Source organism: Clarias gariepinus, chromosome 21, assembly GCF_024256425.1.
Source record: "Clarias gariepinus isolate MV-2021 ecotype Netherlands chromosome 21, CGAR_prim_01v2, whole genome shotgun sequence".
NCBI lineage: Eukaryota > Metazoa > Chordata > Actinopteri > Siluriformes > Clariidae > Clarias > Clarias gariepinus.
The window spans coordinates 15,797,358-15,941,536 of record NC_071120.1 but is presented as its reverse complement, the minus strand read 5'-3'; the positions used below and the strand labels follow the sequence as shown (position 1 = coordinate 15,941,536).

Genomic DNA, 144,179 nt, shown 5'->3' with positions numbered 1-144,179 from the left:
GCACTGTCTCTTAGCTTAGAGTTACCTTAGTGCAAATAGTTTCTATTTACTGTGCAGTTTACATACGTAGACATCATAAGCATTTCTTATTTCTCTTTTAGATACCACTCTTCTTCACCTTCTCCTATATACTTTTGATATCAATTCTAAAAATCTGATTTGAGGTCGATTTAAGGTCAAATTACACACCCTACTGTACTGAGTTGGTTAATTACGCCTGAAATCTATATTATGAAATTTTGGTTTTCTAAAGGCGACATGGTGCCTTAGTGGTTGGCACTATTGCCTTGCACCTCCACGGTCTAGGTTCAATCCCCGCCTTGGGGTCTGTGTGCGTTGAGTTTGCATGTTTATCCTGTGCTCTGTGCTTGGTGGGATTCCTCCCACAGTCCAAAGCCGCTCATTTCTTCATATTTAATGTAAATAAACTACATTATAGGTAGCATGGTGGCCTGGTGGTTACCAGTAGTTGTGGCCTCGCACCTCCAGGGTCGAAGGTTTGATTCTCACCTCAGGTCTGTGTGCATGGAGTTTGCATGTTCTGCCCGTGCTTTGTTTCCTCCTGGTACTCCAGTTTTCTCCCACTGTCCAAAGACATCCAGGTTAGGTTAACTAGCGTTCCCAAATTGCCCATTGTGGGTGTGCTCTGTGATTCGATTGTCACCTGGTCCATGGTGTACACCACCTTTTCCCCCAAGTCTCCAGGGATAGCCTTCAGGCCCCCATGATACTTTACTCAAGATAAGCGGTATAGAAGAATAAATGAATGAATAAATAAATTACATTATGTAGATTAAATTAAAGAAATTGCAAGAACTATTTGACTAAGTAACTGAAGATAGAATTTTCAAATTGGTGGTTTATATAACAACCTCTTGTCTGTTCCAACTACTCAGCATTCAGCATCACCAGTATACTAATCACCAGTCATCATCTGCACCTGTTTCTCACTGGCTCATGCTTTAATTAGAATGTTTATTTTTTTATAATTCTTAAACGATTCATAGGCTTAACAAACAAACACATTCCACTGAAACTGGTCAGGTACAGGGACTGGGCTGAAAATGATAGCCGAAAAGTCCTTCAGGAAGCCTAGAGAACTATTTATCAATACTACATATAAAATACAAGACATTTAGCTGCTTGGAAGCAAAATAGGAAAAAATGAGGGGTGACTCAAGACTTTTGCACAGTACCATAGTACTCAGTATTAAGGTTCAAACTGTAATACACTACATGGCCAAAAGAATGTGGGTGACTTACCATCACACTCTAACTTGTCAAGCATCTCTTAGTATTAGTGTGAAGATTTCGAAGATTTCCCTTTAGTGGAATTAAGGCCCCAAACCTGTTTCAGTATGACAGTGTCCCTGTACACAGAGTGAGCCTTATGAAGTCATAGTATACCAAGAATTGAGTAGAAGAACTCAAGTCTATTGCACAGACCCTTGATCACAATCCCATTTTTAACCTTTGAGATGAACTGGAACATAGACTCTTCTCCAAAACTTCTTCCAAGATCAGTTCCTGACTTTACTGATTCTCTTCTGGAAGAATGGCCAAAATTTAATAAAAAGCCTTGACAGAAGGTAGATGCTTAGCTGCATAGGGGGAAACTCCAAACTAATGCACTAATGCTTTGGAATGGGGTGCTTAAATAACATAATAACCCATATGGTTGTGATGTTCAGATATCCAGAATTTATTATATATATATTTGATTTTAGCCAGATTTTATGTTTGGTGTTTGTGCAGGTATAAAGAAAGACTCCGGACAAAGTGCCTGAAGGACCCAGTTCAGAAGCTGCAGCTCTCTGGAGCCCTGAACGGACATAGATGGCGCTTTTTGACAGCAGGACTTGATGATTTTAGAGATGGCTATCCTGTACCCGAAGCGGGGACTTTTACACAGCCTCAGCGTAGAACTGAAGCTGTCATTTTTGGCCTGTCCCCTACATCACAAAAATCACCAAAAAGACGCTTTACCAAAGAACAGGCATGCTTCTCCAAACAAAATTGCCTTCAGAAGACACGGCGACAATTTGTGGATGCAGTGGAGCAAAGCTTGAGCGCACACCCGCTTGCTCTCTATCCACATTTAGGAAGTGGCATGGCACCTGAGGTAGACCATTAAACCAATAAAGATGCACATAATATTACATCATTAAAATTGCATCATTCTGGTCACAAAATAAAAAAAACAAAACACCTCTTTGAGACATTTGGTCAGAAGTCACATGGTCCTCAAAAAAAGTATATTTTACAATGGCTGTGTTATTTGTTTAAACTCTGAGACATACCAAAGCATGGCTCCCATCACTTTTGTGGCTGGCTGTGAAATCCCAAAAATGTCACAAATGAGCACACAACTTTTTCTTTTCTAGTCAATCCCTCTTTCTGCCTATAACAACAATGTGGTAAATACTGACATTGTAAGAGAGTTCATTGGGACCTCTGTCTTTTCTATATTTCTAAGTTAAAAAAAAAGGAGCAATTTTAAATTTGGGGGTTTGTTTTTTAATTTATGGCTTTTATATATATATATATATATATATATATATATATATATATATATATATATATATATATATATATATATATATAGGCCATAATACACAAGGATGTGCAATTACACTTTTATAAATAAATTTTTCCAATTTTTTAACTTTTATTATTTATTAATACTGAGGCGTGCTGCTGGTGTAGTGGTTAGCAATATGGCTTTGCACCTTCAGGGTTAGGGGTTCGAAACATGTAGATTATGCTAACTGGCGTTCCAAAATTGCTTGTAGTGTGTGTGTGAGTGTGTGTGAGTACCCTGCGATGGATTGGAACCCTGTCCAGTGTGTACCTTGCCTTGTGCCCAAAGTATCCTGGGATAGGCTCCAAGCCCCCCTGCATACATGATAAGCGGTATAGACGATGACGGCATACAGTAAATGAACGATTAATACTGGCTTTTCACATTAAATAAAAATTAAATGGTTATTCTCCTAATGCATTTACAACCTGTAAAATCAAATGTTCATTACTATATAAACAGAGCCATAAAGTCTTACAAAACACCTAGTTTGTCAAATGGGAAATACTAAATTAAACTATTAACCTTATTTTCTAGCTGTTTGAGGATGTCTTATCTGTCCTGGATCCAGCCATGCATGTCAGGACTGAGACACCTGTGGCCAAAGAAAATCTGAAGCCATGTGATGGTCTTAATCAAGATGCTTTAGAGCAGCCCACAAAACTACCTAACAGTCCAGTGTAAGTGTTCCATCTATTCAAAAACCTCTGTTTGGCTTAATAACATGCTCATCTGCTTTCGTGTAAGGTATATTGAGCTGATGGAATGTTTGTTTCATAACTCTGGGTATTCATCAAAGTAAGAATCGGACAGTGCTGAATGTGAAAATCCTGTATGTCGTAAATCAGGATTTTTACTTGTTGTTGTTCCACCAGTAATAAAATTTGTTTTTAATCTCCTATCACTTACACACATATCAAACTCTCATGATTTGGTTTGTGTTTCTCTTTGTTTCTGTGGGTGCATTCATGAGTATGAGATCTTGCTGATTTGTCTTAACTGTCTGCTGTATTTTTCTTACAGCTGTTTTTACTTCATAACCTTTGTTTTTTCTTCTATTTTACTTTGTCAAATAAAAAATATAATCCCTACTATGAACATACATCATGTCTACAGTTCCAGGCAGGATAAGGTACGAACCCCTATTTCTCGTAATCCCTATAAATTGAGGGAAGCTAAGGAGATTGAGGCCAAAAAAGACCGGACAATTAGCGACAAAAGCTTCCACTCAACTTCTCCTGGTGAAGAGGTCAATACAGTCACCAAGCTCTTCTGTGAATGGGTCGCCTCACTGGTCAGTTCACATTACAGCACTGCCATACACTTAAAACAGAATGGGCCCATTCTGGTATTATGATCGACACTTTTCTTCATGTGTTTTCCATTTGTTACCTTACATCAGTGACTATAAGGTCATTTATTTCAGGGTGAGGAGACCAATGACATCACAGAGTCCACTATTCTGAACATGTTTGCCAGTAGCTGTGAAAAAAAGCCTATAATAACATTCCAGGATGTTGGAACCAATGAAAAACCAGAGGAACTGTCTAAGGACTATTCACAGAACCTGCAACTGAAAGACAGAGAGCTGAACAAGGTAACTATTGAGCTTACAGTAACATGAGACACTGTATTATAAATCTTAAAGTGTATAAATTTTGTGCTTCTTTTGCCTGACGGACACTAATCTGTTAAGGTGAAGCAAAGAATTCCATCCAGTGCATATTTTCAACCCTTAAGCCAGCTCTTGAAGAATAGTGATAAATATTCCACTTTTTATTATTAAATGAACAGCTTATTTGATAGAATTATTTGTTTGCAGGGCCGATTGTGATCTCCTTGCCTCCCCAGGTATCTACGGCTATGGTTGCGTTTACGAAAGGGCAAATACTTGCCTCAGTTTGGAGGTCCAATTTATTTGGAGTCTTTATGATGTTAGAGATCAGTGATTGGATTTTGCACACGTTAATTTTATACTAATCTGTTCGTTCTGGTGAACTTTCACATTGGTTCATTTTCCCCAGTGTACAGTACATTATGTTTTGATCAGAAGAAATGGAATACATTACTAATATGGATCAGCATGTGCTTTTTAAAATAGCAAGAATAAAGGTTCTGAGTTCTTCAGAGGGAAGAATACAAAAACAGAAAGCTTGTACCTAAAATTTTTTTATATTTAGGTTCACAAATATGTTTATTTTCTAGGCTTTGTGTGGTAAAACAATTAGAAGCAGTGACAAAATTGTCTATATTTAATATTGATGGAAAATGAATGCAACATACACAAACCTTATTTTTACAATTAGCCAATTATTCTCTCAACACCAGGTGTGTACACCTAGTAAAAAAACTAGGTGTATGGTGTATGGTGCATGGTATTTAAACCCTAAAACATGGAAGAAGCGGCCTGCAAACGAGCCGCTAAGAGACCCTTCAGTGACTGAGGATTCTGAGCTTGAGCAGCAGTCCAATGAGAAGGTGAGTGTAATCAGCTGGAGCCAATGAAAGCAGACGGGTAGGTTAATCCATCCTACAGTCATGTGAGACCTGGATTTCTTTCTCCACTGAACAGGATGAAGAATTGAAACAGACTCATGGTGCTCAGGCCTTCAGGCAGTTCGTCATCACTAAAGGATTGAGAGTTCCCAGGGTAAGGACAAAGAATCCTGTACTGACTTTGTGAAAAACTAGACTGTTTGGCATGGCAGAGTTAAACACATCTGAGATTTACGTTTATTACTTGGCAGTTTCTCAGTGCGCTTTTTTCTGAGGAGGAGCAAGAGAACAGGACCAGAGGACTAAAGGGCAACAGCTTCAACAATGACACGCTCAGAAAATGCAGTGCTTTAAATACACCTCAACTATAATTCAAGTGGTGCAGCTGAGCAGTACTCTAACCAGGAATATTAATAAAGGATAACAGTAAAAAGATTGGACAACACTCATTTTTTAAGAAAAAAATTCTTAATGTCCTTTACTTAAATAATGAGTCCATTAAGTTATTAGATAATTCAAAGTAGTCATTTATACAGTTCATATTCTATTTTTCCATGCAAAAGAACAGTTATTCATTTTGTATACTTTCCCTTCTGTCTTCTGTCTGGTCTGAATGCTTATCTTTTATGATTTTTTTTTCTCTCTTTGATCCTCCTGTTTATCTTTTCCTGGCTTTTTATCATCGAGGACATTTCTGCAAAAGTGTTAGACAAAAACGTGGGAATATAAGGTTTCTATGGTACAAGAAAAAACATCATAAAAATATCAAAATTGTTTGCACTCCCAGCAAAACCCCTACCTTGATTCTTTTTTTGATCCCCTGCTTTGTTCTGGAAACTGTTTGACTTGCTCTGCTGTTTCTTGTATGTCTGCCCTGTTATTTCAGCTTGCTTTATGTCAGCTGTTCCAATAAATATATAAGCATATCCTTAATCCTTATACATTGTCCAGCCAAAAAAAAAAATCTCACACTCTGATTTCATTCAATCACATTTAGCTTTAATTACAGAACACAATTTGGTGTTCAGTTTACATGTGAAAATGATTGCTCATGCTCCCAGATCCGCTCTTTCACAATTTGTGGTTTGAAAAATGCCTTCGCCATCATCAAGGAAGAAAAACTCTATTGATGTGATACAATGGGCATTTAATACATTCAGGTCATCAGATGGCTTAATTTTATTGCCACACAAAGTTACTGAGCCATGACTGACCAACTGAAGCAGTGATCATAACACCATAACACTGCCTCCAAAGGTGGGAACTATGCATGATGGGTGCATCGCTTTATGCATTTCACTTTTTATCCTGACACACCTATCGCTGTGGTATAGGGTCAATCTGAACTCATTAGATCACATGACCAACAGTCATGATTTCTTTTCAACTATAATTCTTCCACAAAGTTGACAGTTTAGCAGTATGCTTCCAAGTTTTAATAATGTTTTGAAGTGTTCTTAACCCAGTTTCAATAACTTCAAGTGCTCTTAGTTGTTTTCTTTGCCTGTCGAATAATTTAACACTTTTGAAATGGTGACCTTTTTTTGGCCAGGTAGTGTATTAGGTCAACATATCATCAAGTGGTCAAATTATCATTCATATTAGTTTATATGAATAATAGCTTATGTTTATAAATACTTTCACACATTAAAGCATTTAAGCTTTAGCCACAATAAACTAGCAAAACCAATAAGTGCCAACTACTTCAAGTTTGTTTACTATTACGTAGTATAATTACAAAACTTAAAAATACTAAATATTAATAAAGTATACTATTTGTATACTAAACATATTTAGTATATTAAATTGACGTACTCTGACCAACATTGAGTTAGGAAGGAGCTTACAGTGTATGGCATAAAAGTTTGTGGACGCCTTTACACCCATATGTACTTTTTTAACATATTATCCCAGATTTGGCCTTCTTTGCTCTTACAGTATGCCCCATTCTTCTGAAAAGGCTAGTTCTTCGTCGGTGACGGTGTTCAGTCAGTGTTGCGGTTTAAAGTGTTCATTGTGATTGAGGTCAGTGAGCTCTGTACAGAATGCTCACATTTTTCTACTCTTGGAAAGCCACGTGTTTATGTACCCGCAGGTTTGGGCCTCTTGGTTTTAGTAAAGAAAAGTTATAATGCTACAGTGTACAAGGACATCTTACCCAAAAGTGTGGCAAATGTGTAAAGGAGGACCACATATTGTATGGACAGTTATCTGCAAACTTTTGGCCATGTAGTGTATGTAAGGCTAAATGTAGAACACTGCATATTACACATTCAATTACTGCTTTAATATATAAAAAAAAAAAAAAAAAAAAAAATTATTCAAACGAACAATACTGCAAACCATTTACATCCAGGCTTTTGTTAGATAATTCTACCTCCAAAACAGTCAGGTTATGGCCTGGTACAAAGTTAAGACTTACATATTTGCACAGTATGGGTAGGGCTTTGTGTCCTGAGACCACTGAGCATATCAGCAGGAACGTCAGAGGTCAGGAGGGAGTGTACCGGAGACCTCCGTCCAAGCGCTGCTACACAAAACGAAGAATAGCTTGGCTGGCCTGCTTTCAGCCCAGTGTCATCTTTGAAAACTGAAATAATCACCAAAAGAAGTACATTTAAAATTGAAATAATGGGAACCACTGCATTTTTAATATGCACAATTTTGTCTAAGATTAATGCTAGCAATACCTTAATGTGCTTGTTAGCTTTACAGTATGTGCACCAGTGTCATATGGGAGATAGCTGGGGCACTTGTTATTCTAAAGGGAGGTGTCTAAGAATTAATTAAATTCATCATTAAAGCAACACACTTACTGTTAGCTGAAAAAGCACTATTCATGTCCTGCTTATTGAAGTTAGAGACTCGGGCAGGACCTCGCTCACTGTGTTAGGGCAACACGTGCAGGGCAGGACAACCATGTGTTATTGGAAGTGTGCATTAATAGCACAACATAGAATAAAGAAAGAAGGATTTAAACCATAGTCAAATGTACAATCATGGGTTACAGAAGAGAGACTGATATAGGAGAGTCTCTAAACACAAGCAAGCTCTAAACCATGACTGAAAAAATAAGCAAAAAAGAAACTACAAAAAAAACAGCATATAGTATATAGAGTCACTCAACATTTTTCAACCTAAATCATTACAGTTAGTGATTACCACAGACTAACTTCCTGTTTCCAGCTGTTAAGGCAGCTCATTAGAGATCAACACCGTAACATTAACACCACCAGCAACTGAATTGAATAACATTGATTATAATCAATTATATATAATTATCATATTATATTAAAATATATAAATAAGCTCATCTATGCCTGTGGGGTGCAAAGGCTAGGCTGTTCCGTCCGATCCTACAGAAAAGAAAAGAAAATTGGCTATGATAGAAAGGTATCAGAAACCCCAGTGCATCACAGCCTGCAACAAGTCTGATCCATGGCTCTAGCTTGCAACTTAAAGGACTTAAAGGATCTGCTGCTCATGTCCTGATGCCAGACACCACATCACACCTTCAGAGGTTTTGTGGAGTCATGCCTTGAGGCTTCAGAGTTGTTTTGGTGGCACAGGGGGAACCTAAAACCTAAGTGTTAACCTATTAATGTTAATAGGTTCAATGTGATGGCTTGTCAGTGTTTATGTGCATTTTTGTAAAGCGGCTCATTAATAACGTCCACTGCTCGAGGACCTAGATAGACAGTAACACAAAGGCAGATTGTAGATGTAATTGGTGACTATATAACTACTGTACATTGCACTTAAATGAGTTTTTTTTTTTTTGTATAACTTCTTTTTTTTTCAGTTATGCTATAAATGAATACAAATTATGCTTTTACATATGGGGATGCTTTTTGTGTTTTTGAATTTGTGTTTACATTCAAATTCACTATAATAATCAGTCTTCAAAAAGATGAACAAAAAGTGTTCCCAGCGTATTCTTTCTATGTTTTGATGCACACATAATTTAGCTTTCCCACAAATTACTCCTCAGTATTTCTGTTTATTAGCACCTTATGACTATTGAACTTGATCAATGCCTTTAAACAGGAAGACATTTGGCAAAAGAGGAACACCCAGCAGTGCCCATATAAGGATGTTACAAGAATAACACAGTGTAATTGGGAGCAAATGTGATCTTGTCATATGAGGAAAGCGAGGTCTCATGCCGCTACTGAAACACATGCACTGTTATTTGCAGTAACAGATTTGTCTCCCTTGGCTTCTTTCATTATGAATGCTCAGTAGAAGTGTTCCCAAATGACTGAACCGAGACCAAACTCTTACTACTCTTACTTTCTGTTCCCGTGAGTCTCCTCAAGCCACTTGCAGCTGGTGTAGCCAGTGTCAGGGCTTTGTTCCACATCGATCACACTGCGTAGCTCTTTAACAAGGCTCCGCAGCTCCAGAACAGGACTACACTTCTGGCCACTTATGTTTAACTGGACATAAAGAAAGAAAAAGACCTAAAAACATATTCTATTCGTTGTTAAGTATAATATTTGCAGTTGTAAGTATTTATACCTCCACCTGGCTGGCAGAGTAAGCTTGAAAGGGGACTTGTACAGGAAGGGCAGGGCTGGTGATGGGTGATCTCTGGATGTTGTTCGTAGCTTGTAACTCTTGTTTCTGCTTACTACTTCTCACAATTAAGGATTGTAACTTCTGGCCCTCCTGGGCAAGATATAGAAAGCAGTATTGAACTGATAGCACTGAGAATAATCACGGTTAGCACAGCTGAATGAAATTCTCAGTACAAAGCATACCTTTAGCTCCAGAGTGTGCTGGAGTTTTAGCCTCATGATCTCTTGTTGCTGCTTCTGAATGTATTCTTGGCACTCTGCAAAACTGTCAGACATCTGGAAGAGATGAAGGATAAAAGTCATGGGATATGAACCCAATACTGCGCTTTTTAGTAAGGCTGTCAGAATAAATTTTCATATTACGTATTCAAAGTAAAATTTCCTATCCTTATTATGTGCACTAAAGGGGTGCGCCCTAAAACGTTTTTTGAGCAAAATCACCAGCTTGATATACAAAAATGGGTCTGAATAAATATGTAAAATTTTCTAGACGCCATTTAAATTTTTTTGCAGCCTTTTGCAATTAATTTTTAACCCCCCATAAATTTTTCACTCTTAGTTACTGTATATTGCAGCCATTTGCTAAAATCATTTAAGTTCATTTTCCCTGCATTAATGTACACACAGCACCCCATATTGACAGAAAAACACAGAATTGTTGACATTTTTGCAGATTTATAAAAAAGAAAAACTGAAATATCACTTGGGCCTACGTATTCAGACTCTTTGCTGTGACACTCGTATATTTAACTCAGGTGCTGTCCATTTCTTCTGATCATCCTTGAGATGGTTCTACACCTTTATTTGAGTCCAGTTGTGTTTGATTATACTGACGGGACTTGATTAGGAAAGCCACACACACACATAGGACCTCATAGCTCACAATGCATGTCAGAAAAACTGAGAATCATGAGGTCAAAGAAGATAGAACTTTTTGGCCCTTAATTCTAAGCGGTGTGTGTGGAGAAAACCAGGCACTGCTTATCACCTGTCCAATACAGTCCCAACAGTGAAGCATGGTGGTGGCAGCATCATGCTGTGGGGGTGCATGCAGGGACAGAACGACTGGTTGCAATTGAGGGAAAGATGAATGTACATGTACAGAGATATCCTAGATAAAGAGCTTCTCCAGAGTGCTCAGGACCTCAGACTGGGCCAAAGGTTTACCTTCCAACAAGACAATGACCCTAAGCACACAGCTAAAAATAACAAAAGAGACTAGGGATGCACCGAAATGAAAATTCTGGGCCGAAAACGAAACCGAAATTTTTGGATGCACTTGGCCGAAAACCGATACCGAAACCGAAAATGGCTTCATTAAAAAACATGTTTAAAATATTTTCTTTTTGTTTGTATTAAAAACCTACAAATTAATTAAAATGATTGCAACTTTGCTGTCCTCATCTGAAACTTTGAAGTGCTTCCAAACCGCCGACATACTCCGTGTTTGATGCGTAATGACAGCGCGAACGAGACGGGAGGATGGGAGAGGTGTGGCGACAATTTCGGCTTTTATTTTCGGCGCTTTCTTATGTTTCGGCCGAAACCGATAATGCTATTTCGGCCGAAAATTTTCGGCGGCCGAAATTTCGGTGCATCCCTAAAAGAGACCGTTCTGTCTGTGACTGTTCTTGAATGGCCCAGCCAGAGCCCTGACTTAAACCCAATTGAGCATCTCTGGAGAGACCTAAAAATGGCTGCCAACCAACATTTACTATCCAACCTGACAGAACTGGAGAGGATCTTATACGATACATTTACAGTACATTTATTTTTAATGCCCTATTGCACCAGCTTTTTGTCTTCTATGCTTTACATGTATTATTTATATATACATTTTACATGATTATGATTTTTAACTAAGAGCACCTTGTGCAGGGCTTTATCGAGCCGCTGGATTTCACTCTTCAGCAGATTCTCCTTAGTATGGTAAGCCTCCAACTCAGTTTCCAGCCTCTTCCTTTTCTTCCTCTCAAACAGCAGCTCTTGTGCTTGGCGCTTACTCTTCATCACCTGGTAGTTCTTTTCCTAAGAGGCCAAAACCCCACCCAAAGCATCTGGATTAATTTTAAAAAGCATTTTATTTAAAGAAGGTATCTATTAACACAAACATAGCAACAATACTGCAAAGATCTTTCTTTCCTACAAAAAAAAAATGTTTAGGAACTAAGTGTTTATTTTCCACTATGGAATAAAAGGAACAAAAAGACCACAAGGAATCAAAAACAGTGGAATAGACTGATACCTATGCCATTAACAGCAATATTGCACTGTTTATCCCTTTTACGATCAGCCCTTTTTGCTGGTAATTTTGTTGTAGATAATATAAGATACTTAACCTAAGGGCTGAGCAAAGAACGAGGCGATGTTAATTCAAACCTTTCTTTCATGTTGCACTATACAAATGCATTGTGCTGTTAGGATAATGGAGATGCTATTTCAGTTGTCGGTGTAATTATAGGCATCTCACACTATATGTTGGTGGAAAGTGATCTAGAAGTAATTCCCGATGTTATACTAGCCATAATGGCCAAGGTTTTCAAGGTCATCACTGGAACTGCTAGTGAAGAACTGTACCTGAGTGAGTTTTTCTGTGGTTTCCTCCATTATCTGTACACGGCTCTGGAGTAAGTCAACCTGTTCTCGCTTAGCAGTGATCTGCTTCTGTATGTCCAAGGCAACCTTCAGACCTGAAATGTTACGCACATAACACCAACCACGTATAGTCAAAAATATAAATATCTTATAGCAGCTCAGAAGCATTATCAGGAAGTTGATAATGAACATTCTTTTAGTTTTTTTTTGTGTGTATGGATTAAATACACCATGAAAACCTTTTTTAAACATTTAAACTGGACTCAACATTCAGAACAACTTTCGCATGACCTGAAAACAGTGATTTAGCACTAACACTGATACATTCCTTCCAGTTCAAAGGATGCTTTGTCTAGCTTCTCAAAAGACCGAGGCTTGCGTCATATGGGACCACATTGTTCCCGTTCTCCTCACAAGCGTCTATGTACCATGCAATAACACAAAAGCAATATAACAAAAAGTCTTATAGAAACTACTCTCAAGTGGCCAATACAAACACAATGCTTTCCAAAGCATTTAACACTACACTAAGTTCTTGCTGTAACAATCGTACCATGATGACGTAGAGCAAATGAACGAATGGCTGAACAGCAGAGTCGGATTACATAATCACATGATGGAAAACTAAATGGAAGAATAATAGGTGGAAGCTAGTGCACCAAGATGCTCCAAAACTAGCATCCCAGTATGTAGCCTTCCTGCTATTCTCCACAACTGATGGATAACGATGGGAAGCCTACACAAATGAACACGTTCCTTAAAGAAGCCAAATGAAAGGACAGGGTCAGAGTCTTCCACCTATTATTTTAACCTAACCCAGATCTCACCTCACTGAATGAACATTGTGAATTACCTTCTCACAAAAAAAGACAATCTGATTAGAAAAACATCCTCTCCCTTCAAGCATGGGCTACTCTCACTGGAGATGGAGATCTATATTTACACGTGTATAGATTAACACTTCCTATACATTCTTTTCCCAGGGCTTTGATAGAGCTACAATTAGAAAGTGATCCTATGGGGTCAGTGAGGGCTAACTTGGCCCTACTGTTTGCCTATTGTGTTATTGTGAAGACAAAAGTTGGCCTAATTGAAAATGGCTGTTTTTGCTTGTGTTTAAATCGGTAAATGGAAAGTTCAGAGCAGGTCTGCACAGCCCACTTTTCAGAATAGGAGTGCAGACAGTGGCTGCATTTACTTTTACTAAATTTTACAGTTGAGCCTCTTATATAGTATAAGCTCTGCAAAAGCATGCTGCGTATCAAGTTCTAAGATAAAATGAGTACCTTTATAGAATCAAACTAATTTTAATTGCAAACTATTTATACAGGATTAGACAACAGTTAATTCAGACAGAGTAATCTGAAGACGAGAGAGATTCCATGAGTGGTAAGAATAGACGGTGACAACATTGGGGTGTTTAATAATAAGTTTTAATTATCACTTCCTGTCCCTGGTGTTCTAACAGCCGCTAATTACCATAAGTCTTAGTCGCAGCATGAGTGAAAGTAGGTTGGTACAGTCGGCAGTACTGAGGAGAGAGCAGCTACCTCCCAAAACACACATTCGAAACTAGTCACGTGAGCACTATGATGACGTTATATTGTCCGAAGTAAATTAACTGGAATAAGTGATGATGCACCCTAGTGCAAAACCTGAAGGTTAACATAGCTGTTATTCTAAAGCAGAATAAGTGGAAATTTAGTTGCAAGCAAGGATGAGTCGGCCCAAGCACACTAACTGTCAGTCGCCAGCTCCACCAGTTGCGGTTTGTTACTGTAGTTCTGGCAGAAGCAATATAACTGGTTAAAATGACAAACAAATTATAATCTGTTGATAATGAATAGTGTTTGTAGAACTGTCGTTCTATCAGCATGGCTATGATGCCTTCGTCACACAGGCCTCACGCATTTTGCTGCATCACAGCCGTGCCGATATTCAGTACAACAGCACTCCCTCTCGTGTGATATTGCTAAAGTAATAAAAACATTTTTAAATAAATGTCAGATATTTCCATGATTTAAATAACATACCTTATGTATGGTGTACTTTGGATAAAGTCTTTGGTGTGTATGTACTGTACCATGTTCATCAGCACCATCCAGTGCTTTGAGGGTGCTCTTGGCCTGCTCCAAGTCATTCCGGATGTTATTACGCTGGGCTTTTAGCTTGCTGTTCTGCCATTGCAGCTCCTCAATTTTCCTGCTGTGTTCTTCTCTTAAAGCCTCTTGCTCTTCTAATCGAGAAAATAAACACAATGGCAGTCATTATTACACACAGTAGTGGCCTGGTGGATCAGGGCATAATGTCCCAGAGACTGTCATGATCAGCACATATAACAATATACTGACTTGGCACGGACAAAGCAGTGTGCTGCACAAAACCTGAGCTAGATCCGGGATCTGTGTACAGCTACACCACTCCGGAAATACAGTCCGGTCCATAAGTATTTGGACATGTGATTGAAGTGTAGACTTTGATGGATTTAACAAAAATATCGTATTAACAGTTTAGGAATTGCTTATTTCTTTTGCAAAGATCCTCTGTTTTCACATGCTCAAAAGTATTTGGGCGAACTACCATTATTATGATAAATACAACAGTTGCTTGAAGTTAGAGTATTTTATTAATCCCGAAAGGAAATTACTGCCTGCTTGCTCGATTGGGTTGATTTGGCCCTTAAAAAACATTGTACTGTTTTTTCCTTTTTTTGCCATGGCTACTTTTGCAATAAGTTTTAAATCATTATCTAACTATACTGTGAAGAAGTCTTGAGGTGTTTGATTACAGTAAATCAGAGTATAAATTATATTGTGTTGTGGTTTGCATTTTGAGTCCCTGTAATCATTTACTTTAGTGGTCTTTCATGTGTTTGCTGCACTAGGAAAGTTCCTAAAGTTATCTCTCTCTCCCTGGGTCTGTTATAGGTTTTTTTTTTTAGACTCTAATAATGGTCTCATCTCTTTGAAGTGCATATCAAGAGTCCAATTAAGAGCTACCAAAGGCAAACTAAACTATTTGAATTAATGCCAAACCTTTAATCTTCTTAATATGTTATGTAAAAACTGGAAAACAGACCACAACCGGCCATGAAACAGCTTATCCATCAACTGTATGATTACATTCGAGCCTGTGAAAACAGAGAGATGGTGTAAAAAAATGTCTGTAATTCCTAAACTGTTAATGCAATACATTTGTTAAACTCTTTCAATCATATCTTGTTTGCTTTAGTTCCAAATCCATTGTGGTGACTTACAGAGGCAAAAAAAAAAATTTGTGTCAACAATATCCAAATACTTATGGACCTGACGGTGTGCATCATCTCACTAATGCGCCTGTTATTTCATAATGAGTCCAGAATACTGTGGGTCCACTCGACAACACTGTGTGCTAGAAAAGAGCTGTTGTACCTCCCTCCATGAGGACTCATGCTCTCAGGAATGCCTTGCATCTAAACATGCTCCTCGTGTTTACTCGAGACAGTGACACATTTCTGTTAGAGCTGATTACTACTGCCATTAGTAGTCCTAGTATTCTGCACAGACACCAAAAAAAATCTGGGATGAAATCCCAGATCCAACCCCAGAGATACAAGTTAACAAATATCCAGCTAATTTAACAATCTTACCATTAAACAGTGTACGGTACGTTATGAGAAAAATCACTCAAAAACAACTAGATAGCCAATAGATCTAGTGGTTGTAGAATGTAGAATATTAATTGCTGAAACCAAAATAGCAGGGAGGAGATGTGAGAAAGCTATCCCCAGCTTTGGAGAAAAGGTCACATGTAGCTTTAACCATAGTTACCAGCTGATAATCAGTCCCTAAACTGTGCCAGTAATTAAATAAGCATGCAGGCACAAAGAAGAAACTAAAAAAAATCCCTGTGGGACAACTACTGAAAAAAGCTGTGCCATATGCCAGTATGTGACTCTTTTGCAAGGTCTCAGCATGCTTTCACATGTGAACAGGGTATCCAGATGTTTCAAACTGCCCCTGGTGCTGGAAAAGTATAATAGAAGTAGCATTTGCAATTGATAAATCAAGACAAACTTGGTTCATACACAATTAAGTTTTACAACATGTTTATATTTACAGTACGATCACATATGCACTTAACAGTTTGACTGACAAATTCAATTTAAATCTTTACACTTTATGTTTTCAAGCATGCTCAGATGAGCATTTCTCTTTACCTTTGAGCTGATCTAGCTTTTTGCGCTGGCTTTCCAGCTCAGCAGTCATCTGCTGTTTCTCCAGAGTTAGCTGGTGGAGGCTGCTCGTTCTCTCTGACAGGGCCGCCTGCTGCTGGGTCTTCTCCTGCTCCACAGCACTCAGCCTCAGTTCGGCCTCCTGCAGTGCAGACTGATCACACAGGCAAGCACAAGTTATCACATGGAATCAGAGGTTTAATATGCTACATCTCAGAAGAAATAGTTCTGGGTGTGTGATCAAAAGGTAAAATGTTAAGAGTTGAAATCCTAAAAATGACTGCCTTTTGAGACTTCTTTCCAAAACAGTTTACCTCTTTAGCCAACATAATGTACACAAGAACAGACAGCCAAACTCTACTACAAAAGATTGGCATACAAAACAACATTCCAAATTGTTTCAAGTGGTTTGTAAAGGTGCCGCTTGTAATATTTTAAAGCTTTCTGCCTGTGAGCTAATGTTACTGGAAAGCCTTATTATGAAACTCCATTACATGGCAAAATTGTAATCCTTTCATTTTTGAACTGACAATGTTGTTGAAATTCAAATTTTAATGCAAATGATACAGTAACTGCAAAAACCTAGATATTTCACCCACAGAAAATTTACTGCTTTTTTATGTAAAACAATCATTAGTTTTGAATCTTAGAACTTAATTAGCTCTAGGTTATATGACTAAATTATATGACTGTCATGGTTCATTACTTTATAATAAAGCTGACTGTTGCATAATAACAAACGGCAGATGTGTGCATTCCTGTACAAGTGCCTTAAAAGTGCATGAGTAGTTTTTCTGAAGTCTGAATAAAGATGTGTTCCATTACATGCTCACAACTTGACACTAAATATGGACCAGACACGGGCACAGCTATTATTGGAAGAAAAAAAAAAGGTGGGATTAGCTGAGGTTATAGGCCTTATATGATACAGCTTTAACATCTTCTGTCTGATCCTACGTTCTGGTTACTGTATTCTTTTCAATGCGATTTAAAAACGAAACTAGCAAAACAAACTAGATCTTCACTTGAATGATTTCTGTAGGTTTACCCTCAGCTGTTGGTTGTCCAGCTGGAGCTGCTTGAGCTGCTTGGTCAGGTTCTTCCTCTCCTGCTGCAGAGCCACCAAAGGCCTCATGAGCAACCCGTCATTCTTTTTTTCATTTTCCAGCTTGATCCTCAACAGTTCCACCTCGCTCTGTAGTGCCTGCACCTGTGTGTGTGCCTCCTCCAGCTGAGCCTGGCCCTGTTGCAGTTCTTGCTGCTTCACTAGCAGCGCTGTGTCCCGCTTGTCCAATGGAGACTGTAGCCTCCAGGCCTCACCACTGCTCTGCTCCTGCATCGCATATGTCATTCCACATGGCATTTCATACAAATCATTCAACACTGTGTGTGAAGCAGCATGCGGTTTGGCCACATGCCTTATTGTGCTGGTGTGATTTCTAATTCAGTTCTGGCTTAACTGCTTCCAGGTGGCAAGCTCTTAAGGTGATTATGTTAATTTTCACTTTGAAAGTTTTGGAACACCAACAAACAAGAATGCCAGAAACAACTGCTGAAATAAGATTTGGATCAAACTGATTAAATACGGCTATAACAAATGCAAGGAAAGCCGTTACCTGTTTTCTCACATGCAAATACAGTACATGGGTCTGTATCTCACTATAAAGCTGCTCTAGCTCTTCTTGTGCCTATTGCTGTACTGTATATGTTATGTAGTGTCTTCAGATGTTTAGACTGAGGTTGCGTTCATGCAATTTTTTTTTTCAACTGACCTGCATGTCCATATGTCTCTGGTACTGCTCTGTAAGAGCCTGCACAAGCTTCTCAAGCTGCTGAATTCCAAGACAGCGCTGCTCCAGCTCGAGTCTCTGCTGCCGCTCTAGGCTCAGCTCCTCTGCGGTTTGACGGAGCTCTGTCTGGAATACCATGGTATAATTGTTGGAATGAGATCGATTTTACGACGCCATATCAATTTCCATATTTACACTGAGCTCTTATAAAAGGATTAAGAAATAGATAAAGTCTATCAGTTGCTGTAAACAGATTAAGTGAAGAGCAGAGGCAATAATTTTTCAAACATACCGGGCCCACAAGAAAAAATGCGGTCAAGAAAGATCACCCATAGTTTATCTATGTTTATAATAATCTTTGTTTGGGAGATTTGTGGTTTGCCTACTAGATGGATAGTCATTATGTTTAATGTGATGAAATCTGTTTTTGAGAAAGCATGGGTGTTCATGACACTCTGTAAAAAGTACCATATGTCCTATTTTCTGCAGTGAAAAATGCACTAGGGTTAAACACGTATTTACTGTAAGTCGGCACAGCTGCGTATCCTGTTCCTCAGCCTGCTGGAGCAAGAGGTCTCTCTCTCTCTGGATCTGCTCAGTCTGGGAATTTGCTTGAGCCAGCGACTCTTCCAGAACACTGACCTAGTCAAGGAGTCACAGGTTCACTCCCTGTTCAGCATACCAGCACACTTTATATCTTTCATATGCTTGTTTGAAATAGCACAAGGAGGATGTTGAAAACAAAACAACATGTTTATCAGTTCGGTTTTAAGTCATTTTCTCATTACCTTAGTCATGTAGCTCTCTTGCTTCTCTAGCAAGTCTGAGCGCAGTATGGAGAGAGCAGACTCCATGTCACTCAACGCTGATTGGTGCAGTGAGGTTTGGCTTTGGAGCTGTTGTCTTGTTTAAACACAAAACAGAGATCAGAACTACAAACTAGCTATTTATTGTAAGAGTTTATTTCTGATTTCTCGGGAATACATAAGAGTCAATTCTGCTTTTTTCAGTTAATCATTTAGCATTTTATTTAATGCACTGACATTATATACTGTACATAACTAGTGTCATTAGGCACAGTACAGATCGAGACATAACTCTTACTGTAACAATTCCACCTGGTGTTGCAGGGCATCTGCATTAGTCTGAGAGCTATTCAGTTTCTCAGTCAACATCGCCACCTTCTGTTCATGATTGGAAATTAGTTGTTCCATGCTGTAAAAAAAAATAAATAATAAAAATCAGGTATAAAACTCATTATTTTAACATCAAATGAGCATACAGTACTTCATATAGGCAGCTAAGCTTTCACAAGATTATAGATACAATTTCATACTCTTAAAACATAATGTGTTGTATTTGTGGTTAAATAATTAAAAAAAATAAAAGTTTCATTTTAAAATTTTCCCTAGTCACATGGAGGAAAATAAGCATACCTTTCCCTATGTTCCTGTAAAAGAGACTGTGTTTTTCCTTGACATTGTTCTTTTAGGTCTCTCAGTTGTCTCTCAACCTGTGAAGAAAAAGAAGAAGCAGCACAAAACATAATCATGCATAGTTTTTAAAAAAGATTACTTGGCTAAACTTTGGTTAATCACCAATGTGGACCAATTACAATAAACCATTCAAGATTAAGAGACATGTCCACCTGCTTGTAAGCCATGTTGCTTGTCCCTCTTTTGCCCTTGCATTCATTCATACTAACCAAAGTGTTTTGGTGATCATCACTGAAAAGATTTCTTTTTTTCACATTTAAAAATTCTCTTTTCTCATTTTTACATTTAGCCCAGCTAGATTTAGATAACTTCATCAAGAAAATTACTGACTGTTCCTTTATCATTTATGTTGAGGAAGCACTTTATAAAGTTGATAAAGATAAAGCAAGCTTGAGAACCCAGATAAAGCCCAGTAAATGAAAAAGGTACCCACAACTAATTGACATACCATTTGCAGTTTTTCCTGGAGGCCACAGTTGTTGTACTCCAGCTCTTTTAGTGCTTTCTCTACTGCATCTCCTAGAGAAAGCTGGCTAGGGCTGGAGGGTCTGTCATAGCGAACACAGATGCTTTTCCCACTGCGCTTCTCATAATCTGAAAGCCTGGTAAAGATGTCCTGCAGCATTTCTGCCATCGTCTCTGCTCTCTTGCTTAAAGTCTTCACTCTGTCCTCAGTTTCTGTCAGTTTGTGGCCTTCGGTCTGCTTTAGCGAGTGCAGTTCCATCTCTGCTGCCTGTAACTGCTCCATTAGCTTGGCATGCTTTTGAGATTCCTTTAGTCTGTGAAAAGATATTATTACATACATTGTACAAAAGTGCTATGTTTTTTGGACTTACACAGTACACATTTTAGTCTCCTGTTGCTTACCTTAAGTTTGTCAAGGTGTCTTTCTCGGTTTCACTTTCTTGCAGTTTGTTCTTCAATTTGATGACGGACTGATGAAAAGTAAACTTCTGAAGTTCATGCAGCTCATATGCCTAAAAAGGCACCAAGGCAACAATGGCATAGATTTATGCATTTTTGCTTTAAGCATACACTACTTTTAAACTACGCAAGATTATAATAGCCTGTTTATGCTGCGATTTACACACACAAAAACAGGCCTGGAGAAGAATGGCTACACATTCTCACTGACCTCTCGCAGCTGCTTGAGGAGGTCTGAGACTTGCTGTGAATCCTCCTGTGCATGCTTGAGGACATCTTTCTCTTGGAAATCCGAACGACTTCCTTCGTTCACATCCACATCATAGTTAAGGGAATGGATGCAAGAATGTTGGCTGCAAACTTCAAATTCTGGAGATGTCCCTGCTTCATGATCTACAGTATAAGGAGTTCACATGCATTACTACAAACATACACTAATTAGCCATAATATTGTGACCACCCACCTAATATTGAGTAGGTCACCTGCCTTTGCCAACAAAACTGTAATGACCTATGTGTTCTGACACTTTCCTACTGAAACCAGCATTAATATTTTTCTTAATTAATCTATTCGATTGGACTACATAATGCCAACCTTCACTCCCCATGTACATCTCCTTGCCCATTCATGACCCTGTTTTTAGGCTTTCCTTCCTTAGATTACTTTCACACTGCAGACCATGAACATGAACATAAGAGCAGTTTTGGAGTTGCTCTGACCTAGTTGTCTAACCATTCCAGTCTGGCCCTTTTCACAGATGCTACATTTTCAATATTTTGTTACAGTGGTGGCTGGAAGTGGGTGGAATATATTAGGCAGCAAGTTTCCTGAAATTGATGTGTTGAGGAAAAAAATGGGCAAGCATAAGGATTTGAGTGACTTTGACAAGGGCAAAATTGCGATAGACCGATTCAGAGAAAGTCCAAAACTGTCGAAATTAGGCAGGTGGTCATAATGTTATGGCCGATCAGTGTAAGCCTAGGTAACAGAAATTTAAAGCACATGCCCTCGTCGTGTACAACTACACGTGCTAGTTGTGATCATATTCTCACCTGTAAAAATATGATTACCTGACATTTCCATGTTGCTAAATGCACGGCTCATTCTTTCCAAAGTGAGTCTTGTGGCCTGTTCGACTTCATCCTGAAGCTTCTGGGTTTCCTTGGTTCTTCTCTCCAGCTCTTCACTGTAATGTGAAAAATGTTCAGCATGCTGTTGTTGACTTTTGTTGTTTACATAGTATTAATAGTTAAGACAATATTCGTAGTATTAATAGTACCTTAGTTTTGCCAGATTGATGCTATGCTTCAACTGCATATGCAATTTCTCTTTAAAATAACATAAAATAAAGACTTGTGTTATTAAAGTTGAATTGAAACTAATTCTAGGTAAATTATCATTAATGATTATCCAAATATTGTTGCTGTCTTCATGACAAAGCTTCAAATAAACAAATTAATTTCACAAGCAAATTAGGCTTAGAGTGAAAAAGTTTCGCAAATACATTACAACTCAATTGAAGTTTATTCAAACCTCCTGACGCGCTGTGCGACACTTCCGGTGTGCAGCTTCCGCTCTCACACTCTGCACCTTCACTGCGCGTCTCAAATAACATGCTACACTTATCCTTAATTTAACTCTGATAAACCAAATGTATACTTTAAAAAGGTAAACGATATGTAAGGCATTAGTTAGGTCCTCGGCTTGTTCGATGCTACACAGCCTAGCCTCACACAGACTAACCCTAGCGCACACACTCCTCCAACCTGTGCGAAGAAGCCGTTGTCATCACCATGGCAACGGTGAACGGAATACGCTTAATAGAAACCGCATCCTAAAAGCGCAGTATCGGTAAAGCAGTGCACTATAGAGGGCGCCGAAACCGCTATGTCATACCTTAAGTAGTGCACATGTATAGGGACTAGTAGGCCATATGAAATACCGCGCAACTTGAATGAGGATAATATACAAGTTAGTGTCGATAGGGCAAAATCCAGTCATGCTGCGAAAAAGAAAAGAAAAAAGCAATAAAGGAATACAAAAATAGCTATAGATAAAATAAAAGTAAGTCCATTTCTTGCCTTTGTGGACAATCTCAAAGACAATACTGTTCGCATGTTGTACATTTATTTTATCCCTCTTAGAGCCCATTTATTTGTTTGTTTCTCTTTTTTTTCATTCTTTCTTAAGAGTATGTGTGCAATTGTGTATTAATGTTATTTTTGGTGTCTTTCCTTTAGGTACTGTGTAAAATTTGTAGTTGTAATGTTTCAACTCTGTTGGCTGTTATTAAAATGCAAAGTAATAAACATAATGTTTTTAAAAAGTATAGTTTAGTCATTATTATTCCTAATAAATAAATATAAACTATGTCAGTTTTTTGTGTTTTATGTCTCTTGCCAATTATGTGGATTTGAATAGATTTGTATTTCTTATTTGCATTCTCTGGGGGGAAAAAAACAAAAACTGTTCCCTGCTTTATTTAAAAGACTTTTTTTTTTTTTTTTTTTTTTTGCAGTATGCAAACACATCAAGGTTTTCCCTCTGGAGTTAATAAATCTTTCCAAAAACTGATCCAAAAAATCAATCACAAATAGAAAACATCTACAAAACATTTAACTAAAATCTTTTAAAGCCAAAAAAAAACAAAAAAAAAACAGACAACCCTTTACAACTCCCACTACCAATAAACAATATTAATAATGTTACAAATCAATCCAAAACCATTCTAATAACATTTAAAATAACAATAATTAGATCCATTCCTATTAAATAGCGAAAAACAGAACCTAACTTAAACACTAACAATGTTTTTTTAAACTCAGATATAAAAATCCACCTTTAAAATGAACAAATGATTAAGACACAAATGCACCCTTAACACAGCTATAACCATATGCATGCACTTCAGGAAAGAACACTAATTTTAAACACATTTACACATTTTATTTTCATTCCATTATACTCCTTAATATGCAATCTTAAAATAATTTAACAACTCCATAGTTAGGCGACATGATGGTTTAATAGTAAGCCATGTCGCCTTACACTTCCAGGGTTCGGGTTTGATTCCCGGCCAGGCTCGATTCCCATCTTGGTGTGCACGAAGTTGGAAGTTCTTTTCGTGCTTGATGGGTTTCCTCCGGGTACTCTGGTTTCCTTCCACAGTTCAAAGACGTGCAGATTAGGGTAGTTGGCATTTCCAAATTGCCCATAGTGTGTGAATGAGTGCGTGTGTGCCCTGCGATGGATTGGCACCCTGTCCAGGGTGTACCCTGCCTCGTGCTCTAAGTCTCTTGGGATAGGCTTCAGGCCCCCTGAGACCCTGAATACAGGATAAAGCGTATGGTCTATGAGTGAGAGAGTGAGTGAGTGAGTAAATTTAATTTTTTGTTCTATATATACTGTACAATCTAATAGATCTGCTGGAGCTGGAGAGCAGTAGGGAGCTATTGCACTGCAATTCTCACATGAATGCAACAGTTCAAAGATTACTATTCTCTCTGGGTTATGGGCCAGCATGACTGCTGGGGGAAACATCATAATCAGTGCTAAGCAGAAAAGCGTGAGCAAAAATGACAGGTATGTGATCTGTTCAGAGCCCCAGAGCCTGGCACTGCCACTGCCAACAGTGTAGTCCAGAGGCCAGTAGAGGATGTTACAGACCCTTCCGGGAATGTGGATGGCACTTCAACACTCTGATAGGATACAGATGTAGGGAGACCTTGGCCAAAACTTCCTTCCTGTCTGATCTTCTGAATTTGAACATTGGGATGTTGGTAAAGAAGAACTGAATGGAAAATCAGAAGAAAAACTTGAAAAAAGAGTAATACACACACACACACACACACACACACACACTAAAGAGGCCATTCTTAATTTTACCAAGGGGCAAAGCAAAGCAAAAATCATTAATGTCATATCTGTATCAATGACACAGAATAACAATAATAATTATGTGAAAAAAAGAAACAGGATAGACAATTTAAAAAACCACATATCAGTTTGTGCTCATCAAGTTGTTTGATCTCTCCACATTTTCTCAAACTGATAGATGAATTATTGTAGTGGAAAAGGAGATGAACAGACTTGTTGTAACATTTTGTAACCCTTTTTCTTCTTATTTTTTTTTTTTAGAAATGCCAAAAGTTTTTGGTTGCTGTACTTCTCCGGTTTAATGTAAGTTAACATTTCTTTGGTTTTCTGTATCTGCAGTTTGAATATTCAGAAAATTTGAAAGTCAAATGTGCATGTGTAAGGTGGAGGAAAGATGCATGACTAGTTCTTGACTTCTGAAGAACTAGAAAAGCAAAACTGAATTGTCTGTGCATCTGAACAATTTATTTAAGGCCATGAGGGTCAGACTTTGCTCACTATGGGAATTCATGGTCCAAACGCAAAAGTGTTTTTTTTTTTTTTGTGAAACCCACCGGTTTAGACAAAGTGAGCTCATCAATGGATCCAATTTGTTGTACTGGCCTTACTTCAGGTCTCAGTCAGCTGAACAAATGGTGTAGATTAAAAAAAATCTTTGAAAAAAAATCCAAAAAGTGCAATATTGAGCCCAATGCGGATCTTGATTTAGTTGATAATTTCAAAAAGAAACTTGTCATACCTTAAAGATGCCAAGTAAAAATCTGAAATACTACTAATAATATTATTATCATTATTATTATTTTTATTACACTGGACATCATGTGGCATTATACACAGTATGATAAACTAAAAACTTTATTAAAAACCATACATCATGTGGAGCACGATATTAAACCATAAATACTTTATTAAACACTGTACATCATATCACACTGTACACAATACGGAACCATAAATACTTTATTAAACACTGCACACCATGTGATACACGGCACACAATATGAAACCATAAATACATTATTAAACTCTGCACATTGTGAGACATTGTATGGACTGTTGGTGCACCTCAAATACTTTTAAACACTGTACTGTACATCATGTGTACACCCTATTAAACACATGTACTGTACATCCTGATAAACACTGTACATTATGTGAAACCTTGCAGACTCTGTTAAAATACCCTACTTTAAGTGAAATGCTTGTTGTTGTTCATCTTTCTGCTGCTCCCCATGCTTGACGGCCACAGCGGATTGCCTGTATATTTGATGTGGCACAGCTTTGATGCTAGACGCCCATCCTGACACAACCCTCCACATCAACCCTGTCCCAGCCTTGGGACTGGCACTGCTGGGTGCACTGGCTCGTACAACCCCAAGTGGGGCATCCTAGCCACTGGTCCAGCAGTTTAACACTGTAGCTGCATAATGTGGAACACTGTGCATCTTTTTAAAACACTGTTGAAGAAGCGAGTTCTTGAGTCCCCAGAAGAGACTGACTTACACACACACACACACACACACACACACACACACACGTTGTCGGTCAGAAAGGTCTCCGTTTATTGACAGCAAGAGATGGGGTTTTTATAGCCTATGTTTGACCAAACGCCTGTGCCGTCGACATATGTTACTCCAAAGAACATGAACCATTGTAAATGTCCTGGTGAGATCCTGAAGAATCAAAGGAGAGGAAGACAGGGAGGTGTCCGTCCAGAGACAGATCACAAGATGTTGGCTGGAGTTAGGGGGGAAAGGGGGAAGGAGACAGAGGCAGATAGAGAAAGAGAGAGACATATAGAGAGAATGAGAAGATGAGTGTGGCAGCGTTCTCACCTTTAAGAACAGATGCAAGAGGAGACAGGAAGATAACAGCAGGGAAGATTTAACACGTTTATATCAGATCTATGAGGAAGAGAGCAAGAGAGTAGAAATAACAGTTAACATTTAAATACTCTGCACGATATTAAGCACATGAAGGAGCGACATGAAGCAGGCCCACAGCTTATCCATTTACAGTGATGGAGTGCAGACTTGTGGGCCTTGTGCGCCCCCTCTCCTCTCTCTCCTCTCCTCTCTCTCTCTCTCCTCTTCACTCCTCCGCCTTTCTTGTCCCAGTGCCCAAAAATGTGAAACGCAATCCGAGCAGCAGGTCACAGCGAGTGGCTATTTTAAACTGTAAAAAACTCCGCTCAGTTCGGGAGGAATATGGCAGCGGGAGAGCGCGGACTTTCGGCCGGGATTCGAATAAAATGACGGAACCTCGCCCGTCGCTTTACTCCGCGTTCACGTTTCCTGCGGTTTCGTTGCTGGCGTGTTTCTCATGTCTCTCCCGGTAGTTCTGCCTGGATCGTGTTGTCGTTTAACCGGGGCTTCCCTCGCCCCTCAGTTTGCCGATCCTTCCCGGAGGAGCCGCTGTATGGCCACGGTTCCGTGGCGGATGCGGGGATCGGAGTCGCGGCTCGTGCCGCCGCTGCTGCCCGCGCGCCCGCTGCTCTCCCTCGGGCTGCTGCAGCTGATGCTCGGCTGCTCCATGGTGGCTCTCTCGTTCGGAGCTCTCTCCCTCAGCAACTCGCCTCCTGTCCGCAACTCCTGTCCGTTCTGGGCTGGATCATCAGTGAGTGCTCTCCAGGCCTGGTTCTTTCTTATTATTCAGGGATAAATTATATATATATATATATATATATATATATATATATATATACTGTGTGTGTGTGTGTGTGTGTGAAAATCTTGTGTTGTTTCATGTGGTGGTGATGATACTTCTGTTTTTTCCCTTCAGGTTTATACCTACATAAAATAAAAACTAACAAACTATTGTCTCCTCAGTACTTTTCAATCAGTTAGCCAAGATCAAGTTATTGCCTATAATCCTGACCATCCAGGAAAGTAGTTACAATGTTAACTTAATCAATTCAAATTCAAAAGTAATTTAATGATTCAAGTTTTTATGTTTGTTTTCTAGGAATAAGAAAAACAAGCAATATCGTTATTATATCCATTAAAATTATTTCTGCTTTACCGGATATAATAATAGTTAAAAACAAACAAACAAAAAAGCATTCTGGCAGATAGACACTTGAGTGCAATCTAGAACAGGAAGTGGTACTCAAAGCTCCAATTAAAAAAAATAAAAAATAAATGGGCCTTGAGCCTAGAGTGTACAAAGCCAGCAGAACGATTGTAAACATCAGCCCTCCCTAGCACTAGCCCACTGAAGCACAGATTTAACACAATCTAAATGAACAGAAGACATGGTCTAGTTAATTTGTCTGTGCACTGAATATAGCTGAATGAGCTGATTTTCTGCTCCACAGGTTATCCTGTCAGGGATTATCGGCCTCACCACATGGAAGAGGCCCATGCTCCTGCTGGTAGGTTGTTAGAAATCTTAATTCTTTATGTAGATGTCTAAAGGTGTAATCTTTATTTGCAAATTACACATTCACTGCTCTGTCAGATTCCAATCTAAAAACATGCAGATTATGGCACACTACTTGACATTTCCACATTGCACATGTGTGTTTGTGTGCCCTGTGATGTACTGGCACCCTGTCCAAGGTGTACCCACCTCGTGCCCCAAGTTTCCAGTGATAGGCCCGGGGGCCCATGACCCAGTAAGTGGGTGAGTGAGTAAGTGAATGGTGTGTCACATTTTGTGTGTCAAATAAAGTTTATGTTCTGCAGTAAATGTTGAGTAAAGAGCAGTTTGTGTTCTTGCAGGTTTACAGGAAAACAAATCAGCACAGTCAGCAGTGAACAGATAACAAATCTTTTCTTCAAAAACTGCTAATGAATGATAAAATCAGTTAAATCTGTTGATGGATGTTTCTTTAGTATCAAACTGGATACTTGTGTGATAACCTAGAAACATCTGAGCATATGTGCAGTAGCTACTTATGCTCAAACAGTGAACTATGAACAAAATCTAACACAAATACAAAAACAGATGAAATACTGTTTTTTAACAAATGATATATAGTTAAATAAACACTACAGTAATTTGTTTCATCATGCACAACAGGAACTGATAAAAGACAAAAACCCAATTTGCTGTTAAAGGTGTTGGATTTTGTTGCCTGTAAATGTAGCTGAATGGTATATATATATAAAAAAAATTACAGTGCTGGTTACATTAGCTACAGTTATGGTCAGAAGTACATATACTCATCATGAACATGAATTTCATGCAAACATTGGGCTTTAAATGGTTTCTTTAAATTGGTCTTTATTGAGCATAAGGTTTAATTTATTGTTCGTCTTCTGATATCAACACAGGGTCAAAATTATACAAGAAGGGCAAAATATTTTTCCACACGCTTATGTTATTACAGTCGTGCCTGTAATATCTTTTACGTACATCCTGAAATATCAGGATATTAATTAATTAATTTGCAAGCCCAATGCCTCTCAGCTTCCTGCTAAGGATGATGATGATGATGATGATGATAATTGTGCCAACATAAAAATTGTTCTTTTGACATCACTCATTGGATGGACCAACACACATGTAAAAGTCCAAGAAGCTCAGTGCCTAGCTGAGAAAGAGGAAATTGGAGAAATGAAGAAAATTGTTTTGGAAAGTTAAGAACAACACATGAATCACCAGGTACAAGCCTGCCATGAAGTTAAAGCTGCTGGAAAACCAGTGAAGTGAGTTTTACATTACCATTAACTGAAAGTGCAGGGGTAGGTTGGTGGTTAACATCAGAAGGTCTGGTTCAAACCCCAGCACCACCAAGCTCTTGTTCTTGAGCAACTTAACCATCAAATGTGTAATAAATAGGATATACAGTAAATAATGTGAGATAAATTTAAGTTTCATTGCATAAATGTAAATAAAAGGCTGCCACCCAAGAAAGAACATTTAGTCTTAAGTAAAGTTTGTAGTTGACCATGGACAAAAAAAAAAGCCTTCTGGAGGAAGGATATATCCAGATGTTTAAAGGCGTAAAGGTGAGTCATTCGACCCTAAATACACTCTACCAGCACTGTGGTGGTTAAACTGGTGTATTGCATAAAGTGGATGGAGTAATTCTTTAGATTAACCGCAAATCATCAGCTAGACAGTTTAAACTCGAAGAAATCTGAGTGTTCCATGAGAGTAGCGTGTTCCAACACCACAAACGTTGGTTGTGGAATAGATGATGCACGCTACCATTAAGCTTTTGGAGGCTGAAACCTACAGAAAATTTAGAATTTGCTTAAAAGCGCGGTCTATATCAGGAAACTAACTGGTTTAACTGAACACTGCTAATTCTGTCAATGAGAGTGGTCAAATGTCCAACCAGATTTCTGCCAGAAGTCAAAGGTGTCTGTTAAAGGTGAAACATCCGAATACGTTCAACCAAATATTAGGTGTGCTGTTTGTGTTTTGTCCCTGTATTAATCTTTTCAATTAGTAGCTTGAACTGTATTTCCCTATTGGGCCATAAACCCTAATTTAAGACACAGGGTGTGTACAGTATGTCATATATTAAGTTTAAGAATATCCTCATATCATTGCAGAAAATCCTCATTTAACCTGACTCACATGATTAATCCTATCGTAGAAAGTCTATAGTTCTGACATCAATCTGTCAACAAGCTCTCTAATTTGTCTCTTCATGTCTCTTCATGTAGAATTTGTGCCAGAGGGGAACTTTGTACGTAACCTGGGCATGTCTTAAAACAATGTTTTGTTGTTGTTCTTATTGTTGGCATTGTTGTCATGAATAACATACTTGTTGATAAAGTTGAGAAAACTGCCTTTTTTGCAGATTTTATTGTCTGTGCTTATTAATGTTTTTAGTGACAGGTCATTAGACATAATGTTTTGAATTAATCTGGTCCATGGAATAAAATGGATATAAATGTTATTTTTTTCAGTTCTTAGGCTTCTTTTCTTTGTTATATAGTCAACAGGAGCTATGTATTTATGCAACACCTTAATTTCTAAGATATGTGAGAATAGCCACAGAGCTTTTGCTCTCTTTTTTATTATAGCAGTGTAAAAGTCAGAAGAAAAATACCAACGTTTTTATTTTCCTACATAAGGAAGGAAAACCAGAGTCAGGTTAACCAGAAGTTACTAAATTGTAATTACTAAAATAGTGAAGTAAGATCTATAGTATACTATAGTGAGGAGCATACAGTTAAATTAGTTTTAATATTTAGTTTATTAAATTACTCAAAGGGCTTGTTGGATTGGTTCCTGTTTGTTTGACTGACAGAAACTGCAAAAACAATTGTTAAATATATTTTAAACTTTTAATTCGTAGCAGATCAACAGATCATATGATTTGTATGGACTGGTACCCCAAATCAGATCTTTATGTACTGTATACATAAGATATAAAGAATAAGAATTTTCATGAATGAAAAGATAAGAAAGTGGCACATAGGTTTCAAATCCGGTTTCTTGGGCTTTGTCATCATTAAGTGTGTGGCCTGTTTTGACCCCAGAACATGATCAAGGCACATCTGTATTGTTTGTCGTTATTGTTGCTATAACAACCCATGTGGATAAACAATATAGGAAAACAATATACATGTGCCTTCCTCATGTTGTTTGTCCTTATTGTTGCTATAACAACCAATGTGGGTAAACAAATGTAATTAAAGTCTGATCATATGAGTTAGATTTGGACATTTGTCATGTAGATTTGCCCTAATGTGTAAACAAGGCAAAGTATCAGTGCCAGTGATTATTCATATCTATCTCTTCCACACCCTGTCGTATTTTGTCTGTCTGTGTGTGTGTGTTAGGTGAATCTGTTCGTGCTGCTGTCCATGGTGTGTATCCTGCTGAATCTGGCGGGATTTATCCTCTGCTGTCAGGGAGCTCAGCTGGTGTCCAGTACCATCCACTGTCAGCGGGTGAGAGCTAAGACCTTTACTGATGCACTGATGCTCTAAAGCATAACAAATCTTAATCACAATCCCTAAGCTATGTAATTTTTCTTGACAAAAAGATAATTGAATATGAATGTGTGCATCAATATACAGTATTTATTTAAAGGGAAAAAACATACAGGTAAATATGTCAAAAGTTATAATATGTTTTTTGACCTTAGCCAGTGTTCAATATTTATCAATTAATATCAGGTAGAACTGTCAGCTAAAATCTAGCAAATGAAAATATTTTGGGTATGATATGTTCTCTATATTCATGTTATGAGATTAAAATGGGTCAAAGCAAGTGGAGGAGAATTGCTAAACCATGCCAAAGTCCAAGCCCCAAAATAGAGCATGAATTTCTATCCGCTTCTTCCTGAAACTGAGCTTGTAGAGCTTTGGGCTATAGCAACCATGAACGACCCCCCCCCCCACCACCACCACCCCCACCCCACTCTCTCTCTCTCTCTCTCTCTCTCTCGAGTAAAAGAAGACTCCTGGCCTTGCCATCTGCTTCTGAATCAGGTGCTCTGTGCACATGTGTTTGGTTTTTTGGACATTTTCACTGCCTGAGGTCTAAATCTTAACTGGGTTGCTGCGTCCTTTTCAATGACACTCTATTGTCCTGGTGCAGGAGCTCTGTTCCACTCTCTTCATTTATGCAACCTGCACTAGAGATAAAAAAAAAAGATCAGCTCCAGTAAAAGGTCTCTTCATTTAACTATGTATCTATTAACAATAAGTCTTCTATACTGTATAAAGAGGCACTTATAATGTCCATATCCATGGAGAATAGTGACAAAGTAAAGATAGTATGTTGCTATCAAAGTAAGAATAGCTTCATGTACTCAAGACATTAATATATTTTCTCCAAAAGATCCTTACTTAGCAGAATATTTTGATGCTGGTGGTGTAGATGGCTCATGTCAGTCATCCGTTGACTTGGTTTAAGATATGCTGACTGTGAAAGCCAAGGTGTATGAGTTACATAATTTTCCTACTTATTATATAATTTACTGTGGATCTTTGGCCCGCGGATGGAAATGTGTTCTTTTTGGATCAAGGTGATTATCGAGGATAACTTCCAGCTACCCCACAATATAAGAGTTATTTTGGTTTCCTTCCATTTTTCCACTGTATAGAACTGTAGTAAGACTGCAATGTGTGAATGTGTGTATACATGGTGCCCTGTGATGGACTTGCATCATATGCAGTGTAAAAACCTTCCACTCATCCAGTGTTTCAAGGATAAGCTCTGTCACAGTCGGCCAAAACCCAATATTGGTGCTCATTTCATTATTATTCTTTTTTTGTTTTTTTTTGTTTGTTATACATATATTAGAGAAAATGTTTGTACCAAATAAGCTACTTTTGAAGTTTATGCAACATAGCAGTGACCAATCTTGCTTTCCTATAAATTTCAAGTTGCTAACTTTAGCAATTTTGGAATGATGATTTCATACTGTATGCGCCCCAAAAATGGCTATTTTTCAGCGTTACAATGTTTCGCTTCTATCAATCATAATTAATAATGCTTTTTCAAATAAAAAAAAAAAACAAGTTTCAAGTAATTCATATTTCTTCATGAGTATTGATAATAAAATTGGTGTAGGAAGCATTATGAAGCATAAGAAATATATGACCTGTAAATATCCCTGCTTAAATTAAAGCACTGTGCAAAATTAGGATCCCCCCCCCCAAAAAAAAAAATTCCTTAGCATTATTAACCAGGTCAAATCCATGTCGCAATATTTTAACAATTTTGCATTTTAGAATAATACACTGTTTTAGATTAGTTTTTTTATGCGAAATAAAAGTTGGCCAAGTTTCATCTGAATGACAATTAAAATCATTAAAAGTTTTGAATTCAAAAAAGTTACGGACACTACATAAAAAGGCATGAAATTGTATTTAGCTAATGTGTTTCTTTTTTTCTGATAAAAATATAAATGTGTGCATATTTACAAAAAACAACGAAGCATGGATCAGGAGATGAGAAGCATTAAGCATTATGAAAAATGGTGTTACCTGATCTGAAAATAATTTTTTTCAACTAGGTGAGATGCATTGGCACCAATAACATGTTTTGGCTGAGTGCTGACTAAATATGTATGAATGAATATTTATTATAATTTGTATATATAACATGTGCATAGAGCATGATTGTAGATGCCGCCATAATTGTGTGTGTGATTGTTACATTTACATTTAGGCATTTGGCAGACGCTTTTATCCAGAGCGACTTACATTTTTATCTCATTACACATCTGAGCAGTTGAGGGTTAAGGGTCTTGCTCAAGAGCCCAACAGTGGCAACTTGGTGGTTGTGGGGTTTGAACCTGGGACCTTCCGAACCGTAGTCCATTGTCTTAACCACTGAGCTACCCCTGACACTGACTGTTACATGTTTTGCAGGATGGGACTAGTGATATCTGTAACTGCTGTGCAGAGAGCCCCAGCAAGTGCCAAGAAGAGGAGGTGATAAAGATCTACGCAGGTCACTCATGCGCATCGATGAGAGTGCTGCTCAAGGTTCGGGCTCTGTCATTAGTAATGCTACATTGCTGCACTTTATTTTTTTGGGACTGTAATTGGGATAAAGTTGAAATTTCCTGTGTGGATTTTCACTGCTGCATATGTCTTACTTCACTTAGAAAGTCCTGTTTGCACTGTGTGCACTGAATGCGCTGACCACAGTAGTGTGTCTGATTGCAGCCGCGCTCAGGTACCTGCAGATCTTCTCCACCAGACGGCCCTGCATGGTACGAGTCCATACACTCAACTCAAATTTATTTTCATTTCCTTCACATTGTATGCATGTGATTAATCCAGGAATATGATTCCTGTGCATGGAAAATGCTTCTGTCAGTGAAAATGTGTATGTCTGGCAGGAAGAGCCACGAACCATCGCAGAGGAAGAAGAGCAGCCACACATTCCTGATCCGGATGACTTTGTTCCACCCGCACCACCTCCTTCCTACTTTTCCACCTTTTACTCCTACACACCACGGCTGGCTCGCAGGTAACATACCAGCAGGATTTCACTCCTAAATAGACTTGACTGCTTTTAAGTGCAGTTGGTTTGGATGAAGCCCTGAGGTCATGTTAATGTTCATCTCCATATTTGGCATTCTGAAAAACAGTACACTTCTAGTTATGAGGTGGAGGAAAATGTATATTTATTGCATGTTAAACACACAACATGATGCATTTTACAGGATGTAAAAAATACAATATGATGGGTTTCCTCAAGGTCACTCCAGTTTCATCCACAATCCAAACATGTTGTAGACTGACTGGTATTTCCACGACCAGCTTTACAAATGCTGTAATAAAAACAGGCTGCCTAAAAACTGATCTAAATGCTTTCACAGGCCTCTACAAGTCAAGAACATAAAATGTTCATTCGTTTACATTCGTAAAATGTCCTCAGAGGATGTACAGAATAGAGGAATCTATATTAAATCATTAAATAATTCAATCCATACAGCTTTCAGGCAGAAGCACGGTGCTAAACAATGCAGGCGCAAAAATAACAGACGAGACCTATTGAGAAAGTGCGTGCTCATAATGCAAGAGATGCTGATATTGAGTAATGAAATGGGAATTAAATCTGAAAAAGTAATTTGTATGGTTATGTATATTCATGCGTTTATTCATCTTCTATACTGCTTATCCACATGAGCCTGGCTAGCACTGTGTCCTCGCACCTCCAGGGTCAGGGAAAAGTGGCACTGTGTGCAAGGTGTTTTTATGTTCTCCCTGTGCTTGGTGGGTTTCCTCCGGGTATTCCGGTTTCCTCCCACAGCTCAAAGACATTTAGAATAGGTTAGTTGGCGTTTCCAAATTGCCTGTAGTGTTTGTATGCCCAGAGATGGATTGGCACCCTGTCCAGGGTGTACCGTGCCTCGTGCCCCAAGTCTCCTAGGATAGGTATAGACGATGGATGAATGAATGAATAAATATAATGCAGTGAAGCTGTGAAAGGATCTTTGGAAGTTTACACAAGAAACCTGAATTTCCTCGTTATGAAATAATTTAACGTCTTTGTCCTGAGGGTGTGCAAACATTTGCACTTCGTACAACTATTAAATGTACTGATGCAAATCAGTGGAATAGACACTTGTCTTCCTCCACTCATACCTTATCCACACATACACACATACTATGTGGGAGGCTTCTCCAAAAATAACTAAGAACGACCTCCTAAAATGTTCCAAGCTGTGGAACAGATCAAGAATGCCTAGTAAACGCTGCAATGCGTGAGATGGACCAGTTTCACAAGGCAGATGGAAAACCTGGCGATGAACACCAGGAATTGCTTTCTGCGTCTGCTGCCAGAGGTTTTTTAAAAACCTTATTCTATCTGTCCCTGCAGGATGTTTGGTGACAGTGTGATCCCACTGCCTCACATATACGGGGCGAGGATAAAAGGCGTGGAGGTTTTCTGTCCCCTCGACCCTCCTCCCCCGTACGAAGCGGTAGCGGCAAGGCAGGCCGAGCCATCACAGGTAATTCACACACCATGTGATTAGTGGGCAGACTAATCACTGTGTAGTTTACTTTTATAATCAATAATTCAGGCTGAACGTTGATTGTTTTCATGAGATCCCAAGCATAAGGTGGTGCAGTTTATGTCGACAGGAAAGGACAAGCCCACTAACTGACCCTCTTTATATAATTAGGAACAGGACCCTGAGGTTCAAGTGACAGATCTGACCGAGAGGGTGTCACGCTGCTCTGAGACGGACACGGCCAGCAATGGTAAGCAACACCCATTACAACACCATATGCTGTTCTGTCATGAAAACATTCGCGTTGTTGTATAATTAAATGGCCAAGTAAAAACAGACCTAAGTCTAATCAGTTCAGTCTGCTAGCAGGGCTGTCAAGACCGTTTTCATTACAGATTATATTCCTTACAGAGTGAACATGGGTGAAAGGAGAATCTTTAAAATCTTTAGTGCACCTGAATTTTGGTACGTCCCGTTTTTGCTTAAATAAGTGTGGGCACTTGAGGTGGCATGGATTGTACGAATTTGTACCAAACCTCATGTTCCATTTTAGAGCAAATGCATTGGAGTGCCGTCTAAACATGTGCTTCAGTAGAAGAGATTACGCATGAGGAAAATCTGACCTTTTGTACAAAGCAGTTAATTCATTCCAGCATCACTAAATTTTATTAGAACAGCAAACCTCCCAGAATGAAATTAACCACCTTACAAAGACTGAAATATCATGGTGGCCTTGAGGGCCCGAACACTCCACGATATTACCCCATTAACTGACTCCAATGAAAAGCTAATGAAAAGCCCAGTTAGAAAAGTTAAAGATGTTTGACTTTAAGACTCTAAGCTAGTGCTATGCAAAGAAATCAAAGTGGTGCCTCAAGCGCCAACCCGTTTCCAATGCCCGACAAGAGCATCTTGGTGGAAACTATAAATTCACCATTCCAGCTAACAAATGTGCAAAAAAATTGCCATGTCAAGCCATGAAGCATAGACAAGCAAAAAAAAAATCTCTCTTAATTTTCTCCCTATTTAGGTCGTTTCCAATTCCTCCCCGTCACTAGGGGGCTCCCACATTAAGGCTACTACTACCACTCAGTCGGAAGGGCCGAAGACTATCACGTGTTTCCTCCAAACCACGTGACGCCAGCCGACTGCATCTTTTCAAACTGCTCGCCCACGCACTGTTTAGGCGTGATATACTCAGTGCTATCCGCTCCTTCCGCTTGCGTGAGCTCACAGACGCCCCTGATTGGCTGTAGAGCCGTGATTAATGTTGGAGCACTAAGTACCTCTCACCCCTCCCCTCTGAGAGAGCTCGGCCAATCAGCTCTCTCTAGACCTCCGGCTGCGAGAGGTTACAGCATCACCCGGGAACCGAACTCGCGATCTCCGGATGATATGATCACCCTAGACTCCTGTAGCACAAGTCCTATCAAAGAAGTACAGCATTGTATCCGGATTAAACCATGCGATTACTACAACATGTGATCGATTTTTGCTAACACAACCTCTTACAAAACATGCTGGATCAGGCTGAGCAAAGACATCTGCAGTACTCTGGTGTCATTCGCTCAATCCATGCCTGCTTGATTGCCTTTTGAAGATAATGTTTAGAAATCAATCGTTTTAGCCTTTTATATATCTGCATGAGTTTCTAGACCGTACTCGTGTCACATGATTAGCTAACTGGATAACTGCATAAAGAAGTAGATAAAGGTGTTCCTATTAAAGTAAATAATGTCATTGAATTATTTTGACTGATCCTGATGAATAAGATGATATTTGAGTACTCTCTTTGAGTAATTATCCTTTGTTCTACATAATTCCAGTCAAACAGGGACTTTGTGATGAACGTTCTAGTGAATGAAGACATAAAACTGATTGACATAAGATTTCAAGCACTGCCACATTGATGTACAGTCCTGACCTCACTCCAAGCCGTTTCCACATCTTTGGATCATAACAGGGGTTCCTACTCTACTGTATTCTGTTATTTTGTACAATCATAAGTCCCAGTTTGACTTGAACAATGTAATGCTTCTACCTGAATAAATGGTTTTTAAGTAAACCGCCTTAAAAGTATACTTTTGAGGATCAGGGTGTAACATTATCATCATGTACATCTGTTCATGTAATCCTGCTCTCAGGCAGAGATTGCTTATTATAACAGCGCGGCTCCTGTGCTCTCGAAATAAGCCGCTGCTATAAGCTCCAGTTCACGTCACAGGTTCTTTATGTAACCAGTATCAGCTTCCCATCTCTTCACGGCCTGGTTTTACATGTACAGTCGTACAGACCCATAAAAAACCCCAGACTTCCTTAATCTCACAGGAATTAACACGAAACATTTTAACATTTGTCTTTTTTTGAACACACTAAGCACATGCTCTGCTTCCAGTATAGCTCTCGGTGCTTCATTTTGACTAAGCAGCAGTGACTTATTTAGAATCAGCGACCACTCTAATAAAAAAAAAGATTGGATTCTGATGTATGAAAGTTCACTCTGTATACTTTAAACTTTCAGAATGCAACAACAGGCCCAGGCATACTGTACAGTTAAGCTTTCATTTTCATAGCTACTCCCCATTGCCTATTTTTTGCATTTAATAAATGATTCATATTAACTATTATTAATATTATAGTTATAACAATAATTAATAATTCAATATTATTCACTGCTAAATAATACAAAAGTATAATATCACTTTTTTGGACGGTGGCATACTTTTAAAAACAGACAATGTCACAAAGCAGCTTTATAGAAATCCAGATGTGGATTTACAGTAGATGATAAAATGAGGATGAGGATGAAACCTTGACAGGAACCAGACTTTAAAATTAAACGTCCTTTTCTAGGTGAAGCTGAACAGTTTGATTATAAATTATTACTGTTCTCCAGCTGTATGCTGTAAAGTTTAATAGTGCTAAGTATGTGGAAATGATTACAGCAATACACGTCTACTGTATGGATGGCCTCCAAACTCCCCAGATCTCAACCTGACTGTGTGTCCATGGAATGTTCAGGACAATATAGTCTGAAACACAGTCTAAACACCTACCCCCCCGCCTCCCCGCCGATCTAAGCCCACCGCTCCCTAAAGAGTCTGCCGCTAACTTTCCTCTAACCCCCAGACCCCCAGAGCTTGTGTTCTCCCCAAGGGGAACATACACCATATTAGGCTTGATGTTTTGCCTTTTAATGCTATGGATGTTCGGTGTATGTTGTAAATGTTGTTGATATAATATGGTACTCATCACGCAGACAGGTGTATGCAGACATCCGTACTGAGCTCGTCCCCGCCCTCGCAGTCCATCACTGCCTCGACGGGCAGCAGGAAGCCTCGTAGACAGCGGCACCGCAGGTCCAACAGTGACCCTGTTCTCCTGGACCTGACTGCTAAAGGTACCTGAAGAATAGGGTGTAATGTTTCGTTTGCACATTCCATCTGATGGAGGTCGAGACCTCAGCTGAGTCCTGAAAGCTTGGTAATGAATCACTTTTTGTGTACACACTACCTGAAGGTCAACAGGTTTGTTGGCAAAGCAGATTAGAGCCTATTTTACTCCGGTTTATCTTTAGTGTGTGTGTCAGACCCTGACCCCTGAGAGAGACACACACATACACACACACACACACACAGAGTATATCCTGCACCCCCTCCGTGTCTGTCAGCAACTTCATTAAAAGCATTTTAAATATAGAGCTGCCACTTTCAGGAAGTCTGTGCTGTTTGTGTATGCAAGCTTCTTTCAATTTGCAGGGGTTTTGACCCTCCTCACAGAGACGCCCTGTAAGTTACAAAAAAAATAAATAAATAAATAAATAAAAAAAGGACACAAACTACAGTACGTCATCACCATTGTTACTGTTCTTCGCTCCAGGATGTTTTTAACCTGATCTTTATCTATATTAGTAAATGTAAATGATGAGGTTAACATGATACGGAAATGAAGCGCATCACTGCATCACCGAGCACCAACTGACATATATACAGTAATTATGTCTATAATAAACATATAAAGATGCAGAATCCATCAGTATGTATGTAGAACATACAGTATGAATGCTAGCTGATCTAGCATCTACGCATAGCAAAGTGGTGTTGCTTAATCTTTTCCAGAGCAGTGGTTCATTCCAAGTTTTCTTCTATTTCACATTTCCCTCCTTCCCCCGAAGCAGTAATGAGCTGTGAAGCAGCCACACAGACAGAAGTAGGTCCTGGGACAGCTGCAGGGCCAGGGCCTGAGCCGGAGCATCCGGTTGTTACTCTGCGGCGGGGGAAGGGCCATCGCCGACCACGCCCCTCCTCCATGGTGGACTATCAGAGCTACAGAGACACCAAGCTGCTAGTGGCACGTTTCCTGCAGCAGCAGTCGCCGTGTAGCCTGACGCCTGAGGTAGAAGAGCTGATCAACAGCATTAAGAGTGTGCTGCGCTCTGATCAGGAACACATGGAAGAGGCCGTGCGCTGTGCCACCTTAATCCAGCAGGTCAAACCCACACAAATGCATCATATCACAACTTTTTATTCAATAATGCATTCATATCTCAAACCTCAAACTCGTGAAATGTTCCTGAATGAAGTACTATGGCTCAAATAAACAGCAAAAATATTAATGTTCTCATTTAAATAAGGATCTCACTCACTCAACTTATCCTCTATACCGCTTTATCCTGTACACAGGGTCCTGGGGGCCTGGATCCTATCCCAGGAGACTTAGGGCACAAAGCGGGGTGCACCATGGACAGGGTGCCAATCAATCGCAGGGCACGCATACACACACTCATTCACACACTCCAGGCAATTTGGGAACGCCAAACAGTCTAACCCACCAAGCAACATGCAAACTTCATGCACACAGAGCTGAGGCGGGAATCGAACCCAGAACCTGGAAGTGCAAGGCGACAGTACTAGTTACTATGCCACTGTGCTACCCCTAAAAATAATAATCTATTTGCTTATAATATTAATCCATATAGTGATATATACCTTAAAAATAGAAATGAAAAATACATGAAAAACAATAAACCACTTGTTTCTATTGAGCAGATCCTGAACTCAGTTGTGATTCCGCAGGTGATGAGTGTTTCAGAAAGTGGCCAGGCGAAGCTATCGTCTTCCAGACAGACGCAGCCAGCCTGCACATCTCACACGCTGCCTCTGCGCAAGCGCCCGGGTCTCCTCCACCTGCGCAGCTGTGGGGACCTCAGCACCTTCACCTGGGCAGAGCTGCAGACCAGTGGGCAGGGCAGGCCGAGCTCCCGGGTCAACTCCAGGACGGGTTTTCGGACCGGACCCCGGCGGCTGGCACAGGAGCGACCGCACAGCCTGATAGGTGTCTCTCGAGAGACCATGATCTAAAAGCTGAAAGCTTATGTTGTGTGTGTGCTGGAGTTGAGGAATGTCCCAAATGACACAAAGCTTCAAAATAGCAGATATAGAATTTGTGCTTGTTTTTCTTTTGCCTCTATTTTATTTTTTTTTTTACAAGACATTGTGTTTGTAGAGTTCTAATTCTGATAGAATTTATTTAAGTCTATGTTGTACATAAAGCTGTGGCACAGTTAAATTCTGCACTGCACTAAACCGCGCCAGAGGCACTACCACTGGGTAGTAACATTACCAATGATACACTGCTTCCCCTAAAACAATGTTAAACAGACACCTTTATGATGAGATGGAGATGGAAAATAAAACTTATATACTTGTTATGAAGATGTGTAATCCCTGATTATCAACTGATTTTATATACAGAGTCAGCCAAAAAAAAGTATGCACACTTTAAATTTTAATACAAAATGTATTGCTATATGTTATATATTGAAGTATATGATATTATTATGGTAATAATATGATATATTAATATCACATACATCATCATATTTTTCTTTTCCTGAAGTGTGTATATGCATGCTATATTACTCACGTCATTGAAGACATTCAAGTTATGGTAACTTATTAAGTTGTATAACCTCAGTTAAAAAATGATACAAGGCGTAAAACTGAAGATTCAAGCACAGTACGGTAATGAGACTCTTAGCAGCAGTAAAACATTTGAATGGTGCAAGTTTTAAAGAAGGCTGTACATCCATTAATGATGAGTGAGTTAAAAAATGTGAAAAAAAAAACAACCTGGTCTGTTTTTTTGCAGGACCTTATAGTGACCTCGCTCCAAGATATTTTCCACATGTTTGGGTGATTAATGGAGTTCCTTGGAGGCCAGGGTTTTTAGATGTGAAGCAGGCAGGCAGACAATCCATTCTGGCATACTGAGAAAACTTGGTATCCAAGTACTATGTTTGGGATGAATGCATTAGTGGTACAAGGGATTATATAGAGAAATAAGGGTAGTTTTTAAACTCTCATAACTGTGTTCTGTTATTCTGAATTCTGATTTGAATGCCCCTGTAAAACAAACCAGGCTTTCCCAAATTACACGTAGTGTGTGAATGAGTGTGTGTGCTTGTGATGGATTGGCCCCCTGTCTGGGGTGTACCCTGCCTCGTGCCCTAAGCCTCTTGGAATAGGCTCCAGGTCTCCGTGACCCTGAATACAGGATAAGCGGTGAGTGAGTGTAAAACAAACCTACCTTTTAAAACAAGATGATATTGAACTCCTGTAACGCCCCCTAGTGACTGAATGATTGTTTATCAGCACTTGTAGAACACTGGACAAATATAAGGTCTCGAAAATCAAAAAGTGCCCTGTATTTGATAATATAGTAATATAATGTAATAAAATATAATAGAATTACTGTATATTAGTAACTCAAGCACCTGCTTTTGTGCTGATTATTTAATCATCTGCCATGAATTTTAAGGGCATTTCAGTGTATTAAAACCACAATAGCCTAACTAGCAGACTTGTATCAGGACTATTAGAGTCTTTGATGCTAGACTCTGTCTGTCTTTCATCACTTCACATGTCAGAAACTACAAGGGCTACATCTTTAACATTTATAAACTTTGGTGTAAGTGTGTTTCTGCAGTGTCATAGTGAATATGGAAAGACGTACCTTCTGCACTTTAGTGTGGGAATAAGGTCAAAAAATAAAGTAATTAAAAAACAAGAGGCTTGTGTATATATTTTCTCATTAGGTCATTTATTGTCGTAAATACTGTTACAAACATTCCTGCTATGGCGTAGGAATGTGGCTCAATGATTCATCACAGAAAAAGCTCGCAAAATAAATAAACATTGCCAATGCTTTACAGGAAGTGTTAATTTTCCCCCCTATTTCTTTACCATATAGACAAACATAGATATAAGTTTAAATACATTCAGAGCGAGTGCATAAGAAACACTAGTCGAACCCGGCATGTAGTCTCGTTTTTTAATCTCCTAATTACAACCGCAACACAACGTCCTGTGTTTACTCTCACAGTACAGACATCAGTGTGTACTTCTTTACATCCATGTGTGTGTGTTTAGGGGAATCGTCAATGACCATAAAGCAGCACATACAGTGTTTTTTTTTTTTTCTCTCCATGTAAACCCATCCAAAGCCAACAACACCGTTAAAGCTTGCATATATGTGGCCTTGTTTGTATACGCAGAATCGCAGAACCCATCTCCATCTATTGCAGGACAATTCGGATTTGCCACGAACATCATCACTTTTCTGTTTGCTAGAGCCCGAACGAGTGCATCTCACACACACACACGCACTTCGGTGCAGTGTAATCAAAGGTTTGCCGTCAACACATCCCAGAAGCGGAAGCCGAGCACTTACACGCGTTTAACCATCTCTCCTTTGATCTCTTAAATGTACATACTGTATATACACGATCACGGGATGTATATACTGAAATGTATGAGCGTATATAAATATATATTTGTATGCTGTTATGGAGCTGGTTTTGTCGTACGGTGGAATGAATTGTCGTCACACATGACACCCATTACTAGCATGAATGCATACCAAAGTCATGATAGACCATGCTTAAGAAAAGCATGACGCCGTGACGCTTGTCCATGGAGATCAGAGCAGTCGTAAGGCAAAGATGTTCAGAGATGAGACACTCAGAACTGTGCTTACAGGAGCCAGGTGTTGGTATAGGACACTGCAGGTATAATGTGGCCTTGTGATTGGGAATGCGGACGTTAAGGATATGTGCACTGATATAGTGGTACCAATCATTTCATGATATCATTTATAGACATGGAAGAAAGGAAATTCTATTTCGTGTAGCGATTTATGTATCTGACTACAGAATTTATTTTTTTTACAATTTAATGTATATATGTTTGCATTTGACGGTAAAATGTACTTTATAATCCTATAGGTGGTGCTTAAAATACAGCATCCTCTGTGGTAGGAGGAAACTATTTGTTGACTCTGTTTAGAATTGTAATAAAAAAAAAAAAAAATGTATTATTGAATTGAGATATTTATAAAATCCTGATACGTACAGAATCGCGATACAAATCGAATCAGCACCTAGGTATCATAATAATATCGTATCAGGTGATCCCCGGTGACTCCCATTGCATCCCTAATTATTTATATCACAGTATCATTCATGTTGGTGTCGGTCTGGGGATCAGCCGGTGGGGATCAGCCAGGGCAGTGACGGATACTAAATGCGCACGGAAAGCAACCGAGGGTTCTACTGTATGTAACCCCCGATCCTGAGGAGAACTCTCACTCCATCACGGAACACCCGAGAGATTGTGACGGGATCAGTAATGCAGGACATGCTCGAATCATTTAAAGTGGTGAAAAATTACTAGAATTCTGCAACTGGTCTCAGAACAAACATTGTTTATAGTTTTACTTCAAACTAAATAAAATCATACTCTCTTATAGACAGGTTGGAATATGACTTATAACACATTACATTACAAACATATTTCTTCAAATAATTTTTTTTTCAAGTATCATTTTTTTTCTCAAACCAAAAATAAAATACTTATTACACATACAAACAGATTTTTTTTTTAACTTGAATATAAACAATCAAAGAAAAGGAGAAACGAAAAATATGTTCTGTACACTAGAAAATGGTGGAAGTGATTCGCACCACAAATAATGAGGTGAAGATAAATCCATCGATCAAACAATTAATCAAACATCCACTATTTACCATCATTCTAAAAAGTGACCAAATTTTAATTTGGACTAAATTTGGTCTTCAGTAACGAAGTATAGCTTGTGTTTCTTTGCGCTATATCTTGATTTGATCACCTTGGTGATGTTTTTGTATGACGTCACTATTGTAAGGCATTCACGATCCTCGTTGTGCGTGATACGATTAGATCCTGTTTGGTGGAATTATCAAGTTTAGGATGTCAACTGGAACCTAATAAAGATTATTTCAAAGACCTTACTCGTTCTCTATACCGTTCATCTCGTACAGGGTGGTGGGAGGCCTGGAGCCTATCCCATGTAGCGGGGTACACTTGATCCATCGCAGGGCGCACCAACGAGCGCATACACACATCGGGAACACCGATTAGCTCACTCTGCACGTCTTTGGATTGTGGGAGGAAAAATGCGAGGGAAACATGCAAACACACGCAGACCTGAAGGTGGGAATCGAACCCTCAACCCTGATGGTGTGGGGCCACAGTGCCAACCACTACTGAATAATTGGCACCCTGTTCAGGGTGTACCCCGCCTTGTGCCCTAAGCCTTCTGGGATAGGCTCCAGGTCGCTGTGACCCTGAATACAAGATAAAGCACTCATATAGAAGATGAGTGAGTGAGTGAGCGAGTGAGTAAAGGGGTCTAAAAATGTATTTATTTTTTCATTTTCTTATTTCCAACTCTAAGAAGTTTTCGAACCCCTTCTGTGTGTGACCGGAGCACATGGTTCTGTTTACTCTAATAAGCCTTACTTTAAGGGAAAGCACACTTAGAGCCTGCAGTTCTTCAGAAATGTTTAGCCAGCTCCTCCACAATTCTTCCTAACAGCTGCTCGTTTATAACTCGAGTGCAAGAGAATAAAGCTGGAATGTTTGATGGTTGCCAGGTTCAAATAAATTACATGTGCGGAACCAAAAAAAAAAAAAAAGAGAGAGAGAGAGAGTTTCCATAGCGAAGATCAAACACACTGCACGGCCAAACGGCGTGAAACGTTAACAAGGTGGAGTGCTATGAAATATGAATTTTAATCAAGGAAATTTCGAGAAGGGTGTCACGGTGCTCCTTTATGCCGTGTCTGACTGTCAGGTCCTTCCAGCTGGATGGGGAGACGTGTGCAGAACCAGAGAACCAGCCTTGTGCCGACAGAAAGTAAACAGGGAGGAAAGGAAACATCGTGGATAAATATTGGTCATGGATTCACTCACGCAATCATCAGTACACAGGATAAAGATCAGGGTGAGGTGAGGTGAGGTGAGGTGAGGCGAGGTCAGGAGGTTGAGGGTATCATTGTGGCTTTTAGATGTAAACTGGTTGCTCCTGGGCTGTCAACAGGCGGTACATGGCAGCAGGCATAGTCTTCATGTGAATCTGTTTGGAAATCAAAAAATAAATACTTGTGTCACACTGCTGAGAAACTGAACGTACACAAAAACCCCCTGTTCATACTGTACGTGACGCTTACCTCGCCAACTGCATTGGACAGAATGTGTACGATCTTCTCATGAGGGGTCGCAACCACGCTCTGGCTGTTGATCTCAATGATGCGGTGGCCAACACGAACACCACCTCGTTCAGCGATCCCCCCTCTCATAAGGCTGCAGATCTAATGGCCGGACAACAGGACAGAAAGCTTTAACATGCTGACTACAAGCACAAATGGGTGCTACAAAAGATTTGCGGTAATGTGGCATTAAGTCAATACGCCTCCATTTTACAACCTCCTCTCCAAAACTGTGTGCACATCTGTAGAGTCGTGCTGCCGCCAAGAACTGTCAGATACTGTGTTGTCCCACATTATCAGTAGCTACAGTATGTTGCAATTAGTGTAATCATTAGCTTTCCATTATTTGTTTATCTCCTGTTTGCTCTTTCTTGCCTCATTGTATTTTTGGTCTTTCCATTTGTACTTTTTTTTTTTTGACGTCTTCTACCCTTTTGGATATTTTTTATAGATTACTCCCTGGTCTAGGCAATTACACTTATTTACTTATAAATACTATTTAAATCTGGCAACACATTTAAACATGCAACTATAAATACCCTACTGAGGGGTGAACTGATTAACATTGCTTATGTCATGCCAGTGGAACCTGCCAAGAGGTGCGATATGATAGTCAACAGTAGGTTCTCGAATGTGTTGTAAAAAAAAAAGAAAAAAAAAAAAAGCAAGGATCTGAGGGACTCTGGCATGTGCCAAGCTTAGATGCTATAGATGACTGGGTCAGAGCAACTCCAAAAACAGCAGGTGATGTGGGGTGTTTCTGGTACTGCATGCAGTGGTTAGTACCTACCAAGGTAAGACAAACAGAGAACTAGTGACAGGGTCATAGGCAGCCAAGGCGCAATGATGCGTGTCGGGAATAAAGGCTAGAATGGCTTGTCCATTCCCACGGAAAAGCTACGGTAGCACATACTGCTGAAAAAATTAATGCTGTTTCTGACAGAAAGTTGTCAGGACACAGTGCATCGCAGCTTGTTGTGTATGGCCGCAGTAGCTGCAGACCAGTCAGGATGCCCGTGTTGCTCAGGGTCCACTGCTGAAAGTGTCTACCATAGGCATGTGAGCATCAGAATTGGATCATGGAGCAAACGGAAGGAGATGGCCTGGCCTGATGAATCACACTTACGGCCGGGTGTGTGCCTTGCTTACCTTAAAGGGCACCAAGATGCACTATGGGAACAAGGCAAGCTAGCAGGTTCAGTGTGATGCTTTGAGCAGTTATTTGCTGGGAATGTTATTTTTGACATGTATCTCCTACCTACTGTATACAATACTGATGATCGAGCACACCTTTTCACGGAAACAATATTCTCTGATTGAAGGGGCCCTGACACACTACAAAAGTTGTTCAGGAATGGTTTGAGGAGCATGCCAAAGTTCAAGACATTGCATTTTCCATATGGGAAGTCCTAGATAAACTTACAGGACAGGAGCTTATGAGACTTGCACACTTTGTGGAGCTCATGCCTTGAGTCAGAGCTGTTTTCATGACACAAGGGAGACATATATACTGTACTCTCAACTGTTTTTACTTTCAGTAAACTTAATGTGTAAATATTTGTATGAACACTAAAAGAGTCAACACCATAAGACATGAACTAAAAATGTTTCACAATGTGTCCCTGAATGAAGGGAGGCTCAAAATCAAAAGTACTAGTCAGAACTGGTGTGGCCACCAGCTGCTTGAAGTACTGCAGTGCATCTCCTCCTCATGGACTGCCTATTGCGGACAGTCTGAGCACTGATGGAGGGATTGTGTGTTCCGGGTGTGACTCGGGCAGTTGTTGTGGCCATCCTGTACCTGTCACGCAGGTGTGATATTCGGATGTACCGATCCTGTGCAGGTGTTGTTACACGTGGTCTTCCACTGCGAGGATGATCAGCTGTCCTTCCTGTCTCCCTGTCTCACAGGTGTCTCACAGTGCGGACATGGCTAGCCACATCAGCAGTCCTCATGCCTCCCTGCAGCATGCCTAATGCACGTTCACGCAGATGAGCAGGGACCCTGGGCATCTTTCTTTGGGTGTTTTTCACAGTCGGTAGACAAGTCTCTTTAGTGTCCTGCGTTTTTAGAACTGTGAACTTAAATGCCTACTTTCTGTGAGCTGTTAAGGTCTTAACGCCCATTCCACAGGTGCATGTTAATTAATTGATTATGGTTAATTGAACATGCATGGAAAACATTGTTTAAACCCTTTACAATGAAGATCTGTAAAGTTATTTGGATTTTTACAACATTATTGTTGAAATACACTGTCCTGAAAAAGGGACGTTTCTTTTTTTGCTGAGTATATTTTTTTTGCTGAGCCCCTTCCTGTTCCAACATGACTGCACACCAGTTCACAAAGCAGAGGCTGGGGCTGGGTATAATATTTGAGGAAGGAACTTGGCTGACAAAGAGTTGGAAATAAAAGAAATGCAATCAAGCAGTAGCGGATTCTGCAACTAAGACATACAATATGTGGCACGAACACAGACATGTAATCAAAAAGGAGATCACAAAGGAAAGCAGTTTTAAATATGATGAATTGGACAAATGAAACTTCAGGAATACTTCCTGTTTCATGCAATGCTTAAAAATTTTAGAGTAACAAAACATTCGATAATAAAATAAAAACATGTGATTAGGTTAAAGTTTAAATAAATTTATTCTATTATACAATTGCATTGAATTCTGTCAATAAACAATTAATCCCGGCTAATTCAAAACTACACTATGACATCTCAACTCAGGATGAGAGAAATGAGAGAAGCTTTTCTTATTAAGTTTTATCCAGGATTTGAGCACTAAAACAGAACAGTAACAGTACAGTAGAAAGCACTTTCAGTTACTTAATCTTTCCATGGGGTTTTGATCCTTTGGCAATCTGGCCAAAACTGGGGCATTTCTGTATTTATTCTGAACTTGGGTTGACTGAGGATATTTGAATACAGAATAAATTTACAAATCCTTTAAAAACAATAAAACAGAAAAATATCTGTAGTAATAAGATGTGTTACAGCTGTACTACATAGAGATATGGGCCTGGTTTCCCGATAACGCACACTCTTAGCGCGGTATGGAGACTCTTAAGATATATCTTATGCAAGTTGATTACTTTTTTAAGTGTGTTTCCCGAACTGTCCCTTAGGAGTCTTTTTAAGTCGCTGCCTCTTACGTCCGACGTTACAAGGCGCTGTCTACAGTGAAGGTGCTGAATCGATTTTTCACTCCTTTCGCATGACAGCGTTAAGAAAGACAGCACTTTCTATGCAAATTAAACATTGCATTAAATTCTTCCAATAACGTTTATTTCGACTTGGGTTAACTTATCAATAGCATGCCATAATAGACAAATATGTAAATTAAATCACTAAACTGTTTGTATTATTTTCATGTAACATGTAGTGGCGGTGAAACGAACCAGGTATACAATTATAGCTGATTGACAAACAGCTGACAACACTCTTCACCAGCTTCAGAAACAATGTAAAGCATGTCAGTGGTTGGGGTTGTATAGCGCACTATGGAATATATACGATGAGATGCCAGAGTAGAGGTTTTAAGCATTACAATCACTCAGAAAAATGAATGGATGAGGGGTTTGAAACTCCCAAGTTGACATTCTCATTTAACTAAATCAAATTTCATCATAAAATAAAACGTGTGAAAAGAAAAGTCCACCCAGTCATGGATGATGGCTAATTATCAATGAAACATATTTTAAACAAAAGGCGCAGAGAACACGCTGTATCGCTGCCATATCTGTTGCTTTCTGGACGCCACCATGATTTCCCATTCACGCACCATGATCTTAGCCACTTAGAGCCAAATAGTTTGCCACCTGTTCAATATTAAAAGTGATTGCCAATTTTAATGCATTAGTCACATTATGAAATAGGCTAATCAAAAGTCACTCTATTAGTTCTGATATCAAATAAAATTAAGTTCAAGCCTACAGTATATTCCATCATTAATACGACTTTGATGACGTGCCATAATGTGCTTCCATACACCACTGATTTATAAAGACGGCTGCTCAGTGGCGGCGACTAGCCTCTTGAGCTGAAACAACGCTAAGAGTGAGTTAAGGTTGGTCCAGACCAACCTTACGAACGCATAACTTACCTAAGATCTACTTAGAGTACGAACGTTTCGGGAATCGCGGCATAACGTTAAGAGAGAGGTTAAGGTACAACTTAAGAACTACTTAGCGATAAAAAGCTTTCTGGAAACTGGGTCCTGGTTGAAAGATACTTGAAGTATTCCTTTAAGCAAATACCCACAATGCCATTCTGTACGCTGAACCCCAACTGGTATCTCAGGTCTGGCCTTCTGATGAGTACGGTGGTGACTGGTGGGCATCTCACAATGTTCAGCTTGATCCTTGACTGGTTTTTCAGCCCCTGAGGAACAAGGCACGCCCCATAACCAGAAACAAGCCCATCATTTAACAACATGGCAAATAATTCTTATTATCTAGATTGTCATTATTTAAAAAAATTAAGAAAGTCATTAAAACATTGAATTTCACTTTTGCCACCACTGTATAAGAAAATATATACATTAATATCCATTCTAATTTTACATTTAAAAATTGCAAATCAGTGCACCTTGATGATGCTCTGGCAGGTGGAGAGAGGAAGTCCAACCAGACTGGTGCCATTAATAGACATGATCTGGTCCCCGATATTCAGCCTTCCGGATTTCTCTGCAGGCCCAGCATGCATCATGTTAGCAATGATGACTGTAGGAAGGATGGAGCCCCAGCCGGACTCTACAATCACCACTCCTAGGATCTCTCCTTTCTGCTTCTCTATGTAAACCTAAGCAACACATATACAGTACACATTCTCTTAACTTAAGTTGAATGTCTTTGTTTGTGATGTCTTTCCTGCATTCCGGCGCCGTTGTTCACTCACGTCTTTGCAGTTCTCTGACTTAGAGAAGTGTATGAGGTCATCGTTGTACATGTCCTGTGTGTTTAGGAGGTCACTGTACTCTTTCTGGCTCAGATCCTCAGGGTTGATGCCATTGGCGCGCAGGAATTCCTGATATGCTACACTGAAGGCCTGGCCAATGGACTGTGCGATGAGTTGGGCCTGTGCACAAAAAAGACAAGGGAAAATATATGAATAGAACTTAATGCACGTATTAAAAAAATACGCTTTTAAGGATGCATGAATCCAAGAAGTGAACTATATGAAGCGATAAAGCTTGTGGTAATGGTAACTGCAAGAATTTAAAACTACTTTCACCCCTGGGTGCTTCATACAATACAAACTGAATAGATAACCCACAACTTATAACCCTCAGACTGATAACCCTCAGACTGTATAGATAACCCACAACTTTTTAAACGTCCAAAGAGTTCCAGGTACACATTTTTTGCACAGTATAAAGAAATGTCAGCCTTGATGTACATTCGCCGGTCTTTTTTTCTTGGCAATTCCCATCCACCAGTCAGCTCTCACCTATCATACTACAGCTAACAGGGGCAGTGAAGGATGATGGGTGCTTCCCCCAAAGCACGCAAGAATCCAATCTGGATTCAAACCACACACTATGGGTAACATTAAACTCATAGTAAACTGATATACTGTAACAGTAAACTAACTAGCTTTTTCAGTAACAGGACACATCTAACTAACCAAACTCACCAAAGGGGAACCACCAAGACAAAGGTTATTGGAGGTCACTGTTATAACAATAATAATAATAATAATAATCTTGCACACATGACTACATAAAGAAATGTGAAGCCTTTGATGTACCAATTATATCAAGATGCTTGCAGTGTGTCACTTAATTCGTGATATTAAAATAATAATAATAATAATAATAATAATAATAATAAAACTTGTATCAAACATAAGCAGGTTTTGAAAAACAGCGCATTAACCCAAAATAACAAACTGGACTCACGTCTTCAGACTCAAACACGTGACAGATCATCTTGTACTGGCGCTTTTCGTCTTGGGCTGGGTCAGACGCCTCTACGTTCTCCTGAGAGTCAGAGCGAGGCATTCTCCTCCTGGCCATCAGAACCACAATGTTCCCAATGTCAGCAATGTAAGAAATGGTTCTTAATGGGTGGTCCATCATGGTCTCCTGTAGATTACAAAAAAAAAAGATCAGTACTGACAACTATCCAACATAAAGGACTCCAATGTCCTGCACATTTTAGTGTTTTTCCTGCACCATCACAGCCACTTCAATTCAGAAAAGGCTTTTAATGATCTGATTTGTTGAAATTAGATGTGCTTGGAGCAGAGAAAACTCATATATACACAAATGGTTGTTAAATGGTGAATAAAAATCAACCTTATTATTAGCAGATCGACTTCCAGAAGTGATGGGTATGAGAATCCTGTAATGCTGTAACTTTTGAGTATATACAGTAGCATCAAGCAGCACTATAGTGTCATTAAAATACAGGTTAAGTACAATTCTAGACTTGTATATTCCGTGTCGAAGTTCACTGAGGTCGTTCTGGTGGTGTATGGTGGACAAACAGCCTTAACATGTCAGAGCTCCTGGGATTTAAACAGACTAGATCCAGTAGGGAGCAAATCTGTTATAAACTATAAGCTATAAACAGACATTCCGTCACCAGCTTTTCGTTTTTCTCAAAAGGCTAATAAGCCAAATCCTTATTATATTACCAAGAAACCACGAGCAACAACTTGTGTGATCAACTCTTAATAATAAGTACACACACTTTTAATGTTTGTTCGGAGCATCTGCAATACAAAAACATAGAATCCATGTTCGACATACTGTAGTGCATTAATGTAAACCATGGAGCTGGAAATACAGCCAGACCTGCTGTTAAAAAGAGTATATAAGAATTCTAACCTCATGAGCGATCATAAGACTCGAGCATTTAACTGTGCTGTCGTATAATCCCTTCTTATAGTTCTTGGTATAATGAGAACGTGTTCTACTTATCCATAAGCATGGTAAAACATTCGACATCATGTGTGTGGTGAATACTGTATAAAAGGAATGTTTAAGGACACGGGGTTAGCATACCTGAGAGTCAGCATTCAGTACTTTGATTCTTTGAGTGGAAATGAAGAGATCCACCTCTGTCATGGGCTGCGTCTCGCCCTCGGGGGCCTGCTGACACAGAAGTCATTTCACTGACCATCAGTCTCTCGCTCTCAGACACGTAGGAACACGGACACACACACACACACACACACACACACACACACATATATATATATACACAAGCCATTAAAAGAAAGACAGAAACACTGGTCAGATAGAGAAAGTTAATCATGTAAAGGTTAATACAAGGCCCAGATGTGCAGTGAAGGAGAAATAATCCTTCTTTTTTTTTTAGTGACCTTGGCCAGCTTTGTAAAGAACATGGCTTCTTTCCCAGTAATATCTAATCAAGTGCAAAAAAAAATCTCTGCAGCTTCTTTACGGCCAGCAGGCTGGGGTTAGTGCGATGGTGGTTAGTGTCATCCCCCCATCTAAAAGGCTTGTTTAGTGTTTGTGTAGGCAGACAGAAGAAATGAAAGGAGTGACAGAGTCATCCAATACGGAACACATACATGAGTGGCATAGCAAAAGTCAGAACTGTCGGGGGCAGGTCTTAGGAAAAGAAAAACACCAACACAGCACATGACTTTAGGAAAAATTGAGCCCAAAAAGATAAGAACGTAGCAGAAGCCTATATTTTCTGTATCCAGCAAAAATAATTGAAAATGTGAAAAATAAAAATTAAATAAATTTAAAAAAATAAAATACGGGCTCTACCTTTTTTCCGATGTGTTTCAAGATTCATGTTGGATATGAGATGAAAACAATGGTACACATTTAACAGACAAATGTCTGACACGAAAGGACTGTGATACAGTATGTTGCTGGATTCAGAAATACAGTGCACAAGCCAAAAACAAAAAAAGAACAAGAAAAAGAAAAGGAAGAAGAAAGAGAGTGGGTGGGGGGAAAAGCAAAACACCAAACGGATGATGGTTTACTGCACCTTCTTCCTGTTTTTGGCTAATTTCTGGGCCGTCTGCTTGGCATGGAACAAACAGAGACAGGAACATGGTTAGAGCGGCAGAGAGCCCAGATGACCCAAGCTACACTGCTGGGTGTGTGTGTGTGTGTGTGTGTGTGGCCAACTGTCACCGACTATAATACACACAAACCGGAAAAAAAAAAGAGTTTTAATGAAGCAATAGGTGACATACCTTAGTAAGACAAGTCTGCAATTGAGATGGACATTAAAAAAATTGTAAAATAATGAAATCCAATGTAATTTCAAACATTTCAATGATGTGATTTATATTTAGCTGATGCTCTTTTTTAAAGTAATTCCCCTTTCACCACAAGATGGCCCACTTGCATTTTTTCAAATGTTGTTGCAATCGAAATACAGCACATTCTGTCAAAAGGTCGGAGCTGTACAAAGCAGATTGAAACCTACTGCGAAATTAAACTGAGAGTGAGAGACACTGTGTCATGGATCTTCTTTTGTTTTTCAGGATGATGTCACATGAGGCAATCAAGTTATGAAAGAATGTCTCGGAACATGAATAATTAATGGGATGTATGTGAGTGTTCTCATTCAACCGTATAAAAGAACAGGGCTGGGTTTTGATATGGCAGAAGACCGACGTGATCCGACAAACCAACGGAGGATTCACCGTGCCGTGATAAGAGGAAGAAAAAAGTATAGATCAAACGCTGACATTAGATTAAATCCCTAAATAGAATCTTTAATAGAAATGGGATATTGTGTCACTAGTCAAAGGTAATGCTTGAGGGAAGTGTCAGCTACATAAATAACAAGTGACTTGGCCCACTTAGAACTGGAACATCACACACACCACCTCGATGGAGAAATAATTCAACACCCTGCTCAGACAGATGGGCTTCTTCAGCTATGTGAGCGGTGACATTACCAGGGTGTGGTGCCATTTATTATTCATTAGCACTCACTAGGGCAGGTAAAATACCAGGAAGGATCACAACTCTGTTAGGAGGCTGCATTTTCAATGGGTCTCTTCAGTAGGTCTAAATTAAGCATTTGAATTTCTTACAAAGAGTAAAATAATGTAAATAGGACACTAATCAAATTTCATTATAGATTCAGATCATTTTGTCCTGAGAAAGGTTCAAGTAACATTGACATAATACATACTATAATACATAGAAGGCCCATATTGTATTAACAATACCCCTCAGATAACATAGGTTTTCATATCTGAATTATTCATTTCACTTCTCTTCCAAACGCACCGTTTCTGTGTCTGTCAATAAGCTGTTTCTGAGCCTACTTTGAATTTGATTTGGTAATTCTTTCTTTATTGACTTTAATTTTGACACTGCAATACTGATTATATGTATAGCTCTTAAGCATTTTAAGCAATTTTGTTTGCATTACCGTGTTTTAATAAGTGTAGATATATATATATATATATATATATATATATATATATATATATATATATATATATATATAGATTGTGCAGTATACAGTACAGTGACATCCTTTATCATCAACACCAGACAGGCTATATGATAATCTACTATACAAACGTGACTAAGCAAAAAAATTAAACGGAGCTTTTGTTACCGAAAATAATAAGAATACTGGCATTTTTGCTATTTCATATTCATATTCCGGTAGCAGTAAACTGTTCTGCAATTTAAGACTAATGATAACCTTGGTTCTACCCGACATATCTGAAAACCCAAATGTACTCGATGTTTGAAGCCCCCTCTGTTGACACACACAGTATAAGCATTTTTGTTTTTTTTATCGTTTATTATAACTAACGCCGTGTTGCTGGCACAGATCTGTGCTGCTTAAGTTTTAAGGATTTTAATATTGCAAAATCTTTCCTATAACTGTAATTAGTCCACTTACTGTAAGAATGTATCCATAATCTTGTATTCACCATCCTCCATTCCATTCCAGTTTTTTATAACAAATTCATAATATAACAATAATTTTATTATTAGTTAACTTCAATAATAACGGACCTGATGTGAAGATGAGCTACTAGTTTTACTGCGCCATGCTCCAAAGTTCCTAAGGGAACAATATATAAATTGGTTGTTTATGTAACAACCTCAGCAGCAACCTCATTTCCCCTCTCATCTGTTTCCAACAAATTAGATGCTTTTCATGCTTAAATGATTCATATGTCCCTGTGCAGCTTAACAAACAAAAAACATTTCTCTGAAACTGAAACCGGGACTGGACTGAAAATGAGAGGTAAAACAAAAAAAGTCCTTCAGGAAGCCTGCGGAACTATTCCTCAAGATGACGTTAAAAATACAAGAACGTCTGGCTCTTTGGAAGCAAAATATGAATGAAATGAGGCGTTGCTCAAGACTTTTGCACTGTACTGTATAATGAAATATAAATTTTGTAAAAAATATCTTTATACAAGTAAAATTTTAGTAAGTACAGAGATGCTGAGTGACACATACTGATGTAGATTTAGTATCAGCTCAGTGTGTATTAACATTAGAATAGTGAATGTTTACACTGGCTTTTAGTTGGGTTTTTACTGTAAATCCAAAACCTGTCTGGTTTGTATTTAAACATTTTTCAATTCAATTCAACAATCCTTTTTTTTTCTTTTACTTTTACATTACTCTATATACAGTAGCAATGATTTATGAACCTGACACCCTGATTTATGAACCTGCCAGCACTTTATAGCTCATTGGGCTTTACACCGCATTTGCATAATAAATTCTCCTAAAACACTGATGCTCGAATGATGAACTTTAAAAACGGGAGGTGCTGGGTACTGCATTTGATATGAAGGACAAAAAAAAAAAGAGCTACAGTGCTGGTGGAAGAAAATGCTGAGTCATGTGTCTGACTGAAGGAGTAGGTGCTTTATGCTACAGAGGGATGCAAAGGGGAAAAGTGGCGAACGTCTGCAGTCCTTCGGGGTGTACTCTTTCTACATAAATATTCCACATAGACGTGTCGGGCTTAAACGCAGGCAGAATAACAAAAAGGAGAATTTACGTATGATTTGTTTCTAACTATTTGGTATAGGCTAATGCATGAAAATAGCAGCGTTACAAAATGCAAACTACTAAGCGGGGTGTAAATATATAAATTCTCAAATATACACTGCATGAGCTGCATTCTAGCATATTAGAGGCATATCACTGTAATATTTACTGTAGGGTATGTTTTAATTGGGACTCCTTATCCGTCCTGAAAGGGTCATACTGAAATGTATTTATTGCTGTTTCCTTTATCTTGAGGATCTTGTTATGGTGTTTTGCAGAAATAAGACTAGAAAAAAGTTGAAAGTACACGCAGGTTCACTCAGGAAAGTTTTTCACTCAGAATCTGAGCGAGGAGGGGATGCTCTCCGCTCACCTTGATGCGACTGACGGCCTCTTGAGCCTGCATCATGCGCACGTTCTTCGATGGTGTCTTGTCTGACAGAAGCTGCGTCGACCCCAGGTAGTTTGCGGCAAAAATGATGCCGTCGATGAGGTCCTCTGGGTCACACGGGCCTGGAACTGAGACACATGCGAAGGGAAAATCCCAGAGCGGATCAAAGTAGAGATCTACAGTACATTCACTGATAAATGAAAATGTAATTATGTAACGTAATTATCAAACATGGTCTGAGCTGCTCGTTTTACAGTCTATCAGTTTGTATTTATGGCCAAACTCACCTTCCACATATGTTGGGAATGAAGCAATGCTCCTCCTCGACTGCCATTTCAAGAACAAAAAAACAACAGCAACTAAAAACCTGTGTGCAGGAACCGTCATACAAATTTCTTTTAAATAATTCAAGGAATCCAACTGCATTTGACATTTTAAACCTTATCCAACGTCTTTAATGGAGGTGTTGATTACGTGCTGAATCGTGTTTCTCTGAACTCAGGCAAGAACAGAAAGAGCAGTTTTTGTGACAGTCAATAAAACAGAGCCTTGTTAGAAATTCAATTTGTGAATTACAATCTAAATCTGTATCATGGCATCACCTTTTAAGATGAGATTGGATAATGTAATTAAAATAAAACTATGATGCTACTTTTAAAAAGATAATTCTCATGTCTATCTCATGCTTTTATTAAAGTCTAACAGTTGGAACTTTTAAACAAGATGTGCAAAATACTTAGAGGTATTCAAACCATTGTTGTTCTATTCTTAATACAGAGAAACACGTTGACCCCATTTTCTCATCAAGTTGGTCTTGGCCAATTCTCACCCACAAGCTGGCTCTCGCCCCATCACACAACAGCAAGCAACCGGATAGGACGAGAGCCAACAAGTCCCATCTTTTTAAAACTGCTGCGGATGTTGTGGCACATATTTGCACAATATTAGTCCTCTTCCTCATACATACAGTAAGCTCAGAGATGTGAAGAACCGTCAAGTCTTTACCGTGACTCGAGAACGAGTAGTCTCAGAGAGGGATTTGTTCATTTTCTACTGGGCACGCAAGGGCAAAGCATCGCAAAACCTCCATAGGTTATGTACAGGAAACAGAAATGTCTTTTGGTCGTTCGTTCTTTTGTCATGTGACTCCCATAGACGCTATGCAGTGCAGTACACAGGAAACAGGATTGAACGGTTCTTCTCAATGACTCTTCTAGTCCGAGTCGACTCAAACAAACGACTCGGAACAGAAGATATGAAAGGTGAGCTGCTCATTCTGTTTATCATAATATGTCCTTAGCTTGATTGTAATATTTTCATTACTGGAACTATAGCCAAAATTGGTACGATATTGGAAATGGTGGAGTGTTCCTTTAAATTATTTCAATATTACATGTACTTCCTCCTCTCTGACACAGTCAGACACACACTCACACCACCACGCCATCGGCCCCTGAAGTCCCATGCTGGACTCGTACCTCTTTGCCAGCGGGAGACGGAGACTCAAAGTTTTCACTCCCCTCATGCTGCAGCAGGTTGCTGCTGGAAGACTCCGCCCCCTGTGGAGAGGTGGGAGCTGGGCCTGGAGACTTGAGAAAGAGCAGAAAGAGGATCGTTAATGTGATGCATCAGGATTAAAAGACGACACAAATAGAGATGAAGGGTTACGCAAAGCAGCCAAATCTATACTGCCAGATAAAGTAATAGGAAAAACATTTGCCACAGCAACTAATATTGGAATTAGACTTTAAAATATACAGTAAAGTAATATCTATAAGATATACAGTATCTCACACACCAATGTCATCACAATGATGTCTTGTCCTCATGGTAACACTCTTAGACATCTCTAACTAATGTTTCATTATAGAAACCGTATTCATTTATAATAAACATTATATTGTAATATATAATCGTCTTTGTGGCACTAAACCCGCGCCTTCCACATGGCAGACGAGACACCTACTGAACCACTGAGCCACCGATTCCCATAATTGTCTCTATAAACAATTCCACTGTACATAATGATGACTTTCAACCCAGAAACAGAAACTGTACTAATATAAAAAAAAGTGTAAAAACATTACATAAAACCATTACAGAGACAACCGATTAAGTTTCAGATTACTGCACATGCGTTTGGTATTAGGGATGGGAATAGTATCCAAAAAAAACAAAACAAAAAAAACAACCACTAGTTCATAACAGTATTAAAAGCCCTAAACGCTCATACGAATCTGATACACCTTTTCTAACATGCATTTCCTCATAAACTGCTCAATTTAGTGTGCTTTATGGGTAAAATAAAAGAAATAAAGTTCGCTTCAGGCAGCAATAGATAAACCCTTACAGGTATAACACGGAGAGAAAAAGCAGACTCACTCCAGTATCAACAAGAGAGCGGATAAAGATAGAAGTAGATAGATCATCCATTTCTATTTCTGGAGCATTTTAACATCATTACCCTGATGCTGAGTAAGTTCTACCTAAGGCATCAGGACAAATGAATCTAAAGACTCAGTAAAAGAAGAGAAACAGATGCTTTCAGAGCAAATTCGCAAGCAAACATCATTTGAAATGCACCCCCCTCTGACCTCATCTTCATTTTGCCCATCTTCCTGGTACATCCAAAAGTTCTCCATCCTTGAAAGTTACAGAAAAAGTTTGTAGTTCTTAAAAAAAAAAAAAAAAAAAAAGACTGCGCAGAGGAAAATAGAAGGTGACTGTGACAGGACGTCTGGCTAACTCCGGTGTAGCCCTGACACGGATCAGAATACATTAAAGCTTGAAATGAGAAGGAGCTCCTGTTACAAACCTACCCGAGACACGTCCGTCATTTCCACTGAAGCGCTACACGAGTAAGAAAGTCTGCTTAGTTAATAACGCAGCGGAGAACTGATTAGTCTCCAATTAGAGGTGGACGATATTACAAACGTATCACGCCCTAATTGTGTATATCTTGATATTGCTTTTATATTGTCATATCACAAAGAACAAATCAGGACACTCGGGAGCTCCGCGTGCTTTATGAGATCTACATTAGTGCTAAGATTACCCGACGTCATGCTAAGGTCATTTCAAATACCTGCTTCAGGGAGTTTAATGATGGCTATAAAACAGAGCACTTTACTACATTTAAATCTTAAAATTTGCTCCATAAATTCGGGCTATGCTTACACAGGATCGGTGCTGATGTGAGCTTATTATGGACGAAAGCTATTTTACTGAACCTCCTCCGGTGTTTGTTATGCGAGTCTCACTGAATTATTTACATGCCGTTTCTTTCTGTGTGCGCTCGCCAACACTAAATAAATTATACTGTGGAAGGTAAAAATAAGAGCCGTGATAAACTCACAGGGGTGAATGACATCACATGCAGGAGTCAATGAAGTAGTTATCTCAATTTGGAGAAGCCTTATAAAGCATGTGAAACATTTTCATGGTACTACATGCAGTTCCATCTCGGGATTTATACTTGGATACAAATTAGTTGCCAGTTTATTATATTATATTATATTATGTGCACGAAAATATACAGCACTGAGACTCGCGTATCTCAAACATGCATTTGTGTTCGTCGACAGGGCACAGCTCCAGCCCCAGTAGTGAACAGGAAGTTGTGTTGTGCATTTGTTGTTGAAAATAACGACGGAAAAAGTATTCATAGTTGAGAATTATTTTATACCGAAGTGTTCGTGAGGACCAAGTTTGAAAAACGTGGCAGAACAATTCCGAAAGAGATTTAATACGACTCCATTAAGTAACACAGTTATGCTGTGTATTGTTACGAAATTCTGCTGTTCTAAACAAATCATTTCAAGCTAATTGACTCTTTTTGCAGGAGTCTGCAGCAAGCTTTGTTCCAGTATATGTTTGAGAATCTGCGTGAAAAATATGAACACTGCCTACAGTGAGGCGGTGCATACCGTGGTAAAGGTACCGAGGCCTTGGAGCCGTTTCCAGGAGACTTTCGGCATCTTCCAATACTCTCATGCACACTTGTTGTTCTTTCGACCGCTCAGCAGCAGGGGTCGCCACAGCGGAATACCCGGTCCGCACTACAACTTGGCACAGGTTTTACGCCAGATGCCCTTCCTGACGCAACCCTCCCATTTTATCCGGGCTTGGGACCAGCACTGAATCCAGTGGCTGGGGTTCGGGCACCGGCTGGGAATCGAATCCGGGCCTTCGGCATGGCAGGCGCTGAGCCACCAGTGCCCTCGAAAACTCTCATGCACACACTATGGGCAAATTGGGAACACCAATTAGATTAATCTGCACGTCATTTGACTGTGGGAGGAAACCAGATTATCTAGAGGAAACACACCAAGCAGGAGGAAAAAGCAAAGTTACAAAAATAAATTTCTTTAAAAGTAACTATAAAGTCACTTTACGTTGGTTAAGCGTTATTTCTGCCATCCGCCGTTGTGGCGGAAGTCATGAAAGTCAAATGTCTGTAAAAGGTTTATATATTAATCCAAGTTGATGCATTATCAGCAAATTAGCAGGGACTTGTATTATAGATGCAGCATTAATAACTCATTTAAAAAAGGTGCTTCCTTTAAGTGTGCTTCTAGAATTAATCAACGGCGTCAAGTGCTCTATAGCAGTCAGGACATTTACTAAAGTTGTTTACTGATAACATGACAAACTACGTTTTTTCTTCTGGACGACATAAGAGGGAAGAAAAAAAAACACTTCTGTCTCAGAAACATCTGTTTACAGCTGCTATAAAGTAAGAGATAACAAGAAGACATTTATCTCAAGATCATTTTGTAAATGATAAAAAATATACAAATTGTCAGGGACCACATGCCAGAATCATTATTTCACCAAGAGCGACACCATAAGACTATGAGAAAGATCTCGCGGACTCGATTAAACTGGAAAACACTCTGAATCTCTTCCCCGGGACGGACAGAATATATTTAGTGCATAAAAATGCTTCATTTATGATAGATATCGTCTCTTCCCGAAACACACACAAAAACGGCAATTATGTGTTCTGATGAATAAGATTCAGATAAACGATATGACTACACTATGCTACACTGTACTACAGCTATACCCACCAGAAGCTGCTGTTTATTCAGTGCAACAATGTGGTGGATTTATTCAGGAAACAGAACGAAACAAATTACCCTAAATACACATCTTAGGATTATTATGTGTCTGAGAAAGATATCAATTTTCTTGATGACACAGGATGATCAGCAGCCTGGGGTACAATTAAATAGCATCTGTAAAGTAGGAGAATAATTCCATACAGCAAAAGGATGTTTATTAGATCAACAATATATTATACAGTGACAAAGGTGAGTGCAACACTGCATTGTGACTACATGGAAATACTAATCATAACCTTTCTCTCCCCTCTCTCTCTCGTCGCTCAAGCCCTGTTGTGCACGAGTCGTAGGCTTCCAGAACGGAATACAGATAAGTCCTGCTGACTGAGGAAAGTAAAGCCGGTGCAGTGTGTGTGTGTTTAAGCCACCTTGTATTTTCCTCAGGCATGAGATTTGTCCACAGAGCAATACTCTCTTGTGCAGGGACGTGTTCGCACCACTGCACACCCAGCAGCGGGCGCATGATAAATGGAAAACCGGGGAAAAACACAAAAGCACTCGGAACCCTCTCCGGTCTACAGTACCATACGGAAAGGAGGTCGCTGGACGACTGCACATTATACTTAAAGGAAATCTGTGACCACGCGTGTTTTCTCATCTGCATATTTGCCTATCCCAGGCTAGAGGGCACCAAGTGGGGTACACGCGCCAATGAGCCTAACCTGCATGCAGAGCACCCAGAGGAAACCCACTAAGCACAGGGAGAATATGCAAACCAGAGGCGAGAATCAAACCCTCGACCCTGGAGGTGAAGGGCGTCTGTGCCATCCTAGTGACAACAAACATCTGCTTTATCACTGCAATAATAATAAAGCAGATGTTTGTTGTCAGTTTGACCTGGCCTGATCAGAAGGAATACACAACCGGTAGGGGGGTGTAAACCTTTGATAATCTGTTTAATAATCTGTTAAATAATTAATAAATATTTGATCTGATCATTTTTTTTTGCTTGAATAATTATACTCTTGAGGCCCGGGGAAGGAAATTTTTATTTTATTCCTGATATTCCAGGAAACTCAATGAGAACAACTCTCTCCCACAAGTATTTACTTTGGACCTTCATCCACTGGGTCTCTGGTTGAGTAAGGGGGACTGAATGACTCCATTGTTCTTCACACATAATAAAGCATTTAGCAAATCATAAATAAGACTGAATTCTTGAGACTAAAATGCTTTACGGCAGGCAGAACCGTTTTGCGCATGTCAGAAAAATTATATCCTGATTAAATGCTTTCAGCATCTATGTAAACAATTAACATAGAATCTCTAATCAAAATGATGTCATTAACCATGTACAGTAAATACATATACAAAAACTCACAAAGGTTGTATCTCATACTGCATAAAGTAATAAAAATGTATTAACTGACCTAGGTTTACCCATAAATTGACCTCCCTTATCAAAAAATACAACTCCACTTTCATGGAATAAAAAAGCACCTTGATCATGACCATACTGTTTACTTACATCTCCCCCTAGTGGTGGCTGTAAGTCCGACTCCATGCTGGGGCTCAAGTCTTGCCTCATCACCCAGATGGGCTCTTTGGGCTCGTCTGGCGTGTACGGTGAGCGCACTGTCCTGCTCTTCACCTCTTCAATGGCCTCCTTGATGTCCTTGATGGCCAGAGAGATGGCATCCCTCTTCTGCCTGCTGCTCCTGACTTGAGCCGACTCCTCAGAGGGGCTGCTCATGGTGGATCTGCCATCCTCTCCTTTCCCTCCCTCGTTCCCTGCCTCCAGATCCTTTCCTTCATCTGTCTGCTCGTCGTCTTTGTGTCTGTCTTTTCCCTGTTCAGGTGCAGGGTGCTCCAGGCTGCGTGAACGCAAACTCTCCTTCCCTTCATCCATGACATGCTCAGCATCTTCATCCTGCTCACAGCTGTCGGTGCGTGGGTAAGGCGCGAATTCAGCTTCCTTCTCAGGACTGTCGGATTCACCATCTGAACGCTCATCATAGTGATGGAGTCTGGAGCCCACAGCCTCCTGCTGCCCGTATGAATCACGTTCCAGGAGCCGGAGTCCTGCACGACGCTGCTGAGGCGTGTCCCCTTCAGTGGCTCCTGGAATCTCCTCATAGACATGCTCCTGGACTTCATAGTCAGCATAGGGCTCGGAATAGGGCTGATCCTCAGCACGAGGCTGGGCGTAAACATAGTTGGAGTAACCGGGGTTAAGTGCCTCGGCCTCGAGTCTGGTGGGCCGCTCCATGTTTTGCAGGGGTTCGTGGGGAAGTGGAGGGGGTTGAGGAGGGTACTGGGGCTGCTGCTCAGATTCCGCACTCTCTGCATATTCTTCCGCCTCTGGTCGCAGTGCCACACCGTACATACCCTCATCCTCAGGTTCAGCCTCCAACGCCATGACAGCGTCACCCTCGGCCTGGTCTGTGTGATTGTGGAAGCCGCTCTCTGTACTGGCAGAGCGTTCCAGGGCACTGTGGTCATCCTCTTCGTCCTCCAGACGCTGTTGCTCCGCTCTTTCTGCCTCCCTCTGTTGTCTTTCCCTCTCCCTCTGCCTCTGCCGCTGTTGCTGAGCCCTCAGCCGAGCCTCTGTATCTCCTTGCCTGCGGTAGCGGCTCACCGCCGGCCGTGGGATCGGCCGCAGAACTTGCTGCTGTTCCATATCGCCTTCCTCAGGCGTCCTCCGAGAGCTGCGTGGTCGTCCGGTTCCTTCAGAGCCTTCGTGACGGCGTTGCCTCTGTGACCCGGACTGATTTTCACCGCCATTACCGTTGTGATGATGGCGAGATCGGCCTGAGTTTTCATGTCGTCTGCGCTGGGAGGAGGGCTGCTCTCGGCGACCCAGGTCGGCTTCGGTCACCTCAGCTGGCTCACAGCCCAGCGGCACCTCCTGATGGCTCATGGCTAGGACGAGTGAGGGTCTATATTCACTGGATCATCTTCCCCAAGCCAGGACCAATACAGGGCCTGCAGACACAGGGAGAGAACCAGGGATCAGCAGCTAAATTACAACAAATCAGTCATACAAAAGAACCCCATACCAGGAAATGTTGAGTGTTTTCAGGAAATGCCTGCCTTATGCCATGTCATGGGGGTTTGAATTAGTGTAATCAACAATATATTCAATAAAAATGTTGGTTTATATTTGTTTTTTTTCCATATGCCTGAACATTTACTATTATCAAGAGAGCTGTTATTAGGGAGTTAGTAGTGTCGCTCCTGCTAGTAATATAACTAGTGCAGCTCCATAACGTGTCCCATAGGCCTCACATTCAGGCTTCGAAGGCGATATAATACTGGAACTATATTTTCCACTTGCAACTGAAATAAATCCACCCAGATATTTTTATATGTAAGATAAATTACATTCAGCTTCAGGGCGAAACCAATGAAGCAAACACTGCATAGCAAACACGCCACGGCTAAATCCCTGAATTAGCGGCAGAATCGCGTAAAATTTAATGTGTACAAATAATCCAAGCTACAGAAATACACAAACACAAAGGAAATGTGTTGCTTTTTTTTAATGAGAGATTTCATACAGTCAGCTCGATGATTCATAATTTGTCAGATAGTAATCGCTATTAGATTTATTATGTGTTTTCTTTTTTATTCCAATATTAAAAAGGGCTGAATTGACGGGAGACGGCACAACCACACAGATTAACAAAATCACATTTAGCACCTTGTTATGATTTCTGTCCTTATAACGGAGACTTTCAGCCATCTCAGGTACAAATAAGACCCTGACTACTTCGATTAATGTAGCAGATATATCTTTATTCAGCACAGGGATTCATATTATTGCACATTGTCTCTTTGTATTTACATCATTATGCATTATTGGGATACATTACAGTGCGCCGCTTCCTCCTGCAGCCATATCCTCACTTAAAAGGCACATTGCAAACAAATACATGAGTCATCTTTGGTAAAATGTACTATTCCTTATGTGCAGTCGTGTACAGAAATCTCACAAATATAATGCTCGTCTCTGCCATGTGTCATAATATCAATGTCGAAGACGACATAATCACAAGTGACTGTGTACAGTAAATGAGTGACTCACAAAGCAGCATGGAGCACGAATCTGGAGCTGAGCTGCGGAGAATTTTAAAACAAGTCGACAGCAGCACTTCATAAAACAGCTTCGGTGTCTATATTACATAGCTTGGGGGGGGGGGACATCTTTTATTATTAGTTATATAAGCAAAGAAAAGAAAAACAAGGAGAAACCACCTGGCTCACACATACAGTACAGATTTGCAGAGAGCTGTGGTTGCCACGGTGATACTATCCCCCAGTGGGCCACTACTGACGAGTATATTCACACTGCACAGATACATGGACCCAGAACTGAGAAAAAAAAAAAAAAACTCCACACCCACTCCTTTTCCTAGCACAGACCTTCCTCATTCCTCCCACGAGAAATCCTCTTCCTTCGAACCTGACACCTAGAAGAGACGGGGACACGGACAGAAGGGAATGCGTGCGTGCTGGAAAGAACGTCAGCTTTGATAAGCCTAAGCAAATATTTTTCAAAAGGCTTCTGATGCTGATCATCCTTGATCTCAGGTGGTGACTAAAAACAGCTTTCTTTGTCTCGCCTTGGCACCACAGCGCTGCCACACGCGCGTGTACTTCCTTTCATTTTCACCCGCTCTTTGCACCTTGCAGTTGCAACACGAGTTCTATTAACCAGAGATGAAAAACTGGAATTGAAGTGAAAAGCAACATGATTAACAGGGATGCAAATCCTAGCAAAGGAAGTGTTTTTAGTCATGAAGCATTATTGATTCATCCATCGATTCATTCTACCCTTTTCCAACCAGAAGCAGATTCCTTTCAAGACTAACCCAACAGCGCACATCCTACACATTAAAGAGGACATATTGTGAAAAAAGTCTCCAGTGTGTGGATACAAACTAATAAAAACATCCTGTATTTTTCTTGGTTTGTCTTCTTTTCCTTTTTGTATTGTCTGGGGTTAAACAAGCCAAAGAGACCTCCCACAATATGTGACCTCATACAAGAAGATCCCCTTCCCTACTGTAGATTGCTGTTCTCTGGTGGGTGTAGCTCAGCGGTGGCTTTTTTACATAAACACTAAAACGGTGCGCGTTTGAAAGGGACGTAAATCTGAGCGGTATTACGAGATACATGTTTCTGTGGTCATTTTTGGAATCTGTAAAGTTCACTTTCTGATACAGATTTGGTCAAGTTGTGGTCTCCAAAATCTAAGTCAACACTTCAGCTGACAGTTATACATATTTTGAAACAAGTGAAAGTTGGGTGTGTTTACACACACAAACGCAGGTCTTGAATATTTTATCCACAGCATTAACACATGAACAAAATACATTGATCACCAAATATAGACCAATAAAGTACTGACAGACAGGATCATGGGCACCCAAGGCTCATCCATGCCCAGGACCAAAGGACATCCTGTCTGATCCAAACCCACAGAAAAACCAATGAAGTAAAAATCCCATGCTTGCCCATGACAGAAAGGCATCACAGCCACCCATGCAACCCCCCCACACAAAAAATTGTTTACCTAATTGCCAACTGAACAAAAAGGTCAAAAACAATCCAGGAAAATGACTGAAATCTGTCTGGATTGTCCAGTGTTCCTCTTTTGACTTTGACCATACTAACCAGACGTGTACTGTATAAGGAAGAGGGCAGATACAGTAGTGCTCTCGCTAATGTTTGTTTGTACACTGTAATGGATGAACCCCAGTCAGAAGGAAAACCATTAGCAGAGCTAGAACTTCTTGATAGATAAAAGAAGTTTGATTTGATGGACTCACATCTCGCTGAGAGTAGCTTTCATAAAAAGATGCGCTTCGGTCAAACCAGGACCAGCATGCATTATTATTAACCAATATTAACAACTGCCCCTAGACAGGATTAGTAAACACTGAGCTGGTGGGTTTACTAGGGGTTTTATTGTTGTTTTTGACGATTCTAGTAATGAATTAATTGAGTCCAGTGTGATGGAGAAAATTAGTTAAATAAGGGAACTACCAATAGGGTTTTCCTTTTAAGGTACAGTAGTAAAAACTGCAGAATGTATGCAAATGCAGCATAATGAATAACAGAGAGAGAGAGAGAGAGAGAGAGAGAGAGAGAGAGAGAGAGATCTGTACTGCCGTAATCGATGAAGCAGTAAGGTGAAGCAGTAACAGCTTACCTTGGCATGAATACAGATGAAGGTCAATAATAAAGTCAGAGCTTGCAGGGAAAAGCTGACAAGCAAAAGAACACACACACTGCTGAAACCCTGATGCACCTTCTTGATCTCTCATCCCACCATCACTCCCTTCCTCTCTCTCCTTCTCTCGGCCTGGAGGCCTTTCCATGTCGATGTGAAGCAGGTTGGCATATTAGATCTGTGTGTGTGTGTGTGTGTAGGTGCACATACAAGCTTCACCATCCTTTTCTCGCCCTGCCTCCGTACCACAAGCAGTCATCTGTCAAGGACAAATCAGCATGCCAAGCCCTCTCCCTTACACCCAGTGAAGGAGGGATGGAGGACAACGTGACATGATTTGACTTACTGCAGTGGCATCTGCTTTTCACCAGACGTGCTATACATAAATCAGTGTGTCTGTATCAGACATGAGGTAGGGGAAGGATGAAATAAGTCCTGTTGCAATACAGGATGCAATTCGAAACTCTAAGAAAACACACTCCTAGCGAGCCGCAGTGGTGGAGATGGGAGCTTTCAGTCACCCAACACCACTTCCTATGAGGCTGTGCTTATTAACGGGAATAAGATAAATTTCCTTCCAGCTGCTGATGCGACCTACATCTGCGCTTGCAAGCTGCTTGTGCATCATTAAAGATGTACTCCAGCATTTTTCTAATCGAACTGCTTTATATACTGCATCTGGAGCATATGTGCAGGAACCCCAGGCGATGACTTTGTAAAGTATTACCATACTATTAAAAGTTTTAGCGGAGATTTGATACAAAACTGATTTATAGTTGAAGTCCAATAGCTGTTGTCAGAGTAGCCATCTTTCCACGAAGGAACGAGCGAACCTTATCCACATCTGGTTACTTGCTGGTTAAGAAACATCTTATATGAGATCATTTGAGAACCGTGCCACTAAAGTTCATAAGAAAACTACACAGACTGAAAAAAAGAGAGATTCATTCTGTCTAGGCTTGTCTGATACAAGTTTCATCATCTCAACATGATATTTGATATACATGACAACACATGGCAATGATATCCAGTCATTCTCTCTCTGAATGTATTCCACTAACCCTGCCATTACGAGTTTCCTGTAGGAACATTTAAGATCAAAGGATGCATGTGATAATTTTTTTTTTTTTACTTATACTCACTTTAAAGCTTTAAGTTTCAGCAACATCAGGTTATCAATTAAAATATCAACCAGATCAACGTTAGACAATTAATATGGTATAGAATGATACAGGAAATGTACTGCTATAATTTGTATTACTCTGTAGAACCATCTAAAAATCCACCATCTAGCCGAGTTTTCTCGTTTGGTGAGACATGAACAAAGCAGTTATTATTTTGCACAAAAATAACAGATTGATGAAAAAAAAAAACATGTAACAAAATAAGTTAATGTTATATGTTGAATACCTATAAGACTTTTTAAGAAAGTGCCCCTATATATATGGATGCGCCATAGACATAGTGACATAGTGACCATTCCCTGATTGGTTTCCACTAAACCTGTACTGTGTCTTTTTCATATATACACACACACACACACCAATCAACTATAACATTAACACAAGCACTAGGTGAATCATGTAAAAGTAATTATATACCAGAAAACTGCCGAAAAAAATGTGTCCATCTATGTCCACAAGCGATCAAAGATTAGCCAACCCAGTCTGATCCTATAGAAAAGTCAATGCAGCATACTGTAAACTGCCAAAAAAAACAGTCAACGCTGGCCACGACAGAAAGGCACCAGAACAGCCAATGCATCACAGCCTGCCACGTATGAGGCTTAGCAGGCAAAAAGATGTTGGTCCCAGATCTCAATCAGATCGAGCACCCATAGGATTCGCTGGACAAACAAGTCCGATCCATGGAGGCCCCACCGCGCATTCAAAAGATCCACTGCCAACATCCTGGTGTCAGAAACCACAGGAAACCCCAGAGGTCTTGTGGAGTCATGTCAGGCAACACCTAAAACCTAGATGATTTTAATGTTACTGGTTTTAAAATGATTGCTGAGCAGTGTCTACACTTTCTGGGTAAATGCTTGAGTCCTGGAATATGCCTCCATCAGGGAATGACAACTTCATAGATGTGATAATCAGGTCATTCAGTACATTTAGCACATCAGCTGACTTTATTTTATCGCCACATAACGTTGCTGAGCCTAGACCTGACCAACTGAAGCAACTTCAATCATAACACTGTCTCCAGAGGCTTACGCACTGGGAACTACACATGATGGCTGCATTGCTTCATGTGCTTCCCTTATGGTTGTTTTCTTTGCTTGATTTAGCCTGAAAAATCTGACTCTTCTGAAATGGTGACTTTTTGGTAGAGGACCCGGTATTCCAGCTTTCTTGGAGTAGCTTACATATTTACTGACTCTCAACTGTACCCAATTGCACGTTTACAGCCTGCCCTGTTTAAGACCTTTGCTGCATCTCCAAACTGCATAGTACACCAACTGTGTTGTCTCTGCGAAGTTATGCTAAGCTGATTATTTCTCATTCACACACTGGTTTATGATCCAATGCTCATGTTTAACAGATTTCTAATCCAGCCAAATCCCTGTAAAGTTGCATGCTGCATGACTGACCCTTATGTATCTCTGGTTCTCAAATTGTAATCATGTTTTAGTTTGACAGTTACAGTCAACGTTCATCCGAGTTTGTATCCAGATGTAAATTCTATGTGATAACAGATCATGTATAGACAATATACCAATTATATAAGATATAATAAATGCACCTCTAATTTAGACTTTAATTAATTATTGGTTACCTTTACATAGACTGAGCACGCATGGAGTCCAGAAGCACACATCTGACAGGTTAAGATTTAGGTGAAGATGTGTTGAGTGAAGAAAATCACTAACAACCTCCCTAGGTTATGCTGACAATGTCAGGAGAAATTGGAAGAACTCAGTATTTTTTACAGCTGGTTTATGTATATTAATAACTGCTACTTTTCCTGTCTTCAGCTGTCCAGTTTGGATGAGCCTGTGATTATAGTATAGACGCAGATTTTTGGCTGACAGGAGAATGTTTTTTTTGCCGATGCAGCCCATCTGCCTCATAGTTTGACATGCTGTGTCGGTGCTTTCTTATTTTCTGTCTGCCACGGTTGTAAAAAGTAGTTATTTTATTTAATGTCATCTTGAACCAGTCTGGCTGCTGTTCTCCGACTGCTCACTGGGTGCTGTTGGTTTTTTTTAATTTTTTTTTACACTTACACCTACAAACAAGCAAGATTTCTGGCTCTCACAGACCTGTAACTTCTTCTTTAAGAGGCTCCTCTGTCCTCCACTCGTTACCTGTATTAATGGCATCTGTTATCAGTTTAAAAGACACCTGACCACAACCTCAAACAGTCACACTCCAAACCCCACTATGGCCAAGACCAAAGAGCTGTTAAGGACACCAGAAACTAAATTGTGAATCTGCACCAGGCTGGGAAGACTGAATCTGCAATAGGTAAGCAGCTTGATGTGAAGAAATCAACTGTGGGAGCAATTATTAGAAAATGGAAGACATACAAGACCACTGATAATCTCCCTCGGTCTGGGGTTCCACGCAAGATCCCACCCTGTGGGGTCAAAAAGATCACAAGAACTGTGAGCAAAAATCCCAGAAACAGTAAAGAACCTGCAGAGAGCTGGGACCAAGGTTACCATCAGTACCACACTGCACCACCAGGGACTTAAATCCTGAAGTGCCAGACGTGTCCCCCTGCTTAAGCCAGTACATGTCCAGGCCCATCTGAAGTTTGCTAGAGAGCATTTGGATGATCCAGAAGTGGACCGGGAGAATGTCATATGGTCAGATGAAACCAAAATAGAACTTTTTGGTAAAAACTCAACTTGTCATGTTTGGAGAAGAAAGAATGCTGAGTTGCATCCATACCTACTGTAAAGCATGGGGGTGGAAACATCATGCTTTGGGACTGTTTTTCTGCAAAGGGACCAGGACGACTGATCCGTGTAAAGGGAAGAATGAATGGGATCATGTATCGTGATATTTTAAGTGAAAACCTCCTTCCCTCAGCAGGGGCATTGAAGATGAAACATGGCAGGGTCTTTCAGCATGACAATGTTCTCAAACACACCGCCCGGGCAACGAAGGAGTGGCTTCATAAGAAGCATTTCAAGGTCCTGGAGTGGCCTAGCCAGTCTCCAGATCTCAACCCTATAGAAAATCTTTGGAGGGAGCTGAAAGTTCACATTGCCCAGCGACAGCCCCAAAACATAACTGCTCTAGAGGAGATCTGCATGGAGGAATGGGCCAAAATACCAGCAACAGTGTGTGAAAACCTTGTGAAGACTAATAGAAAACGTTAGACCTCTGTCATTGCCAACAAAGGGTATATAACAAAGTATTGAGATGAAATTTTGGTATTGAAAAAATACTGTACTTACTTTCCACAATAATTTGCAAATAAATTGTGATTTTCTGGATTTCTTTTCTTATTTTGTCTCTTATAGTTGAGGTATAGCTATGATGAAAACTATAGGCCTCTCTCATCTTTTTAAGTGGGAGAACTTGTACAATTGGTGGCTGACTAAATACTTTTTTTGCCCCACTGTATATAGAAATAGGCTTAATACTATTTTGTTTGTTTTTTTATAGCATTCAAAGAAAAAACACATAACTCAGCAAAATGACAGTTTAGATAATAAAAATATCTTGAATCATTTGAGATATTAGGATATTCATGTGTCCCCTCTGAATAAGCAATGACGTTTGGATGAATGCTCAGGAATAGAGAGCTCTTTTAAGTGAAGGGTTTATTCTACTCGCCTCGTTATACAATACGGTGCATGAAGGTTATTAAAATAAAACTGCTTTACAGAATTTCCATAAATAATTCCAAATGAAAGATTATTTTTATGCAATTCAATTTGACAACATTGCCACAGGGACGAAAAGGGGGAAAAAAAACCTTCACAGATTAAAATAATAATTGGCATGCATACAGACAGGCACTCACCTCAACATTCTTGCACACACACAGTTTTATGAATCGTTTTTTTAACAGGATTATCACTGGTGGCTTGGAAGCCCTAACAGCAGCTCATCTTCTAGTCCCCATGAAATAGCTTCTTAACTGTGATTTTATTATGTATGCTGATGGAGACAGAATCAAAGGGGGGACACTGACATCTTGTTCAACAGTGTTCCAGATACTGTACACCACCCTGCCGAATCTAACCGAACCCGACAGTACTGTACCTTAGTGATGAATTCGGAGAACAGCAAGGATCAATAATACCGGAACACTGCTCTATACAGTACTGGCTAATGAGCATACATGTGGTCCAAAAGCACACTTTTTGACACTGATGATGAGCTGACTCAGATGAGGAAAAGCACTGAAAACCTTCCTAGGTTTTAGGAAGTATTTTTACTGCCTGCTTTATGTATATTAATAACTGCTATTTTTCCTGTCTTCAGCTGTCCAGTTTGGATGAGCCTGTGATTATAGTATAGACCCAGACTCCAGTCAGATTTCTGACAGACAGGAGAAGCACACAATGTTTTTTTTGTTTTTTTTGCTGATGCATCCCATTTGCCTCAAAGTTTGACACACTGTGTATGATGATTATTTTCTGTCTGCCATGGTTGTAAAAAATGGTTATTTTATTTCATGTCAGCCCGAACCAGTCGAGCTGTCTGCTCTTCTGTCTGCTCACTGGGTTCTGAAATATTTTGACCAGTTTCATGATCAACAACCGTGCCATGATCAACATCCATTAAGAGGTTACCTTATGTTCCTATTCTGATTTTTAACGTGGTCTTTATATGAAGCTCTTTACTTGCTTTTCATAATATCACGCAGTGGATTTCTTTAGGAGAAAATACAAATCACTTGCATCTTCCACAAGTACTCGTGTTTTGTGAGATTATCACTTCTTCATTTGAGCTTTTGAGTTGGTGCTTACTGGACTGGAGTGTTGAGTGGATCACCTGGGGAAAAATGACTACCAGACTACTAGACTACAGGACATGACAATCAACAACTCAAGTTATCAACAACAATTTACTGCCTATTAAATATTTTTAGTAGTTTCAAAATAGGCAGATGAATCACAGACAGACTGTAGATTTAATTTAATTTGATGTTTGGGCATTACGATTTTCAATGCAAGTTGATTTGACAGCACTAATGTTTTTTTGTCTGATTTGTCCCCAGCAACTATATTTTGTAGTTTTCAAATTATTCCAAACTACCATGTAGATCTTATGTATATGTATATATTTTAAATCTTTCATCCAAACCTATTATCTTTTGTTTCTGACAATCGTCTCCTAATACAGTCCAATAGGTGACATTATTGCATCCCGTATCAGTGATTAAGGCCTTGGACTATGATTCGGAAGGTCCCAAGTTTAAACCCCACGACCACTAAGTTACCACTGTTGGGTCCATAACCAATAACCGCTCAGATGTATAATGGGATAAAAATGTAAGTCGCTGAGGATAAGGGTGTCTGCCGAATGCCTGAATGTACTGTAAATGTAAAATGCAGAAGATGAAAGTGATTTGCATTTAAACAGACAACAAATATATACTCTCTTAGTTTTAGTGCATTTACCATTTTGCTAATAGTTTAAAAAGTGTGTACAGTATCTATCTTCTAACAAACACTGACCCATCGATTTAATCAACAAAAATTCGACTAACCTGCATAACTGATTAAACCCGAACAACCCTATTTTAAACATTTAATAACTTATAATACATATAGCTGCTTGAAAAAAAAAATCAGACAGACAGAATTGAACTGGATCAAATTGAAAATCGCAGTGTCCAAACAGTGAATTGAATCGGCAGTCTACCTACGATTCACAGGTCTAGCTGACTGGATAACTGCACAAATGAGCAGGTGTACCTATTACACCAAATTGGTGAGTGCATATGTCCTAGATGTAAATAAATGTGTAAATGTACAGTAAATCAGCTAAAAAAAATAATTAAAAAAACGAATGATACTTGTAATATAACTGCAGGATGCTTAACCCTAAATGAAGGTATCTCACTCACTCATCTTCTATACTGCTTTATCCTGTATTCAGGGACGCAGGGACCTGGAGCCTAGGAGGGTCAGGGCACGAGGCAGGCTACACCCTGAACTTATCTGAATGAGTTCAGTTCAATTCAATTCATACTGACACAAAAAGTTGTATAATAATGTGTATTTAGCTTGCCAGACTGAGATAAATAGTCCTACGAAACAAAACACCCTATTGTCAGATTGACCCATATTAATGTTGTCTCACTGACAACAGACATGACAAATGGCATGAAATTAAATGTCACATGCTTACATAAACACATTCATCAAAGAGTTTATTGTATTTAAGGCTTACAGTTTCACATCCATACAAAGAAGAATCTACAGTCTTAGCTATGGAGATTTTACTTCTATGTTTTTTTTTGTATCTAGAAGCTATTAAGTAATTAACATACTGAGTAAGTTTTTAATAACAAAACACCCTTAAAAGCATAGACCTACTGTAAAAACTGCTCAATAAAAGCTACTAGTCAATTAATTTAAAATTACTGCCATAAGTAAGCGCGGTTGAAAGCTCAAATAAATTCAGGTTTCATAACGCAAGTAAGATTTCCTTCAAGGGCAATCTACTAAACTGAAGTAGTTCCCATCGACTTCAACTGGCGTCTTGAGGACTTTAAAGAGAAGTTGTTCATGAGGATATATTAGCATGCTGTGACCGATATAACCGATGGCCTGTATGGATCTGTTGCTCGCCATCCTCTCAGGGCCATTCACATCTGCCTTCCGTAATTCTAATTTAGTCTGTGATTTACCGTGACTGGATAAGCCAATAAAAAGCTTCCAATGCTGAACTAATTACTATTGCCTGGATAATGGGGAAAGCTATGACAATTACGCCCCAGGTCAAGGACGCTCAGCGCAAGAGTACAGACTTCTGCGAAATGTTAAACACAGTTTAGTTTGTTTTTGCTATGAGAAAATTGCAGGCGTCAATTGACGTTTCAGTATCAGGTTTTCTTTAGTGAACATATTTATCATCAATTAAAACTCTAAATCTCGTGTCCTAACAAATGTCCTAACAGATACCATGACATTTGAGCTTGGATTAAACAATGGAACCTTTGGAAGACAGTGATCAATAGTGCGGAATACAGCTCACGATCACTGCGGTGTTCCTAAATGCACAAAGCACTCAAGAATACATCCTTCATACATCTTGTAAGATAGAGATGGCTTTGTGATTTTATTCATTGAGAAAAGGGTGAGCATTTTAAAATGTTAAACAACATTTAACTTACGCCAAAACAGTCACTGCAAGGAAGGTCTACCTACTCAACGACATGAAAGTGTTCATCACCTGAACATCACTGATGCTATAACACAAATACCTGTGATTGTTACATTGTACTCCTCCAGCACTACATAAAAAGACCATTGCTATGAATTTGTCTGTTTCTTTCTAAAACCTTTACTGTGAATTGTTACTTGTAATTGTTAATTGTTGAGTACTGAATTTGGTTTATTTTGGTATATACTGTATATTGTAAATGTTTATTTACAGAATTTTAGCGGTCCTTAGTCTTCAATTAGAGATACACTTTGACACAGAAAACAGAAATGTTGTTGGGGCAGGACAATCGGTTGAACGGGCAGGTGTCATCTGTTCCCTCATTACTGTAGGACTGATCAAGTACAGTAGATAAAAGGCCTGGAGGTGGTTCTGAAAGTTACAATTGCATTTGGTACCTGTTTACACAATCTCTCAGTATGAGGTCCAAAAATAAGATGTCTATGCTAGTTAAGGAGGTCATCATTAAAAACATATACTGTATATGATGCTAAATTTCATATAAAAATGATATAAAATGATGATAAAATAAAATAAACCCATTTAACAGAGAGAGAGAGAGAGCAAAAACATTGGGCAAGGCCAATATAACAGTTTGGAACATTCTTAAAAATAAAGCAATTAACTGGCAAGCTCAGCAACAGCAAAAGGCCTGGTGGAACACGGTGACCAATTAAAGTGGATGACCACAGAAGTCATTTTATGGTGAAAAACACTTTCAAAACATCTAGTCAAGTAAAAAAAAACACTCTTGAGGAGGTAGTCAAGAAATGGCTTTAATGTGCACACTTTTGGTAACAGTCAAGAACAGAATGAACTGATTAGACTTGGACTGAAGAAACCAAAATAAATTTTACACCAAAATGAGTAAAAGAGAAAAAGTATGTAAAAAGAGAGGAACAGCTCGTAATCCAAATCAGTGGTAAAGTGCTCGCCCTATCATCCGGAGATCGCGAGTTTGGTTCCCGGGTGATGCTGTAACCTCTCGCAGCCGGAGGTCTAGAGAGAGCTGATTGGCCGAGCTCTCCCAAAGGGGAGGGATGAGAGGTACTTAGTGCTCCAACATTAATCACGGCTCAATCAGGGGAGTCTGTGACGGGGAGAAATTGGATACGACTAAATTGGGGAGAAAATTTTGGAAAAAAGTGTAAATGGACGCAGGTCACTGGTGTTAACTGATGACCTGACTGATGACAAAAGTAAAACTTTAACCCAATAGAGCTGCTTTACACCTAAAGACAAGACCGAAGGCAGAAGGACCCACAAACAAGCAGCTGCGGCAGTAAAAAACCTGGCAAAGCATCTTAAAAGAAAAAATTCAGCATTTGTTCATGTGCATAGGTTTCAGACTTCAGGCAGACTTCATTGAAGTCTTGAAGTTAATCCTTATGTTTGTTTTTATGTAAGTTTGTTTTACTATTTATGACACTGGGCTGTACCCTCATGCCTACAACTACGCATTACAGCCATTGCTGATATTCAGTACAACAGCACCTCCTCTAGTGTGATATTACTTATACTGTATATACATTATGATTTAGAAAATAACAGATATTTTAAATGCAGCTTGCATTTAGATTATATGGTATATTTAGATTTCATGGTCAACTTTTTCCTTGAATAAAAAAAAAAAAAAGCTCTTAGTTTAAAAAAATCTCACTTTAGTCACCTTGGTGATTAAATTAAGGTTGTTTACACTAATGCTATTTCCTCAGGTATTTTTCCACTCACGGTAAGTTAATGGAGGAAATTATACTGTATAAATCGGGTAGAGAAATAAATAAAGGCTTGCTCAGCAGTAGATATTGCAGACTGGCAGCGTAAGTTATGTTCAATTTAACTGTGACTTTTACACAAATATATTGGCACAATGTGCTGTAACCACAAAATGAGATTTATTGCAGATAAGCCTTTTTCCAGCAGTGATGATGAAGGCTACAGGTATTAGCCCATTTAGTTCTTCAGTAAAATGATTCTAGCTCAAGGCAAAAATACTATACAGTAGAAAGGGAAGAATACGTCAGATACTACTGTAGTTTCGTCTGTCAATGCCCGAAGACCTTTAAAGTAAATATGTGGAATTTACAGTGCAGATAGTAATCCATGTTTGTTATTTCAGCTCTATATAGTGACACAAAGGGATTGAAATAAAACAGGAAATCGAAGGTAAATGTGCAGAAGGTTTTAAACATTCCGAATGAATGTTATGGGCTTTTTAATGCACACCAGGGTTATATTCAGAGATGAGTTAAAGGATTTAATATACTGTAGAAATTGCACACTTCCATATTTAAAAATCTCAGACATAACTACAAGCATAAGCACAACTAAAACTTGTGTAAGAATTATGCATACAGAGCCTAAAGTCGGTCTTGATCACTATAAATGTTCCTGCTTCTACAGTATGAAGCTTCTGCAGTCCCACCGAGCTAAGTTAAATTGATATCTTTAAAAAATTATGTTTTATTTAATAAAATTATGACTAAAGTGTTTAAGCATTTGCGATTAACAGACAGAAAAACCGAAAAGCATCAATTTTATTTTTCACTTGCATGATCAGACAACTGTATGAGGCATTCAAACACACACCAAATTATGCAATGACATCACCAAATAATCAACAAATTTAGTGGCAACTAATTTGGTCACTGATTTCAGCTGATTTTGTCAATTACATGTTGCTTCTATAATTGAAGTCAATTTACCATTTCCTAATATAGAAACTAATATAATCTTAAGAAAAACATTTCTAAAGTCAACATGTAAATCCCAAAAGTTGTTGTTAGTCTTTCGGCTTGTTTTCTTTAAGTGGTCGCCTTATACGCACCCAACTTAACACCAGAAGCCCTTTTCCTGACACAACCCCAATTTTATCCAGTGGCTGGGTTTTGGGCATTGTGTGAGACTTGAACCCGAGTCTTTCACATGCCAGGCGAGAAACCCAACACTGAGTCACCAATGCATGCAAATACCAAAAGTACTCTTTCTAATTCCACAGAATGCCCCTTCAAACCTACTCCATTGCTCTACAGTAGATAACAGATCGGTCCTCTAAGTAAAAAAAAAGTCCTCAAAGTCAAATTTGACATGCCCTTCACTATACACACTTTACATGGTACAATGGATTTGAACACTATAAGCCTTGTAGTATCTACCTGAGTTTTAGCCAGAGTGAACAAGTCATGCAAAAGACAAAAAAATGTATAATTATTAATAATAATAAAAAAAACAGTATGACTAAAACATTTAAGAAAATGTGCATTTACTGTATATAGATTTAAATTAAGTTACAAATAAGTAGAATGCTGGCTTTTAAACATTCAAATATATAATGCCAGTCAAAGGATTGGATTCATTTTCTAGACTCCAGAATGTAAAAAAATATAGAATTTTTTCAAAACTATGAAATAACACATATGGCTTTAAGCAATTAAAAAACAACAGTCAGTTGTTAGTTTAAGACATGAAGGTCAGCTGTTCTGGAAGAGAGCCAAAAACAGCATTGTCAAATACATCTGCAAAACCCATCAAGCATCATGATGAAACTGGTTTTAATGAAGACCATCCCAGGAAAGCAAAACCAAAACCTACCTCAGCTGTAGGTGAGAAGCTCATTTAGAGTTACCAGCCTCAAACATCACTCACATCACCACAGATTAAAGCCGTTATAAAGAAGGCGGCATTACAGAGCATAAGTAGCAGACACGTATCAATATCAACTGTTCAAGGAGGATTACTGCATATTTTGAACCTATAGCATCGTTTTACAACATAAAAAGAAATAAAAAAATAAATAAATAAATAACAGGATTTTTGACTTGTAGTGTATATTTATTGCTGTTTATATTATGATGATATGAATAAGACTTGACAGACCATGCCACGCAAAAGTTTGGTATGTAGCTTGGTTTTAAAGTCAGTATGTTTTCGATACAGTTATAAAAAAGTTTCACATTGAATAAAAACACAAAACAGTAAAGAAATACAATTAACTCCAAATAATTAACCTACTGAACATTGTTGTTTAAGAATACTAAAAGCACTATCAATATCAAATAGTGCAAACCACGGTTCTTTTAGGAATAAGTGTAATAATAAATAAGGATATATTTTTTAATTATTATTATTTGCACTACTTGCTACTAGTGATGGCACTGTTAATATTTTTTGCACAACTCAGTGAATGCTTTTCTCCCAAATATTCCCAATTGTGACATTTTTTCCCTTTTTTTAGAGTGACCTTAAATCATCACAGCAGCACACAGCATAAAAAAAAAAAGTTAAACTTCTTACCTTTAATTAAGTCCTACTGTATGAGCTTAAAATTCATCAACATACAGACATATTCATTTGTTTGAGAAAGAATATACACAGTACATCACTCAGCCAAGTCAGCTGCCTAGCATGTTGCTAACAAAACTCCAACGTCCAATTTCACACTTCGTCTGTTGAACAATGCGGGGTTGGAAATGACCTAACCTCAACCAGCTAATTAGCATTCACAATGTAATGCTCAAGACTTTACATAGACTTGCTCCTCTGAATTCTCATCTTTAACATGATATTTGAATCTGTTGCTACAAGACGGGTCCTTAGCGACAAGCTAATGAACCAAAATGAAAAAAAAAAAAAAAAAACATTCTCACAGCACTAGTAAAAGCAAGACTGTATTTATACGGTAAGAATCCATGTACTGGTACAATCCTAATGACAACGCATGCAAACAGGTGCGATAATAAGCTTAACTACTGTAAAAGCTACATGCTGTTATACCAAATTAATCCACACCTTCCGAATAATAGAATTTGAGGATTCAACCATGCTGTGGTATTAGAGAGATTTAACACACATTGAGAAGGCAACGAATGCGGCATATCACCTGCCATCATCCTGACACTTAAAATCCAGAGGAGACACTGGGAAGTGAGCTGTGTTGCTTTTTTTCTGCGAGACAAAGGCACAAAAACAGAGACACGTAGTGTACGTATGAGGCTGTGGAACTGTTTAAGATGCTGAATTCACAGCTCTGACAGAGATGCATTAAAAAGACAGTCGGAGAGGAGGGTGAATTCTCTACTGACCACAAAAACAACTCAATCATCAGGCTAAAGGCTCGTGCAGGTTTCAAAGCAGCAGGGGAAAGCCGAAGAAAGTCTGTGTAAAAGAGATTATTTCAGAAGCGGAGACAGGTCGTCACACATACACAGACACCACCGTGAATGTCACTAGGAATAGACAGGAGTCCACCTGTTCACATTTAAGGCCCAAAGCACTTCATGCATAGTCTTTGCATATGGCACTTGTGTGAGCTCTACGTTAAGACAAAGGAAAGGCACATCATTAAGAGGTGACACATTCAGGAACTCCTGGCGTCAGCTTGATTGGTCAATTATCACCACAACCTGCCGTCTCTCCATCTCCGTCATTATCTCTCTGTCTGTAGCGGAAGATATGATGAGAATGTAATCTTGGCAGCAAGCCAGGCGCACTTTCCAGGTGTTTTTTCCTTTATCTGCTCCTGTTACAGTAACGAGGCTGCCGTCACTCCACGTCCTGGTGTATTGAACCAGCTGGAAGCTCCCCAACACCTATTCCTTCTCACTTATTCACAGAGACTTTTGAAGGTCACTGTAGAATGGACTATTGGTTCTGGCTATTAAAATCTGTTCAGTCTCAATATTAAAATCTCAGATCTAATATGATTTGACTGTGAGTAACCGAGCAATTTACACTTGTAATTTTTATGTTTAGAGACTTTAGTGACCACCTGGGATAAGACTGTCAGGCCCATACAAACATACATATACAGTACACAAATGAACACCAGAGGTTTTGGATTCCCCTTGTGCCTCTTGGGGTATGGCTCTGCAAGGCATCTAAGGGTGTGCAGTGGTGTCTAGCACCAGGACGTTGGCATCGGATCCTTCGGGTGCTGTGAGTTGTGAAATGGAGCCTCCATGGATAGGACTGGTTGGGTGATCGGGATCGGTCCATAGGAGCTCGTTTGAAGTGGGATCTGAGTAATTCAGACACAGGGTTGGTGACCTTGTGCTCTTTGTCTGCTGGGCCCCATATGTGGCACTTTGTGATTTAATACTGTCATAGCCAGCATTGACTTTTTTCAAGCAGTTTGTGCTTTTCTGTTGTATCATGCCTATGATTATCACAGACATGGCCTTGGGTGCCCATGACCCATTAACCAGTTTACTGGTATACAATATTCAATATAGTAAATATAATCAATGTCATTTAATTCACCTGCTGAACTGGTATGTTTAGATGCTGTCTTCCTCACTCTCATTGATCACTCAGGTTTGTGAGAGGTGATTGTTTGCTTTACATCTCAGGAAGCCCTCATGTCTGTGTTTCCTTCTGGCTCTCCTATTGAGTTATGCTGTCATAGTTACTCCTGCCAGAGTCCCTGCTTGCACACTGCATGAAATATACATTCACATTATACATTGTGTGACTGTGACCATACCTAACGGTTATCTTTACTTCTCTTCTGCTCTTTCCTCTTCTCTCTCTCTTCTCCCTCTCTCTCTTCTCCCTCTCTCTCTCTTTCCCCCCCTCCCTGGCTCTCTCTATCGAGCTACACATGTCGCTCCTGAGCTGCCAGCGATTCAGACCCCCTCTGCCCTCTGGACCTGTCTGACTTGTCCTGGTGTCCTGCTCCTGGTTGGAGATCTCGTCACTGTGGTCTGCCTGGGATGCGTGTCGTGACTGGGGACGGTTCCACTTTTTCACGAAGGCAGTCCTGGCCTCGGCTAATGCAGACAGCTGTTCTCTGAGGACTTGTGACTGCAGTCACTCAATAGTTCAGGACTGGAGTTTCCTACAGTCTACCTGAGCCTCCAATAACGAACTGGACTCCATATTAACTTAAACACATCTCCTGTTATACTTACCTTCCAGCCTCCTAACACACAGTATGGTGCCGGATAAATCCCTGCTATTCATTTCACCCAAATGAGGATGGGTTCCCTGTTAAGTCTGGTTCCTCTTAAGGTTTCTTCCTAGTACCATCTCAGGAAGTTGCTTTTCTCAAAATAATTATTTTGATTGCGGAAAGCTGCTTTGCGACAATGTCAATTATTAAAAGCACTATACTAATAAAATTGGATTGAATTATCATGTACAGGGTCACCTGTCTCAGGTCAAGCTTGCACACTCAAACTCACTTGCACACTAGGGGCATTTTGGAAATGCCAAGTAGCCTAATTTGGAGGAGGAAACCAGAATACCTGAAGGAAGACCACTTAGCATGGGGGGAATATGCATGCAACTACAAGCAGGAAGACTTAAAGGCAGGACTCAAATCCTCAACCTTGGAGGTGCGAGGCCACAGTGCTTACCCACTATGCCACCAAGCTGCCATGTCTATACAAGGCTGAAGTCAATGCAGCCATCTACCAGGAGATTTTAGAGCATCTCATTTTTTTACTTGAATGGTTTGCTGACCATGATATTACTGTGGTTGATTAGCCAGCCAACTCGCTTGAGCTGAACAGCATAAAGAATCAATTGGGCATTGTTAAAACAAGATAAGAATCACAGACACACCAATACAGACAAGCTGAAGGCTGATATCAAAGCAACCTGGTCTTCAATAATGTCTTAGCAGTGCCATAGGCTGATCGCCCCCAATGCAATACAGTACATGATCATACTTTTTCGAAATTAGACATTTTTGTATTGTAATCTTTTTTTTTTTCATTTATCTTTGAAAATATTTAAATGGTTTGAGACATTTTTTGGATTTTTTCTGGATGAATGAAATCAGTCCGATTTTAATGGGAAAGAGAGGCGATAGATAAGATTTAAAAAGAACAAACTTACTTCTTGTGTGCAGGCTACAGTAGACACTCACCTCCTAGGCTCATCTATTGTGTGGGCTGTCAGGGAGAGAGAGGGGGCACTCCAGGGAGAACGCGATGAAGGGTAGCTTTTCTCAAAGGACACAGAGGGTAGTAGTCTCACAGCTCCAGATTAGGAAACAGCCAGACATTTAACTGTGCACAAACAGATACATGATTAAAAGTCAGAGGAGCGACTTTAGTGGCAGGATGTACAAATTAAACACCAACAGGTATTACTGAAATTAAAAGTTGTTTAATTCAACTGGTCACAATAATGACGGTTAAAAAACTTTCAGTTAAGGTTATTAAATGACGTGGTACTGCATTTAACACAAATACTAAAAATTTTTAAAACGTCTTAATGAGATATAGGAAATGTCACATGTTTATGGTAAACTGTCAAGTGACGGAATATGTTTACTTCCCCTTTCCACTATGAAAAAGATTAGATTGGCTACATCTAATGTGTTACATGTATCTAATAGAGCCATATGGTGCATCTCACACACTCCCCCTTAGGACTGGGTTGGGTCAGTGTTATTCTCCGTCTTGCAGACCAAACGCAGATGCCTTATGGCAACCTCTATTTCACCTACACTTTTTAATAATATGACAATGCTGACAAGGTCTGTTGACAACAATTGATAGTGAAAATTAATTTCACTTGCCACAACCAGGCCATTATTACTGCCAGACCTGTTGAATCAAGAAACCGATGAAGTAAAACGTTTTGACGAAGTAAAGCACTCTAAAAGATCTTTAAGAGCACCACATTATGCCACGATCTAAGGAAATTCATAAACAGTTCCGAAAAATTCATTCACGTATCAGTCTGGGAAGAGTTGCAGAGCAATTTCAAAGGCTTTGGGACTCCAGCAAACCACTTAAATTTGGAACAGTGGTGAACCTGCCCATTAGTGAAGGTTCTACCAAAATTCCAAAAGAAAAAATGACGACTTATCTAGGAGCTCTTCAAAGAACAACATGGAATCATGAATTCTGCGCTCTACCAGGCAATCCTGAAGAAGAATGTCTGCCCATCAGTTCATGACCTCAAGGTCAAGCCCACTGGGTTTATGCAACAGGATGGTCATCTGAAACACACTGGCATGTCCACCTCTAAATGACCAAAAAAAAAAAAAAAAAACAACTAGAAGAATTAGCAGAATAGGAAGCTTCCCGATACGTGTTAATGAATCTTATTATCCTATTTATTGTGGATGTTTAAGTGTAATACATCAAACTGTCTAAACTGCATGCTTACAGTGATTCTCTAGATATCAATTGTAGAATACAACGATTTAATAAGGCTGTTTATGCTTTAAAACCCTCAAACGTGGCTGAATTAAAACAAAAGATTCTGCAAAAAGAGTGAGCTGAAATTCCTCCTCGGCAATGTGAAAGGACTCATTGCCAATTATCGCTTGATTGCAGTTGTTGCCGCCAAGTTAGCTTCAGGGATCAATTACATTTTCACATAGAGCCTGGTAGGCCTGGACAGCTTCTTACCCTTAATAAATTAAATCACCATTTAAAAACTGCATTTTGTGTTTACTCCAATTATATTTGTGTAAATGTTATGACAAATATACAAAAAAAAAAAATGATTTAAAGAATAAAGAATTTTTCACAGCACTGTACAGTATATGTTTCAAGAGACGATATCTCGATTGTACATATCTATTGAACTGTTCACCTTCTTATGGATAGTGGCACAATCTGTTATGCAAATGTTTGACATAAAACCATTGAGCCAAGGACGGAGATCTCTACTGGCTGCTGCTGTAGAAGGTCAGGCAAGATATGACAAATCATCTGACTGGACAATCTCCATGATGCAGTGGCTCCAGAGATTACATAATTGTGATAAATTCCCTACTTTGTCACACTGAGAAATGCAAAAGCAAGTTGAAGATATACTGTGAACAATAAAAAAAAAAGATAAGAGTAAATGAAAAAGTAACAAAGTTACAATGTACTCGATGTTGCAATAAAGTAACTAATCTCCATGGTTTGCTTTTGTCGTTGGTCTCAATATTCATACAAGTGTTGCATGAGGTTTTCTTGATATGTAAGTCACACTTAAATGTAATTAGAATATTCTAGCATCAATGCTGGGGTCCTTCAGTGATAGTTGGAATGTTTTCATGTCAGTAAAAAAAAAAATTGAAGAAAAATAAAATGGGCTCCATGGTAGCTTAGTGGTTAGTACTGTCGTATTGCACCTCCAGGGTCTGGGTTTAATTCCCAGCCAGGTTCGATTCCTGTCTCTGTGTCCAATAAAAGTTATATCAGCTTGTATGTTCTCCCTGCTTGAAGTGTTTCCTCCGGGTACTCCGATTTCCTCACACAATCCGAAGACATGCAGATTAGGCTAATTGGTGTTCGCTAATTGCCTGTAGTGTGTGAGTACAGCAGTGGTTCTCAAACATTTTCTGTCATTCCCCACTTAAGGGGGTGGGCGAATTTTCAAGCCCCACTTGTCAACAAAATGATAACGAAAATGGCCAAGTGTACTATTTATTGAAATATCAATTTCTAAACCAATAAGATCAAATACAGTACCAAGTTCAAAACAGATAAAATACATGTGCAATTGTTATAACAGACTTACTTCGTCACTTATCTAGAGCTTTCTTTCAAAGAAGTCGAGTGACTTATTAACGTGACTGGGGTGTGTTGTCTCTAAATGTCTTCCTACTTTGTTAGGTCTCATGCTGTCTGCTGCCAGCGGTTTAAGACACAAAACACACACAGGTCTCTCCTCTTCCCCACCATCCCCACCATGAATCCAAGCGCAACATAGGCTTCATCATAGGCTTTTTGGTTGATTAGGCTGATAGTGCTAAATCACCTGCTTTTTTGTGGTCCATGTAACAAATGTATTCATTGAAGTTATTATGCTCACTACATACTGAATCGGTGTTATACTCTAAAATGCCCCCCCCCCCCCCTCCCTGCCACGGATTGCCTCCCCGCCACGGATTGCCTCCCCTACATAATCTCTTTTAAATAATATATTAGAATATAAATTCATAGGTTTATGATTTACAAATTACAAATTATAACAAACGAATTTAATTATAAAATAAGCAATATAAAAATGTTTTATAGGGAAAAATATATAAATTATATATATTTTTTCATATACAACATGTATATTTTTATTTATAATAAAAATCGTTTCCTATAATTTTTCACCACAAAAATGTTTATTTAGTGTAATTTGTGATAAATAATTTGTTATTTGTACATTGACAAACCCCTGCAAAATAAATGTGCCATAAAATAATCATTTTGGGGATTTGTATTAATCGTCTCGACGGCTGTCACGTGCCTAGGGTTAATTATAATACTAATAATATATTTGATAATAATAAACCTTTGAATGCATGTCCTAATATAATATTTGATAGAGATTATGTAGGGGGGCAATCCGTGGCAGGGAGGCACTTTAGCGCATAACACCTGTTTGTGTCCGCGGTAAAGTTAGTTTTATATTCGCATCTCCAAATTCAACAGCTGCGTAAATAAACCCGCAAATAAGATACCCAGATATATTTCCTCTCTACATTGTCTTTAAGCTCCATCCGCCTTAAATTATACATGTTTAAAAACATAAACACCATTATTCTCTACGGCGCAACAAGTGATTTAGGGATCTTCGCAAAATGCCGCATAGCAACAAAAAGCGTAGAACGATATTGATCTTCCCTTCTGTTCAGCGCCTGAAGGATCAAAAAGCTACTTTGTTACCACACTGGAAACTAGAAATGCCAGACTAGTAGTGCCTGATAAAATATTAATTTTTAACAAAAATACATAAACATCAGCATACACGTTGGAATAAATGAAATGACATATATAATACCGAATGTTTCTTTATATATTGTTCCTCTGCAATTAACATGCCGACGTTAAACCGTTATTGTTGCACTATGGTTCCACTTTTTCTCTGATGTTATTTTAATTTACTTGTATTAATGATCCATTTCTTTGTGTGTCATTATTTTAGTTTCGAGTGTCCGATAAAGAAAATAAAGATTAAATAAATCAATAAAGAAAAGCATGAATTACAATAGGTACTTTCCTATTATTTTTCATTAATTCCCTCCCGCTCATTGCGCCCCACCTGTCATGTCTGTATTCCCCACTAGTGGGGCGCGCCCCACACTTTGAGAACCACTGGAGTACAGTATGTGTTTGTGTCCTGCGATGGATTGGCACCATGTCCAGAGTGTACCCCACTTGTGCCCCAAGTCTCCTGGGATAGGCTCCAGGCCCCCCCCCCTAATTTCAGCTCTTCAACCTCAGGTCTTCATGGCATGGATTTTTGGAACATTTCTCTGACTGCCTTTACATGCTACGAATCTCCTGTTCTACCAAATCCCAAAGAGCTTCTAGATTCAGATCAGGTGAAGATACTGAAGAACTCATTGTCACGTTTTTAAAACCAGTTTGAGATGATTTTGTGGCATGGGTCATTATCATGCTGCAGGTAGGTATTAGACAATGGGTAAATTGTGGCCATGAAGGGATGCAAACGCTGTGGCATTTAAGAGACAATCTGTTGGTATCAGACGTGCCAGACAGTAAGAGAGCATTCCCCACACCATTGTACCACCTGCACTAGCCTGAATAATTGACATACATCAGGTTACATCAATGGATTTATTTTGTTGCTGCCGAATTCTGACCCTATTATCTTGGCAGAAATTGAGATTCCTCAGACCAGGCTATTCTGAATTGAGGAAAAAGGCATTGACCAGAAAGATAGTAGCAGTATTGATACCTGAGCTCCGAGTACCATTGCTCATTATTCACATCCTTGCAATAACAGAACTGACTTTCTGCCAGCTTCTAGTGTTGAGCTGTTCAGACGTCAGAGGCAAGGTGACCTTGTTATCCCTAATGGTAACAGAAAATGTACACGATCCCTTAAAATCAACCAGCAGCTGCTGTTATAACCTTAAAAACATACAGAACAGAGTTATATTAGATAGTAAAAATTAAGAGCTATCAGTATTTATTGAATGATATGGACTGTTTTTTTCCTTGATCTTGCATATCGGAAAGCGCCTCCAGTAAGACTATAATGAATGGTGTGTTCGGATGCTTCAGTCAGGTTAAATTAGAGCTCAATAAGAGTTCTGGAGTTTACTTGGAAGCAGACCTTACAGGTATTAGGTGTCCAATCAGTTGTTTTAACACAGTGTACAAAGGGAAGTCACTTTATAAATTTAGTTTATTTATACTGCATATGTGTAAATCTCATCGTGAAGGAGTTCTGGGTAAACTGGATGAAATTCTCGCACATACAGTACAGATGTGGTGGATAGAAGAAAAATAATATTTCCGCCCAAGTTGTTGTTCGTTTTCCTGCTGTCTCCCCAGCTGTATCCACTGCCTGAACAGTAGGGCTATGGGTTTAAGTTCAGTTTCTGTAGTCATCTAGAGCTGCTGCTGTCTCTTGAGTGAATGTTGCATCCCAACTACAGACTGCAAAGAGCTGGAAAGTGCTTTCAAATGCAATCCGTGGCTTCCTGGTGTGCTATTAATTAATAAAGATGCACTGTGGCGAGAGATGTGCTTCGGGGTAGAGCTGTGCATGGCAATGTTTTTTTTTTTTTTTGTTTTTTTTCAAGCCCACTGCAACAGAAACTCTGACCGTGCCAGCCGACTCCTGCAGTTATTTTTGTTCCTACCCTCCTGAAATATCGTCTGATGCTCTCAGTTGATTCAGTTCTTTTCAAATATAAACAAATAAGTAATCACTGTTAACAGGAGGGGTTTCTTTGCAATCAGATCAGGATTGCAGTATTTAGGTTACTCTAAGGCAAAAAGAGGTTTTACATGCAGGGCAATCTCTCTCTTACTAACTCATTCTCTATAAAGCCCATCCTGTATAGGGTCACGGGGGGCCTGGAGCCTATCCCAGGGAACTTGGGGCACAAGACAGGGTACACTGTGACAGTCCATCACAGGGCACAAACACACACAGACTATAGAAAATTTGGGAACACCAATTTGGACTGGGAGGAAACCGGAGTACCCAATAAAAACCCACCAAGCATAGAGTAAACATGCAATTCCACACGTACTGTAGACCCAAAGGCAGCATTCAAACGACATTTTCAATAACATACCAGAAGGTTTCTCGCCTGCTATGTGGAAGGCCCGGGTTCAAATCCTAGCCAATGTACTTTTAAGTAATTTTGGAATAGTTCCTATGAGGTGTTACGGCTGAAATGATGTTTGGTTTTTACCAAACATGGTGCTGAGCATAAAGGCCAAAAAACTCTACTTTGGTCTCATCTGACTATAAGAAATGGTTCCAAAAAGCATTTTTCCTTGTTCAGATGCAGTTTTTCTGAAACTCTGTGTAACCTTTTTAGACAGAAAGGCTTTCTCCTGGCAACCATTCTAAACAAACTGGACTTGTTCAGTCTTCTTCTAATTGTGCTCAGTAAGGCCTGTAGGGTCTGAGATGTAGCACCAGGGGGTTTCTGTAATTCTCTGACCATTGCACATTCTGACCTTGAGGTGAATGTGCTGGGACGTCCACTCCTGGAAAGATTGGCAAACATCTTGAGTGCTTTCCACACGTGAATAATTTCTCTAACGTAGAACTCACTGTAGGTGATAAAAGTTATATGAGACCTGCTACGATCAAAATAATTTTTACTATGTTTTTATATAAAACATTTTAAACATTCTGTCAAAAGAGTACAAAAATCTGTACAATTTACCCTAATATAACACTTTTCCAGAAAAGAAAAAAAAAATTCCTAGAGAGAAACCAATATTACGTGCTTTTAATTGTGAATCGGGAGCAGGTTTGAAATACATTAGAGTATTCATTTAACTTTTCATTTCGCTGCTTTGATGTCTCAGCACGAGCCAATTAGTCAGGATATAATCTGAAACGGACAAGTGTGTAATATTTCAGTGCTTTGAAAGAGACTGGAAAAGACGATCAGTCACATCCTGAACCACCGACAGCACATGACTCCATTTCAATCTCATTTCTTTTACTAAATGAAGGTTGTTATATCATGGCTTTACAATCTAATGAGTTATATAAGCATTATGATATTAAATATGTTAAAAAACAACAGTTCCAAAGCTTAATTTAACACACACACACACCATGCTACCAGGCTACAGTCAGTATCTGGGCCAGAGGTTGTCATGCGCCAGTCTTCAGCTGACAGCAGCATTTACGCTTCAGTGCCACGTGAATGTCTCCTGCAGGCCATTTTTCATTCACCAGTTAAAAGCCCACCTGCCTCAGGCGTGAAGATGTATACGAGTGAGCGTGTGAGTGATGGATGCACTCGTGTTTTCTTTCACGTTTCATTTGTGTCCACATGACACCGGAGTCATGTGCATAAATGTTATCTGGTAGAAACTAGTTTTCCAACCTCAAAAACAAAAAAGTAAAGAAAAAGGAAGGAAGGAGGAAAAAAACAACTTTCAGTTCCTTTTATCTACCAATTCCAGCGACTTCTCAGTTGTCAGAGACGCTGCGTGGTCCCTTTGCTGACTTTCTCCTTCCAACATAATGCGATCTGGCAGCAAATACTGCTCCTCTCCTAATGTGCTGAGACATTCCTGCATCATTACTGCAATAACTTGGATTTTGGGATTTTGTTTCTTCTTTCTTATTATTTATTCGAACACAATGGCTGAACTGAAGAGCAGGGCATCACCGGGTGCCTCTCTCTGGTCCTTTTTTTGTTTGCACTTATTGAACTGATAACTGAGGAAAAGAAAACAAATATGAAACAAATATGATGACTAATGGTTGCACAATGGAAGAATTTGAACTGAAGGATGTGACCTTCTCCCCTAATCTTCACTTGAATATTTAGACACAGTGTACTGTACAGGAATGATGCAATGCTAGCTGTATTTGAGGAAGGACGAGGTTTAGTTTAAGGATAGACCACACGGCTCACCTTGCAATCAGCGGGGCTGCACGATGAGGTTTCAACCTAGAAATATCGAAATTAACTGACGTCGTACTTTGCAGTCATTATACCAAACATAATTTCTATTTTAAAGTACTAATAGACAGACATACACCAATATTATATACACACAAATCTTCACGTGATGTAGCACGCTACAATAAGTTTGCGATGACTGGTGTGTTACAAGCAGATTTACATTAAGTGTATTAGATAGGGGTGCTCTGATGGGAATCGCCGAAAATAACTTCATTTTTACTGATCGGTTGTCTCTCGTCTGGCCGATCTCATAAACCAATATTATTCTGATGAGGCTTTTTAAAAGATGTTAAAACTGCAATATGAAGTTTTTTCCCCCTAATCAAAACCAAATGGGATAACATCTGCCAAAAGCTTTAACAAAACAAACCTTATTCACCACTGAACAATAAAACGAGAGATTCCACGCTCTGGCCGAGGCAGTACGGGTGTACCTAATACCGCTCCATGCACACGGGCTGACAGTGAACGACTATTCACCACAACTACACGCATTCGGGATGATAAGAGGAATAGACTTCCTCTTAAAAATGCAGAACTTCTGTTATTTATAAAGAAAAGCCTGCCCTCGCTGCTTAATAATGAATAGGCACGACTGGCTCGTCAAATAGAAAGTGGCTGATGTCTGTGTTTATTAAAATCCTTTGGTAAAGAATTTCGATTTGTTATTCATCGACAGCCTTGTTCCATGTGCTGCATGTTATAACGAGTCAGAATAGCAACGCGGTTGCATTTAAAAGAAGCATTTCGGTATGTAAGACCTCCCTAATGCTAGAAAAGAAATGGAAAATGTTTGCTCTATAGTTGAGCATAGGCTATTCTATTGATTTCAGTTTCTTTATAACCAACAAGACGACATAAGAGAATGGAATATGTTGCATATGTTGCCTTCCAATGAATAAAAGGTTTCAATTTATAATTCTTTAAAGATCATTATAATATAATATTTGCATCCGAGCACCCTTAATATTATCTACAGTACATCTTATACACCCTGTGACTTGTGCCTTGCTTTATAGTTATCAATAAATATAAAGCTACTGTGCGCACTATAACGTTTCCCACACTCTTGTGGTGCTACTGAAAGAATGTTCTCTTGTCATGTGCTTTGTCACACCTGTTCACCAAGAACCAAAGGCTGCATCCCAAACAGCAAACTCTCACTAATTAGTATGCCTAAGAAGTAGATGGGGCAAAAAAAATAAAATAAAAAAGTTTCAGTTCAGTTCCAAATCAATTCTTTTATGTGGCAATTATACATTGCCACACTGACTCCAAAACTGATTATTTTTTATAGTAAATATAATAAAGCACTGTGAAATAATTACACATTGGCAAACAACGCAGCATCCTCTGTGGTAGGAGCAAATTATTTGCCATGACTGTTCAGAATTGCAACAAAAAAGAATCTGAAAAAAACTTCATATCAAAGCAGGATAAATATAAAACTGTGATGCTGTTTGAATCGCAATACAAATCAAATTGCCGCCTGGGTACCGTGATAATATCATGTCAGACAATCCCTGGTGATTTGCATCCTTACTAAGCTTTATGGTGCTCTATAATGCATCTTAAAAAAACAACCCCGATTTATGGATGAAAACACACAAAACCAACACCAGACACAAGGTATCCATTATTCCACAACCAGGTAGTGATGCAAATCCCAAAACATGGTTAAAATTAAATTCAACCATTTCTTTTGTCTATTTCTTTCCTGATTGGCTGCCTATCATGCAGATAGTCTTTTTTATGCTTAATTTTGAAGTAATGTCTTTTACATATAACATAGAAATATTGTAGACACTCAGGCATCACATTGTTGATCTTGGAACTTAAACCATGCTCAATGAAATCTCACACTCCTTGTTATACCCCTAGAGTCATTTCTTCCTCCCACTCCTCATCAAACAAGAAATGTATCTCCAACCATGTCTGCAAAACTGACAGGGATTTTCGACAGCTGAATTGGAAACATTGGCTTGAGCAGTGCTCAAGAAGACATCTGAATGATCCCCTACCAGCTCACATGGGGCATAACTGCCACCTTTAACAGGATATCTCTGGGGATCCTTAGAAGGTCCAGTATTTTACTATTTATTTACCAAATTAACACAGGTCTCAAGAACTCTCCCAAATCATTTATTAATGCTCCAGCTAAAAAAAAAACCTCAGATAATGCACTTTTCATATTAGAAACTTTCTCCTTTTCACTCCTTTTTCGAACGTGCTGCTTCAGTGTCTATGTAAATGAGCTACTGCTGAGTCAGATCCACACCAGGGAACAGCAGAGCGGAGCAACAAACCGGGATCGGATACTTTCTTATATGATGTCACAATGTGATAAAAATCTCATTGGCTGACTTGGAGGATGAAGCAAAAACAAAAACAGGAAAAAAAAAGACAAAAAGTAGGGATTTTTTCCCCTTATTTGTACACACACACTGGAGACCCACCTGAACGTCTAACAATGTTGAAAAAGTGAATTTTGCGCACCTGGTCTCCTTTAAATGTATTGCTGGTCAGGTTTATAACTGTTAACCCATGCGTAGGTCCAGATATACATTCCATTCCTCACCTGCAAATACTGTATGTAAATATCCCATTAGTTTTATTGTAATTACTGAATAATTCATAGTATTCACGGAATTATGAGTTTTAAGATACATTTGTAAATACGAAGCTGACATCCCAGGGGGTCATCATACAGTCATCTGATTAAAGCAAGACGTCCAAGCACTGACAAAAACAAAAACATTTAACATCATGTTCACCTCTCTATTTGTCCTTTTCTGCCTCTATTCCTGCTGTATCGCTCTCATTCTGCTACATAATGAAAGCACATTAAGAAGCCAGACGAAGCTCAGAAAGTGTGACAAAGAGCAAACAACTCAGCTGGACCGAACCATCAGCTTTTCATAAGAAAGGAGTTCATACTGTAAGTGCCCATGCATTCTGGAGATCTTTTGTCTTGTGGCAGTCTGGGTCTTAGACACACACACACACATACACACACACAGCATTAATCCCCCTCACATTAAGCAAGGCTAATCTGAGCCAAAGGCCAGCTCGGCTCCCAGCGAGCACTCACTGTCTCCCAGACACACCCGCCACCATGCAGGGCGACCTTCACAAACTCGGGAATTTATCCCAGCATGACGCACACACAAACACACACACAAGCTACAACATTAGCATTAAAATGGCAAAAAAGGCCTGTCAGACTGCCAGAGACAAAGAAAGAAATAGTGACATTAGCTTCTCACTCACTAGTGCCTCTGAATATTTTTTACCCCAATGCATACACATTTGCATGTTAAATATTAAAAAAAGCAAACGTAACCTTTTCTTTTAAGCCAGTCACAGTCATGATACAGATATGATACACATCATCCCTATTTAATGAACCGTGTTGATCACAAAAAACGAAGAAAACAAGTATAGGAAAAAATAATCAGTTACAAATCGTGATTCTTTTGTGTGGCGACTCATGTACTGGCCGATCGACAAATTACCAGAATAGGCTGGTTTTCAGTTTGACTGGCCGTGAGCCGTTGCTATCTACAAGGAAATGTTTACGGTTTCTTATTCCACTACCTCAACTCATTACCATGGAGTGTTAAAACTTATTATGTTGTCGTGTTGTCGGTCTTGTTTGCACATTTGCACGTGCACTTTATGTTGTCTTTTCTGCACGGAACTTAAACAGTTTCTGTTAATTTATAATGTTAATCTGTTTTGTCTCAGCTAATTACAGGTAGGTTTCTTGGTTAGTAAGCTAGCTAGTTTTTGTTCATTTATGTTGTAAATTTATGTTGTATATACAGTAGCACCTTGGTCATTGTGTACTGAACTGTATATGATAGAAATGACACTAAAGTCCTACTTGACTTGACTTTAAAACGGTTAGTCATAATTGTACAGGTGGTACACTCTGAACTAAGAGTTTAGACTCTGAACTAAGTTTATAAATAATATATATATATATATATATATATATATATATATATATATATATAAAATTTATATTTTTTTCTTCTCTGGAATTTTTCCCCGATTTTCTCCCTAATTTAGTCATATCCAATTCCTCCTCGTCACTAGGGGGCAGTGCTATCTGCTTCCTTCACTTGCGCAAGCTCCCAGACTCCATGGTAGAGCCGTGAATAATGTTGGAGCACTAAGTAGCTCTCACCCCTCCCCTCTCTCTAGACCTCCGGCTGCGAGAGGTTACAGCTGCTCGATTATGGAAAAAATCATAATCACGATTTTTTTGGTCATGATTGAAATCACGATTATTTTACACAATTACGTATTGACTTTGGAAATATGTTGCATTTATTGAACAGAACAGTAAATTCTCCTTAAAACAGATTAAGACAGATAAAACAGATAAAGGCAAACAAGATCAACAATGTAGTGCACTTCCACAATCTTTTGAAAACAAGTAATAAATAAAATATAAATAAATTATTATTAATAAATTATTATTAATAGTGTCGAGATGGCAAAGCATAACGCTTGTCCAGAGTATTTATCATTTTCCTGAATCCTTCGTTCTCAACCGTGCTAATAGGGCACATGTCTTTGGCTAAAAAGTATGCAACGGCATCTGTTATTTTTTCGTGCCTTACTGAGTTGGATGGATACGGAGCTGCACTGAAGAGCGTGTCTTTAATGGATGACTGTGTTGCCGAGGATGTTGTGGGGGTTGTTCGTCATTCTTTCTGTTTCTTTATTAGTTTGTCATATGTCGGTCTGTGTTAATTTTAAATGGTTAGAAAGATTTGTGGTGTTACCAACGGGTGCCGACACAACCGCGTAGCAAATCTTGCACCTAATGTTTTTGATCCGCTTCTTCGAATCCAAACTGTTCCCGAACAACAGAATTGCTTCTACCTCTTTTGTTGACCAAAGACTTCTGTGGCTGCTCTTTTTCTGCCATCTTCACTCACGCTGATTTTTAAATGCGATCAGATACCACATACGCAACTTCTTCGCTGACAGTATAGCGTGAGAAAGTTCAAGCTTCCAGAACGGTGAAAGTGCGGATGCGCGCGCGTCAGAACGCAGGTCAAAAAAAACTTTTTTTTAAAAAGTGAAAAATCTTTTTTTTTCCCGATTACACCATTTTTATGATCGTTGAGACCCGAAATCGAAATTCGATTAATTGCACAGCCCTAGTTACAGCATCACCCGGGAATCAAACACGCAGATTTCTATATGAGAAATAATATTTAGGACAGATGACAGGATGTGTGCTGCTCAGTTAAACTGTAGCTTTTCTGCTTAATTTTTTTTTTTTTAAATAAACCGTTAAACTCTTGTATTTGAAGTTTGTTTGTATTGTTTAAATGCTGTGCTTGGTTTTTAAGATGAGAAAGCTAATGTTATAAGGAATAGACTACATCAAAGTAATCATTCATGGGGATATTTATGAATTTGTGACACTTAATCGAGTATCACGATACTAATCGCGTCAGCATCTAGGTATCGTGATGATAATGTATCAGGAGGTGACTGGTGATTCCCATCCCTGCTCATTAGAGCCTCTGATTATTTTCTACCCTTAAAAGCGTACACTTTTGCATGGTAAATATAGAGGAAAGCAAACATACCCATTTCTTTTAAGTCAGTCACAGTCACAGTCGTGACACAGTCGCATCATCCATATTTAATGAACCGCGCTGATCACGAGAATGGAAGAAAGCAAGTAATAAGTACACACAACACACTGCTGTTCAGTTTGGTTACATAAGCACACAGTGTTCGGTGCCCATTAATGGAAAACTGAGGAATTGAAGGTGATGTGTTCGACTTACAAAATCTTAAAGCTTAAGAATCTGATGTACCCACCCGACGTGAACAAGTCCAAACAGCCATGAAGCACTGTTTAGTTCTGCTAACTAAAATTAATTATAAGATAGTAATAAACTTCATTATATAAGATTATGCTGATCAAATAAAAAATAATAAACTCCAGTGAATTTCATTAAAAATGCAAACTGTATTATGAACACAGAAACCGCTGACACACGACTGTGGCTTACTGCTGGTTTCTATCTTGTTTGTTTGGCTTTAATACTTTTGCTTAATTTTCCTAAATCTTTAAAAGCTTCATTATTAAATATCGAATAAAACTCATTCAAATACAGTAATATCTCCAGGATTTTAACTCACCCTGCTCGTCAGGTCATTGATTCATTTTTTGTATTAAATGCAGAGAATTACTTTAGTGCATTCTCACAATTCGGAAAGCAAATAAATGATCAAATAATGTTTATTAGCTTCACAACATAAGCTAAGTGCTTAAGCACAGAGATGCTTTTCTGTGCTCGGGTTTTAAAATGAACGTTTATTAAAACAGCACCAGTTCTACCGCTTCGATGAGTTTTTAATTCCAGCAGTACGGCACATAACCACATCTCATTTTTACACAGAAAGAGCAAAAACAAAAGACATGATGAGAGAAGCAACACAGGCCGGGTTCTAGACAACAGCCAGAGACATTCTGGCACCGAGTTCAGTCGACAACACGGACACGACGCGCTTTATACGGCTATCATCGGCCCTGGGAATTAATGCTCTCGTGCATTTTGTTATTTTTGTTTTGCGAAAAACATGCGTAGTGGCCAGTGATGCAGATGGTGTTTGAACAGCCGTGTCCAAAGTCCAACGGGATTTTCTCTTTAAAACAATTTCCTTTAAATCATCTTGATATTACTGTAGACCACGGTCAGCCTTAAGAAACATCTGAACCCGATTATTTATTCCGTACTTCAATAAATCCCAAGATTTCTTTTCCAAATATCATAACAAAAAATGCTTTATCAGTTATAAATTGATTTTTCCCCCTTCCTATTTCAGAATCATGAGAATGTCCTGTTTAGTATTAAATTAGAATTATAACTATAATTTATAGTTATTATGCAGCTCAAATTTGACCGCAGATGCCAACAGTGTTCAAGGAGAACCTGCGAATAGGAGTTATTTGCATGCATCTCAAAATTCTAATTTTATTTGTCACATGCATACCATACACAGAATGATAAGCAGTGTTGCATTAAAACTAGGGTTTCCCTGTGAGAATGTACAATTTAAAAACTAGCAAGCACAATAAAAAAAGAGTATTCAAATAAAAAATAAATTTACACAAGAATAATGCAGAAAAAAATACAAATATAAAAAAACTATACAAATTAAAAAAATTAATACAAATATAAAAAAAAACTTCTATATTTATTATAGAAAACTATACAAATACGGTTATAATTAGAGATGTTAATGATTAATTTTTGATCAATTTATCATGGTTAAGAATTTTAAAAAATCCTAAAAAAGGTATTAATTGATAACGTTTCTTTGGGTTAACCTTGAAAACCAAGTTGTAATCTAACATTTCCTTAGCTATCCTTAGTAGCCAGGCTCCTTACAGCACATGCCTTCAATTATTAATTAATTGATTATTAGTTAATTGTTTATTGTTATACAACAATTAGTTGCGATCAAGTAAACTAATTGGACGAGAGGTGTTCCGCGGGTGGTGATAACGGAGGGTAACACATGCATCACTCCACCACACAGGTGTTCACATAACCGTTAATTACACTAACTCAGTCACAGCAGGGGTGAAAGTAGGTCAGCGCGCTGTAACCATCACCCTATCGGGAACGTCAGGTGGTTGCCCTCTCCCGCTGTCCTTTTTAACTAGGACGTTTTAAATCCTGTTAACTAACTGTGAATTATAGTGTCTCAGGGAAATAAACGAAAAACAGCAGTATTTTCCTCAAGTTCGGGTGGGTTATCCTAGTTTTCCAAGCTATGTTGGATAACTGTCTGTCCACAGTACTGAGGAGAGAGCAGCTACGTGCCTAAACCCACCTTCAAAACCAATTACAGAAACTCTTTCAGCGAGAAAACTAATCGGATAACGTTTTTTCACCTTAATAATCACTTCTAAGTCGTTTTACAAGAAATATGTCTCTGATTCTATTCATATTCTTTTTTTAAATGCCTACAAAGCTAAATACAATATATATATAGCATGTAAATGTATATATATATATATTGGAAAGTGGAATAAGTAGAAATATAAACAGTAACTTATGAGATTTACATGACCGTCCACCACCTCCATGATTCGTCCTCATGTTTTGGCTACGTTGTACCGGTAGGAGTTTACTTTTTACTACTTCTACCTCTGATTGGAGGAAAAAATATATTTTGGGATGTATTATTATTATTATTATTATTATTATTATTATTATATTTGATTTTTTTGTGTGGCAATTCATGTATCAACACACGATTTCTTTCTAAAAACATTATACATTATAAAATACATTATGTATATATTGTTGCATTTGAGGTGGTGAAATGGTGCAGTTCCTCTATAATTGTACATGTGGGGTGCTCGGAACTATTCAGATTGCCAGGCAGCACAGTTTTAAAATCATAATGCTTACAGAATCAATGCAATGCAAATCGAATCAGTTTAACTGTAAGAATAGGACTAGCTTTTAATCGCTCCTCTTATAGATCTAAAATTAAAACTGTATATTCTACTTCGCCAAATTAATAGGCTGTTTGGAGTTAAAATTAATAGGCCGTCAGTAGATGTCCCTGCAGATGCCTTTTCTATATAACAATGCTAAATTGTTGTTTTTTTTCCTGAATGTAGCAATGTAGCAGTACCACGGCTTCCATTCCCTAAGAATTCTTTTTTCATTTTGTGTATGAAAAAATTAAATTTCCAATGTAATAAAAGGTCAAATAAATTTCTATAGCCTCCTCCATAGGGTTAATACAGTAGGTTTGCCTGCACAGGACAAACATGCTGCCAAAGGCAGATGGCCAGATGGCCATTAACTGAGTGAAAGGGATGTTTTTTTTTTGTCTTTTATAATTCCAGGAGGATGTGTTGGCTCATCCAATCAAAACAACCTCATATGCAATGCCTGGCCAATAAAAAAAAAAAAGAAAACAAACTCGCCATTTCAGAGGGGTTAAATTATTGGCATGCATCAAGCAAACCAAACACTATTGGAATTGGGATAGAACTGTCCAACACAATTAATTGAAGGATAATCCTGATTCCCAGAAGAAATGTGCTGTGTTCAATTATGAAACTCTGAGCATTTTCACACTCAATGCAATAACAACTCATCGTATTGGGACTAAACAGCTGTGTCCCCATAAGAAAAGCATTTGTTCGTGAGACTAACCAAAAAAGAATAATAATCAGAGCGGAAACATTCATTCACTGAATGTTTAAAGAGATGTAAACCTTGTACTGTTAACAAAAAGACTATTTTTAAATCCAGCTCTTCTTCTACAAACCATTAAAACAATGTGTGCTGATTTCTGCTCAGCACTGAAACCAGCCTGACACCACTCTTCTCTCACCTTCCCTCACTCGCTGTGCGTCTAACCTATTTTTACACCAACATTATAAATCATGATACAGAGAGCAGCAGCAGCCCCTGACCATGGATTCCGAAGGGGCAGGATGACGTTAATAACAACATGGCCTTAAACTAAACTAACTCCAGACAATATCACATGTGACTAATGCTGCAGGCTACCATCCAGAATATTTTTAGCGTAATCCCAAAACATACTGTAAAGTCATCCAGCATCCAGTTTTATCTACATCTTTATTTAACTGTTCGACACAGCAGGTGAGTTCCCACTGCCATTAACCAGGGTTGCCAGATTTGCAGTTGCACTACGTCTACTGTACCATACAAAATACACACAAGCACTGGAAAAGGGAGGACGCATTTCTCTACTTTTTTCGGGCATGGCAAACAAGGTCACCGGCATTTCTAATGAGGAGACACTGTCCACTCCACAATCTTACCTTCCAACTTCCAATCATTCCAATATATCCTTTAATGGCACTGTTTAATTATCCTTTAATGGTGCCTGTACTTACACTTCGTCTTTGTTAGCAGACATTTATTTGATTCAATCCCAAATATTTCTCCATTATTTAATTTTAACTTGGTGGCCGCAGAGTATCTTTAAACATGTCCAAACTAAAACTGTCTGCTGCATCACGCCATGTCCCCCATGTCTGCGGCACGGAGACATGGAACAGCATGATTTCTGCCTAAACAGACCTTTAATAGCCCTTTTTGTAGCTCCCATTTGTGACCACTAAGTGCAATAATACTCTGTACAGCCCAATTGCAGAGAAGGCAAAGTAGGACACTAGAGCGAGTAAGACATAGAGCATTAAGACATTAAGCACTATGGCATGGATCCTTACAGTATGGAAATCCAGTGGAAAAAAGAAAAGGCACGCTTGTCTGGGTTAATGATGCGCTAAAGTCTTCAGATGCTCACTGGCCCATTTGTACTATGTTGATCCAGCAATTCAATCCAAATGGATTCTGTTTTACTGAAGAAGCAAACACCATCTAATCAGCATGTTAAACCCTGCCTTGATCACGACATTGACTAGTGAACCAAGACACCAGCAAAATCTAACATGTTCCTTTACCTCCCGTTCCAAAGCTGCTGACTTCCAAGGCCACACGACAAACAAACAAACCAGTCCAAGGCTGCACACAGCCGCTAGTATTATCATTATTGTGCTTATTATGGAACTGCACATGGTTCACCTTGTGGAATTCATTTTAAAAGTGACAAATTTCACACGCCTTCGCTTAAAAATTAATATGGCCTCCCGCGGCCACAACCCGGTACATCATAAGGGTGTAGCTTATTATATTTTGCACCACAGACCTGTATTAACTTTTGATTTCAGGTACAATAATTAAGCATGTTTTCTTTATACGCCATAAATAACCCTAATGAGTTTTATTTTTCAACAAGACATCCTTAATAAAAATGGTTGATCTCCTTTTTAAAAAATGCCGACAGTTATGAATTAACAAGGGATGAGTGATTTCATAACAAGCTTTTTCTCTGCTAACTCTTCAAATACGGAATTTATTTTAAAAATGCTATGCATAATATTATATCATAAGTGTGGATTTGTACTGGCTGTATCTGTCATTCTAATGGCCTTGTAGTTTCACGCTGTTTCTTTTTGCCTACCTTTATTTTCTTACCCCAGTGAGAGACAGAATGCCAATGACACGGCTGACAGGAACTACATCTTTAGAGACTCATCCAAAGCATTATTCATCCGTGATTGATGAAACTGTTTCGCTGAATACATGGTTGAAAGTGACTAAATGCAGCTCGATACAGCGCAAAGCAAGAGGCTTCATCTGCCTGGACAAACAGCAGGATCTATCTGGCAATAAACGCTGTCTGAAAAAGAACTCGTATGTAATTAAGATTGATTTTTTTTTTCAGGAAGAGGATTAAGACCACCATGAAAAATATTTGAGTTCTGACTTTATTTAAAAAAATAAAAAATCCTGAGAATTTTGCCATTTTTCTCACAATTTTGACTTTAGTTTTAAGCAGAGTGTCACATGTAAGAGACGAAACTTCAACTATGAACTTGACCCTGTCCAAACACGATCTAATGACTTTAGATTACTAGAAATGCATTATTGAAGCAAGTAAAAATGCAAGAAACATCACTTTGAACTCCTTTTGAATTTTTTACACGACTGGCATGACTTGGGTGACATTTGTGTTCCCAAGACCAGGACTAAGAAAAATCTCCTATGAACGATTGATTTAAAAAATAAGGGGTTACCAATTTATTTATACTAGCGACAACCTAGGTACATACTGTACCAAAGAAATCCCCAGAAACAGTTTAACAACAAGTTAACAATTAGTTTTCTCTCATTTTCTCCCCTCCTGTGCTGTTGAGCGATCAGATGATTGCTTCCAGTTTCTAGAGCAACCTACAGCAATGTTGTTTTTCACAGGACCAGGTTGCTAGCTTTCTTCCCTCCTGCTTTCTCATCCGGGATTTGGGACTGGCAATGACAGAGTGATTTTGTATGGGCATAGGTTTATAGCCTTGCCCAAGGGTCCAACAGTGGCAATCCATCAGTGGTGGCGCTCAAACCCCCAACCCTCCTATCAGCAACCCAGAGCCTCACCCGCCTGAGCCACCACTGCCCCGTAGGACTTGAGGTGTTTTTTAATGTAGTCCATAATAGTTTGTTCTTCAAGTTTTAAATTAAAAACTCGAGATTAAATATGTGCGGAGTGTCTATAGTTTAAGGAACTATTTTTGTTATAAATAGATTTAAAGAATGGGAAGGGCAAAGGGGGATTATGGGAAGGATAAGAGCCCAACCAGAGGATTGATTGCACATGCATGAAGATGTCTTCCACACAAAGAAAAAAAGGAATAATCTCTTCTTTCAGACACCCCAAAACAGTTTAAGGCTAGTCTCATGTTATTTCGTGCAGGTTTTAGGGCATTACTTTTTTCCTAAAACCTGCCAACTCTGAAGGAAAAAAAAACCATTGGTCATGGCTGAGCCTTAAATCCCATGCATGCATCTTCTGCCCTCCACAGCACTCAGCTAGTTATCTGAGCTTCGCCACGTGGCTACAGGTTAGAAAAGTAGGGCACCTTTGGTCGTCTGGCGAAAAGGCCTTCCATTTTTCCATGTTTCAAAAAATAAACAACAGCGAAAAGGAATAATAACCCTAAAAATCGTCCTCAAAGGGAAATTTCATGGAGCATCACCACATGCAGGCTGTCCATGCAAAAGAAAATTCCTAGCAAAGTCAGGGAACTACAAGCACCCTATGGTACAGCTGGTCCTGTCACCTGCCTTCCAGATGTATAACTGTGGTACCACGGAAACAAGAAATCAATGTGGGCTACAACAGAAATACAAACATGAGAAAAAAAGGGCTTTCAGTCTTGATTTCTCAGAGGGCCACGTGCAAACTCAACCTGATCTCAGATTCAAAAGGAAAGGAGCGTGCAAGATAAGGCTTGAGGTGCTTCTTTGAGGAAACGTCCTGACGTCACAGAGTTGACATTTAAAACACCATCTGAAAAGTGGTGCAATAATATTAGAGTATGTATTTCAATTTTAAAGATTATGCAAGAGAATCGATCCCCCCCCCCGGAGTAAATACTCAATACCACATTGATGTTTGTTTGTTTTCTTCATTTCAAACAGCTGTAATATTGTATACTAAATCCATATAATGCGCAATAGGAAAACATTTCCTAATGTATTAAGGCATTGTTAATTGAGAACTCATCCTTAAATGTAATACTTATTTTTATTCTCTCTTCATGACGGAATTCTAATGGGAGTAATTATATTTAGACTTATTTATTTCTATTTGTCAGTTTGCATGATTGATTTATTGACCTGTGCTTTGCCTTTGATGGAGATCATGTACACTGAAGACTGATCTCAGCACTGGTACGAATGTTCGTAACAAGTCCATTAACTATGATTGCAGGATCAATAGACTGTATGGAGGTGGAAAACTCATCATTGGTGGTAGACTATAAATACATAGATTACGTGCTGGAGTGTAATTTCCTGTTTCACAAAACCCAGAGTACAGTTAATATAAAGTGCATTTTAATAATTATTTTTGTGTACTGTGCGAGTTTACATTAATTTACTGGAGTCGTAATGGCATGTAAATATCTCAGGTCGATATCTACCTCAGTCTGGAAGTCATTCTTGCTACTGGTGATGGCACTGTTTATATTTTAGCTATTTAACTCTTCTAACCCTTCCTTATTGACAAAGAACGCAACATGGAGTTTTATCCCTTACCTTTAAGGTACAGTGTATAGATAAGTATTAGCTTTCGATTAATATTATCCACACTCAACTTGGCACAGATTTTTGGGGCTTCACAGATTCTTGGGACCGGAACTGCAACTAGTGTCTGTGGTTTGGGCAGGGGGTGGGACCTGAATCCGGGCTTTTCACACGGCAGGCAAGAAAGCTACCACTTAGCCACCAATGCCCTCAATTTGAATTAACAAGAGTAATGAAGAAAGAAAAAAGATATCACCCTACACAAGTTCAAGTACAGTAGGACCGCATTCTGTCAAATCACATCATGCATCGAACCCAAAATCCTGTACTAATCCGAATGTGTGTACTGTTACACCCCTATTCAGTTTTTCATTTCTCATGAAATCCTCGCTCACTGATCAGACTGTATAGCAACAAATTTACTGAAGACCAGACTTCTAACTAAAATTATGTTAAAATTACATCAAACTATATTAGATTAAATTAGATTGGCCAGACTTGACTGACCATGTTGTCCAGGACTTTACCCACTTTTTTTTAAATAGCTTCCACTATTTTTTTTTCTGTGCAAAGAAAAATGTTTAATCATTTATGTGTAATTCATTAGTTTTTCAGTTAATTGATCTATTCATTAGTCAACTATTTGCTTAAAGGGTTCCTACTGTTTAAAGCTACTCTACACAGTCCTTTCTTTATTTCAAGTTTTACTTACAGTGATACATCGACAAAAAGCATATCATATCTTAGCCAGTGGACCTGTGAATAATGTTTGTTAAAAAAGCTCTACAGACATAGTGCACAGTATATGGTGTTCCACTGTTTATAATCATTTTGGTGATATAAAATTAGCCTTTATGTTTCCATAGGACATAGACCAGACTTAAAACAATGCAATATTCCTTATTATGTTTGTTTAACGATAAGGTCTGATAAACACCAGAACAGCTTTTAAATTAAGTAATTATGGCTACTATGCTAACATACTGCACTCATTTGTGGGACAGTGGGACAGTGCAGACTAACTGATTATCTTTTTTTTTTTTTTTTATCAAGAATTCCATCATAAGCATGGTTTAATCATGGAATATGGGCACTAAAACACAGGATTGACAACAAGAACTCACAGGTTTGGGACTAAAGACGTGTGTGACCATAGGATAAGCACTTGTTAGTAAGACGAATCACAAGGAAAAGGCTACAGTTTGCTAGGGAGCATAAAGATTGGAATTCGGAGCAATGGATAAAAGGTCATGTTGTCTAATGAGTTGAAACTTACCCTATTACAGAGCAATAAGCAAGAAAGGAAAAGCATAAAGTGATGCACCAATCCATAGTACTGTATCTGCCTACGGAGGCAGTGTTATAATCTGGGATGGCTTCAATGGTCATTTTCACACAGGAATCAGTGCTCATGTTGAGCACCCGTGGTTAAACAAAATTGCATAGCGTGTGACTTTTATTTTGTCCAGGTAGTGTATTTGACAAGCATAGAAATAGAAATCAAAACTCTTCTTGCTCTCTGAACCTGCCTGATTCACCCTGATGGATTGTCCCACGTGGATAGTGTAATAATTTGCACTCCGTAAAAACTATTTATGCCTGGGTCTTATGCTTGTCTTTAAACAATCTTACCTGAAGATCTGCACCGCTCCTATAATTATAACGGTAGTGCATTGAACGAACATCATTTTAATACTAGTAACTACTACTGTTTGAATTTACAGTATCCAGTTGTACAAGAGTAATGATTTCTAATCATACTTTCCAGTGTCATTTCAGAGTCTGATTGTGTCTGGTTCCTCTCAAGGGTTCTGTCGGATCAGGGAGCTTTTTTTTCGCCACTGTCGCATCAGGGTTGCTCGTTTCAGATCTAAATATAAATCTACTGCTTTATGAATAGGGCTATTCATCAAACTCCCTTAAAAATCTACTGTAAAGATGCAGCAAGACTAAATTTATCAGTGGTCCACTTAACGTAGTATATACCAGAATATAAAGACAAACAATGACAAATGATTTTCACACAAGCCTGTTGGAATCAGTCACTTAGCGCTGATTAAGATCTTATTTGCAAAGGGCGGGTCTAAGCCTTCTGTAGATCTGCACAATATAGAGTACATAACCCTTCCTAAATCATTTCTTACTGCGACATCACCATCGGGTGCACTGTCAGGACAAGACACACCAACAGTATATCCAGCTTTAAATTATATATATTCAATAATAAATCACCTCGATACAGTGTGGAAAAGCAAATTCTCCTAAGGCAGTGTTGTTATTGTGTGTGAGTAGGCTACAGCACCTGCATGTCCAACATCATCAGCAATCAGGAGGAGGAAAAACAAATGATGCTCCATCCGGCACACACACACACACACATCTGCGTAACGAGATTCATCACAAGAATCTGTGCTGTGGCAGGATATGCAATCACACCGGTTTCCTGCACAACACACTCAGATCTAAAGCCTATGGATGCATATCATAGCCAGAGTATGTACTATGGAAAAACAGATTAAAGCCTGCTAATTACAAGATCACTCTCAACCTCTTGCAATCTCAGTCTTAATCAAACCCCTGTGCATGAATGGCATGAACGATTCCTCAGCCTAAATGCGAAATCATGCCCAGAAACTTCAACTCCGCCTTCATTACTGAGCGTAATGTTTGTTTTTGTATTATTATTATTTATTCATCATTTTATGGCAGGAGAAAGTTCTGATCATGCTGAATATCTCGGGCCCGGAACTCATCTGCATCACAGTCCCTCCCTGTGAAATACAACTGGGAGCTGCACCAGCGAGGATTTTCTTTTTCTTTCTGTTTACATCAGCAGCTACATGACCGCTGCGCGCGCGGCTCTCTAACAGCTGCTAATTTCAACTAATCCTCATTCTTCAATCCTCCGCCTCCCCAGCGCGCGCACACGCACGCGCACACACACACACAGTGGACATAATGTTTCCGTATTTTTTTTTTTCTTTCATTTGTTCCCTTTTGTTATACAAATAAAAACACACACCTGCACACGCACCACTTATAAGAAGCTGATAAACACCCGTATCAATCAGGAATCAGGAGCATCTCTCACCTGCGCGCGCGCCGCTGCCTGTTATTTCATCAGTGTAACGGAGCACGCGCCCCGCCCGGCTCCACCACCATCTTCCTCCGTCCCTGCCTCGCGCTCCGACTGACGGCTCGGTGGGCGGAGCGCCTTGACGTCATCGGCACCCGACTGCATCCATAGGGAAAGATGTGTTGTTATTATCATTTTAATACCTGAATATTAGCCTAAAGCTACATGAGTACATAATGTAGCCCAGGTTTTTTTCTCACGTGCAATCTTTTCTCAACAGACTTCGCCCAATTAATTAAGCTTTATATGAATATATATTTAAAAATATATATATATATATTTTAGTTTATTTTACACTGTTTGTAAAAACATTTAAAAGTTTAAAGCTAAAAATAAGCTTTAATGTAATCAGTGATGTTAATTCAGGCTGAAGACCACATACATGTCTTTCTTTACAGCAGAACTCCAGCTTATTAAAATTCACTTACATACAATACCACTACAGCGTTGTTATTTCAGCAGTGAAAATATTAAGTAATCCAGTAAATATATTCAGTTCACATTTTAAATTTATTATCTATTAGTGCAGGTGTTTGTTATTGAGCAAGTTATTAGCTAGACTAGTTTATTTTAAAGTAGATTATAAAATCTGTCACTGGTAACTGTTCATAACATCGCTTTTATTTAACATTTTCATTTCACTTATGATGAAGGTTAAACTTCAGGCAAATATCTAAGTATTGCAAAAGTTTAAATAAATTCTGTCTAGCCAGTTTTGCTTGATAAAATTATGTGGTAATAGATATTTTATAACGATTATGTAGGGGGTTCATGGAGGGTGCATTTTAGCTCATAACACTGGACTCTCAGTTTGGACTCCAATGTAGAGATAATACATTTCTTTTATTTATATTGATTTGTATATTGTATTTATGTCATCCTATTTCCCTTGTCCTCTTTTATACATGCAGTACATAATCCAAACACTACTGTTAAAACAGGCTGCTGAAAGCTAGACTAAGGGTCGAAATGAGGTTTGTATTTTTTTAAAATGTTTCAAGATTATTCGCCATAGCTTACTGTCATACAGTAGTGTCTGGTCTCCGATGTCACCCAAATGAGGATGGGTTCCCTGTTGAGTCTGGTTCCTCTCAAGGAGTTTTCCCTTGCCACCATCACCCTTGGCTTGCCCATCAGGGACTATCTGATCATTAAGAATTAGAATACAGTGGGCATAGAAAAGAATCAGCCACCCTATAAAATAATCACATTTTGTTGCTTTGAAGCCTGAAATGAAGATAGACATAGTTTTGTCTAGCTGTATTTATTCCGTGCAATTTTTAACATTTTAACATGTGAAAGATAGAACATTACCATGTCTGAAGAAAAAGAAAATCCAGATTCACAGACTTGGAAAAGGATCACAAAACACAACAAGAAGACATACAGTATTGCCTCTCAAAATAAAGAAATTCAGCCTCACAATCCTACACTAAGTGATGTAGGAATATCTTAAAGATGGCTTATTTACAAAATACACTTTCTAGTCATTGTTAGACATCTACTGTAGATGAGCTTTCATCTGCATGAACACATAAAAAAGCATACAATTCCTTTATTTGTCCGTTTTCCTCTTTTGTATTGACCAGGAGTTAAACAAACAAATCAGGTTTTCCACCTTGTTGTGACCTCATACACCAAGAGATCCTCCCCAAATTTAGTGTGCAGCTTTCAGTGCCCAGTTCTGCTCAACTCTATCTAGTTATACCTGGCCCAACCATTCTCTGGGATCCATTTTTAATAAAGGCTAGACTAGTGATTAGTGGCTGAGAACAGCTAACATAGTCTTTATCAGGTCTTTAAAACAGGTCTGTTTTAACTTTTATTTCACTAAATATTAAGGGGGGTCATCATTATATGTCACTCTCATATATTTCCCCACTTTTTTTGTTGATCAGAAACAGGGAAGGGGTCGATTCATATTTAACAGCACATTAGGTGAAGGAGTGAAATAAAGAAAATCAAGTGTGTTGTACTTTATTTTAACTAAAAATAAATGACACATTCTAGAGTACTTTAATACATGAAACCCTACTTTAAAATAAGTACAATATGTGATTTTTAATACTATGTAATGTTGCATAAACCAACAAAAAATTTGCATAGTATACTCAGCCTGGAAAATACAATTATGACAACAATCCTCGTTCCTTTCTGTCATATTTAATTTCACAGAACGCTATGTCCCCAGTCTTTTGGCATACTGACACAAACTGCCATATGCTCACACAAGTGTTTGATGTGCATGCTTGTTATTGAGTGCAGTCCTGGCTAGTTTCCTTAATGTTTAGAAATAGCAGTATCTGCTTACATTTTTAAACCTGGAAATTAACTCCGCCCCTTTTCCATAGAAGTCATGCTCAGCACTGTTCACTTTTTTTCAACACAGATTTACTGATCAATTTCTGTTAATTTTTTTAATATTCACATCACCCAGTTTTATATAAAAAGATCATTATATGTTACAATAAATACTGTTCCATGTTTATTTGTTCCGTCTAAAAAAAGAAAAAAAAACTGAGACATTTAAGATATACAGTGGTGTGAAAAACTATTTGCCCCCTTCCTGATTTCTTATTCTTTTGCATGTTTGTCACACTTAAATGTTTCTGCTCATCAAAAACCGTTAACTATTAGTCAAATATAACATAATTGAAAACAAAATGCAGTTTTTAAATGAAGGTTTACGTTATTAAGGGAGAAAAAAAAATCCAAATCTACATGGCCCTGTGTGAAAAAATGATTGCCCCCCTTGTTAAAAAATAACTTAACTGTGGTTTATCACACCTGAGTTCAATTTCTGTAGTCACCCCCAGGCCTGATTACTGCCACACCTGTTTCAGTCAAGAAATCACTTAAATAGGAGCTACATGACACAGAGAAGTAGACCAAAAGCACCTCAAAAGCTAGACATCATGCCAAGATCCAAAGAAACTCAGGAACAAATGAGAACAAAAGTAATTGAGATCTATCAGTCTGGCAAAGGTTATAAAGCCATTTCTAAAGCTTTGGGACTCCAGCGAACCACAGTGAGAGCCATTATCCACAAATGGCAAAAACATGGAACAGTGGTGAACCTTCCCAGAGGTGGCCGGCCGACCTAAATTACCCCAAGAGCGCAGAGACAACTCATCCGAGAGGCCACAAAATACCCCAGGACAACATCTAAAGAACTGCAGGCCTCACTTGCCTCAGTTAATGTCAGTGTTCACGACTCACCATATGAAAGAGACTGGGCAAAAACGGCCTGCATGGCAGATTTCCAAGGCGCAAACCACTTTTAAGCAAAAAGAACATTAAGGCTCGTCTCAATTTTGCTAAAAAACATCTCAATGATTGACAAGACTTTTGGGAAAATACCTTGTGGACCGACGAGACAAAAGTTGAACTTTTTGGAAGGTGCGTGTACCGTTACATCTGGCGTAAAAGTAACACAGCATTTCAGAAAAAGAACATCATACCAACAGTAAAATATGGTGGTGGTAGTGTGATGGTCTGGGGTTGTTTTGCTGCTTCAGGACCTGGAAGACTTCCTGTGATAGATGGAACCATGAATTCTACTGTCTACCAAAAAATCCTGAAGGAGAATGTCCGGCCATCTGTTCGTCAACTCAAGCTGAAGCGATCTTGGGTGCTGCAGCAGGACAATGACCCAAAACACACCAGCAAATCCACCTCTGAATGGCTGAAGAAAAACAAAATGAAGACTTTGGAGTGGCCTAGTCAAAGTCCTGACCTGAATCCTATTGAGATGTTGTGGCATGACCTTAAAAAGGCGGTTCATGCTGGAAAACCCTCAAATAAAGCTGAATTACAACAATTCTGCAAAGATAAGTGGGCCAAAATTCCTCCAGAGCGCTGTAAAAGACTCGTTGCAAGTTATCGCAAATGCTTGATTGCAGTTATTGCTGCTAAGGGTGGCCCAACCAGTTATTAGGTTCAGGGGGCAATTACTTTTTCACACAGGGCCATGTAGGTTTGGATTTTTTTTCTCCCTAAATAATAAAAACCATCATTTAAAAACTGCATTTTGTGTTTACTTGTGTTATCTTTGACTAATAGTTAAATGTGTTTGATGATCAGAAACATTTAAGTGTGACAAACATGCAAAAGAATAAGAAATCAGGAAGGGGGCAAATAGTTTTTCACACCACTGTATTACATAAACATGAATGCCAATAAATAAAAATATTGGTACGCCTGTGATTTGATCGCATACAGTATACACACACATGCACCCACATTCAGCACACTGCTGGCCTGTGATACTGTTTTCATACCTACAACAGTTCTATTCATAAGAAATGTATTTTAAGTAACTGACATTTCACACACAGTTTGGTCAAATGCTTGTTTTTGCTACCTCACTGAAAAATAGCTCCCAAAGAAGCCACAGCTGGATAGAGCATTCCATGTTGCCATGGTAACACAGACTGACTCTCTAGTGCTATTATAGTAAATATCAGCACTCTTGGAATGCTGCTTGAACAACGAAATAAACTATTGAATAATATGATGTAATCATAGGAAAACATGCATTTGAGTGTTGTCCTTTCCTTGGTGGAATGTGAGTCTTAATCACAGCCATGCCATTTGTTGTTTGATGTTAAAGAAAGCATACAGTAGCTACAGTAGCCATGCTCCCTGGGTAGAAAGAATGGCATTCCTCTTTTCTTTAAATAAGAATGACATTGGGTTGTGGACAAAAGAGTGTAATTGATTATTTCCTCTGAGTGTATTACACTGTCCTGTGATGCAACATAAGCAGACTACATCTCATTAGAAGACATCTGAGCACATGTTTACTGTTGTATGATGTGAAGAAATAGCTAATGTGTGGGAACTGGAAATGATTGTAAAAAAACAAACAAAAAAACAATCAAGAATCTTGCTTTAAGCATTAAAATAGCACTTTCTTTTAGACTTTTCATGTGTCTTGCTTGCATGACGAGGCCATGCCAGTTTACTGTAGGACTCTCTTTATGATGGATGGACATACTTTGGTCTTGGCAGAGTTGCTTAGATTTTCCCATTGTTCCAAGTGTAATAATGCACTGTAACGGAATACAGCCTCAAGTCCAGGACATTTAACTTCCAGTTATGACAAGAAGCTTATAAACGTCATTACCGAGTTTTTATGATATTCCAAGCTGTTTAAGGAGAAAGTCAACTTTGTGTATGTAAATCCTCTGGTTAACTGAAATTACTATATCTGACATAGTGAACTAAAGCTGAACTACATCTCTCAAATGGAATGGTTTAGATTTCTCTCTGATGGAAACAAAATTGATGATTTAATTGAGTCACTCAAAATATATACAATATACAGTTTCATGAAATGTATGGAGCTGTGAAAATCTAAACTTGTATTTCTTTAGATTAAGTGTATTTAATTGTTTCGCTTCAACTGAAATAATAATAAGGCACATAAGAAAATGACTTAAATGATTTAAAACTTTTTAAATATTGTAAAACATGAGGATTCAGGTAACAGTTGCTAAAAGTTATAGTAATATTGTATATATTAGGAAAACTATACAAATATGATGTGATGCTATAAAGTGAAAAAAGACAGCGTTTCTTTTTCCAGAGAAATATTTTATTCCATGTTGTAGGCAACTAACAAAAACAAATTACTGTGAATACAAGTCCTTTCAATCTACAAATAAATATACAACACAGACAAAATGCTAGATTTGTTAGCAACCTACAGTACCTTACTGTATGTAAACTTACCTAGAAATATGTGAGAGGAAACAAAAACACTACAAGTGTCCACTTCTTCGTCTCAAAGCTCGGTGAAAATAGTGAGAATGTATCTGCATAGATGCACCAGCGCCGTTAAAGGCATGTTGTACAAGGTTATGGCAAAACAGGCAGTTAATACACAGACAGGATGTAAGAATGTAATATGAACATCAACTCATTTAAGACAACAATAATGAATACACTTCGGGCTAGATGTATGGTCAAAGCCCTAAAGGGATAAGACTAGGGCTATAAAAGATGCGGTTTTCAGAAACGGCAGCTTATCTCCTGATAACATAAGACTGTATGATGGCTCTGGTTCAGCAGGTAGTCAGTATAGTGGCAGAACTTGTACAGCAGGACCACAAAATGTAAAAGTGAAGTAAAAAAAAATAAAAAATAAAATAAAAATAGGATGAATTTTGTTGTCTTATTTGTTGTGCCACTTTGGACCATGGAAGCAGAAAAAGCGTCAAAAGGGCATGTTTGTTACCAATAATCTCCAAACAAGTAACAAAAATGGCAGCTTTCTTAACAAGAAATGTGACAATTCCAACAAGTAACAGACATGTAACAACAATCAGTTCAGGTATCCACAAGTACATCTTACCACAGTGTAAAGGAACTGTATGGAAGCCAGTATTAATAAGGGACATGTAGTGTAACCGAGGACTGATTTCACACTCACTGACCGCTTTATTAGGTACACCCGTTCACTGAGGCGATTATCCAGTCCAATGTGGCAGCAGCACAATGAATAAAATCACACAGATTCAGGAAAAGTGCTTCAGTTACTGTTCATAAAGCTGTTCATTAAACATTAGATTGTGACCTTTCAGTGACCTGGTTGTTTGTGCTGGACAGAAACTGATGATTACCTCTGATCAGCATAAAAGCCTCAACAGTTTATTTAAAATGGTGAAATAAAAAAAAAAAAAAACACTTTCAGTAAGCTGCACTTCTGTGTAAAACACCTTGTTGAGAGAGAACACAGGTGCACAGCTAGACAATAGTGAACTGACAGGAAGGCTCACATAACCAGTCTTTACACCAACGATGAGCAGAAATGCATCTAACATGTTGAACACTGAGGCAGATGTGCTACAAGACCGAAAGACCATATGAGGCCTGACTTCTGCAATAAGCAAAGGCTTAACAAAACTCGACTATACAGGAGAGGAAAAAGACCAACACACAACAATTTGCTGTTCTATGGCTGTTGCGGTTCTGCAGAACTGATTTGCTGTTCAGTAGATGTTTTTATTTTATATATAGTAATATAATAATACAAGTATATATCTACAGTTATTATTAAATGAAAATCCTAATGTGTCTACACAAGTTTATGCATTGTGCTACAGCCCCATTTTTGCCTGCTTGGATTGGGTCTTAATAAAGCTGTCAGTGAGAGCATAAGTATCCTTTACCAAGAATCCTGTAGATTTTAGATCACTGAAACCTAACCTATTGTTTCGACAGGAACACTGTCTCGGTTCAGAGAACAGAACCAAGAATTATAGTATGATCAACTTCGTAACGACAGTCTACCTTACAATACATTTGGTTGTCGAGTGAAGGAAGAATGGGCTTTATTGCCAAGCTACTGCACCCCAGAGCAATGTGGTGCAAGAGAAACACTCAAGGCTGGGCAAGAGGCAAATAAAAATATATATAAAAATAAATAAAAAACAAAAAGGAAATAGCCCTAGATAAAAGTTATTTGATCACTATACAAGTGCGGAAAACCGAACACTTCATTTTGTATCGTCACGGTGCAACTGCGCAAATATCACACTTTTTTTTTTTTTTTTACACAAAATTAAAACCCAGTCTAGCCTAGATTTTAAGCTAAATAACAATGTCAGTTTGGATCCCCCGGAGTACTAGTTTTAAATCAGAGGAACAAACCTAAAAGTGTTCTAGAACTTAAACATTTTTTATTCTCAATATAAATCTATTCTCTTACTAGTAAATAGTTAAGATTATGTGTAAAAAGATAGTATAGTACATCTGGAAAAAACGACAAAAGCGTATGCTTTCCTACAAACAACCCTAAACAAATGTGCCATAAATCACTTCTGCTTTACAAGATTGTTCTGTTCCAAGTGCTTTAAGAGCCCAGGAATTTCTAATGCACAGCTAGATCTAGCATGACAGTCCAAAGCTTGGGGTTTAAGCTGTATGCTTTCAGTGAAGATTCTCCAAAAAGGCCTGCGATTAAGGAAAATTACTACTGCTTATGCCATCAATTAGTACCATCTAGCCTTGCGTAAACCAAAACCAAGATCACGTTTTTGTTCATGGTTTGCCATTCCTGGTGGTACTAATGCATTTGTAGCTGTCCAGTGAGTTTTCCCATGTCCCATGCTGCCATCCTACTGGTGCATTTGAGATGAGTGTTGGAGCAGCAGTTACACATTTCTGACCCAGAATTCTTTTTGGTCACCGCTGAATCACATTCCTGTGAGAGTGTCTAATTATACGACCCGCAGACCTCACCTCACAGCCAAAGAATTATTTTATGATGTGGGATTTTCCTTTTTTATCTGCAACAGGAAACCAGGGCTAGAAATCGTACAGCGTAAACCCGTCTGAAGCGCTTAGTTTTAATAAATTATGACCCAAGAGCCAATGATGAAATTTATAGCAATTCTTTGCATAAATATAGTTCAAAAGTAGTGTTACAAGAGAAGCAGCATCTGTCAACCCAGGCCTTTTGAGGCTGCAGACAAAATTAGCACCATTCAATGCGTGTTAGACGTCAGCTTTGTAGCTTGCACTGATTCTAATCACAACACGGTCCTTACAAGCAGATGAGTCAAGAAATGTTCACGCTCTGTCGTAAATTCCCCGTCATAACGAAAAACACTGGCTGCATAAAGAAAATCCAATCACAACGCTTGTGCTTTAACGCTGAAATTCTTCAGGCAGCTTGACACCTACTGGTTATATCTAGATTATCCTAACTTTATAGTGTGATGAAAGTGCTTCCATAAGATCATACTTAATTCTGAAGCCTTAGTCATTGCTATGCCATTAAATAAGAACGGAAATAAACCTACATATTGCACAAGCACTACCCATTTCTGTTGTGTATTATTTACTGCGTATTAAAAGTATTAATAAATATTGATCCCGAATGGCTCAGCTCACTCTGTGTATTTAAATGTTTCTGAGAAACTCTGTGCTTACATCATAAACCAGAGTAAAGTGCTCTGAAATCTGTATAGACCTGTACAAAAGTTTGAAGAGCAAATGAACAGGTAGAAAGCCTGTCTGGCTTTTACAGAAGGAAATGGGATCAGATCTGCTCGAGCTCCAATGTGTTCTTCTAAGTCTCCTCACAGGAAGTGTACAACTGACATCCTGCATTCGTTTACTTTGTGCAAAAAAAAAAAACGAAAAAAAAAAATGCAAAAAAAGGGGAAAAAATATATAAAAAGTTTCAAATAACTGAGAAAAAAAACAGACCTGAGATTATCAAGTACCTGAACAAAAGCAGATACTGCAGACCAGCATTACTCTGTCATGGCTCATCACTTGGTTTTCATCATGAAGGGGAACGCACTCGTAGAGCAGCTTTGACACTTCGGCCTTCTTCTTCTGCACAGGACTTGAGTGGATGCTGCCAAAACGAAGCTGGATACATCAACCCTCGCCCATGTCCATGTGGGAGGAGTACATCTTCAGCTACTGACCTATGACTGAGTCCAGCCACTTACTGTACGCATTGGCGAAACGAGCCTGTTCGGGGTTCCTGCAGCTGCTCAGGATACGCGAGATGAAGATGTGTTCAGAAGTCAGAGTGGGACAGGGTGGGCCTCGCTTCAACCGTTTACTGTCCTGGGTATAGCCTCCGTGCTTACTGCCCTCCAGTGTACAGTCAATGTCCATGGCCTGGGAGCTTTTGCGTTCATCACCAGGCTTTGAAGGATCATTAAGAAGACTTTGGGCGTGGCCTGGAGATAGAGGACTCTGATCTTGACCGTGATTCCGCCAGTGGTGCCACAGATAGAAAACATGCCGTCTGTTCAAGAAAAGAAATAAACACTTCAGTCTGAGCTGTATGGATAAATACTTAATTTTACTATGAAGCTGAAGTTTAAAGTTTAAGCTTCTGGGATTAACGTTATAAGTTTATAATGTGAAAAGTTTATAATAGAAAATTGTCAAAACCATTGTCATTAAACTCATCTGATGAGATCTATTAAAAAAGCATTTAAACACATCTTACCTAAACCCACCTGATCTTTGGTTCTGTTAAACATTGGTATTTATTTATACATTTTAAATGTAGTCTATAAAGAGTGTAAGTGCTCTTCTCTGTTTTGATGACGATGGAACATCACAGACATTTAGACAGCTAGTGTCTGATTACAGACTGAAATGATTAAGTTTTTGTCAGCTGGGGCTGGTAACCAAATAGAAATAGATCATGAGTGAAGTCTTTTAAGTAGCAAGGACTTGTAGACAGATTCTTGTATTTTTCCATATGATCTTTGTGGGTAGTCAGTCAAAGCAATGTCTGCTGGATGATTTTCAACTGCTCAATGTAAGGGATGTGCTGACGATAGACCAAAATCAGTTTATTAAAAAAAATAATGTTGAAAGTGTCTGAGGTAATCACACAAACTGACGGCACAAGCTGAAGACATAGAAACCATTTTTCACCAAGAGAGCATTTTTCGTCTGCTCTCCTCCTAAAGCCCCAGAGCGAGACACACACACACACACACACACACACACACACACACACACACACACACCTCAGTGACCTATGCTTCTGCAGCACAGGATCATCCATCAAACTATAACACTGCTCTATAAACACATCAGGCCAGTCTAGCAGAAGGCCAAGGACAGCCTACTGGAGACAAAGTCACAGCACACACACAGTGCACAGCACTCACAATGCTCAAAAACACTCCAGCGACACAGCGTGCAGCTGGAAAACGCATTCTACCTCATCGCCAATCCAGATGGAGGTTAACAAACGAAAGTGTAGCTAATGTGCTATGCCATATAATTGCTACAAAATTAGAAAATAAGACAACTCCACAGATAAGACTTAAATATACAGATGCAATAAAAGAAAGCGGGGAAAATTTTGTGCCTTTGTAATGCTTAGCTTCAGATGAAAAGGTCACTGTGAATCAATACAACGTTATTCTGACTGATTGTCTTTATCCTAAAATAAATCATTTCTCTTTAGGGTGACCACGGGGATCGGGGCTTACTGACTGATTTAATTTGTTAAAGGATTATTTCGATGATGCACTATGGCCTAAAGTCACCAGATCTCCACTCACTGGGAGATCATTTCACATGCTCATTAACCTTTGAGGTATAGGAAACGTCTATACAGTAGGGATGAGAATCACAAGGGACCATAAATTAAGACATCATAATTGTCATCATCATCATCCGGTTTGATGTCTAACAATATAAAAATAAATCTATGAAAATTTATGCTAATTTAGAAGTTGCTACCATTGTAAGAACTTTGTAATGATAATTTTATTACTGATAACTAAAGAGATTTGTTACATCCAGTAGCACACAGCATTACCAGTATTATAACATCTATTTAAAAGTTTTTAATCATTAGTAGAAGCACACGTTTCAATATTTCAAAAGTTAATTATTTCATAAGGGTAGGAATATTTCTGTCTGGATGACTGTGTCCGTATTGACTGACTACAAGTAAGAAAAACTGTTTCTGTTCTTCGTCACCGTGTGAAGCTTATTGTAGTCGTCCATCAAAGCCACACAACATTCCACAATGTCATTTACAACCATTAAGCTGCACACAGTAGTATTGACAGTTCTGAATATGTCGTCATCAAACCAGCTTGACGGATCCTTGGTAAGGAAGTCAAAACGTCGAAGAAATGGTTAGGGACGAAGCCGTGTAGTTCTTTAGACTTGATTAGTGCAAAGTCAAAAAGGGTTCTTTTCCGTGGATTCTTAAATCCAGGATTACTCAAGCAATTCACAATTTTGCGTTTGGCGTCAACAACAACGCAATCATCAAAAATTGCCAGTGCCACTAGTTCCTCTGACAGGTACCATAGGTGACCTTGAAATCTGTTTAAGCAGTTTTTGCTATTGCAGATTTGTCTTACATCTAAATGTTTGATATACTGAAGGTAATTGTGTGAAGCATAACTGGCTGAAGGAGCATACAGGCAAACAACAAATATACATATTTCCAGTGAGTTTTCATGTGCTACAGTATATCAAAGAGATCTTATAATCCTTCCTTACTTTTTTTAAAGCCTGTGAATGCTTTGTTCTTTGTGTTGTACTTCAGCTTTTGCCATTTAACAAAACTGCCCTCAACTCTGTCGACGACGGGCTTTTTCAATCTCGTTGAGATATGAGCCTTAAGCCCACACTTTTAAAACAGCATCTGCTGTGCAATGACATGCAACCTTTACAATTTTCTTACAATTTTTGTTCGAAGTGAAAAAAACAAGACTATAACTTCGTTCTTTGATTTCAGCTGACTAAAACACAGCCCAGGTGAAGGCTGACCAACAAGCCAGATTTTAGTCTGCATCCTAGTTGCAGTTTTGGCAGCAAAATGCTATCATTTGATTTACTATTTTAGTGACTTCAAATGACAAACCAAAAAGAACTATGTGAAATACAAATGTTCTGAGAAGCAAGTTTCATGTAGTGCATATGTAACTGTATAAATTATAAGCTGTCTCAGCCATACCAAAAAACATCTAGTTTTCAATACTCAACAATAATTTTACATTGGAAATTTACTACATCTAAGTATTTTTCAGCCCAATGGCATCCCCTAAATACTGTCCAACTATTCTGAAAACCTAACATAAGGTGCTGCAGCAGAAAAACTAACTTCTTAAAAAAGAATTTATATAATTGTTTGTTTGTTTCTATTAGGATTTTATTGCCATATCAGCTTCCCAGGCTATTTCATGGCAAGATTCATATCAAATATTAAGCTGGTTTATTCGAACCAATTTTATGTTATGTTATGATGCAAGTGATTTAGAGAGTTGTGGGAAAGTAAAAAGGATATAATAATATATAAATATAAATAAATATCACATTATTGCATGGGCTTGTCCAGAAGAGCAAGGTTTTACAGTTGATTCTTTAGGTGCACTTTAGATAAAAATTCTAAAAAGATTTATTGGTTTTGTCTTGCAGAATATGTTTTTTAAATCTTGTTCTGGTAGAAATTGTTTTCTTATAGTATAAAAACTTGTGCAGTGCAAAAGTATGTGTTTTATGGTTAAAGTTGTTCTGCAGCGCTGACATTTTGGAGCTTCTTCATCCTTTAATAAATAAGCATGGGTAATATTTGTATGGCCTATACCGCACCTTGAATATTCAACCTGGTCGTGTCTTGCTTCGAAGGGGTGATGGCTTTTTTTTCCCTACCACTGCGTTTATTTCAAATAATTTGTTGTTTTGGTACTGTTCCCATTCTGCTTGCCATTTATTTAAAATATACTGATTTATCAGTGGTTTGAGGTCAGAGGGTGGGATTTGACATACGCCAATTGTTTCTGTAAAGGCTTGTCTTGCTGCCATGTCAGCTTGTTCCTTTCTCGTAATGTCCTGGAATCCAGTAGAAGATAATATTGTGATGGTTCTTCTGTAGTTGGTTTGCCTTGATTAATATATCAGTGATTATTGGGTGATTTGTTTGCATATATTTTACATACATATATATATAATATTTTACATTTACATAAAAATCTACAGTCATAGATTTTTTTTTTTTTAATTCCCCTCTCCATCCAGACAGGTGAGTCTATAGCCCTATCAAAGGAAACTTTAACTTTGCTGGCTAAATGCCAGTAGTGCCATGTGTCCTCACCTGTGGCACCAAAGGGTCTCGTGACCTGGGTACGACTCGATGAGGTCCTTGCAGAGCTCGATCTCATCGTGGCAGAGTTGAGGGACAGCATCAGTGTGTGGCTCATCTAATGAGCCTCCTCGGTTCGTCTGCTGGGCCTGATCCAGCTCGGCCAGCAGTGTCTTCAGCAGGAACTGGCGGTAGTGAAAGCCGCTGTGGTCAGACACGTGCATGGACACCCAAAGCCTTGTTGAGGAGAGTTCATCATGAAGAATCTGCACGTAGGAAGCACAAACATACTAATAATACACCATTAGACAAGGTGACAAATTTCAAAGTAACCCTAAGACCAAGCTAGGGGTTGAAATGAAACTGATGCACTAAATCACCACAGACCTTTAGTGATCCAAATAAAAAAAAAATGCAAACACAAAGACTTTCCTAAACAAATTTATAGTACTGAAGAGACTGATAACAGACAGCATCATTACTGCGCTCCCTATTAACCAATTAACTTGTGGAAATGCTTATGGTCATGTGACTTGTTAGCAGCCTCATAATTTGTTTACTTTAAGCTCAGGGGTTTTCTATTCTTGAATAATTTATATACCCATTAACAGCCCATAGAGACACAAGTCTAGTCCAAGACACAAGATTAGTCCGTTAGAGCTCAGGCTGGGCAACACAACTACTGATTTAATAAATTGATAAGTCGGCACATCTAATTAACAATGCAAACATTGTGTAGAATCTTTTTTTGACCATTTTTATTTTTTTGCACATTTTCATTTAATTCCTCTTCAGTGTTAGTTGTTGTTTCCTATCTACAAGTACAATCCCAGCAGTGTCAATGTGAATCCCTCGACTGCCAACAAGCGTAGTACATCTAGGTGCTAATCAGAAAACTATTTTAAGGGTCGGTGACAGATAAAAATTGGCAAGGTAAGCAATTAAAAATATTTACATGTTTTTTTAAGCCTCCATCAAGTTGGTTAAAATGTAAATTTCATTTATGCAAATTTAAAGTGACTGTAATCATGCTTGCACTGTATTTTTTTACAAAAGAAAATATGTGCTTGAAAATGTCAAATGGTGTATCCAAAAAGTCTAAACAGAATCGTAGCAGGATTACCTGAATTGTACTTTTACATTATTTTTCCATACACTGACAGGGACATAAAGCCATAAAGTACCTTCATCTTTTTAAGCATTACTTATTTTTATTAAAAAAAAATAAAAATCTAGTTACACTACCTGGAAAGTGTTGCTTTTTAAATTAAAGTCTAATCATGATGAAGGTATTAACTAATAAATTAAGAACAACTGCTTTTTCTTTTTGCATTTGTGAAGGTTTCTTTTAATCTCAGAGTTTGCTCTTTTTGCAAAGTTCTCAGTCGCTCACACATTTAGAGCTGTAATATTTGTTCTTTCTTTTCTTTTACTCTTGGGATTGGGAGTATTCTAGTGGCTTCTCTACAGCTGGCTGCAAATATTCATGATCATCAAGCATATTTTGCAAGAGTTTGGCTACATGCTGAATTTGCTCATCTGCCTCCGTTTGTAATTGGAGTTAAAATGAAAACGTCAGCAAGCACCTTTTTCTCTTTCTCTGTACGATCTCTGGCACTTTCTCCAAACTTTGCTCACCTTCTGCTTTTACTTTGTAAGCTGAGCAACAGGATAATTGTCTTCTCTGCTGATAACTACTGTACATATTTTATTCTATGATTTCTTTCTATTACCACTGCATTATTTTTCCTCTGGTTAACCTTTAAGAACATTTTGGCAAGGTACAGTAATGAGCTCTTGATATTTATGAGGGTTGGTATTTATTTTTGCCCTGTAATGAGCAACTTTTCAGTTCAAATTTTTCAGTTTAAACAGTCCCTTGTTGAGAATGCAGCAGTTAAGGTAATCAGACGCGATCTTTCAAAAATATTTGTCTTTTACATTAACAAAATGGCTCCCTGAATATTAGTTTCACCACCCTGACATTTCAGAAGTTGACTTGACTGACCTATTTACCCAAATTATTTATTAAACCAAAAACACTGACGCTTCATTATTTTGATTTATCTATACGTGAAATAAAACTGTAAAGTTGGCGTGTCTTTACAATAAAGATATTTGCGAAAAAAAATTGGGGGGGGGGGGGTGGGGGGGATGCAAGCTGCCTAATAAAACACACATCAAAATGGTTTTTGGAATTTTTGTCCGTCTGTCTATTTGTTTGTGCACACATCACACAAAATCTACTGAACGAATTTTAATGAGATTTTCACAGATGTATTTGGCCAGGCTTGAGGTAACATACTATATACTCTTGAGGTATATACTCTGTTTCATCGCAATCGGGCCAAGAGAAGATATGCTACTATAATTTTAATTGAAAAACTTCCTTATTAAAAAAAAATCATTAGTTCATCCCAAATTCAACAGATGGCGCTGTACATTTTTTAATACCCGCTTATAAGTACGCAGTCAAAATCTACTTAATAAACGCAATCTCACACCTTCATTCTGCGTGCTTTGCGGTAACATAAAAACTTAAGTTAATTCCAAAATTGAACAGATGGCGTTGTGCATGTTTTTAAAAGCCCTTTTAAGTGTGCAATTAAATTCCACACGAATGAAGTTGCAGGCACATCTAGTCATTAAATAAATCCACTATAAGATTATGGCAAACTATTTCATTGGGTGTTTTATTAAAAAATGACACCTTTTATAAGACACCATAATTATGTGGTACACTGTTTTTTTATGGTTACACCATGTTGACATTTTTGGGTTTTCTGCCATAAACATATATTCTTTAAAAACGGATTAAACTAAGAACACATGCACTACCCAAGAACATAAATTTACCACCTCCTAAATGTGGTTACATAATAAAAACACCTAAAACCAGTCATTTTTTAATGCTACAGCACTATTCTGCTGCCAGTTTGTTAGCAAGCCTTTATAATCCAATTAGTAAAATACACACTGTGAGCATCATAGCAATGCTTTCAAATATTGTGACATGATATTTCTGCCATAATACTTACTACTAGTTTCATCCCCTTTAAAAGTAATATAACATTTAACTTAAATTTACTTCAGAAAGTGCAAGGCAGCAAGTCTAGGCATAAAATGGCCATAAAAATTATATTCCAGTGTTGTTTATTAAAGAATTAAAAATTAAAAAGGGAACTATAAACACCATAACACCAAAAATCAACAAAATAAAAAAAAAATTCAAACAACAGCAAGCTCAAATTATTTCCCTTCCCACAACTAAATAAAGTCAACATTTACTGCAGTGGTATTATAAAGTTAATCTGCATTAAATATAAAGTAAATATATACACTATATAGAAAAAACACTTTGTGTTAACTGTGATGTATGAAGTTTGGCCAAACACAGTTTGCACACACTACCTTGAGATTGCCTTTGGCCATGTGCTGCAGGACCCAGATACGGTGTGACCAGGCGTTGTAGTTGCTGGGGTAGCGGCCCGCGGCATCCGCACACACCTTCATTTCCCCATGCACGGCCCTCTGTATATGCTCGCTGTAGTCATTCCTCCTGTCAGTTCCACAAAGCTCCTTCTGCAGCCTCTGCAGCACCCATCGCCTGCCACACACACACACACACACACTCTAACATCACTACTACTACACATGGCTATCATGTAGGAACTATATAAAAACTTCTTTCTTTTTAAGTTTGAGCAGAATGTTACTAAGACCCTACAACAACTCTTAACTTAAAAAAAGAAAAGAAAAAGAAAATGGTAAAAAAATAATAAGACGAAGAACCGATGCTGAAACCGACATTAATTTAAAGCATCATACCCACCCATTTTAGACTAGAACACAAAAATGCACTTTAGAATATATTTTTATGTTTTATCTTTATAATGAGAATTTACTATTAATAATATTATAATAATATATTATTAATTAAGTAATATAAATTATGTTACAAGACAAGCATTGTGCATGACATTAGTTTCCTTATCCTAAATGCAATATTAACCAGATGTGACCTACATTTAAGATTTTGATACATTTTGCAGCTGTTTTCGACCCAACGTGAGCTGCAAGTTAGGTAGACTACAAGTCAAGCACCGAGCTGAGCCTCTGAGAGTTAAGCTTCCTGCTCAAGGGCCCAGTAGCTGCTCTCTAGCTCTCTGTCAGCCCTGCACTTTAAGCTCATGACCGTCTCATCACCTCTTAGCTTCCACTGCGCCTAAATCCCTTTAAAACCGCTTAAACCTCAATCAATTTATTTGAGCTAGTGCTATGGAACCAGAAAGTCAAGGATATACAGCACCCACCCACCAGCCAAAGAAAAACAACTGTGGGCAGCTGCTCAAAATCTGTAGTGATGAAGTGAAAAAATTTATTCTAATGACACCTTTGAAATCTGGATGCCTGTGGGTCTACGCCAAGACACTGGACTGAACAACTCATTTTGAGATACTTAATATACTGTATTACAGAGAAAGGACTCAAATCAGTCAGACCTGTGTATCCATGTCTCTGGGCTTTTCGGGAACTTCGTCAGTGCTAATTTCCCCAGGTAAAGGTCCTTCTCTGGATTTAGCACGCCACATTGAAGAAGTTCTTTTCTGTAAATGAAAATTATATATATATATACACATATATATATATTAAAACGTAGCATTTATTAGAGCACCATCTAATGGACAATATAAAATAATCCCGCAAAAACCCAGAAGTTCTTTGGGTGTCAAATCATCTGTGAAATGCAGCACCTGAAGGAATTGCGGCCTCTATATTTATATCACTGCACAGGGTTGAAGGACTTGAGTGCAGGTTTCATTCAAAATGTTCCATCACTTTCTATAAATAGCACTCAGTGATGCAGTCATTCCCAAAAAAGGACAAGGGGGGAAAAATATCTGATTTAAAAAATTGGAGAAATTATTTAAAAAAATAGTTGTAATTTTTTATACACTGTCTGATCAAAAAAAAAAAAAAAGAAAAAAAAAATCAGTTTTAGAAGAATCAAACTACTGGCCTCCATCATGCAAAGAAAATAATTGAGATTATTATAATTATCAGAATTTGGTTGAGAACTGTCAAAACAAGTTATAAAAACCTGATAGTTTGCAAAAGAAATATGGCCTGAAAAAAAAATCTAAACAGAGATCAACTAAAAACACTTGATGACAATATAAAAAAAAAAAAAGGGAAAAAAAAAAATCACAGTTTTGTTTTATGATGAGAGTAAAAGCATTTCCACACACAAAGCAAGACGAACTCACATAGTTGGGATTAAACAGTGCTGTGGCCATAAGAAATTTCTGTGTCTGTTTTATATCAGTTTATTTGCAACTGCAGTGCAGGTTGCCCAACTTGTGATTTCCACAAAAAGAAGAGGGGCCAGTATTGGAACATAATCAGGAAAAAGTTTCAACAATCAACATTTCTTGTTACAGTGAGATGCTTATTGAAAAACTAAAGCCTAAACTGCTGATTAAATGCAGAGGACTGCTATCCAAAGGCAAAGTGATTTTGCATGACATTGCACATCCAAACATTTCTGCCCACACTGTCGACACCCTCTAAGAATCTTTCCTATAGTCGCGATCTTTCTACATCGGATTTTCACCTGTCTGATCCCTGGAAAGCACCCTTACAAGAACGAAGATTCACTTCTGATGAGATGTAGACAATGATGCATTCGTGGCTTGCAGCTCAGCCGAAAATGTTTTTAATGAGCGATTATAAAAGTTTGTTTACAGATGGACAAAGCGTATTGAAAAGGAGATATGCGTACCAAGTAGTCATAACACTGAAGATGTTAAAGACCAAGACATATAAAGCAGATCTTTTAAGTTCTACAAGTTGCGAGGTAGACGCAAGGCTACGACTTATTTGTACAGCACATCACAAAAATGATCATTTAGATTGAGATCTGTTGAATCCATAAGGCCATGTCAACACAGAGCTCTCGGTCATGTTACTCACACCATTCCTTAACAATTTTGCAGAGGACATTATCCTGCAGAAAGAGGGCACTCCCATTAGGCAACACCTTTGGAGTGTATTTGTTCTGCAGCAATGTTTATGCTATGTTAAAGTAACATCTACAGCCACACTGAGGTTTTCCAGCAAAACACTGCCCAGAGTATCAGAAAACCTTCACAATTCTTGCCTTCTTCCTAAAGTGCTTCTCGTTGCCATTTTTCCCCTAATAAGCAACAAACACGCACCCGGTCAGCCACAGACCATAAGAGAAAACATGATTCATCAGACTAGTCTACCTTCTTTTAATGCTTCATGGTCCAATCACTCGATTCTTATTCTTGCTCATTTTTCCTGCTTTAAACACATTATCCTCAAGAACTGATTTTTACTTGCTGCGTAATTTCCATGTGCATTGTAATGAGACGACCAATACTCTTCACCTTACCCATGAACAGCATCAGTGGTTTTACCGGTAAGACTTATAACTATTTACGTTACATACTGCTTAATCTATTGCCGACATAAAGACGTCCCTATTAAATTGGACAGAGTGTGTGTGTATTTATGTAGAGACGCAATCTACATAAATAAAAGGTGAAAGATTTGTTACCTGACATTCCAGGCAGTGGTAAAGTCTGGGTTTAGTAGCAGTACTGTAGTTGTGATATCAACCAGTGCTGTGTAAAAAGAGACAGAGCTCTGATTAAAATCTCTGTAATTATCAGTAATAATCTTGTCCTGACCCAGAGAAATATAATATTTAAAAGAGACAAGGCCTCACCATCACGGTCCAGCCACTGCTTGCGTTGTCGATAGAGCAGCAGCTTATTGTGCACGTAGGGCAGTAAAAACTTCACACACCAGCTTTCCACCCCAAGCTTATTCTCCACCAGGACAATAGGGCTTCTGTTATACCTAGCCTCCGGGCATGGTATGAGTCCGATCTCATCTCTACAAATCAAAATAAAAAAACAAATGTCAGACATGAACAAAAGTTATTCACAGCACTTTATCTGTTTAAAACTGAATTGCAGTGTGGCTTGTTTAGGGATGAAAATGACCAATCTACTGTGTGAGCAAGGTGATCTCAGTCTGTGTTTATATTTATAGACTTGAGCAATAGATTAATAGATGCGAAAGCTCCTTTGAGAAACAGCAAATACAGGGCTTTGATAGCTCATGTGAACCTCTGGATCAGTTGCAGACAAATTAAACAGATTTTGTGATCCGATTCATGGAAGTATTTCATAGTCGTGACTGTGTGCGTGTTCCTGACTGACTCATCTTGCCTTAAAACATGCCATCACAACAGTAATGCTTCATGTAACATGGCAACAGCAGCTCCCAGGGACTTGGTAAAGATGTCAGCCCGTACTCAGTGCTTCAATATAAGTTCAGTGTTTTATCGGAAAATGCCTGATTCCTTATGTGACCCAGATCAGAGCAGACTGTGCTATCAGCATGGTAACAACTTAAAGGACAGACTAATGAGCACTTCAGATCAGTGGGCATCGTGAATTTGGGTAGCATATAAAACAAGAATAGTTTAGTCAGTAGTTAAGCTGGAAAGACAACCCTATCGACATTAAAGACTTATATCATTCAATTAGTCCTAGTGATGCAAAGCATCTGTGCCAGACTTGTAGAAAGCAGAAAACAACCTGAGTGACATTTCAGTCTAATGTCAGTTTACTTACAAATTGGAAGCAGAAAAAAACCCACCAATATAGTAAATACAAAATATATCACAGGACACGGTATATCGGTCCCAGCTAAGACTCTGAATGTGTACAGCTAGCTTAGACTCTCAGCTACACCTGTCTACGAAACAGCCGACTAGCTCCTGTAGCTAGCTCACAGAAGTAGTTTACAGGGTTAGCACGCGCCAGCTGTACGCTCGCGCGCACGTGCGATAATATAAAGCAGAGAACCCGACAATAAAGACGAAACCAAATATACCTACATGCCGGGGTTTCTTTTAAACGCGTTAGTGATATCTTTGACAACTCTCTGGACCAAGACATCCACCTCCTCTTCCGACTCGGCCATTTTCAGAGTGCTAGTGACATCAGCGGCGAGTGACTCAACCTCATCCGGGATACCGAGTAGCACTCGCGCATGCGCAGTCTCTCCTCTGGTCTAGCAACGAGGTGGCGTCATTAGAAACGTCCCTCAGCGTTGTCTTTGGGCAGAAAGTTCAGCTCTTAAATTTTAGCTCCTTTTTTTTTTTTTTAAGATCTTTATCGCAATATCACTTGGGTTTATTAAACATGAATTACAGCAAGAAAACGTTGATTTCAAACTGGTGAGTATTATTAAGAAAATCATGCATAATAAAAATAAATGAAACTTCATAAAATTACAGCATGTAAACATAAATCTAATTATTTAAATAACTTCCTGTGTTTTTAAGGCACAAAAACAGGGAGGCAGAACCAAAAGACTATGATATATCTGCATGTCATGATGGACAAAGAAAATTACCCACATACACAGTCCACATACAGACATCTTGGCACATACTTGGATGCAGTATGTAATATTCAGATTATTCTCTTTTCAGATTACACTATTTTAACAGCATAATTTTTTGATACAGGCAACATGGTGGCATAGTGGTTAGCATTGTCACCTTGCATCTCCATGATCGATGGTTCGATTTCTGCCTTCGGTATGTGTGCATGTTCTCCCTATGCTTAGATTAGTCTAATTAGTGTGTGTGTGTATATGTGTGCCCTGCAATGGATTGATACCCCATCTAGGGTGTACCCCACCACATGCCCTAAGTTTCCTGAATACAGGCCCTCCGCAAGCCTGTATACAGGGTAAAGCTATACAGACAATGACTTTCCAGTGATTCTATGTAGTCATGCAAGTAGCACTAACTGGTCAAACTGAAATTTAAAGCTAACTCTCTCTCTCTCTCTCTCTCTCTCTCTCTCTCGCTGTTGTTTATTCTCTTAAAAAGGAGAATTTGAATAGCATGAAATGAAGCTTTCCACGCTTTCACTAACAGCTTGACCGTTTCAAGGGCATCCTTTCAAACTCTTTAAGGGTGTAAACAGACTTTTGTTGCTCACATCAGGCATTTCCTGGTGCACTTGGTCCCCTAATCACATTACACATTGCTGAACTCTGCAGAGAGACGTTAGTTAGCCGTCACAAAATAGATATATATTTTAATGAAATCATTTAAATAATCAGTGTTCAAATCTTAAAAGGTATGTAATTTGTTCAAACTGAGACAATATTACATTAAACAGTATTAAATTTTATAGAGTGTAAGAAATTGACATATTATACAGGAATATTTTAGATTCTTTCAGCATAAAGATGGTCTAATATAGCTCGCTCACTCACTCACTTATCATCTATACCGCTTCATCCTGTATACAGGGGGTCTGGAGCCTATCCCAGGAGACCTAGGGCACGAGGCAGGGTACAGCCTGGTACAGTGCCAATCCATTGGAGGTCAAAAACACACATACACGCCAGTGGCGGCTGGTGAAAATTTTTCCTGGTGGGGCTGATGTGACAAAATATTTCTTTGCTTAGTCCAATATAAGAATTAAAATCAACAGTCAGACGATGATTACAATTAACAGTAATGATTTAATCTCCTCCTCAAAATCACCAGTTTCACAGATAAAGTAAATGAACAAATTTCCATTGTATAATACGCCATGCATGCTTAAGAGAGTATCAAATACAATAATCAACATCAAAGGGTATGATCAGCTGGATCACCTTTCAAGCAAAGTTGCATCTTAAAGTGGTTCACACAAAGAAAAACAGTTTTAAAAATGCAATTTAACACAACAGTCTAAAACGGGTATATTAATAAGGATCTCACCGAATTTGGTGGAAACTGCTCTTCGCTCGTTAAGTTCGCCATCATTACTCTGATTGACCGCGCCTCTCTCTGATTGGCCGCGCCTCAAAAGAAAAAAAAACTTAAATCTCGCGGTATTTTCTGCGGCTTGGGGCAGAATTTCCAGCGCCCCAAGACCGTAAAATTCTGAGAAACTGATTGGCCGCATATTTATTAATTTACCCTAGCAACAGCTACATGACAGGCTATTTGGCTGCACTCAGGGGCGCTTTTTCTCAGCGCCCCATGACAGAAACGATACAAGTCTGTCTGTGGAAATTCACTGGTGAATGAATGTCACTAGGTGGGAAATGTTCTATATGTTATTCATATCGCATGTAGGCACATACTGGTGGGTAAACCGAATTTAAAAACTTAATTTGTAAAAAATATATTTTACATTTTTAGCCCCTCTTATCAGGGAGGGCGGTGCCCCAGCGCCCCCTATGGGCCGGCCGCCACTGATACACGCACTCACATGCTCGTTCCCACACTACACATTTGGAAATGCCAGTTATCCTAACCGGTCTGTCTGGACTGTTGGATTGTGGGTTTCCCGGAGGAAACCCACAAAGCACAGGGAGGGGGCAAGGCAAAAGTGCTAAACACTAAGCCACTGTGCTGCCGTCTACTATATCTGAAGATTTGTAAATAAACCCTGTTTACATGGAACACATTTGCAGTGATATACGGCCAGTCACTGTCATCGTGTTCATGCCATCAATAAATTCTTGAGTTGATAAATTATGCTATAGTACATGCAGCTCAAAGTGAACTTAGCTTTGTTTAATTTTATGCTTGATCATGTATAAAAACTACAAACCTTAGGGAAAAACATAAACACTGACATAACTTGCATTCCTTTTGTATTACATAAAACTCCATAAAGTTTTGCGAAGACTGGCTCTCGTAACTGTTTTATTCTAAGACCCTTATTGTTCTAGTATTAAGGTTGTAGGTTTAAGTGTGCTAGTGAAGTTGCCAGTGAGCATAAAAAAGCATTTTTAATTTTTTTTACAGGATTGGAGGACAACAACCCAAACGGCTCACTCACAGCAAAAGCATGAGGCTAGGAATACTGCAAAGTCAATGGTGCAAGCTGACTTTTTCCACTCTCTGGTGTTTGAGAGGTAAAACAGGAATACATAATTCCTTTTTTACGCAATAGTTTAAAATAATTTTCTTTGTACGACTCGGACTATTTCTAAATTCTCCAATTCCGGTACAGACAGTTCAAGGTTTTTCCTTCTCTTAACCTTTCTGATCCAACACATCAGGAACTGATCAGGTGCAGCAGCAGCTCATGACCATGCTGTAGGTCCTGGTATTTGGAAATATAAGAACATTAAATATTTAATGTTATGATTTATGCTACAGGCTGATATTTAGTGTATTATTTAATAGAACTGTCCAGTCCATAATCCCCGTCCCCTTTCCTAATTTGTGCAACATACAGGATCTGTTATGGTGAACGGTGTAACAGGACCCAGGAAATGTGTGTGTGTGTCTGTGTGTGTGGGCGCAAACCCTGTGGGAGCTGAAAGGCGATAAGATGCTTAGGTGTACAGAACGTTTGTGGAAGGACACATCAAAAAAATAATTTTCTTTTAACAGAGCAATTCTTTTCTTCATAACTATATATTTCTTCTTTTAACAAAAATATTTTCAGCATAATTTCTCCATTTTATCAACATAAAATTTTTACTTTTACTTTTCTCTTTCCACTTCCCTTTGTTCTCTTTTTTTCATGTTTTTTTTCTCTCTTTCATTTGTGCTATCAATGTACTATAAGTCAAAGTTATTTAATAACAGGCCCTATCCAGATAAGAGGCTTATATAGAGGTGTGCTCAGGTGTCGCTCATTACAAAAGCATCGCCTAGCAACCCAAGGTGTCTTTGCCTGCCCGGAAATCCATGGGGTTACAATATCTTTAAATAAAAAAATAAAAAAACAACTAAAATCAACCCAACATCATATTATACTGTATCTGTCAAACAGGATTATTTTTTTCCGAAACTCACTTAAAAGCGGTAACAGGTACTTACACTAGAAAACTGGTGTCAGGATCATCACAGGTCTATCTTGTACAATCCCAAAAAAGCCAATGCAGAACAAACTGTGAAAAAAAAAATACTGGCCCCGATAGATAGGCATCAGAACACACAGTACACAACAGGCTGCCGCGCACGGGCCCCAGCGGGTAATGAGCCCAAGGCCGCAGACCCAGCCTCCAAAATCTCCACATCTCAATCCATTTAAGCACCCATGGAATGCACCAGACAAACAAGATCAATCCATGGAGTGCCCACGACACAACTCTCAGCACCCAAATGGTCCACTGCCAACGTTCTGGTGCCAGACAACACAGCACACCTCTAGAGGCCCTGTGAAGCCACGCCACAAGGATCTAGGTTAGGTGGTTTTAATGTTATGGCGAATCAGTGTAAAAGGACTACACAAGATGAATGAAGATCAACATTAGTTAAGTGGCTATTATCTATGCTGGACATGCCACTACTGATCAGTTGAATCAGGTGAATCCTGTCAAATTCACAGTCCGCTGAACAAGTGGTTTTTGATCTAGTATAATCTCAGCCCAAGCACTTTGGGTTATTTTCTGCCATGCTGTCATGCTGCAAAGTTAAACGACAATGTTACAGAAAACATGTCAATCATCAGAGTCAAAATGTCACAAAATGTTCTTCACACTTAGAATCAGGGAGTTAATTAAATCATATGATTTAAAGGGGCAGTGTCAGTAATAAGAATAACAGATGTTTGCATATGGGTAATAATTTCTATACAAGACTTATATATATTGAACAGGTTTAAGATGATCTGGGGTTAGAGTCCAAATGCACTGAGGGACTTTTAAGCCTTGCTGTGGTTGGAATAAATGCATTCAACCCCTGTCTATTCCTACTGTCCTGCAAAAATCATCTAAAAGATTTCGGGAGCCAATAAACAGTAGACATGAATTTTTAGCTGACATCAATGTTCCTTGAAGTAAGAGTCATGTTCGAAGTTTTTAATTCTATGTTTTTTTGTGTAATAAAATAATAAAAATAATCTGATCATGATTACTCATGATTACTTAGTATTAGGCAAATGCAACCTCAGACAAACACTATATACATATGAAAAATATACGTTTTTACACCGTGCCATCATTTAATAAAAAAAAAAGGACCTTCCTACTGCTGCCACAGGATGTAAGAGGGTAAGATGCAGCCAGTGTGCTGCCTATCATCAGCCTGTGATTAACTGACCAGGAGCAGGTGTGCAGACCTCTATAAAATCAGACTTTTTGGCAGTTTGTTGGTCTAGATCATTCAAGTGTGTGGTACCACCTGAACGCCAAGAGGAAAATGCATAAGCAATGGTTTTAGAGAAGCAATTGTTGCTGCACATTAATGTGGAAAGGGTTATAAATCCATTTCTAAATAATTTGAAGCTTAATATTCTACAGTGAGAGAGATTATTCACAAGTGCAAAGCGTTCAAGACCGTTGCAAATCTTCCCAGCAGTGGACATCCCAGCACATTTACCCAAAGGTCTGACCATGCAACGCTTAGAGAAATACAAAGAACCCCAAGAGCTCCATCTCAGACCCTACAGGCCTCACTGATCATGTTAAATGTTAAAGTCCATGACAGTATAATTAGAAGAAGACAGGATGGTTTGTTTGGAAGGGTTACCAGGAGAAAGCCTCTTCTGTCTAAAAAGGACACCACAGCATGACTGAGGTTCACTAAACTGCATCTGAACAAACCACAAGACTTTTGTAACAATGTCCTATGGACAGATGAGAAAGCTTGGTCAAAACTGAGTCATGAAACAGAACAATGATCCGAAGCACGTCAGTAAATCTACATCAGACTGACGGAAAAATTAAAGATTTTGGAAATCCAGACTTTAACCAAACTGAAATGCTGTGGTGAGACCTTAAGAGAGTTGCGCGTATGCAAATTCCCCAAACCTCAATAAACTGCAACAATGTAAAGTCATACATGAAACGATTCCGCATTGAATGTAAAGTCATACATGAAACGATTCCGCATTGAATGAAATGTCATACATGAAACGATTCCGCAACAAACGCATTAAATTAAAAGAGGGGATATTAACTTTTGAACATGACTGTACTTCTGCAACATGGCTTTCAATGTCAAAAGATATACAGTATAGGACAGGCCTGAAGATTTTATGCTTTTTTTGAAGTTAACACAACTTTTTCATATTATGCATCTGTAGAAAATCAAATGTCTATCACTTATATAAGGTGTTTTATTACTATAATAATAATAAAATTAAACCTAATTAAATTTAATAATAATAATTATTATTATTCTGTCTTTTTCTAATTATACTATTGACGCTGATACAACATGTTTTACACATAGAGAACTTTGATTAAATGTATGTGTTGTTTTCCATAGACAAACACGAACATCAGACACAGCTGTAAAATCAGTCCTATCCTTCTATCAGCCAAGATGTAATGAAAAGTAAGTAAGGGAATTTAATGGAGTACTTCACTACACTGTTTTACTAGACTCATGTTTATATTAAAATGCTATTTTCTTTTATGAGTGCCCGAGTCTATAACTGGTGAAGGACCTGTTTTTTACTTTGATGCCCAGCAGAGGGAAATAGTGACCTTGTTATTGTTTGTGATACTAATAATGTCCATGATGCTTATATGGTGATAAATACATTGTGTTTATAATCAGTATTGTATGATGTATATCTACTTAAGTTTATAACAAAAGTTATAGTTAGGTTAAGTTAAAAGTGATAGATGGAAAATTGCATTTTTATTTCTTTTCAACTTAAACACCTGAATGTCCTCATAGGAAGACATGACATTTTCTCCCAGCTATATTCTCTAAATATTCTGGTGTGATTCTCATGAGGACTGTTATGCATATTTATTTTGCCAAATGGACTTCTGTTTGAAAACACTGAGTAAATTCATAAGTTAACAGGTGATAATAAAAAGAAACAGTGAAGAGAACTTAAAATGTACATAACGGTAGAGTCTGAAAGGAGAATGAGCTTGAAAGGAGAATGTGTAAAAACATTATTCAGTGAAATAAAGGTTCAGTGAAGCCTGAACCTCAACGTTGTTAGCCAAGGCTGAAAGGTTTTGTAGATATCATTTAAGTCACCAGGCTGATTAGTAAGAGACTTGCTTTTTAAAACTAGATATTATGACACATTCTTGTACAAGGTCAGGGTCTAATGCCGCTGTCTACATTTCTTTCAGTGAGTTAATTACTACATATGCACTGAATTATGTTTCACCCCGAATAACCACCAAGCAGACCGTAAGTATAATACCACTCTACATATACAATGACATTGTTCATGTTGTTAAGAGCGTTGGTGTAACAAAAACTAAAGATACCTCTGTCTCTGCCAGATTATGTCATCATCACTTATTTTATCCCGATAGAGTACCTTAGATAATGTTTAATGATCAATGTTTTTTAGTAACTGCAACAACGGCCGCTGTGAAGAAAAAGTTTAAAAAGGCTGTAGCACTTCAGGAGATCAATCTGTTCAATGACAATGCAATGTCACATTTACGAGAAATGTCCAAGGCAAAGGCAAGTTTCATTAGAGAAGTTCCTTTTTAAAGTCGAACAAAAATAAAAACATTCCGGTTTGCCAACAGACACCTTCTGTCAGAGAGCAGTGATTCCGTAAGTGTGTGCGAGAGCATGTGTGTGAAAGTTGTCCTACACAGTAACCCCCTCCTTCCTCCTTCTTCTTTTATTTTGACTTTTATATGAATATATTTGGGTTGTGCAACAAATAGTCAGAGTTTGCATTATTTTTTATGGGGAAGTTTGCTTTGATATCTGAGTGTTTTGAATTACAAACATGCAAATTGTGCTCGCAAATCCAAAGTTAAACTGTACAAGAAAGATTTTCTATGAAAAGCAGCACAGTATGAAAAATTGGGGGGGGTCGTAACCCTTTTTCCACAACACCATAGTTTACAATAAATTTAGGGGTCATATTGTATTAATTCACTTGTTCTAAATAAGGTCTTTTATATATTATATAGTTAAAACTTGCAAATTTAGAGATGCTCCACAACTATTCATGGCTAATAAACAGATTAAAAATGCATTATGTTTGGTGTGATGATGGAGCTTCCTGTAAGGAAGTATTTATATAACATCTATTCAATATTAATTTTAGTCTCAAGTGGCAGCTTTTAAAACATTCATCAGGGTTTTTTTTTCCACCATGGTCCTTGGGACATTTAAGTTTTATCTGTTAAATACAGGTATGCAGCATTTTTTTTTGTCTTATTAACTTCACTGGGCAAAAAGTAAAGAGCCTAGTGAGGGAGCAAATGTTTATACAGCTGTTTATGGCTGCCATGGTATGAGTTATAATAGGAACTAACTAGTTTCGCAGAAATTCCGCAATATTAAATATAACTACCACCATGTGAGTAGCAGCTCATACTAGCAGCATGTCCTAAGCAAGAATATAATCCTAGCAAGCCTGTAGTACCACAAAACCTGCTTTTTAAGGTATGTCCAATTTTCTAGCATAAAAAAGTCATATGCAGAACTGTGTACTGACATTCTTATGATTGCAGTTCTGACACTGTAAAAAAAAAAAGCACATATGAATGAATGAAAAAGTAACATGTTTTACTTATCTTAAATGTTTACACTAATATTTTGCAACATAAACACTATTGAACCGTGACAGTAGCATGAACCCAAAAAAAGTTTCAAATCAATTTACTCCAAACTCCCTTATAATGGCATGGGGGCTAGGGGCAGTAACTGAATTTAAGTAATAAACAAGTTAAATTCTTAATTATACGAGGAACGTTCAAGTCAAACTGGGATTGTTGAAATTTTTGGTGAATGAAAGCAGAATTCATTGACATTTACTGAAGACTTTGATGACGCTATCTTAGTAGCACTAACATTTGAATGGCTCTTTGAAAAATGACACATAACTGATCATCACTTTGCAGAAGAGACACATCTGTCTGTGGAAACTGTACAGACAATCATTGATGAATACCACTTGCACAAAGTTATTGCCACATCCCGTTTACAGTACTGACTTGCTAAATGCCATTTCCACATCCTTGAGCCATTAAAGGAGTTCCTGGGAGGCCAGCATTTTCGGATGTGATTTTCGGAATTTTTTTTTACTTTGATGATAAGTGCTTAGTATGGCAGGGGATTATACAGAGAAATAACGTCCTTTTTACTCTCATAACTTTTTAACGTTCTCTTAAGTCCTGCTTTGACTTGAATGCTCCTTGTATAGCGCAAAGTGGAATGCAAGTTATGTCAATATTTATGTTTTTTTTTCTCCTAAAGTTTTTGTTTTTATACATGAGCAAGCAGAAAATAAAACAAAGCTAAGCTTACTTTGAGCTGCACGTACTATAGTGTAATTTATCAACTCAAGAATTCATAGACGGCATGAACACGATGACTCAGTGACTGGCTGTACACCACTGCATATGTGTTCCATGTAAACAGGATTTGTTTACAAATTTGGAAATGTAGACAGACATTATGTTGAAAGCGCCTAAGATATTCCTTTATAATATTTATTACTACAATATGGAATATAATTTAATATTGTGTTATGTCCTAAATTTATGACTCTTTCATGTCCAAAGATGCAAGCCAAGGAATTGGTAGACAGGAAGCAGGATTTCAGAAGGCACCAGTCTCAGTTCACTGATGTGGCAGATCATCGGCGGTGGGGCCGGAACACCTGGCAGGATTTCAGTGATGAGCAGAGTGGCAAGCTCCCTGTATAGACAAATAAATCTCTCATGTCCATGGGACTCTTCATTCCTCATATCTTCAATTACTTGTTTTGGCACGATTTAGTCAAGTATGTCATGCTTATGTTTTTCTTTTTATCATTTATAACTTTCTAATGCCCAAAAAATCTTAAATTGTGATATAGAGAGAAGTAATTTTCACCACACATGCAAAAAATTATATAAACATCGTATAGGCCAGGTCAGTGCTGGGATTAGTTTTCCTTCCCAGTAGGAGATGCATAGAGGTAAAATAAATCTATTCATTCGCTGCTATACTGTACCTGTTCCTTCCATTATCTATTAAAGTCCCAACGAACATTGTCCCAAAAGGGTTGTTTGTTCCATGCAGACAAATACGTGGCCTCACTCAAATTGTTCAGTGAGGTTTGTAAAAAAAAACAAAAAACTGTGCAGCCCTTACATATCGTAACTATGCTGAACAGCAGATGTAGGGTTTAATTTAGAAATGCACATCATTTTCCTGCATCATCTTCTTTAGTCGGAACGGTTGTTACCATGGCCGATGTGTTGTGAATCTCTAACAAACATTACCATCGTGCTGCTTCGCCTGGTTATTGGTTTTCTTTTTTAAGAGAAGGGTTCTTAGCATTACAGTAGAAGCAACCACAGAAGCCTGAGTATCTATTACTCACCCACATAAAGAATGTGCTTTTGGAAAGAAATAACGGTTTAATGTAAATGTTTCAAGTTAGTCCTTGTCAATACAAACTGTCATTTCAATAAAACAGTTGAATAAGAATCAATGTTATTTTTATTTGTTTTTACCAGAACTTAAGATTTTTTGCTTTAATAGTTTCTATTTCTGGCTTCAATATAAGGGTGGGGTGTAATGGTGTAAATAGATATTTAGAACATTTTGTAGGTGGAGTCATATTGGAGGGTCAAGTCCCAGGGTGTCCTAATAGCAACACTGTGTAAGGGCACATTTCAGTCCTTTTTTAGTAGCTTGAACAGTTATAGTACTACAGTGGTGTTCACTTTGTCACATATTTATGTGTTTAGGTTCTGTTATGTTTTATATTTACTAAGGATAAAATAAGGAGCTAACATGCAGGCGGCATGGGGGTTTAGTGGTTAATACTGTCGCCTTGCACCTCAAGGGTCCAGGTTCTATTTCCACCTTGAGTCTGTGTGCATGGAGTTTGCTTGGTGGGTCCAAAGACATGGCATTCCCAAATTGCCTGTAGTATGTGTGTGCCCTGTGGTGGATTGGCACCACTGTCCATGGTGTACCCCACCTCATGCCCTAAGTCTCCTGAGATAGGCTCCAACCCCCCCACAACCTTGTATACAGAATAAATTGGTATAGATGGTGAGTGAGTTTATATATTCATTCATCATTGCTTTTACATTAAGATAGCATTCGGCGCCCCAAATGAATAACTGAATATGTGAATTAATTTGAAAACCTTCTGCTGACACACTCCTCTGAATCTGTGACAATTTAAACACCAAGCTGTGGCAGTGAAGCTAAATATTGCAGCCAACTGCGAGTGGTCAGAACAGAGGCAGTAGTTTGGTAGGCGAGCAGACTGGAAACTTTTGGAAAGGGCAGCCTGGAATGCATGGGTGCTATTGTTAGTGTTGGATCCTTGGATCACAGCTCAGAAAGTCACATGACATCCCTTAAGGAAGCCCCAGTAAAGCAATAAATGCACAACCCATGAGTATTATGGATGCCACACAACAACGTACCGAGAATTTGTTTTTTCCTTCAAGTAAAAGTTATCAGTTTCTCAGCTATTAAACTGTCAGGTGGAAGTGAATTCATGTTTGATGAAAGAAGGGATATCCTTAATGAACGGAAAAGTGAAGTAGAACAAGCCTTGACGGTTGTGCCTGACATAAATAAGTCATGTAATGACATCCTTTGGGATTTTTTCAGATGATGTCATGGTTTTAGATTTCAGGACAAGTGGTGTTGTGTTAAATATGTTTTCAATATTGTGTGTTGCAGCTTTGTTAGACAAACTGGAGACATAATACAACACTCGGGCCAAGTTTTATTATACCGGACTGTACAAGATAGTACCATTGAACTTTATACATTCTAAATGTAGCTCTTTGCTGCATACAGTATGTGGAAGACAGAGGTATAAAAATATGGATTAAATGTGTGCCAAAAATATGATTTAATTGGGCAATATGGTCTGATACGGTGCCTGTTTTGGGACAGCAATGTGTTGCGGAGAATGCCAGGCTGAGAACAGTGAGCCACTGTATATCAGAAATGTCTTATAAGTATGTCTATTATGCCCTGGAGGCATTAATGCATCTCTAGTGTGTGTGTGTGTGTGTGTGTGTGTGTGTGTGTGTGTGTGTGTGTGTGATTAACATAAATAATGCTGTAGTTCTAAAGCATCACTCAGTTCTGGGAAATCTCAGCAAGTGAAAATACTGTATCTTGAATATAGTTAATTTATCTACAATATCTTAAAATAAGATAAAAAGTAAAACTAAAAAAAATGATTACTAAGATTATTTCTAGTCAAGTTTTTTTTTTTTTTACATGTTTTGACCTATTGGCAGATATTTAATAGTTTTAAGCATTTATTTCTTGAAAGAAGTTAAAAAAAAAGAAAATTTTAAGTATAATTTGTCTAGAAATAAGCTTAGTAATGC

At 38.6% G+C, this 144,179-nt stretch overlaps 6 protein-coding genes across 12 annotated transcripts in view; 3 read left to right on the top strand and 3 right to left on the bottom strand.

Moving 5' to 3' along the window:
- zgc:158260 (uncharacterized protein LOC571389 homolog) overlaps positions 1 to 5,451 on the top strand; it is a 5,646-nt gene extending 195 nt beyond the window's left edge. Inside the window, exons 2-8 of the mRNA XM_053480490.1 lie at positions 1,756 to 2,122; positions 3,119 to 3,261; positions 3,698 to 3,875; positions 4,008 to 4,178; positions 4,910 to 5,059; positions 5,154 to 5,231; positions 5,329 to 5,451. Of these exons, the coding sequence (XP_053336465.1) occupies positions 1,756 to 2,122; positions 3,119 to 3,261; positions 3,698 to 3,875; positions 4,008 to 4,178; positions 4,910 to 5,059; positions 5,154 to 5,231; positions 5,329 to 5,448 (1,207 nt within the window). The 3' untranslated portion in view covers positions 5,449 to 5,451. The remainder of the gene's footprint in view (positions 1 to 1,755; positions 2,123 to 3,118; positions 3,262 to 3,697; positions 3,876 to 4,007; positions 4,179 to 4,909; positions 5,060 to 5,153; positions 5,232 to 5,328) is intronic.
- Positions 5,452 to 5,623: 172 nt separating this feature from the next.
- Positions 5,624 to 22,361, bottom strand: LOC128508984 (coiled-coil domain-containing protein 158-like). Its single transcript, XM_053480489.1, has 23 exons — positions 22,210 to 22,361; positions 21,956 to 22,004; positions 21,747 to 21,862; positions 20,887 to 21,068; positions 20,619 to 20,728; positions 20,200 to 20,530; positions 19,692 to 19,768; positions 19,360 to 19,470; positions 19,044 to 19,158; positions 18,778 to 18,897; positions 18,238 to 18,381; positions 17,514 to 17,798; positions 16,451 to 16,619; positions 14,336 to 14,488; positions 12,235 to 12,347; positions 11,527 to 11,685; positions 9,841 to 9,933; positions 9,599 to 9,748; positions 9,371 to 9,516; positions 7,894 to 7,961; positions 7,500 to 7,667; positions 5,877 to 5,978; positions 5,624 to 5,771 (listed from the first exon to the last, which is right to left on the bottom strand). Exons 1-23 carry the CDS (start codon positions 22,289 to 22,291, stop codon positions 5,695 to 5,697), a joined length of 3,120 nt encoding a protein of 1,039 aa, XP_053336464.1. The 5' UTR covers positions 22,292 to 22,361; the 3' UTR covers positions 5,624 to 5,694.
- A 4,282-nt stretch (positions 22,362 to 26,643) lies between these two features.
- On the top strand, positions 26,644 to 42,354 carry fam189a2 (family with sequence similarity 189 member A2). 2 transcript variants are annotated; one of them, XM_053481190.1, is made up of 11 exons: positions 26,644 to 27,168; positions 27,869 to 27,925; positions 31,299 to 31,409; positions 33,843 to 33,959; positions 34,082 to 34,189; positions 34,319 to 34,449; positions 35,806 to 35,938; positions 36,113 to 36,191; positions 39,201 to 39,341; positions 40,116 to 40,429; positions 41,017 to 42,354. In XM_053481190.1, the coding sequence occupies exons 1-11, from the start codon at positions 26,875 to 26,877 to the stop codon at positions 41,299 to 41,301; spliced, it is 1,770 nt and encodes a 589-aa protein (XP_053337165.1). In that variant the 5' UTR covers positions 26,644 to 26,874; the 3' UTR covers positions 41,302 to 42,354. The 2 variants fall into 2 exon arrangements, with proteins under 2 accessions (XP_053337165.1, XP_053337166.1); XM_053481191.1 differs by having other exon boundaries at positions 26,645 to 27,168; positions 40,119 to 40,429; positions 41,017 to 42,353.
- Positions 42,355 to 43,034: 680 nt separating this feature from the next.
- apba1a (amyloid beta (A4) precursor protein-binding, family A, member 1a) lies at positions 43,035 to 110,311 on the bottom strand. 5 transcript variants are annotated; one of them, XM_053481128.1, is made up of 14 exons: positions 110,222 to 110,311; positions 85,445 to 85,586; positions 64,502 to 65,958; positions 59,386 to 59,496; positions 58,195 to 58,234; positions 57,890 to 58,035; positions 54,512 to 54,544; positions 53,545 to 53,631; positions 52,435 to 52,620; positions 51,432 to 51,611; positions 51,123 to 51,335; positions 50,796 to 50,915; positions 46,491 to 46,631; positions 43,035 to 46,396 (listed from the first exon to the last, which is right to left on the bottom strand). In XM_053481128.1, exons 3-14 carry the CDS (start codon positions 65,891 to 65,893, stop codon positions 46,325 to 46,327), a joined length of 2,721 nt encoding a protein of 906 aa, XP_053337103.1. In that variant the 5' UTR covers positions 65,894 to 65,958; positions 85,445 to 85,586; positions 110,222 to 110,311; the 3' UTR covers positions 43,035 to 46,324. The 5 variants fall into 5 exon arrangements, with proteins under 5 accessions (XP_053337103.1, XP_053337104.1, XP_053337106.1 ...); XM_053481129.1 differs by lacking the exon at positions 110,222 to 110,311 and adding an exon at positions 109,433 to 109,480; XM_053481131.1 differs by lacking the exon at positions 110,222 to 110,311 and adding an exon at positions 91,971 to 92,038 and having other exon boundaries at positions 85,414 to 85,586.
- Positions 110,312 to 115,857: 5,546 nt separating this feature from the next.
- On the bottom strand, positions 115,858 to 131,894 carry ptar1 (protein prenyltransferase alpha subunit repeat containing 1). Of its 2 annotated transcripts, XM_053481665.1 has the most exons (7): positions 131,800 to 131,894; positions 130,618 to 130,787; positions 130,447 to 130,513; positions 128,366 to 128,470; positions 127,275 to 127,470; positions 123,876 to 124,129; positions 115,858 to 120,041 (listed from the first exon to the last, which is right to left on the bottom strand). In XM_053481665.1, exons 1-7 carry the CDS (start codon positions 131,883 to 131,885, stop codon positions 119,705 to 119,707), a joined length of 1,215 nt encoding a protein of 404 aa, XP_053337640.1. In that variant the 5' UTR covers positions 131,886 to 131,894; the 3' UTR covers positions 115,858 to 119,704. The 2 variants fall into 2 exon arrangements, with proteins under 2 accessions (XP_053337640.1, XP_053337639.1); XM_053481664.1 differs by lacking the exon at positions 128,366 to 128,470 and having other exon boundaries at positions 131,800 to 131,885.
- Positions 131,895 to 132,106: 212 nt separating this feature from the next.
- LOC128509648 (cilia- and flagella-associated protein 95-like) lies at positions 132,107 to 142,243 on the top strand. The gene is given in 8 exon segments (XM_053481465.1): positions 132,107 to 132,141; positions 132,250 to 132,325; positions 132,327 to 132,368; positions 134,728 to 134,837; positions 138,148 to 138,216; positions 138,978 to 139,038; positions 141,384 to 141,505; positions 141,507 to 142,243. Coding segments are annotated over 8 exon segments (609 nt in total). The 3' UTR covers positions 141,601 to 142,243.
- The last annotated feature ends 1,936 nt before the right edge of the window (positions 142,244 to 144,179 follow it).

Coding starts and splice junctions, on each gene's coding strand:
- LOC128508984 (XM_053480489.1), bottom strand. CDS start 22,291: ATGTTATTTGAGACGCGCAGTGAAGGTGCAGAGTGTGAGAGCGGAAGC. Junction 19,769..20,199: donor TCCAGGAAAAACTGCAAATG/GTATGTCAATTA, acceptor TTTTCTTCACAG/GTTGAGAGACAACTGAGAGA. Junction 9,749..9,840: donor AGCACACTCTGGAGCTAAAG/GTATGCTTTGTA, acceptor TATCTTGCCCAG/GAGGGCCAGAAGTTACAATC.
- fam189a2 (XM_053481190.1), top strand. CDS start 26,875: ATGTCTCTCCCGGTAGTTCTGCCTGGATCGTGTTGTCGTTTAACCGGG. Junction 34,190..34,318: donor CCACCAGACGGCCCTGCATG/GTACGAGTCCAT, acceptor TATGTCTGGCAG/GAAGAGCCACGAACCATCGC. Junction 34,450..35,805: donor ACACCACGGCTGGCTCGCAG/GTAACATACCAG, acceptor CTGTCCCTGCAG/GATGTTTGGTGACAGTGTGA.
- apba1a (XM_053481128.1), bottom strand. CDS start 65,893: ATGAGCCATCAGGAGGTGCCGCTGGGCTGTGAGCCAGCTGAGGTGACC. Junction 50,916..51,122: donor CCTGCCAGAGCATCATCAAG/GTGCACTGATTT, acceptor CTTGTTCCTCAG/GGGCTGAAAAACCAGTCAAG. Junction 46,397..46,490: donor TGTCCAATGCAGTTGGCGAG/GTAAGCGTCACG, acceptor ATTTCCAAACAG/ATTCACATGAAGACTATGCC.
- ptar1 (XM_053481665.1), bottom strand. CDS start 131,885: ATGGCCGAGTCGGAAGAGGAGGTGGATGTCTTGGTCCAGAGAGTTGTC. Junction 127,471..128,365: donor CCAGAGACATGGATACACAG/GTCTGACTGATT, acceptor TGTGTGTGGCAG/GCGATGGGTGCTGCAGAGGC. Junction 124,130..127,274: donor TGGCCAAAGGCAATCTCAAG/GTAGTGTGTGCA, acceptor TCCTACGTGCAG/ATTCTTCATGATGAACTCTC.